General features: G+C 46.9%; 5 protein-coding genes and 1 long non-coding RNA gene across 10 annotated transcripts in view; 2 read left to right on the top strand and 4 right to left on the bottom strand.

Moving 5' to 3' along the window:
* WDR46 (WD repeat domain 46) overlaps positions 1-7528 on the top strand; it is a 14213-nt gene extending 6685 nt beyond the window's left edge. For both annotated transcript variants that reach the window (XM_044305969.1, XM_044305968.1), the window contains 7 exons: positions 4252-4351; positions 4433-4586; positions 5191-5338; positions 5433-5527; positions 5632-5727; positions 6219-6332; positions 7214-7528. In XM_044305969.1, coding sequence (XP_044161904.1) covers positions 4252-4351; positions 4433-4586; positions 5191-5338; positions 5433-5527; positions 5632-5727; positions 6219-6332; positions 7214-7318 — 812 coding nt within the window. In that variant the 3' untranslated portion in view covers positions 7319-7528. The remainder of the gene's footprint in view (positions 1-4251; positions 4352-4432; positions 4587-5190; positions 5339-5432; positions 5528-5631; positions 5728-6218; positions 6333-7213) is intronic.
* A 25484-nt stretch (positions 7529-33012) lies between these two features.
* LOC122946678 (SCAN domain-containing protein 3-like) lies at positions 33013-46021 on the bottom strand. Of its 2 annotated transcripts, none has more exons than XM_044306440.1 (2): positions 44556-46021; positions 33013-33448 (listed from the first exon to the last, which is right to left on the bottom strand). In XM_044306440.1, the coding sequence occupies exon 1, from the start codon at positions 45783-45785 to the stop codon at positions 44568-44570; it is 1218 nt and encodes a 405-aa protein (XP_044162375.1). In that variant the 5' UTR covers positions 45786-46021; the 3' UTR covers positions 33013-33448; positions 44556-44567. The 2 variants fall into 2 exon arrangements, with proteins under 2 accessions (XP_044162375.1, XP_044162376.1); XM_044306441.1 differs by lacking the exon at positions 33013-33448 and adding an exon at positions 43062-43449.
* On the bottom strand, positions 34705-54798 carry LOC122946679. The gene is made up of 6 exons (XR_006391252.1): positions 54689-54798; positions 51354-51487; positions 51042-51181; positions 48470-48526; positions 36535-36688; positions 34705-35502 (listed from the first exon to the last, which is right to left on the bottom strand). It is a non-coding gene; the product is annotated as an uncharacterized LOC122946679 (long non-coding RNA).
* A 22879-nt stretch (positions 54799-77677) lies between these two features.
* On the bottom strand, positions 77678-82146 carry B3GALT4 (beta-1,3-galactosyltransferase 4). The gene is made up of 2 exons (XM_044268884.1): positions 82054-82146; positions 77678-79506 (listed from the first exon to the last, which is right to left on the bottom strand). Exon 2 carries the CDS (start codon positions 79307-79309, stop codon positions 78257-78259), a length of 1053 nt encoding a protein of 350 aa, XP_044124819.1. The 5' UTR covers positions 79310-79506; positions 82054-82146; the 3' UTR covers positions 77678-78256.
* A 43-nt stretch (positions 82147-82189) lies between these two features.
* PFDN6 (prefoldin subunit 6) lies at positions 82190-112970 on the top strand. Its single transcript, XM_044268885.1, has 5 exons — positions 82190-82285; positions 95936-95999; positions 96550-96620; positions 111611-111735; positions 112725-112970. Exons 2-5 carry the CDS (start codon positions 95936-95938, stop codon positions 112843-112845), a joined length of 381 nt encoding a protein of 126 aa, XP_044124820.1. The 5' UTR covers positions 82190-82285; the 3' UTR covers positions 112846-112970.
* Positions 112971-113026: 56 nt separating this feature from the next.
* RGL2 (ral guanine nucleotide dissociation stimulator like 2) lies at positions 113027-135289 on the bottom strand. 3 transcript variants are annotated; one of them, XM_044268881.1, is made up of 18 exons: positions 134893-135289; positions 134640-134741; positions 125763-125840; positions 122228-122391; positions 120805-120864; positions 120048-120315; positions 118850-119068; positions 118476-118579; positions 117788-117872; positions 117654-117719; positions 117003-117077; positions 116819-116851; positions 116478-116599; positions 116261-116356; positions 116083-116179; positions 115037-115300; positions 113931-114039; positions 113027-113590 (listed from the first exon to the last, which is right to left on the bottom strand). In XM_044268881.1, exons 2-18 carry the CDS (start codon positions 134724-134726, stop codon positions 113397-113399), a joined length of 2121 nt encoding a protein of 706 aa, XP_044124816.1. In that variant the 5' UTR covers positions 134727-134741; positions 134893-135289; the 3' UTR covers positions 113027-113396. The 3 variants fall into 3 exon arrangements, with proteins under 3 accessions (XP_044124816.1, XP_044124817.1, XP_044124818.1); XM_044268882.1 differs by lacking the exons at positions 134640-134741; positions 134893-135289 and adding an exon at positions 125982-126135; XM_044268883.1 differs by lacking the exons at positions 134640-134741; positions 134893-135289 and adding an exon at positions 125918-126054.
* Between the last annotated feature and the right edge of the window lie 8890 nt (positions 135290-144179).

Raw genomic sequence — 144179 nt, 5'->3', positions numbered from 1 at the left:
ATTGGGTTGCTGCTGTGTTTCACCCACAGAGAATTCCCCCAGACTGATACAGTGTAACGACACGTCAGAGCTGTGTGCGCAGGACAAGGTCAGGGCAGGATCTGAATGTAAGGTAATGGGAAGGGATTGTAGAACTTTCCATTAGGGCTCTTGTACACGGCTATAAGTGTTTTGCGTTGCGGATCCCGGCCGAGTGTGTGCCACTATTTATTTCTTAACGTCTGTAGAAAAGTCCTATTCTTGTCTGCAAAACGGACAAGAATTGGACATGTTCTATCTTTATGCGGGGCTGCAGAACGTATTATTATTTATTATTAAAGCGCCATTCCTTCCATAGCGCTGTACATATGATAAGCGGTGCACATACATAATACAGACAACTGCACTAAGCATGAACAGGACGAGTTACAGACTGGTACAGAAGGAGAGAGGGCCCTGCCAGTGAGGGCTTACAATCTACATGGTATGGGAGAAGGACACAGTAGGTGAGGGTAAAGCTGGTCATGGCGGTATAGAGGCAGCAGGGTCACTGGTTGTAGGCTTGTCTGAAGAGGTGGGTTTTCAGGTTTCTTTTGAAGGACTCCACTGTAGGTGAGGGTCTGATATGTTGGGGTAGCGGGTTCCAGAGTGTGGGGGATGCACGGGAGAAATCCTGGAGGCGATTGTGGGAAGAGGTGATAAGAGGAGAGAAGGAGGTCTTGTGAGGATCGGAGAGTGCGTGTGGGGATGCATCGGGAAAGTAGCTTAGAGATGTAGGGAGGGGACAGGTTGTGGACGGCCTTGTATGTATTTGTTAGTAGTTTGAAGTGAATTAGTTGGGCAATGGGGAGTCAGTGAAGGGATTGGCAGAGGGGAGAGGCAGAGGAGTAACAGGGTGAGAGGTGGATTAGTCGGGCAGAAGAGTTGAGGATAGATTGGAGGGGTGCTAGATGAAGGCCACAGAGGAGAGTGTTGCAGTAGTCTAGGCGGGAGATGATGAGGGCATGTACAAGCATTTTCGCAGATTCAAAGTTAAGGAAAGCGCGAATGCGGGAGATGTTTTTAAGTTGGAGGCGGCAGGTGGTGGAAAGGGCTTAGATGTGCGGTCGGAAGGAAAGGGCAGAATCCAAAGTCACTCCAAGGCAGCGGACTTGGTTGACCGAGGAGAGTGTGCAGCCATTGATTGTGATAAATAGGTCTGTTGGGGGGGGGGGGGGGGGGGGGGGAGCATGATGATGAATTCTGTTTTATCCATGTTAAGTTTTAGAAAGCGAAAGGCGAAGAAGGATGATATAGAAGATACATTGTGGGATTCTTGATAGTAAGGTGGTGATGTTGGGACCAGAGAGGTAGATTTGTGTGTCGTCAGCGTAGGAGTGATACTGAAAGCCATGGGTCCCAGGACAGAGCCTTGCGGCACACCACCAGAGAGGGAATGAAACTAAGAGGTGGTGCGAGGGTGGGAGATGCTAAATGTCCACTCTGTGATGTATGATATGATCCAGGAGAGAGCCAGGTCAGTGATGCCAGGACAGGTCAAGGAGAAGGAGGACAGAGTAATGTTTTTTGGTTTTGGCTGTCAGTAGGTCATTGGTGACTTTGGTAAGGGCAGTCTCGGTCGAGTGGTGGGGTCGGAAGCCAGATTGTAGGCGGTCAAAGAGGGAGGAGAGGTGAGAGGACAGTCCAGAATGGACATGTTGTTCAAGTAGCTTTGAGGCAAATGGAAAAAGTGATATGGGGCGATAACTGGACAAAGAAGATGGGTCAAGTGAAGGCTTTTTGAGGATGGGTGTAATGGTAGCATAATTAAAAGCAGAGGGGAAGACACCCGAGGTTAGTGATAGGTTGAATAGATGAGTTAGGGCTGGAATAAACACTGTGGTGAGGTTAGGGATGAGGTGGGATGGGATTGGGTCAAGTGCACAGGTGGTGAGATGTGATCTGGAGAGTAGAGTGGAGAGTTTTTCTTCTGTAATGGTGGAGAACCGGGTTTTGGGAGAAGAGGACCGAGCAGTTGTGTAGAGGGTCTGTGGGGACTGTGCACTGAAGTTTTCTCTGATGTTGACTATCTTTTGTTTGAAGTATGTGACAAAGTCCTTAAGCTGAGATGAGAGGAGAAGGTGGGGGCCCTGGGGGACGGAGAAGGGAGCTAAGTGTTAAAAAGTTGTTTAGGGCTGTGTGACAGGGAAGATATGAGAGATGAGAAGTCGCCTGTTTTGCATCAGCGAGTGAGGATTTGAATATGAGAAGGGATTGCTTGTATGCGGTGAATTGATCCTTAGAATGGGATTTCTTCCATCGCCGCTCAGCAGCCCTGGAAGCTTGTCTGAGTTTTTTGGTCAGGTTGGTGTGCCAGGGTTGTCTGTTAATTTTTCAGGTTTTGTTGTGTGTGTGTGAGGGGGTGACAATGTCCAGAGCTGTACTTATTGTTGTGGTGTTATATAGGGTGGTGGCAGCATCTGGGTCTTGGAGGGAACAAATGGCAGAGAGTGGGAGAAGAGAGTCAGAAAGCAAGCTAGAGTCGAGATGTTTAAGGTTCCTGCGGGGATGTGCTGGTGTGTGGACCGGGGGAGCAGCAGAAGAGAAGGTGAGTAGGTTGTGGGCGGATAGGGGGAGAGGTGAAGTAGAAAGGTTAGATAGGGAGCAGAGGCGGGTAAAGATAAGATCCAGAGTGTGACCGTCTCTGTGGGTGGGAGCAGAAGACCACTGCAAGAGGCCAAAGGAGGAAGAGAGTGATAGGAGTTTAGAGGCGGCAAGTGTCAATAGGGATGTTGAAGTCACCCATGATGATAGTGGGGATGTCGGCAGAAAGAAAGAAAGTGTAGGAGCCAGGTGTTAAAGTGGTCAAGAAAGATGGTGGCTGGGCCTGGGGGGCAGTAAATGAGAGCTACTTGAAGGTTGGAGGGAGAGTAGATGCGAACAGAGTGTACTTCAAATGAAGTGAGTGTAATGGAGGGTGGCAGCAGAGTTGGGCTTTAGGAGCAGGTGTCTGATGGGAGAAGACCAACTCCTCCACGATGTTTGCAGCCCGGGTGGGGGGTGTGAGTGAATTGAAATCCACTATGAGAGTGCAGCAGGGGAGGAGGAGTTAGAGGGTGGCAGCCATATTTCTGTGAGACCCAGGAAGGAAAGTTTTCGAGAGATGAAGAAGTCATGAATGTAGGACAGTTTGTTACAGACAGAGCATGCATTCCATAATCCTCCTGCAAGAGGAACCAAAGGAGCAGGGGTCAGAGGAATGGTTATTAGGTTTAAGGGGTTGCAGAAATGTGTAGAAGGAGATTTGTAGTGGGACATGGAGGTGATGGTGGGGATTTGCTGAGGGGGGCCTGGATTTGGAGAGATATCACTAGCAATAAGGAGAAGCAGAGAAAGTGTTAATAGATGAGAAATAGAGAGGGCAGGAGGTGTCTGTGTGTGTTTTGGGAAGGAAGGCTTTTATGTTGTCAAACAGGTTTGTGCAAGCTGTCAGGTGAGAAGGAAAGATGGAGGGGGAGATGAATAGTTCTTTGCTGGGTGAATGGATGTCGGGGTATTTCAGAAGGTTTCTGAAGCACGCTGTCCACATCTTTTACGGCCCCCTTGAAATGAATGGATCCACTTTCGATGGCAAAATTTGTGGATCAGATTCTTACCGAAACTATGGCCATGTGCATGAGCCCTCACACGACAATAAAAGGATTTATTCCAAGATTTTAAATTAAACCATAGGAGATAAGAGGGGGTCCGACCACTGGGATCCCCACCCTTCACGAGAATGGGAGTCCTGTGGCCTCCTGTATGCATGCTACCACTCCATTTGTTCTCTTTGGGACTGCCAGAGATAGCGGAGCGCTGTACTCTATCACCAGCAGTCCCATAGAGAGCTAATGGAGCGGCTCAACCACAGCTGCATCCGTACAGGCAGACACAGGTCCTCGTGGTCACAGAGGATCCCTCCAGTGAGATTCTTTTCTCCCATCCTGAGGATAGGTTTAAACTAAGGCTTGTACAGAATCAGATAAACATTGCTGCGCTCTCCCTCACCTGTCCACGGGTATTGATGCTCAGGCGAACGTAGCTGAGCCGCAGTACCACAGTCATCCTGTAGACAGGGGTGGTACTGTTTTTTGGAAGAAAGCAGCCATGTTTCTCTAATCCTGTGCAATCCTTTTAAATCTTGGAACAGCCCCGCTAGGCTTTATCTCCTGTCTCAGATGGTTGCAGTGGTCTCCATTCATCTGCGTTGATCTGCAAAGTGCCGGATTTCATTCTGCTCTTTGCTTTTTGCAGGCAGCGTCTCTCTGTGGAGCCCTTCCATCAAGGAGCCTCTAGTTAAGATGTTGTGTCATGGGGGAGCCGTCCGGGCCCTGAGCATTGACAAGACAGGAATGTAGGTGCCGCAGCTTGTTCTCCTGGTAGTCCTCTCAGCTGGTGGCGGTTTTTCTGACACATTTTCTTATTCCTTGGACAGGTACATGGCGTCTTCAGGCACAGACAGGAAGCTGACAATCTTCGACCTTCGAACTTACCGTCCTCTGACATCATGTCTTCTGCCCCTTGGTGCAGGGTCTCTGTGCCACAGTCAGAGAGGGCTGCTGGCTGCAGGAGTTGGTAACATAGTACAGGTAGGTGACCACTGCTTAGAGGGGTACTCCTGTCTCAGACATCTACGGCATGTCCCCAGCTTGATGGCGTCTGTACCGCCTCTAGACTTGCATTTGCTCCCGACCACCTTGTCTGGCCTGATATTTGGTGGTACCCCCAGTTGTCAGACGTTTCTGGGCATTTGGACAAACGGCTCCCTTTGTCCATATGAATGTTATTTCTTTCTATTGAGCGTCTTCAGGCTTCTCGATGATGTGTCCAGGATTCTTGCTGCTTTTCTTTCTTCATCTCTGCTCAGCAGAATTAGCTTTTCCAACAAGATCGATCTTCCCATAATTTGCTCAAAATGAGATAAAGCTTCAGTGCAGTCATTAGTCCTTCCAATGACAGAAGGTTCGCCTTGGTCTGGTCAAGGATCCATTTGTTCTTCTCGTCTTCTCCAGAACAATCAACGCATTTCCCATCTTGCAACTATATTGTCCAGATCGGGAGCCTTATTGTCATCTTGGACAATCCCTTTGTTTTCTTTGCATCTGAAAGGTCAATTGTCAGTTTGCTCTCAGCACTGTGTATGGGCTTTGTGTTCCATGGTTCTTAATGGTATCATCTGGGCTCCTTCCTCAGGTTTATAAAGACACGCACCTCACTGCTCCGCGCTCTCCGTACATGTGTCTCTCTGTCAAAGCCCCAATCCACGGGCTGCAGTTCTGCCCCTATGAAGATGTCCTGGGTATTGGTCATGGAGGAGGGTTCACCAGCATGATTGTGCCAGGTCTGTGGTCTTCTGTCTTCATCATGTGCCTTGCTCTTCCCCCTTCTGCATTATGTCCCTTCCATCCTAAGAATTCTCATCTATCTTCCTACAGGTGCGGGTGAAGCAAACTTTGATGGTTTGGAATGTAACCCCTATGAGACCAAGAAGCAGCGACAGGAATGGGAGGTCAAAGCTCTACTGGAAAAGGTAACCTCTGGGGACGTGGAGCAGGACTGTGCCCTGTGGAGATTAGATATACCCAAAGTTCAAGTCTTTACTGTCCGATCATTGCATCCTTCCTTGTCCTTCAGATTCAGCCTGAGCTCATCACTATGGATCCCACTCAGCTTGGAGCAGTAGATGCCATCACCATGGATAAGAAGCGCCAGGAACAAGTGGAGCGGATGGTAAGAAGACTTGGTTTTATCTTCCTCACAGCTCTTCATTAGAGATACGGATCTGTCAGATCCTTGCGGAGATCCAGCTGGTGTAGGCAGTTTTGCTGGACAATGCTTCCTGGGATGCAGGTTGGCTCTCCTCCAGAAGGAAGAAAACTGCCTGTAGGTAGCTACCCTTTAGGTCAATGCCTTACCCATTGAAAAGCCTTGAAATATGACTAGGGATATCGTCCAAACCAGAGACGCCCATCATAATATGGTTAGCTGCTGCAGAGCAATGGATGGTGAAAACCACAGGTGACTGCACAGATCTCCCTGCGCTTTAGCCTGGTCACTTGTACTGGTAGCAGGTATACATGCTGATGTAATGGTGGCACAGCCTTATAAGCAGTGCTCACCCTCAGAACTGTCCAGATGATAGAAGTTGGTCTCTAATCTCCTTCATGTGGCCCCTCTCTATAAAAGACAGACAGCATTAATCTGGCCATTTTTTATTTCAGGGTTTCGACCCCTATGAGAAGACTCGCTTTGTTCCTCGCCATAAAACAAAAGGACGGAGCTCCACTGGGAATTTGCTGAAGCGCAAGAAGAAAGTGGCTCACGAGGAGAAGAGGGTAAGTGTCTGTATAGGACAGAGGTGCTCAGGTACTTTTTGGGTCGGCCGTCGAGTGAAGGTCCAAGCCAGGACCACCCCAGTGGCATCTCTTTACAATAAGTCACATGCCTCTAATCCTGCCCAATTTCCTTTGTGCCCAGCCACTCAGTAAGGATGTGACCTTAGTGCCCCTTCACAGCAGGATGATCTCTTGGTGGATATGCAGGGATCCCCCAGTTGAATACTCGTAATGGGACACTGCATGTATTGAGCACATGCTTCCATCGTTTACGGCACAGAGCTGTCATTAAATGGGTTTTCCAGGACTTTTATCCTCTGGATAGCTCATCAGTATCTGATCGGTGGGGGTCCGACACCCAGGATCCCCGCCGATCGGCTATTTGAGAAGGCATCGGCGCTCACAGTGCCGTCCATTGTATAGTGGTTGCGCTTGGTATTGCAGCTGAGCTGCGGCTAGGCCATGTGACTAATGAACGTGTCGTCACATGGCTGAGGGAAAGCTGCGTGAAGGGCGCGGTGCTGCGGTCAGTACCTTCTCCAACAGCTGATCGTCAGGTGTCGAACCCCCACTGATCAGATATTGGTGACCTATCCATCAGTTAAAAGATCTTGGGAAAACTCCTTTAAAAACCAATTAGTGGTGTGATCAGGACAACCTCTCTCCAGATGTCCTATGAGGGCACAGTTCGGGGATGGGGGTGTTGGGTTCTGCTCTGTTTGCTATAACTAATATAAGGTGTACAAAGGATTCGGCCTGACCACCCATTACATTACACGGTGTGTGTGAGGGAACAGCTGCCCCCGCTGATATCAGATTTATCCCACAAACACTGTCCTATTTCTGTCCTGTATAACTCTGCCGTCCTTCTACCCTGACAGGCGGAGATCCGGAAGAACCTACAAGAACGAGATAAGGCGAAAAAGAGCGATACAAAGAAGGTCCAGCCGGGTCAGAGGTCAGCCCTGGACCGGTTCAAGAAGTGACCACTCCGCGTCTGCAGAAGACGTCATCTTGGGCCCTTGTGGTGTCCGTGCTGTTCAGGAACTTTTGTAGTGGAGACGCGATGGACGCTCCACCTCGCCCCTCTGTACATATAAAAATCACAGAAGAGAAATACTTCTAAAATTTAACTTTTTACTAAATGCGTTTAAGATTTGAACACAAAAACCCCGAAAATAAATTGTAAATAATTATTCTAAAATCATAATCGTAGAAACGTGCCCACGCTAGGATACAAATGGTGCACGTATATATCAACGGATAAGCGGAACAACCAGGCGACAGTATCGGGGTAAAGTATACTTAGACCAAAGCAATTGGCTGAGATCCATAACTCGCGGTTACTTGATACCAAATGCTACGATTAGCAGGTCTCCAGAGGTAACAGCCAAGATGAGGTGGTAGGGAAGATCATCTATCCCTAAGGTAACCCTACCACTCGCCCTGCCTAAATGTGGAACAGCCACCCAAAAGGGGCGATACCACCTATAGGTAGCTGACACCTGTAATACCCTGGTTATCCCTTCTCCATCCCTTCTCTTCCCGACGCGGCGATATCCACCTGGTTTATCAGGAAGCAGCAAAGGCTGATACCCGATACTGCTCACACATATCCATTAGATTCAGATAGGAAACACATGACATTGTGGGCACCTAGATAGAGAGAGAGCACTTGCGTTCAAACTGGTGCCTCTTTTAATGCCAAAGGAATCACTGGCGTCTCACGTGTTTCCGGTCCGAGGATCCGGAACAGAGAAGGATTTCCGGCGTCCTGTGAGACGCAAGACATATGGAACGCATCACAGACCGGAAGTCCCTCACAAAGGCAGAGGAACCCGTTCCTAAGATACATTGTGCGCTAGGCGAAATAAAAGATAGTAAATGACATGCATTCCTAAGGCTATTTTGAAGGGGCAAGTTTACAGAACTATAGATAAATATTCTGGGTGTTTCAATGAGATTATAAAAACCCAGCTAGTCCCTATTGGTAATCATGTATAGTAGCCAATCTTGGCCATGATATGTACGCAGGGTCCCCAGCCTATACATTCACTAGGGTCCTCCGATGGAAACATCATATAGAAAACACAGGGCTAAAGTATAAAGCTACAGGAAGCAGGAGAAGGAAATCTCATTGAGACCAAGCGGACTCGCAGTTTTGAGATGGTGAATCCACTGGGCCTCCTTTTGTCCCAATCTGCGCCTCTTGGAGATTCATGCACCACCTCGATCACCTGGAATTGCAGAGTTCTAAAGTCGCCAAAATGATATTCCGCAACATGTCTTGCTATCGGTTTGTCCCTGTGATTCCTGATATCACCTATATGGTCCCCTACCCTCCGTCTTAGTTCTCGCTTGGTCTTTCCCACATAGTTAATTGGGCATGGACTGGTACACAGACGCCTTCAGTTCTGCAATGTGCAAAATCCCTCATCGTGTAGGTTATATTTGTGGAGGCACTCACAAAACTGGTAGATTTGGCGATCGGGGGGCAACAAATACAATCTTTCCCACATTTATAAGTCCCATAAGTTTTTGTTTTCTTACTTCCAAGCCACATGCCGGTAAGGGGAGGCGCTTGGTAATGACTGTGTACATGTCGGTCCCTCGGGGACCTACCTTTCCTATATGTAATGAGTGCTTGAGGAGGGACACAATCCCTTATAGCTGGGTCTGATCGCAAGAGGGGGGGGGGGGGATGGTGACTGTCCCGACGTAGCAAACTGTTGCTTTCCGATAGGTGGTGGTATATGATTCACCATTAATCTTGGAAATCCGAATGTCTAGAAAAGTAATGCTCTCTGTCTCAATCTCCGAGGTGAAACAGAGGCCAATGATATTAGTATTTAGACATTGGACAAAGGACTTAATTCAACGTCACCATCCCATAAGATCAGGATATCATCAATATAACAGCCTGAGAAGACAATATGAGAAGTGAATTGATCAAGCCCATCCACGAAGACCATGGTATCTTCCCACCAGCCCAGGAGTAAGTTGGCATGTCCTCAAAGAAATAATTATGCGTGAGCACAAACTGTAATATAGTAAGAATAAATGGATTATGTGCCTGAAAATGAAGGCCCCTAGATTTTAAAAAGATGTTCAACGGCTCGAAGGCCACTCATGTGGGATGCTTGTGTACAGTGCCTCCACGTCAGCACAAGTGGGGAGTTCTCCCCTGTGAAACTGGTAGGACAGGTGGAATTTTTATTGATTAAAATTGCTACCAAGACAATTAAACAATTAACCCACTGTGACGCTTTGCGATCCACAGCGATACTAGGAAATCACAAATGCGCCATATTTCTCAATCACAAAGACAAAAGAGCCTTCACTAAGAATCTTCTCTTTCACTAAAGGAGTAACTCACAGATCAGATGTACAATTAGCACCTTCTTGCCAAAGAATCTTCCTGCCCCATGCCAGGTTGAGTACCCATCAATCTGGTATTCTCTTGACAGAACCTCATAAACCTGGTCTTTCTGCAGCCATAGTGTCTCCAATACCAGCAGGGGTCTCACACCTTTAGCCTGGGCAGCGAGCTTCAGAAGAAAAGGACAGATCCTTATCACACAGCTGGTTGGTACAGGAAGGAAGAGGACATGAAAGTCCTCTTCAATCCATAAGCTTCATATTTTTCCCATATTTTCCTAATATTTCATGGGTTATGGAAATGTGAAAGGAACCATCTTTTCAGAGATGGTTTTGGTTCTCCTAACCCACCTTCTAGGAAACCCGCGGACAAATCAGAGATTCCCGCTCTGAGATATAAAGGTTCTCGGGCACCCTGTATTATCTTCTAGTCGTATTTGTTATCAGATGATGCGTAAAATTGTACTGATTATCAATATCAACTATATTTCTTGATTGGACTTACGGGATATGGAGAAATGGGCAAAGCAAAGATGCTGCCAGGTTTTCTCCCTATGGGGCAAAGGACTGCCCCTGTTCCAATTACACAAGGCTGGACCTGAACGTGTCATACCCACTCCCCACTTCAGAGTAGGTAAAAACAGTGACACACTCAGGTCCTGCGTCCTTCACCTACCATCTGACGTCGTCTAACATCTCGACCGCCCGCAGGGACACGGGCACCCCACCATCTTGGATTATTATTTCAAAGACTTTGCCTATTACTGGACCCTACCACGGTAATTCTGAACTTACAGACATTCTATTCCCTTCCACCTCTTACCTATTTCTATCCAAACCAATCTGTTCAACTGGCCGGTATATTTATCTGTCAGCTTTAATGTATATTTCCCTTACGTCCTACCAGCAGCACAGATGGGGTTAACTGCCCCTGTGGACTGGTAGGACCGGCGGAATTTTAATGAGCCCAAGAACCAATAAACGATCTTCAGCTCCCTGAAAGGGAGGAGATCACCCCCCAGCCCACCGTGTTTTTTTCTGTCCTTTGGACAGGTTGGACTGGCGTATCGCTCCCCTTTGGAGCTGAGAGTTAGGGGATCCTTTTTTTCTTTCTAATGTAAAGGATCACCCCGGTTTTTTACATGGCTCTCTCTTTTGCCTTTATTTTCAGGCGGATCGCGGCGATTTGCTATACCTGGGGACCTCGGGGAGCGGGGTGTCCCCCTCCCCTCTTCTTTTCAGTTTTCTCCTGGTCTCCCGTTCCCCCATCGCCACACACGCGTGGCGCTATGGGCGCCGCCATCTTCCGGAAGTGACGCGCACTAGCTGCGCTACGTCACTTCCGGTTTTTTCCGCAGCGCGGCTGAGGTCCTATCCTCACCCTTTTTTTTAAGAATTATTTACCGATAGATATCCTGTGATCCAGGATGACCTGGGGCAGCTATCCAGAGCAGGCTGAGCTGGTTTTGTTAGCCCTCTTATATCTTAGGATATTTACGATTTGGGACCCGCCCAGGGGGCGGGGCTTCTTCCTTTTAAGCGCCCAGAGCCTGTCATTCAGTGCTCTGGTTGCATTGCTTTGACAAGCTAGCTCCAGAGTTCCCTGTGCCTTGTAATATCCTTATATATTACTTGACCGTGGGTTTGTGTGTTCCTTCTGCAGCTCTATATTTCTCTAGTGCTGGTGGGCCCCCTTAAGGTCTCGTTTCTCCACCTCCAATTTTTTTGTTGGTGTTATGACCTGTCTTTTTTGTTTCCAATTACAGACTATGGCTTCCCCCAAGGATCCGGATCAGCGAAAATCCGGGACCAAGAGGAAGCATTTGGCGTGCTTTGATTGTAACACGCCCTTAGACGACGGCTGTCCCTATTCTAGGTGTGAGAGTTGTCGCACGGCGTCCACGGATCCCACGATGCAGGAGATGTTTCAGTGGACGAAGACATATGTGGATGATTCCATTAAGGGAGTGGTGCGCTTATTGAATGAGAGGTTACCAGGACCCTCTCAGACTCCCATGGATGTGGCCGCTTCAGTCGCACCACCCGAAAGACCCACCCCCTGTTCGGTGGGGTCTTCTTCTGAGGAAGAAGAGATCACTTCTTGCTTTTTCCCTCCAGAAAAGACGCAGAAGTTACTTAAGTCCATCAGGTCGGGGGACCATGATGTTGACATTGGGGAGTCCTCCGATCCCGCCGTACGGACACAGCGTGTCTTCAGAGCGGATGAGACCCTTCTTTCTGTGATGCGCACAGAATGGCGAAAGCCTGAGAAAGGCCCAGTTCTCACTAGAAAGTTCAAGCTCATGTACCCGATGGCTAAACCCTTGGTGGAATCGTGGGGTTCCATTCCCAAGGTGGACATGGCGATAGCCAAGTTGTCCCGACGCACTCTAGTCCCTGCAGATGATGGGTCTAGCCTGCAGGACCCTCTAGATCGGAGGGCAGAGTGCACCCTCAGAAGGAGTTATGCGGCGGCCGCTGCCTCCGCATCAACTTCAATTGCGGCCACTGAAGTGGCCACCTATCTACGCTCTAGGCTCAATCAAGTTTCGGCTGCCCGCAGACCACTCTGGCTGAAACCTTGGGTCGCGGACAACGCGTCCAAGTTTAATCTTTGTGGGCTCCCCTTCGAACCAGACAGGCTGTTTGGGTCCGAATTGGATAAAATCATGGAGGGGCTCTCCGACAAAAAGGGGAAGAGCCTCCCCCAGCAGCCCTTTCGGGGACGCCCCAGGCAGGGAAAAAAGCGCGAAGGACGCCCGGGGCAGCAATCTAGGCGCAGAGATTGGGGGGGACCGTCTCGTAAGTATTCGAGGCGCTCCCGTAAACCCGCTAAGGAGGCAAAACCCTCCTGACTATGGGCCTCGTCGAGGCTCTTGGATAAGCCCTGCTGTCCCTGCAGTGTCTCCTCTAGACTTTCCCACACCACTCCCCCAAACGCCCGTGGGGGGCCGTCTCTCCCATTTCAAAGACTCCTGGAGTCAGTTGATCGCAGACCCTTGGGTTCTGAACTTAGTCTCCGTCGGGTACCGGGTAGACTTTCTCTCTCTCCCCCCAGAAAGATTCGTCGCTACACGAAACTTCGGGCCGGCCAAACAAATGGTCCTGGAATCTTACATCCAGGACTATATCTCCAAGGGAGCCCTAGAGGAGGTGCCGGCAGGGGAGAGAGGCCTAGGCATTTATTCACCAGTGTTCCTGGTTCCCAAGAAGACGGGAGACCTCCGGATTATCATCGATTTGAGATTTCTCAATCGATTTATAAGGAAAACAAGGTTTCGCATGGAAACCATAAGGTCAGTCACCCATATCCTCAACCTCGGGGATGTCATGGCTACTCTGGACCTCAAAGATGCTTATCTTCACATTCCGATCCATTCCGCCTTCCAGAAATTTCTCAGGATCGCGGTCCAGATTTCAGGGGTTCGCAGGCACTTTCAGTTCACCGCGCTCCCCTTCGGAATCTCTTCTGCCCCCCTTATCTTCACCAAGGTGGTGGTATCGGTGGTGGCAGCATTGAGACTCCAAGGGCTGACTATCATTCCTTATCTGGACGATTGGCTTTTCATAGCCTCTTCAGTTCCGATCCTTACCCACCATCTTCAGATCGCAATCTCCTTTCTTCTCCGCCTAGGCTGGATCATCAACTGGCAGAAGTCGAATGTGAGCCCATCATCTTCAATCCAATATTTAGGATTCGTGGTCGACTCTGTGGAGATGTCCCTCCGGTTGACTCAAGAAAGGAAAGCGCGGATTCAGGACCTGGCAAAGGTCCTTCATGTCCCTCGTCGAGTCTCTATTCGGACTCTCATGAAGATGGTGGGGCTCATGTCAGCGGCTGCGGACGCAGTCCCTTGGGCGCTATGGCGTCTTACATTTATGGAACGGCAGCCCTGCGGGGCTAGATTCCCTGTGCTCCCTGTCCGGTCAGACCCGGAATTCCCTCAGATGGTGGTTTCGACTGCCAGCAGGGAAGTCTATGACCCAACCAGTTTGGGTCATATTGACTACAGACGCGTCCCTCGTAGGCTGGGGCGCTCACCTGGACGGATCCCAAGTGCAGGGATCTTGGTCCCCCCTGGAGCGGCATCTTTCCTCCAATCTTCGCGAGATTCGAGCTATCCGGCTAGCCCTCCTTCACTTCGCCCCTCAGATTCGGGGCAAAGCGGTGAAAGTCCAGTCAGACAATATGACTGCGGTTCTCTATATAAACAAGCAGGGAGGCACAAGGTCATTACCCCTTCTATCAGAGATCGGGGTGATCCTTCGGTGGGCAGAGCTGAACCTTTCCCATCTATCTGCCGTTCATATCCGAGGTTCCCTCAATATGATAGCAGACCGCTTAAGTCGAGGATTACCGACCATGGAGTGGTCTCTGCATCCGGAGGTCTTCAGGCAGCTAGTTCACAGTTGGGGTATGCCAGAGGTGGACCTCATGGCAACCAGGTTCAACGCCAAGGTGCTGAGGTTCTGTTCCCTGTACCGGGAAGACAACCCCCTGGCGATAGATGCTCTGTCGATACCGTGGAGGTTCAGGCTGGCTTACATCTTCCCTCCTTTTTCCATGATACCGAGGGTATTGATGAAAATCCGTCAGGATCAGGCCTCGGTAATAGCCATCATACCGTTTTGGCCCAAAAGATCCTGGTTTACCCAGCTCATTCAGATGAGTCGGGGACAATACTGGAGACTCCCCCCGGAGCAGACCCTGGTGTCGTGGGACACTCACCTCTGCCCAGATCTGCACAGGTTCAACCTGACAGCCTGGAGGTTGATCAGCCCCTTCCCAACATAGAAGGGCTTTCCGAGTCGGTCCTGAGAACTTTGTCGCATTCCCGAGCAGAGTCTACAAACAAGGCCTACTCCAGGATCATGAGAATCTTCGTGGCATGGTGTGATTCCAAACAGGTGGCGTCTGCAGATCCGCCCCTTCCTGCGATACTACATTTCCTTCAGGACGGATTAGATAGAGGCCTATCTCCAGCTACCTTGAAGGTACAAATGTGTGCCATCTCGGCCTGTCTCAACAGGCCATACTCTCGGGACCCACTCATCAAACGCTTCCTGAAGGGAGCGGAAAGACTAAAGCCTACTATACTGAAACCCATTCCCCAGTGGGATCTTTCAGTAGTGCTCAGGGGTCTAGCATCTCCCCCCTTCGAGCCTTTGGAGGAGGTTGATTTCAAATATTTAACTTTAAAGATGGTTTTTCTTCTGGCTATAGCCTCAGCCAAAAGAGTCTCTGAATTGCAGGCTTTCTCTGCAATTCATCCATACATCATCTTCCTACAGGACAGAGTACTCCTGAAGTTTTTACCATACTTCAGACCTAAGGTGCCTACTTTTCAAAATATCAACCAGGTAATCTCCTTACCAGTTTTGTTTACAGCCTCCTCCTCTGATACTCCAGCTAGAGATCCGCTGGATATTTCTAGATGCCTCCAGATCTATGTGGATAGATCCAGAGAGTTCAGGATAGATGAGAATCTCCTTATCCTGTTTGCCGGTAAGTCTAAAGGCCGTAAAGCGTCTAAAGCCACCATTAGTCGCTGGATCAAGGAGGCCATTAAGGAAGCTTTTGTCTCCCAAACCTTAGATCCTCCCGAGTTTGTGAGAGCCCATTCTACTAGGGCGGTCTCCACCTCGGTTGCGGAAAGAAGCCTTCTCCCCTTAGAGTTGATCTGTAAGGCGGCCTCCTGGAGCTCTGAGTCAACCTTCATCTCCCATTATAGGATAGATGCTAGGATGGCAGAGTTTTCGGCTTTCGGGCAGACAGTTCTTACTTCTGCCAGGCATGAGGACCCTCCCTAGGGGTTTTATCTTGCTATCTCCCCATCTGTGCTGCTGGTAGGACGTAAGGGAATCGTTAATTTCTAACGATAATTTGTTTTCCCTTAGTCCTAACAGCAGCACACAAATATCCCTCCCTAACTTACATCATACTTGTTAAAGACACGGTGGGCTGGGGGGTGATCTCCTCCCTTTCAGGGAGCTGAAGATCGTTTATTGGTTCTTGGGCTCATTAAAATTCCGCCGGTCCTACCAGTCCACAGGGGCAGTTAACCCCATCTGTGCTGCTGTTAGGACTAAGGGAAAACAAATTATCGTTAGAAATTAACGAATTTTTGTGTGTAGTTTTAGAATAAAAACTAACGATTTCATCGTTCCAGTTTTGCCCTTGCTACTTGATGACCTGATCTATGCTAAGAACTCTGTCCTCAGAAGACATACTACCAAATTGTGTTATTTTTATAAATTGTTAATGTACTAGCTAGGTTGCAAATAACCGCTTCGTCCCTTTAGGATTAGCTAGCCGGGGTCTCTTCGCCCCGATTCAATACGAAGAGTGGTGGCAGCAAATTAATTTGATTTCCAGCGTGAAATCAGTAATTTTATTTTTACCGATTGTACATTCAATCGTGATTGCATCCTGTCTGGGCCCACCAACCAATCTTAAACGTCTTCTGTGCTCACAGTGGATTCGCCTCCAGAAGTCTCTAGTAGAGACCTGTATGGCAACTGTGGCATAGTACGACGGGATTGGCGGGTGGTCGTCACACCCACCCCCTATAAAGGGACACCCTGCCCTTAAACCAGTGCTTTTTTTTTTTATCTGTCCTGTCGACTGAGGACAGGTTCGGGCGCTGCCTGTTTCTTTTTTTTTTTTTTTTTTATCAGATAATTTTTATTGTATGGCAAAGATATCACATAATATTTTGACAAATACATGCCATGTGTACCAAATACAGAATAAAGCACGACATGCTTCAAGACATATCAGCATGACTCACGGTACATTACATAAATACAATCTTTGGAAAAGAGGAAATGTACAGAATCCTTGCAACTCACCCAACCCCACCCCAACCCAACCCAAATGCAAGGCTATCGGCTTCCTAGCCACGTACAACAGTCTTCCCACCGCCACTTTCTTACATACGTCTGTTCCTAGCTCAGATACGTAACCTAATATACATATTTTGGGGTCCCTATCTATTCCCACTGACATTTTGTAATGTATTACCTCTAAAATATCTAACTATAACCGGGCATTTCCACAGCATACAAGACAAATACGCTGGTTCAAAAGAACGTCTTGGACACTTTGCGCCCGTTCTGACTCCGATCCTTTTAAAAAATATTGGCGTTTAATACACCCAGTGTATAATAAAAAGCTGAGACAGCTTTCCCTGTTCACTCAGTGAGGACAGCGGAATCGCCTCCAAAATTTCCTCCCACTGATCTTGGGAGATCTCTCCCCCCCCACATCATTTTCCCACTTTTTCATCTGGGTCAACGGATACGAATCCAGGAACTTATCCAATAATCGGGAATACAGCCTAGAAATTAACCCTCTTTTCCCCCCTTTCTAAGAGAGTCAACTTTTGGGCTTCATCTAGTTTAGATATGCTAGTACCTTTTTTAATCATAGTGTCATATGCATGACTGATTTGGAGGGATTGGTAGAAGCGCGTGCGCGGGATCTGATATCTTTCCTGCAAATTCGTAAAGGATCTAAATATACCATTATCTAATAAATCTCTCAATCTAAGGATCCCTTTATTCTCCCAATTCAGAGTAGTTGACAAAGGAATAAATTCAGGGAGCCGAATATTATCCCAAATCGGGGAAACCTCACTAACTCCCCCAATTCCCCTTACCTTTTTAACCTTGTCCCACACTTTGGAAACAAGCCCTATCAAAGGCGAATTAGGCTCCAAATTTTGTAACCCCGCACCCTCCAAAAACCACATTAGGTCCCTCTTACCTATATGGTGCAGTAAAATCTGACTAGACATACCCACCAAACCTATAATCCAACCACCCCTTAAGATGCTGACACTGTGCTGCAAGATAATAAATCCATGGGTTTGGTACCGCCAATCCACCCTTTGTTTTAGGATACTGCAACGTCTCCAATTTGATTCTGGGTTGGCCTCCTCTCCATATCAAGTCGCTAAATATTGCATTTATTTTGTGGAACCCATCCATAGGCAACCAGACCGGGGCATTGTGAAGTACATACAACAACTGCGGCATCATTATCATCTTAATTAGGTTTACTCTGCCCACTACAGAAAGAAATAGTTTACACCACGTCTTGACCTTCAATCTAAGTCTCGACAAGCTCCTCAAATTCTGCACTCCTTGGCGAGATGTGAATTCCTAGATATTTCATTTTCCCGACCTGTGGGATATTATTAGTTTCCTGTTTGTCCTTGGCAGCACACACCAAAGGGTTAAGTCCCCTAGGTACAACCAGAATAGAGACCAATTAGCAAGCAATAGATTGATTAATTACATAGTACCTCCCAGTATAAAGCACCACAGAGCACACAGAGCCATGTATTTTATTTTCTCTAGGCACTTGAAGAGACCACAACTCCCACAGTTATCCCCTGCCAGGAGTGATACTTTTAGTTCCTCACCCTGAAGATGGACGCGAGAGTGTTTTCCCCAGTGCAGTCGGCAGCACCTCGCTCCATTCTCTGCTTGCCTCCCTCTGCATAGTGTGGGTTGAGGTTGAGGCTGAGGCAGCAGAGACGCGCACTATAGGGGAGGCGCACGCGCGAGATGATACTGGGGAATCGCGGCGTCTCGCGCATGCGCACTCCGCTGGCGCGTCCCGGAAGTATTTAACTCCGTGGTACCGTTACTATGGGTGCTCGCCAGGACGCTACTCCCACTGCTTGCCGAGGTAAGTAAGGAGAACGTTTGGGGATAACATGCTTGGCAGGATCTGGCATAGGTTTTATACGGCTGTCCCTTCCTCTGTGCACACTCTTCGGTGGTGTTGGGGTGAAGGAATGATTTTTACTGATACTCCTTATCTATTATCAGATGTCTGCCTCCCCAGAGGAATCTCTTAAGAGAAAAAGAAAATCCAGACACCGCTCCTGCAGGAATTGTGAACAACCTATGCCAGATGATGCTTTTTCTGATCTGTGTCAGGGCTGCACCTCTGTTCATTCTGAGTCTCCTCCCTCCCAGAATAATGACTTTCTGCACTGGTTTAAGGAGCAGCTATCGTCTGTTTTTAATGAAAGCAGAACCTCCAATAAAAAAACCAAAAAATCGCAGGAAACCTCGGAACCTCAGTTTGCCTTATCCTCTGACAGTTCCTTGTCTGAAGGAGAGATAGACTCAGATTCTGAGGATATGGAGGACACTATGCTGTTCCATAAGGAGAACCTAGGGGATCTTATCAAAGCAGTCAAGCTCACTATTGAATCCAGTAGAGATATTTCTAATAAGTCAAAATGTGACAAGCTGCTTTATTTCCCTAAATCAGGATGCAAAGCCTTTCCAGGGCACCCGCTGCTCAATGAGTGGCTAAAGCAGGAATGGGATAAACCGGATAAGAAACCGGATCCCAGTTCCAGATTCAAACATACATATAAATTAGCGGACGACACATGTAAAGATTGGTTGTCAGTCCCTAAAGTAGACCTTCCGGTGGCCAGATTGTCAAGGAGGGCGCTTTTTCCATCTGAGGAGACTTCCTTGATCAAGGATCCAGTAGACAAGAAGGCGGAGTCTTTTTTGAAAAAAGCATATGCGTCCACTTCTTCTTCTTGTGTACCGGCCTTAGCCTCTGTGCCAGTGGCAAGATCTCTGCGGACCTGGCTGTCCCAATTATCTCATGACCTGGAAGATGGAGTCCCAAGGGAAGAGATTTTAAAAAATATCCCGGTTATGAAGCATGCTTCTGAATTCTTGTGTGATTCGCCATTGGATTCATTAAAATTTGCATCACGTTCTTTGGCTCTCACTAATGCCGCCAGAAGGGCCATATGGATTAAGCAGTGGTCAGGTGACCTCTTGTCAAAGTTCCACTTTTGTAATCTTCCATTCCAGCCCACGTCCTTGTTTGGCCCTCAGTTGGAAAAAATTCTGGAGTCATTAAATGACAGCAAAACTGCTAAATTCCCGGAAACAAGAAGGAAGCCTTCCAGATCTTTTCGTTTCCAGAGAAGAAGATCTCCTAGATTTCGGAACAAACAGCAGTTTGACAGACAAAGAAGATTCCGTAACAACAGACAGGAGAGACCTGACTTCAGGAAAAAAGATAAGAAGCCCGCAGAACAATGACGCCAGGCCTCAGCCCCGGGTAGGAGCAAGATTAAAAGAATTCACCGCAGCGTGGAGGAACACGTCGAGCGACGCCTGGGTCATTTCCACTATCCGGAGAGGTTATGTCCTGGAATTTTCAAAAATCCCTCCAGACCGGTTTCTTATAAACCAGACAAATCCAGTGATCCTTCAACTGTTAGAAGAATTCACAGAGAAGGCGGCATTGGAGCCAGTGCCTTATATGGAGGCGGGCAAAGGCGTCTATTCCAAGGTTTTCCCGGTACCCAAACCAGGGAACAAGTGGAGGCTAGTAGTGGATCTAACGTACCTAAACAAGTATATTGCCAAGAAGAGATTCAGAATGGAGTCAATCCGATCGGTGATATCGCTATTAGAGGAGAACAGCTACATGGCATCGGTAGATCTCCAAGATGCATATTTACACATTCCAATCCTTCCCAAGCATCGGAAGTATTTAAGAATAGCGATTCGAACTCAACACAGAACATCGCATCTTCAGTTCACCTGTTTACCCTTCGGGATATCATCAGCACCCAGGGTGTTCTCAAAAGTAGCAGTAATCCTGACGGAAGCATTGCACCTCAAAGGCATATGTTGCATACCGTATCTAGACGACTGGCTTCTGATAGCGAACTCTGCGGCTCAACTATCAACAGATCTGAAAGAGGCTCTACTACTGCTCCAGAATCATGGGTTTCTGGTAAATCACAAAAAATCTCAACTTATTCCTTCTCAGGAGATAAAGTTTCTGGGATTCATTCTGAATTCAAAGAAGATGAATGTCAGGTTATCCGCAGAAAGGATAATAGCTATCCAGAAACAGGCCTCACACCTGATCTCTGCCCCCAGAGTAACATTTCGGCAGGCCATGTCTTTACTGGGTCGGTTAACTTCCTCAGTGGATGCAGTTCCATGGGCAAAAGCTCACTTCAGAGAGCTACAACATGCCATCCTCACAGCATGGGACAAGAGTTATCACTCCCTGGACAGGAAGTTTGTGATACCAGTATCGACGCGTCATCATCTCAGGTGGTGGATGTCACCCAAACGCCTTCAACAAGGCAGAAGTCTGCAATCTCAAAGCCAGATTCACCTCACTACAGATGCCTCCTCCTGGGGTTGGGGTGCCCATGTCGACAGTCTGTGGGTGCAGAGGAAGTGGAACACAGCAGATTCCAAAAGGTCCTCCAACTGGAGGGAGCTAAAGGCGGTACGCCTAGCCTTAATTCATTTCCAGGATCATCTGAAGAGCCGCAGTGTCCTAATCCGGTCAGACAACATCTCCACGGTGTACTACATAAACAAGCAGGGAGGGACGAGAAACAGCAGTCTCTCCAGGGAATGCAGTCTTCTGATGACTTGGGCCGAAGTATGGACCCGAGAGATAACAGCAGTCCACGTAAAGGGTGCATTGAATGTCATGGCCGACCTACTCAGTCGCAAGAAGATGCTCCCGGGAGAATGGAGTCTCAATCCGGCGGTGTTTGCAGAGATCGAGAATCGGTGGGGAGAACCTCGTATGGATGTAATGGCAACGGAACAGAACAGGAAGACCCAAATATTCTGTTCCATTTACCGCTCCACGCAAGCATTTGCGATCGACGGTTTATCAGTCAGTTGGAAAGAAGGTCTGATTTACGTCTTTCCACCAGTTCCAATGATCTCAAAGGTACTCAAGAAGATTCAGCAGGACCAAGCAGAAGCAATTGTGGTCCTACCTTTATTGGCCACGAAGAACGTGGTTTTCCCTGGCTCTCCGTCTATCCAGAGGGAGGATTTGGAAGATTCCACCCAGACGGGATCTCCTCAGTCAGAACGGGTTTCTTCATCCGAACCCCAACAACCTCAAGTTATCGGTTTGGAGACTGAGCGGGATTCTTTAATTCACCTAGGTATTCCCACGGAAGTGATCAATACTCTCCTAGCTGCTCGAAAACCAGCTACAGTTAAGGTTTACAACCGAGTTTGGCGCATCTTTAAGACATGGTGCCCAGGGGCGTCGCTAGGGTAAAACATTCGGGGCCTGGGCCCCGGATGTTTTGTCCAATGCCCCGAATGTCCTGCTAGATACAACTGTATTGCCGTACACAGAACGGCAAATACAATTGAATCTGACACTGGGAAGAGGCGAAGGACCTTTGGTGATATCACAGGTCATGTGATCAGCAAAACAGGCTGTGATAGGATGACCAGGATGATGTCACCATCCAGGTCATCCTATCACAGCCTGTTTTGCTGATCACATGGCCTGTGATGTCACCAAAGGTCTTTCGCCTCTTCCCAGTGCAGGATTGGACCGGAGTCAAGAGGAGAAGGAGCCTAATGGTGATGTCTGTACAGGAGAGGTAAGTGAAGGGAGAGGCAGAGAAATGCTGGGAGTTGTAGTTATTTAACTGTGATGTATTTTAGGGCTGAAGGGAGGGATGTTATTGGCATGGAACTGTGTGCTTGAGGTGGCTGGGGGAGGGAGGGATGTTATTTACATGGGACTGTATGTTGAAAGTGGATGGTGGGGGGGGGGAATGATGTTTATGTACATGGGACTTAATGTTTAGGAAACTTTAGGCTACGTTCACACTTGCGTTTGGTGATCCGCTTGTGAGATCCGTTTCAGGTCTCTCACAAGCAGCCCCAAATGCATCAGTTTAACCCCAATGCATTCTGAATGGATGCGGATCCATTCAGAATGCATTCGTTCGGCTCCGTGCGGTCCCCCGTTCCATTTTGGAGGCGGACCCCAAAATGCTGCAAGCAGCTTTTTATGTGTCCGCATGGCCTTGCAGAGCCAAACGCATCCGTCCTGACTTAGGCTACTTTCACACTAGCGTTCAGAGCGGATCCGTCTGAGACGGATCCGCTCATATAATGCTGACGGTGGATCCGTTCAGAACGGATCCGTCTGCATTATATTGTAAAAAAAATTCTAAGTGTGAAAGTAGCCTGAACAGATCCGTCCAGACTTTTACATTAAAAGTCAATGGGGGACGGATCAGTTTGAAGATTGAGCCATAGTGTGTCATCTTCAAACGGATCCGTCCCCATTGACTTACATTGTAAGTCTGGACGGATCCGCATGGCCAGACGGACACCCGAATGCTGCAAGCAGCATTCGGGTGTTCGCCTGCTGAGCGGAGCGGAGGACAAACGCTGCCAGACTAATGCATTCTGAGCGGATCCGCGTCCATTCAGAATGCATTGGGGCTGTACGGATCCGTTCGGGGCCGCTTGTGAGAGCCTTCAAACGGAGCTCACAAGCGGAGCCCCGAACGCTAGTGTGAAAGTAGCCTAACAATGTAAGTCAATAGGGACGGATCCCTTTGCATTGACACAAAATGGTGCAATTGTAAACGGATCCGTCCCCCATTGACTTTCAATGTAAGTCAGGACGGATCCGTATTGGGACTTAGAAATTAAAATCTAATACAAACGGATCGGTCCTGAACAGATGCATTCGTTTGTATTATATCGGTGCGGATCCGTCCTGTACAAGTACATGACAGATCCGCACGAACGCAAGTGTGAAAGTAGCCTTAGGGGGTGATGTTTACATGGGATTGTGCGTTGGAGGCGGCTGGGGAAGAGGTGATGTTATTTACATGGGACTGTATGGTGGAGGGAGTATTATAACTACAGGGAGCACTGCAAATCCAGGGGACATTATAGGCGGTCTTATTACTACTGGGGGCTCTATAGGAGGGTCTTGTAGATCTGCCTTATTTCTACTAAGTGCACTATGGGGGCCTTATTACTACTGTGGGGTCTGTAGGGAGCTTTATTACCACTGGGGGAACAATAGGGGGCCTTATTTCTACTAGGGACTCTGTGAGGGTATTATATATATGGGAGGGCATTGTTGAGGAGCATTATCACGGTTGGGGCAGTGTTACTAATAAGGGCATTCTAGAAGGGAATTACTATTGGTGGGACTATGAGGAGCACTATTACTATGGGGTGCAGTAATGTTTCTTTAGGATAGTATATGGGGGGGTGGGGTTGAGGTTTTGGCATAGCAAGCAGCAGGATAACACTGTTGGGGACTCCAGTTGGGGGATAATGATAGAAAGTGAGGAAACTAAGATGTCTGTGTGTCACACTCTGCAGAGACGAGGCGGCTGAGAGAAGTTGTCCAGACCGAATGGAGAAGATGATGACAGAGAGGAGACGTCCCCTGAAGGCCCTGGATGTGACAGGTAAGTGCCGCTGTATAGCAAGTACAGCATAGTGCGGGGGGGGGGGGGCATATTTATTGGGGCTTGTGCCCCGGATCTTTTGAGACCCTAGCAACGCCCCTGATGGTGCCAAAGCAACGCAGAAAACCCAGAATCCCTAAATGCGATCATTCACTTTCTTCATGAAGGCTTCAAAAAAGGTCTGAAAACGAATACATTGAAGGTTCACTTTACTGCAATAAATGCACAGCAACAAGGAAAGTTTTCAAATAATCCATTAATCCGCACTTTCTTCAAAGCCTTGAAGAATATTAATCCTTCCTTCCATTCTCCAATTCCATCCTGGGATCTGTCTGTGGTATTGTCCGCTTTGTGTAAACCTCCATTCGAGCCGCTTGAAGAAGCTTCCATAAAACACTTGTCTGGGAAAGCCTTGTTCCTAGTAGCAATCACATCAGCAAGACGTATAAGTGATCTACAAGCCCTATCCTGTAGGGAACCATATTTCAGAGACCTAGGCCACTCCGTGGTTCTACACACAATGCCAGGTTTCTTGCCCAAGGTTGCTTCAACTACCAACATTAACCAGGAAATATCGCTCCCAGTAATCCAGTCTAACGCTCAAGACCAGGATCAAACTCATCTCCTGGATGTCAGAAGAGTTCTTCTGTTCTACCTACAAGTCACTTCATCATTCAGAGAATGTGAAAGCCTCTTTTTGCAGCATCAGGGCCCTAATAAGGGTAAAAGGGCCAGTAAAGCAACTTTAGCGAGGTGGATCAAACAAACTATAGAGTTGGCCTACTCAATGGCTGAGTTACAGTGTCCATTGTTATTAAAGGCCCATTCAACAAGGTCTACAGCTTCGTCCTGGGCTGAACTGGCACAAGTCCCATTGGAACAAATCTGCAGAGCCGCAACATGGTCTACATCATCAACCTTCATTAAACACTACAGGCTAGACATTCAGGCAGCAGAAGAGGCTTCTTTTGGCAAACGAGTGCTACAGTTGGCGGCCAGTGCTCCCTCCCTTTGAGTACTGCTTAAAAATCCCTTTGGTGTGTGCTGCCAAGGACGAACAGGAAAGCGAAAATTTACTTACCGAAATTTTTGTTTCCTGGAGTCCGTAGGCAGCACAATATGCCCACCCTTAATAAATTATTGCTGCATACAATACATGGCTCTGTGTGCTCTGTGGTGCTTTATACTGGGAGGTACTATGTAATTAATCAATCTATTGCTTGCTAATTGGTCTCTATTCTGGTTGTACCTAGGGGACTTAACCCTTTGGTGTGTGCTGCCTACGGACTCCAGGAAACAAAAATTTCGGTAAGTAAATTTTCGCTATGAACTACAGCAGACACCTCCTGACCATCAATGGGCATTAATGCCGACTTCTGCCAGTTTATGGTAAGTCCCGAAAGACCGCCAAATTTGTCTATAAGTGACATAGTGAAAGCTAGAGAGGCCATTGTATCTCCCAAGAACAAAAGAGTATCAGCCGCATACAGCGCAATTCTATTATGTACCCATCCATATTGAAAACCCTTTATATCTGGCGATTTACGTACCTCTGCTGCTAACTGCTCTATGGCTATTGCAAATAACAGCTGCGAAAGTGGGCAGCCCTGCCTAGTTCCTCTAGCCAGTTGAATGTAGTTAGACACCCCCCCCCCCCCCCCATTGGCCCTTATTCTTGCCTTGAGATTGGAGTATAAAACCTGCACCCACTGAATAAACCGAGGCCCAAATCCCATACATTTCAGCGTACCCTATAAATATCCCCACTCTACACTGTCAAAGGCCTTGGCAACATCAAGCGACAGAATAGCTCTATCTCCACAGTTATCCGCCGGAATTTGCAGACTGGTATAAACTCTACGAATGTTAATTGCCGTAGACTTCTGAGGCATAAAAGAATCACTGTAGCGAAACGTTTTGCCAAGACCTTTGCCAGTAGTTTAACATCCGCCGTCAGAAGGGATATAGGTCTATGAATCAGGCATCCTCTTATCCTTTCCTTCCTTAGGTATTACCACTATAAGAGCCTCCTGCATTGACTCCGGTAGGAAACCCACCTCCAATGAGTAGTTGAATACTTTCAATAATTCCAGTAGTAACACTCCTTGGAATTGCTTGTATACTCCATTGGGAGACCATCCGAACCTGGGGCTTTATCATTTGCCATGTCTTTCAGGGCCTCTTCTAATTCCTCTAAAACCAAAGGTTCCTCTAACTTCTCCCTATCTCCGTCTGAGGAAGAAGACAAACCAGCTCCCTCAAGGAATTGAAAAAGCTCTTCCTCCGAACTAAAGGTCCTAGTGGAATATAGAGAAGAATAGAAGGTCTTCAGTATATCTAGTATATCCCTAGTGTCAGTACAAATTCTCCTCTGAGTGATATATTCAGTTATATAGATTGTCCCTTGCTGGGGCCTTGAGACCACCGATAGCATATGACCCACTTTTTCTCCTTCTGCAAACAGTTTTTGTTTATAAAATAAACTCTTCCTGTCTGCCGCCTGCAGCAGATGACATCTCAACTGTTCCTGTGCCACTCTTAATTCTCTACTAGTAATCAGGGAAGGTGCTACACCATAATTCCTCTCCGCCTCCACTACTGCCTTATGAGCCCTGACATCCGCTTCCTTAGACCTGTTTTTATGTCGACTTCTAGCTTTAATCAATGAACCCCTCGGGTATGCTTTCATCTCTTCCCAAACAGCATGTGGAGACGCTGTACCATTATTAAACCTAAAATATTCCTTAATGGATTCAGTTAGACCCGACAGGTCCCCCAAAATTTGCAGCCACATTGCATTACACTTCCACAATTTCGTCCCCGATCTGGTCCCCCCCAAATCCCATCTCCACCTTCATTAAGGAGTGGTCTGATAATGCTCTAGACATGTAGTCAGAGGAGCGGACAAACGGCAACATGACATCATTCACTAACGCCAGATCTATTCAAGACAGGGTTTGTTATGTTAAAGAGCAGCAAGAGTATTTACGTTCTGTAGGGTTACGCATTCGCCATATATCAAACAGTCAAACTTCTTTCATGATATTACGTAACGCCGAGCTTCCCTGAGAGCCCCCCGACCCCTCCACTCTACATCTATCCAGCTAAACATCTGGTGTGAGATTATAGTCTCCATTTAGAAGGCAACTCTGGGTAGTCCACCAAAAAGGTGAATACCGTTCTCAAAACTGTCGATGCAAACGGCGGGGGAATATACACTCACCTAAAAAATTATATTTCTATCTTCTGCTCTGTCTGTCTTCTGCTTGGTATGGGCCTGACTAGCTGAGGAGGAATTTGGCTTCTCCTGGACTCTGGATAAGTACTCACAGGACTGCTCGCAGGGAATGATACTTCCTGGAGATCTGTAGTTCTGGAGGTGTTGCTTGCTTGTCACCAGCTGAGGTAGATGACTCAGGCTGGGAAGAGTGATCCTTGGCCTCAGCCGAGGCTGGATCCTAGGTTGGGATCCCTCATTCTGGGAGCTCCTACTAACACAGCCTACCCCTAGCAGGGGTGGCTGGTACACTAACTTAACTTCCTTTCCTCCCCATGAGGCAGGATGTGGGAACATTCCACACCTCCTCAAAGAGGGGGGAGCCAGACTAGAATGTACTATTCCAGCCTAGATATACTAAACTGGCTAAGTCCATGCTAAACACATTGCTGCCACCTGCTGGTGCACATGGAAATTACAGCATAATATATCAAACAGGCCTGGAAAATACATAAACAGGGAAATGCAATGTTAGATTACACAAGATGACAATAAATATACACCTGACAGGTTGTAGCAGGGAAACAGAGTTTAGTAACATACTCTGGGTGTGAGAAATATGGATTAATATTTACTGTCAGCCATGTCCTCGCACCCCCCATTTGCTGACAGACAGCAGAGGTAGGAAAATCTACAGGATTTCCCTGCTTCAAAGCCCCCAGCCCTGATTGCAATTTGATGCACCTCTTGGCATGATTCAGTGTACATGCAAAATAAGTTTACACCCCCCATGTGCTGACAGATTGCAGAGGTAAGGAACTCCACAGGAGGGCCCTGCTTCAAGGAAAAGTTCACACCTCCATGCACCAGTTTGGAGCCAGCTGAATCTTGCAGGAAAACCCCCCAGCAGGGGGTATCTGCTCTTGCCTGGTTCAATGAGATTTCCTAGACATATTGGCACCTACCTCTCATAAGGAATTATGAATCACCTGGCCATCGCAGGCGCAAACCGGATACATATTTGTGTCCCGGTGGCCACGAGGTACGGTCCCATGGTCTTGGTTTACTCGTACCCAGTCGGGGTAGGGAGATACCCATATCTCCCCATAGAAACCACCTACCGGTACCAGGTTTGGGCTCTACTTGTAGCCAGAACCCAGGCAGATCCATTAGTCCCAGAACCATCTCCCTGTGACCCTCTGGTCTGGAGCTATGAACCCTAAGGGGTTTTGTGGGTCATTCACCGTCAGCCCAGAAGAGGGGGAGTTGACCCCTCCCTGAGGCAGGGAGGGGATGGGCCGGCTACAGGTTAAAAGCCTGGTGCCAGCAAGTAGGCGCGGTCTTTCTCTGAAGAGGGGGGGTCACATCCTACACATGTGTTTAGAGGGACCCAGGAAATAGCAGGAGACCACAGCCCCTCGTGTGGACTCCAGCTCAGGACATCACAAGAAACTTTCATCATACCTGGTAACTTACTTTTACACTGCTTAACCCTGTTGTAACCATATCACCTGTAATCTGTAATCTCAGACCACTGTATATATATTGTCTGTGTATAGTGTGTTATATCTAGTGTGCTCTTACAGCGATTAAATCTATAATTTAATCTTGTGCTATCTTGTATCTCGATCACGAATCCCATCCCATCACACTGGGATGTTACACATTCAAACCTAATATCTTTATGCACTAGTATACTTACACCCCTGGAATGTGAAGAGAATACAGCATGAGCCGCATAGCCCACCCACGGCTTAGGCTACTTTCACACTTGCGTTCGGGGATCCGCTTGTGAGTTCCGTTTGAAGGCTCTCACAAGCGGCCCCGAACGGATCCGTACTGCCCCAATGCATTCTGAGTGGATAAGGATCCGCTCAGAATGCATCAGTCTGGCGGCGTTTGGCCTCCGTTCCGCTCAGCAGGCGGACACCCGAACGCAGCTTGCAGCGTTTTGATGTCCGCCTGGCCGTGCAGAGCCATACAGATCCGTCCAGACTTACAATGGAAGTCAATGGGGACGGATCTGTCTGTCCTGGCTCCGCTTTGACACGGATCCGTTTGAAACCATTCACGTTTCTGCGCATGCCCAGTAACTTCCTGTCCCTCCCCATCATCGTCTGCCATTTTGGATTATCGACTTGGTGAGACTGGTAAGTATGAAGTTTTGTCTGTTTGTCTATCTTTCTTTTTTTACTATCTATCTATCTATCTATCTATCTATCTATCTATCTCTAGGGTGGGGGGGGGGGCTGCTGGCACTTGGGAAGGGGTGTGTGTGTCTGGAACAGTGGGAGCCACTGGCACTGGTGGTGTGGGTTGCCTTTATGGGGGGCTTCTGGCACTGGGGGGGAACGTGTGTGGCTGGAACGGGGGGGGGGGGGGTCTGCTGGCACTGCGATGATGTTTGTGGCTGAAACTGTGGTTGCTGCTGGCACTGCGGGGGTGTTTGTGGCTGGAACTGTGCGGTGCTTCTGGCACTGAGGGGGTTATGTGGCTGGAACTGTGCGGTGTTTCTGGCACTGCAGGGGTTTTTGTGCCTGGAACTGTGGGGTCGGCTGGCACTGCGGGGGTGTTTGTGGCTGGAACTGTGCGGTGCTTTTGGCATTGCAGGGGTTTTTGTGGCTGGAACTGTGCGGTGCTTCTGGAACTGCGGGGGTTTTTGTGGCTGGAACTGTGCGGTGCTTCTGGAACTGCAGGGGTGTTTGTGGCTAGAACTGTGGGGGCTGCTGGCATTGGGGGGGCTGAGGGCACTGTGGGAAGGTTGTTTGGAACTGGGGGCCTGATGTCATTGTGGGGGGCTGCTGGCACTATGCGGGGCTGCTGTCTCTGGCGGTGTTTATGGCACTTGGGCGGATTATGGCTCCTGTCGGATACATTTTTTTAATCATTTTATTATTAGGGTCGTTCCAAAAAAAATAAAAAATAAAACCAGAGACATCTGCGGTGGGCAAGCCCAGATCTATATTTTAAAAAGTAAGTATTTACAAAAAAATAAAATGGTGATATATGAGGAAATAGTGCTCTACAAGTTCCTTTAACGTTATCTGCATTTTGTCTGGTATTCTGTTGCGTACAGATGTCATCAAAAAATAAAGTAGACTGGAGAAACCCACCCAGAAGGCGCCGCCGTATCCAGTGGCCGGTAAGTATAAAATCAACACTTGGAGTTTTTACGGTTTGATTCGTTGCATTAATCAGTATGTGCTCTTATTATAGATTTCTTCATCATCTGCGGAGAGCTCTCCGGAAGTGGCCGGCGCTGCCGGGGCCAGCTCACCTGCCACATCACCATCGTCCAGGGGAGGTGGACCAAGCCCGGACCGGGGCTGTCAAGAAGTAAGTATATATATATATATATATATATATATATATAGATATCGTAATTAATTTTTTTAATTTAAGTACAGTCTTCTAAATTTTTTTATTTGTTTTAGCAATCTGCTTTTATTTTTTGGCGGAAACGGAAACACGGAAGCGGAAGTGCGGATCCGCAAATGTGGATGCGGACAGCACATTCCGGCCCCATTGAAAATTAATGGGTCTGCACCCGTTCCACAAAATTGCGGAACGGATGCGGATCCATTTTGCGGACGTGTGAATGGAGCCTTATAATTGTAGATATTGGGTCCTATGGAAGTTCTGCAGATGCTCGCATCTTCAGGGCTTCCAGAATGGGTCGCTGGCAGGGGCGTAACTAGAAGTGACTGGGCCCCACAGCAAATTTTTGGTAAGGGCCCCCCCCAGCGCGCTTCGCACCTCCCTCCTCCTGTATAACCCCACTCCTTTGGCAAGTCACGATCTAGACCAGACCAGGCTGCCACGCCATCCTTTTCCTGCCGGATGCCACGGAAGTCCATCCTTCTCCTCCTCTAATTTTACTAAGATGTAGAGGCTGAGAAGGAGACACTCGGGTCCACAGCTCTAAAGCCAGCCGTACTCACCCTTGTTGGGATCTTTCTCACCGGACCGCAGTCTTCACTGACGTGCTCTTCTCCTCTTCAAATTCTGGCGACGCACTGCTCCAAGCAATGAAATCTAGAGGGTAGAAAGAAATATATTGTAATATACTATACATATGTGGTATCCGCCAGATTCATACTGACCTGGAGAATCAAGATCACAAGTGAAAAAACAAAAACTATAGAACTGTGGTAAAATTTTATTTTTTCCACTTCCCACTACATTTTATGCACAAATGGTTGCGTTGGAAAGTACAACTTGTCCTGCTAAAAACAAGCCCTCATACAACTATGTTAATGGGAAAAAAAAAAAGTTAAGGCTCTGGGAAGGCAGAGAGCTGAAAACGAAAATGCAAAAGGAAAAAAAGCCTCTGGGGTAGAAGGGGTTAAAATAAAACCTTTCAGAAAAATACTTTTTTCTTTGCATCACCATTTTCTGATATCCATAAGTTTTTCATATTTCTGTCTACAGAGCTTTATGAGGGCATTTATGTGGGTGAACTGTAGTTTTTATTGGTACCATTTTTGGGGTGTGTGCAATTTTTTGATCATTGTTAGGGCCCATGCACACAACAGTATGCCCTCCGAGACATACAGTCCGTGAGCGAGCTGCGAGCCATATGTCCCAGTGCAGCAATGATTGTGTGCACAGGAGCGCACAGCATCATAGGTTAATTGCGCGTTGGGCTGCGCGCGAGACTACTGTCCCATAATCATACGTTTTAGTAACCTCCGAAGCTGTGCGCTCCCGTACACACGATCAATGCATCTCAAGGACCGAATATTTCAGAGGGCGTATGGTCGTGTGCATGGGCCCTTATTCAATTTTTTTTGCTTGATGTGTGAAGACTTTTTTTTGTGTTTATTTATCTTTATATAAAATGTCTATAGCTTGCAGTACATGGCAGCCTCCCCTTTCTGCCCGCAGTTCTGCCATGTACTAGTGGTTATTATGGCACATATAAGCGCACACCCTCTGCATATATAAGAGCAATAAAATAAACAGTAGTAGATGGCAGAACAGCAAGCAGGGGGGCACAGGTCAGGGCGGCACAGACAAGGGCCGGGGGGAGGGGGGCACAGACAAGGGCCGGGGGCACAGCCCACAGGCCAGGGAGGTGCAGATAAGGGCCAGGCAGGTGCACACAGGGGCCAGGGGCGCAGACAAAGGCAGGGGGGCACAGATAAGGGCCCAGGGGTTCAGACAGTGGCCAGGGAGGCGCAGACAGTTGCTAGAAATGTATGGGTCCCAGCCAGAGAAAAATGTATGAATGCCCAGAGCAACTTCCCCACAACCCCTCCCTCAGCAGCGGCTTGTAAGACGCCTACACTCACCACACAACGGCGGACGTCCCACTCACTCAGTAGGTATTCCCTCCCTAAACAGTAGTTATTATGCTCTATTATTTCCCCTTCACAGTAGTTGTGCTCCCAGCCTCCCTTATTGCCCCCACACAGTAAGGCTACATTCACACGTCAGTATTTTCCTATATCCCGATTTTCGGTCCGTTTTTTTGCGGATCCGTTGTTCCTGAAAATGTTTCCGTATGTCTTCCGTTTTTTGCGGATCCATTGACTTTGTATTGTACCAGGATCCGAATTTTGCGGAAAAGAATAGGACATGTTTTATATTTAAACGGACATGCGGAACGGAACAACGGAAACGGACAGCACACATTGTGCTGTCCGATTTTTTTACAGGACCCATTGAAAATGAATGGGTCCAGATCTGGTCCTGATCTGTTCCGCAAAAAACGGAACAGATCAGGAAAGAAAAAACGGACGTGTGAATGGACCCTAAAATGTTGTTATTATTATTCCCCAAGGCCCATTCCATTAGTGTCCACAACTCCACACACTAGTTATGCCAAGCAATGCCCCTTTATTGCCCCAGGCCCAGACCCCACAGTAGCCATATTCCATTACCTCGGCTCAGTCACAAAGTAGTTACAACTTACTAACTAGTAGTAGTAGTACTACTACCACTACCACTCTCACACTCTGGCTCTGGGCTGGGCGCTGGACCGCTGGTGCTGGTCTGCTGGACCTGACGTGGTGCTGCTCTCAGACCCACTCAGTGCTCGTCTTCCTCTGCGCTCTGCCATCTTCTTCTCTACTGCTGCCTGCAGCTCCTGTCCTCCTGCTCCTGGCTGTTTTCTCCCGCCTTCTGTGACCGGACCGCTGACCTGTCAGGCTGTGACTGTCACTTACTGCTGCCGCCGGCTTGTCACTCTGAAGAATCATTCATCAGTGTATGTATGTGGGCCGGGCTACAGCCTGCAGGACAGGAGACAGTAAGATAAGACAAATAAGGGGCATGATCCGATCAACATATTTACGGAGGAGGGGGGGGGGGGGCCGCCGCCGCCGCCGCGCCTGCTGTGAATCCAGGGGCCCTGATGAGAATCGATCATTTTAATTAACTATTTAAGTTGAAAATAAACTGTCACACAAGCTGGGCGCCGGGCCCCTTGGCAGCCCGGGCCCCGAAGCAGCCGCTTCCCCTGCTTCCCTGGTAGTTACGCCACTGGTCGCTGGCTTCAGTCCAACCAACTGGACGTACCACAGCCAGCAAACCTTCCTGGCTCTACTGGGCCACCAGCGCCTTATGTGGTTGTAGGGGACGAGGGATTTGCCCTTTCTAGCCACCTGATGCGTCCTTATCCTCGACGCGGTTTGGATGCCAAGAATCACAATTTTAATTATCGGTTAAGTAGAGCCAGAAGGTTTGTGGAGTGCACATTCAGCATTTTTTCTAATAAATGGCGGGTTTTCCAGTCGGTAATACAGCTGGCACCGCAAAATGTCAATGTGGTCATCAAGGTGTGTGTAGTGCTGCATGACTACATACGCACCTATGAGGCCACACCTAATGAAGACGCCCAAGTGTACAGTACACCATCACCAAGAGACACTTTACTACTTGGACGATCTGGATATGCTGGATTATTTTATGTCCCCTATCGGTTCTTTTCCTTTTCAACAGTAGTCATGGACTTTTGTGTTTGCCACTCTATTTTCATAACCAGGATGGTTTGAGTTTAGTTCAGTTTTGATTTTTTTTAGTTAGGGACTCGCAAGATAATGAGGACCCTTGACGTGGGTTGCGAGCTTACATATTTTGCAAATAAATAGTCTAATCTACATGGTATGTGAAGTATGTACTAATACCTCATTTCTCTATTACCTACAAAATGTGGCAAAATTACTCAAATTTGTAAAAAAGTTTTTTGGTATAATACAGAGTTAAACAAATGTGTTAATATTGATTATATGGTGTTGTAGGAGTATAGATTTGTTGGTCTAACATGTTTTGTATGTATGTGTAATAAAACAAACTCATTTACATTTATTATGACCTACATTTTGATGTAAGAACCCCTAAAAATAAAAACTATTGAACGTCAGTGTTTGTGTGCAAAATTAACATTTCATATGTGTCCTATGTGGTTACTAATGTTTAGTACAAATGTACTATCTATATATTGTGGTATGTGCATGCACAATAAAATAAAATCAGACACATTAGAAGCTTGAAAACAAAAATGTGTTTTATTGCACACAATATGAAAATAAAATCTCTGGTATATGAAAATAAATAAATTTTTCAGGCAAAATTACTGCAAATTAACATATTGCCTTGGCGAAGAAGGTCCCTGATAAGGAGGGGCTGAATATTGTGAGGGTCCAGCCTGATTTTGAGCTTGTCCCTCATAAGGAGCCCTTGAATATTGGCCCTGTGAAGGGGGGGCCGGAATATTGGCCCTGTGAAGGGGGGGCCGGAATATTGGCCCTGTGAAGGGGGGGCCGGAATATTGGCCCTGTGAAGGGGGGGCCGGAATATTGGCCCTGTGAAGGGGGGCCGGAATATTGGCCCTGTGAAGGGGGGCCGGAATATTAGCCCTGGGATGGGGGACCTGAATATTGGCCCTGGGATGGGGGACCTGAATATTGGGCCTGGGAAGGAGCCCTTGAATATTGTGCCTGGGAAGGGGGGCCAAGGCATTGTGGTGGCCCAGCTCGACTGGGCGAGGGTCCCGGAGGACCATAGCTGGGTTCACCCTGAATCTGGGGAACATATGGCGCCATTGGTGGCCCATAATGATCCCTTGGGGGGGGGCATTTGTTGTTGGTCGGGTAATGGCTGGGAAACAGTGGGGTGGTTGGGGACAATTAGTTGTCATAGCCATAGCGGCACAAATCAGCTCCTGATGCTGCAGGAGGCTCGGAAGGTGCTGGTCTGGGTCCAGGAAGAGTCTCCTGCTGCCCAGCTGTCGTCTCCTCCTCACAAGCACTGGACAATTGTGGAGCCGATTCTTCTCCTTCCTCCTCTACAAAATGATTAAAATATATAAACATGACGATTCGAAAAAAATCTATTAACATATTCCTGTCATGAGCTACACAATCTACATTTGTCACATAGTACTAACTGGCCCAACAAACTGGGGCGTCATTATGGCAAAACATTCGGGGCTTGTGCCCCATATGTTTGGTCCAGTGCCCTGAATGTTATGCTGGATTGCTGATAGAATTTTAAGGAAATATTCAAGGGAATTTTTCCATTGATTGGAACTGGGCAACCCCCTGATCACCCCCCTGATCACCCCCCTGATCACCCCCCTGATCACCCCCCTTGTTCTAGTTCCGCTACTTATCTGCTGCGATTGAGCACCGATGGCACAGAAGTGACTGAACTCATGCCGGCGCAGCAGATAAGTAGCGGAACTAGTACAAGGGGGGGGTGGGGGGTGATCTGGGGGTTGCCCAGATGGCTAGTCCCTTCGCAGTAGTTATTAAACCACTTTCAGCACTCCCCCATTCACTGAAGGGGGGACTGCTGAAAGGGGTTACTAACTACTGTGAAGCCCCCCTGCCCCCCGGGGATGGCGACATAGCTTCATGGGTGGAACTTTGATTCACGGGGGCGTTGTACAGTGGCCTTGTGCCCCAGATGTTTTCACACACTAGCAACTCCTCTGCCAACCAAAAATAGACATATGTGGTAATTGTGGTAGTATAGATGTAGCAGGGATAACCCACACACTCAGAAATAGAAGATCTATACTCGTGTATACTATCGTGTTAACTTTAACCAAGACGAGGAAACAAATTTTTTTTTACACATTTATTAGACATCTTATGTCCCATAGAGCATGTGGGTTAATCCTGCTACATTATTTACGTACCATCAATCTTTACTCAACTTATCATTTTAATCTCCTACTTTTGGTTAAGAAAGGAGCAATGTGAAGGTTTGCTATTGCTAAATATGACATTTCACATTGATCCATTCAAAACATTCACAGTACGAAAAAATTCGACATACAGCGCGTATAGCTTATTGTGTAGAATGGACTTACGGACGCAGATCCATGACGGCGCGAAGGAACATTAGCTGCTCCCGGAAGAGGTACGGTCTTTTCTTGTGGAGACCAGCCCCGCTCCGCCCCTGATTTCTCATTTCCTTGCGGAATTGGTCACGGCAGCTCCGCCAACGATTCTTGACCTCTTCAACTGGTAATAGAAAGGCAAGAAAGGAACATGGATCAATTTCTAAAGTGATAGGTAAACTAACGTATAACAAGGCCTATATACTAGGGAGGACAACATGGATCAAACATGTAAACATTGTTAACTTACTTAAATTCCTGCGACTTTGGCCTTTGGTCGTTTGCCATATGGCTGCAAACAGATCCTGGGTAACCTCCTCCCAGGCAGCGTCCTTTTTATATCGGTATTCGGAACAACGTAGATCCCAGAGGCAGGGCCTATCCTGCACCAGGACAATGAGCTTTTCCACATCCATGGCACGTGGATTTTTGGGCATGCTGACAAGAATTCGCTCCGCGAGGGCTTGAAAAAGCTGCAGACAACGTATCCCTCATGTGCTGCCACAAACCACATGCAGACAGACACAGAGAAAAAAAAACGCCTACTTCCTGTATTATATAGCCCAGGAGTGTTGCTAAGTTACTTCCGTCAAAAAAAACTGAACGCAACGCATGGTATCCGGATGCTATGCGATTTTAACGCACCCCATTCACTTCTATGGGGCCTGCGTCGCGTGAAAATCGGACAATATAGAGCATGCTGCGATTTCCACTGAACGCACAAGTGATGCGTGAAAAACAACGCTCATGTGCACAGCCCCATAGAAATGAATGGGTCAGGATTTAGTGTGGGTGCTATACGTTCGCCGCACGGATCGCACCCGCACTGAAAACTCGCCCGTGTGAAAGGGGCCTTATACTCAGCTCTGCGTTCAGCTCACACTCCTGCTTCATAAGAACTGAAAACATAATTAAAGAACAAAAAGTCCAGAACGTGGACCTAATTCTTCTTGTGATGTCCTCCCATATTTTGGGAACTTAAATCCTGGAGAAAAGTTTCTAACAGAAGAAAAATTAAAAAAGGTAATAACTTGCGGCCTCTTCAGGGCTTCCTGCCGAACAACTCAGAAGCTTCTTCTCCAATCCCAACTGCTCAGGTGACTTTGTTCTGTTCTTTCAGCTGACTTTCATGGCAATCCAGCCAGTTTGTCTTCTGGATCCTCAAAGAATCTGGTAGATCCCATGGCCACCACTCTCAACTTGGCCGGAAACAACATAGAATATTGGACCTGCAAATTTCTAAGTCTCCTTTTAACATCCAGGATACTCATTGTCTCTTCTGGACTTCAGCTACACCATTTATGGCCAATTAAGCATGGTCTTGAGATTGCTTTATTATGGTATCTCTATCCTTAAAGTGCAATATTTTAGCAATGATGGGTCTCGGTGGTCTACTAGGAAGTAGAGGTCTCGTGGGCACCCGGTGGGCTTTTTCCACAGCATATAACGGGGACAGTCCTTTGTCTTGAAATTTTTCCTGTACCCACTTTTCTATATATTCCGTGGCATTCGCCCCTTCTGTTTTTTCCGGTACCCCCACAATTATTTTATTGTTGCGATGAGATCCATTTTCTAAGTCATCCGCCTTGGCGAGCTACACTAGGGGGAGGGTCTGTTAGCTATAAAAGCTCAGCAGACACCAGACTCTCCCTCTGCCTGCAGTGAGTCTATTCTAAACTACTTTCCAAGTTGTTTCTTCAGATGGCGTCTCCCAGTGGTGACCAGCATGAGAAATCCTCCAATAAACAGAAGCATCTAACTTGTGCCAACTGTGAGATGCCGATGCCGGACTCCTATAAATTTAATAGGTGTCCTTTATGCTGTTCTCCTCTGACGCAACCCACGATGGGTGACATGTTTGGCTGGATGAAGGAATTCATGGGTAATTCCATTATGGAGATCAAGAGCGCCCTTTCTTCTAAGAGGCCCTGAGCTTAATCGCCAGGTCCTATACCTATGGCTGAAGACATCATTTCGGTTGAAGACCATTCCTCCTCCTCTTCTGATGAAGATGATGCCACTTATCTTTTTCTTGCGGAGAAGACGCAAAGACAAGGTCAAGGGATCATGATGTTGAGCAAGGGGAATCTCCACCGTCCACCTCTAGGGGGCCTTTAAAGTGGATAAAGATTTTAAAAAAAGCTTATGTTAACTGAATGGAAGCATCCTGAAAAAAGTCCAGTTCTCACGAAGAGATTTAAACTGATGTTTCCTCTCCAGGAGTCGGAATCAGAACTGTGGGTACCGCCTCCGAAGGTCAATATGGTGATCTCCAAGTTGTCTAAGAGGACCTTAGTTCCTTCTGATGACGGAAGCAACCTTAGGGATCTATTAGATTGGAGAGCCTGGCAGATAAAAAGGGGAAGTCCCTCCCCCAACAATCCTTTCGGGGCCGGAGTAGGCCCAGAAGTTCTAGAACCCAGGGCCCCTCAAGGTCTCAGAGACGTCAGGAGTCGTCCAGACACGGACGGGGTCGTGGAAAGGACTGTAAAGCGGATCTATAACTCTCCCGCTTACCTTCCCACTTCCCCTCCAAATCGTCTGTGCGATGCTCAGAATTTCAGTTCCCCTCCAGTTGGAGGTCGTCCAAGCTTATTTCAGCAGGCCTGGCTGCAAAATATTCCGGACCAGTGGGTCCTAGAAATAATTATGTGGGGGTCAAAATAGATTTTCTGTCCCCTCCCCAAGAGAAATTTGTTTTAACCAGAACCCTAAACCAGACCAGTCCATCTTAGAGGATTCTGTCCTCCTTTATGTTCAAAAAAGGGCCCTAGAGGAAGTTCCTCCTCGCGAACAAGGGCTGGGAGTATATAACCCCCCCCTCCCCCCCCTCCCCGTTTTTATAGTCCCGAAGCTGTCAGGTGATTGGCCCATGATCATAGACCTGCGTTACCTAAGTCGGTTCATAAGACCAAAGCGCTTCAGAATGGAGACCATTCGATCACTCATCAGCATCCTAAACCCCGGCGATCTAATGATCACCTTAGATCTGAAGGATGCTTACCTTCATATCCCGATTCACCTAGCTCACAGGAGATTTTTAAGAATTGCGGTCTACATAAGAGGGGTGGTAAAACATTACCAGTTTGCTGTGTTGCCTTTTGGCATTTCTTCCACTCCCCATATATTCACAAAAGTTGTGGCTCCGGTTGTCGCCCAACTCAGGCTTCTAGGGCTAGAAATCGTGCCATACCTATACGACTGGCTTCTAAAAGCCGCCACTCTAGATGTTCTTTTATCTCATCTTCAGCTGGCTCTTCAGTCTCTCCAGCGCTTGGGCTGGCTCATAAATTGGGGAAAAAATAAATAAAATCGGAGCTCGTTCCATCTACTTCCAGGATGTTCTTGGGTTTTCTTGAAGACTCCGAACGGAAGACCCTTTCCCTCTCTCGAGAAGAGCCGCGCAGTTCCTCATGGCACCTCGGTGGGTGTCCATCAGAACACTCATGAAGATGTAAGGCCACATGTCAGCATCTGCGGAAGCAGTTCCTTTGGCCCTATGGCACCTACGTCCACTTCAGGAAGAAGTGTTAGCAGTCTGGAATCGCAACCCCAAGGGGTTGGACAAGACGCACTCCCTGTCTCCCGAAGTCCGTTCCTCCCTCAGGTGGTGGAGGAACCTATCAGATGGGAGGTCCTTGATTCAACCTCCTTGGATCACGATGACCACAGATGCCTCCCTTCTAGGTTGGAGAGCCTATCTGGAGGAGAATCCAGTACAAGGTACCTGGAGTCCGCAGGAGAGGCTTCTCTCATCCAATCTGAGAGAATTGAGAGCAGTTCGTCTCGCTCTCTACCACTTTGCTCCTCTTATCCTGAGGAGTCAATATCAGTAGTCGAGCTATTAACAGACTGAGTTGGTTGTGGAGTGATAGCACATTCAAATACTCTCTTCTCCCTAAACTCTGTTAGATCACGTATGAACTACCTATGTTTGCGTTCTTTTAGGATATTCTGATACCACTCTGTAGAATAGACTCCCGTCGGCTAAATTCAGACTCAGTTTTAAACTTAAGAGCTGATTCAATTAGACTATTTAGATGTTCAGAAGTTCTCTCAATGATACATCGTTCCTCCTCCAACGGTATTTGCATAAACCTTAATGAACTAGATAATGATTCTTGCTCCCATTTTTCCAATAGGGAAGGAGAGCGTGATCTTGAGGTTGGTAAAAGGTGTACCCTCAGGCCCTTGGGAACAATTTTGTGTTTTATATAATTCTCAGGGGACAGGGCCTCCCACCAAGACCTTAGGCTCTCCTTATAACCCTCATAAAAAGGTCCTTAAAGATCGTCTTAAGAGTCTGTGTATTATCCAAACCGCTCTCACCCTCCTCTGAAAACACCTCCTGAGCTTCAGTTAGCCAGGAATCTGTGTTGATGGGTCCCTGTAGGAATCCTACCATAACAATTAGAACTGCTCACAGAAAATGAGGATAATAAAGCAGGGGAACAATCCAGAAAAATCACAGAAGAGAAATACCCCTAAAATTTAACTTTTACTAAATGCATTTAAGATTTGAACACAAAAACCCGAAAATAAATTGTAAATAATTATTCTAAAATCATAATCATACCCACGCTAGGATACAAATGGTGCACGTATATATCAACAGATAAACGGAACAACCAGGTGACAGTATCGGGGTAAAGTATACTTAAACCAAGGCAAGGCAACAGCATTAGCTGAGATCCATTACTCACGGTTACTTGATACCAAATGCTACGATCAGCAGGTCTCCAGGGGTAGGTGGTATCGCCCCTTTGGGTGGCTGTTCCACATTTAGGCAGGGCGAGTGGTAGGGTTACCTTAGGGACAGATGATCTTCCCTACCACCTCATCTTGGCTGTTACCTCTGGAGACCTGCTGATCGTAGCATTTGGTATCAAGTAACCGTGAGTTATGGATCTCAGCCAATTGCTTTGGTCTAAGTATACTTTACCCCGATACTGTCGCCTGGTTGTTCCGCTTATACGTTGATATATGTGCACCATTTGTATCCTAGCGTGGGTATGATTTTAGAATAATTATTTACAATTTATTTTCGGGTTTTTGTGTTCAAATCTTAAATGCATTTAGTAAAAGTTAAATTTTAGGGGTATTTCTCTTCTGTGATTTTTCTGGATTGTTCCCCTGCTTTATTTATCCTCATTTTCTGTGAGCAGTTCCCTCTGTACATATAGGTTTTATATTCTCACGCATGAAACCCAGGGAACAAATAAAACGTGGAAAATGTTTATTTAGATGAGCAATAAATACACAGCCGCACTGTACAATGAAACACAACTCATGGAAGACTGCGGAATATATACAGTTGCAAGAAAAAGTATGTGAACCCTTTGGAATGATATGGATTTCTGCACAAATTGGTCATAACATGTGATCTGATCTTCATCTAAGTCACAACAATAGACAATCACAGTCTGCTTAAAGCGCTTCTGTCAGTCCACTAAACCTTTTTTTTTTTTTTTTGGGTTAATAATAATCCCTACACTGCGAGCTCCCTATACATAAGCTAAATATTCATTTTGGTTCTGTAGATTTTGTTAAAAAGCAAGTTTTATAATATGTAAATTACCTTGCTACCAGCAAGTAGGGCGGCTACTTTCTGGTAGCAGCCGCATCCTCCGCTGCTAATGACGCCCCCTCCGCTGTGTGATTGACAGGGCCAGGGAACGGGATAGTTCTCTGCTGGCCCTGTTTGAATTCAAAATATCGCGCCTGCGCCGTACCTGTCTTTAATCGGCGCAGGCGCACTGAGAGGCGGCCGATCTCTCGGCCGCTCCATCCTCAATGCGCCTGCGCCGATGACGTCACATCTACACCCGGCGCAGGCGCATTGAGGATGGAGGGGCCGCCTCTCAGTGCGCCTGCGCCGATTAAAGACAGGTACGGCGCAGGCGCGATATTTTGAATGCAAACAGGGCCAGCAGAGAACGATCCCGTTCCCTGGCCCTGTCAATCACACTGCGGAGGGGGCGTCATTAGGATCGGAGGATGCGGCTGCTACCAGCAAGTAGGCGCCCCACTTGCTGGTAGCAAGGTAATTTACATATTATAAAACTTGCTTTTTAACAAAATCTACTGAACAAAAATGAATATTTAGCTTATGTACAGGGAGCTCGCAGTGTAGGGATTATTATTAACCAACAAAAAAAAAAACGGTTTAGTGGGCTGACAGAAGCGCTTTAAACTAATAACACACAAAGAATTAAATGTAACCATGTTTTTATTGAACGCACCATGTAAACGTTCACAGTGCAGGTGGAAAAAGTATGTGAACCCTTGGATTTTTTTTTTTATCAGATCTTTTTTATTGAGCGTTTACAGATCATAAGCAGAGATGATACACAGACATAACTTTCAAAAGGCTGACAGCAGTCAGGTTACTAAACAGTAAGTAGCAATCAAATTCCCACCCATCCCCCCCCCACCCTTCCCCCCCACCCCACTTTAGCACAAAAGGTGCAAAAATAATACTAAACATTGCTATTCAGACGTCGAATCGACAACCATGGTTCCCATAGTTTCTCAAATTTTGATGGGCATCCACGCTTCTGGTACACCACTCGCTCGTGTCAACTGTACCTAAGAATTCACCCAAGGTGGGCGGCGCTGTCTGTATCCAATGCAAGGCAATTAACTTTCTAGCAACATATAGCACTCTACCTATTGCTATTTTATGTACCTGACTAGTGGTCAGTTCAGAGACATAACCCAACACACACACTCTAGGGTCAGGCGGTATCCGTACCTCGTATACGTCCTGTATAGTCCGAGTTACCGTCTTCCAGTATCTCCCTAGCTTCTCGCACTTCCACATCATGTGCATCAAGTCCGCAGATTCTACAGAGCACCTTGGACATTCAGTCGTAGGTCTAAAACCTATGCGGAACCAAAAAAAACGGTGTCTTGTAGACCCTGTGGACTATAAACAGCTGCGAGAGTTTACATCCTTCGCTCAAGGAAGAGAGAGGTATCGCCTCCAGCATGTCAGACCATTGGTCATCTGTTAGTTCGCCTACATCTTTTTCCCACTTACCCCTAGCAGCCAGCGGATGTAATAGCAAAAACGTATCGAGCAGCAGCTTGTATATACAGGAGATCATACCTCTCTTCGCCCCTTTGGACAGAATCTGGTGCAATGTGATATCCCTCCCAGCCACCACAGTCGGACCCCTAAATGTGGAGTTGTATGCGTGTCTCACCTGAAGGTACTTATAGAAGTGGGTCCTAGGTAACTCATATATTTCTTGCAGCCTGGCGAAGGACATTAAATTTTTATCTTCCAGAAGGTGGCCTAATCTCAGGATACCCTTCCTTTTCCATGCTCCAAAATCAGACAAAGAGAGGAACTCCGGCAGCACGGGATTGTCCCACAGTGGAGTGTATTCCGTATTGCCGACAACACCTCTTAGCTGCTTAACCCTGTTCCATGCGGACTGCATCAAGTATCCCAGATCCCCCATCGGACCACTTTTCCCGGCACCCTTAGTCTCCAGGAGCAACATTAGGTCACTAGACGACAAGCAATGAGCAAACAGCTGACATGTCACCTCACTCGGCTCCGGGTCCATCCACCCTTTAAAGTGTTGGCATTGTGCAGCCAGGAAGTACACCCAGGGGTTCGGCACTGCAAGGCCCCCTTCCGTTTTAGGATATTGCAGCGTTTCAAGTTTAATTCTCGGTTGCCCCTTGCACCATATGAGCTCCCTGAAAGTAGCATTAATCTGATCAAATTTAGACTTCGACAGCCAGACCGGGGAATTGTGTAAAACAGTGGTCCCCAACCTTTTTTGCACCAAGGACCAGTTTCATACAAGTCAATTTTCCCGGGGACCGGGTGGGTTCTGGGGCGTGGCTTATGGTGGGCGTGGCTTAGGGTGGGCGGGGTTGACTGATTCACGTGCATGACAAAACACAAGGTGCATGTTAAAATATATAACACTATGTAACGAATACACTTATTATTTAAATGTGACTCAACTCACCATAATGCTGAATCAGTGGGAGCACTGGGCTTGCTTCCATGCAACAAGACAGTTCCATCTAGGGGTGATGGGCGACAATGACACCCGAAGTGTGTTCCTTATGTCCAGTCTACTCCGTAATCTTGTTTTGGTTGCTGTTACTGCAGAAAACCCTGCTTCACAAAGATAGGATGTTGGAAATGGCAGCAGAGTCTTCAGCGCTTTTGTGGAGATCTCAGGATGTTCTGCCTTGACTTTAATCCAGAACGTTGCAAGATTTGACGTCTCAAACATACTTTTCAGGCCGCCATCATTTGCAATCTCAAGCAGTTGGTCTTCTTCTAGCACGGACAAGGTTGCCTCACCAGGCTTGTTCACAAATGGGTCACGGATCCATTCCTTCCTGGTTCGAGGGTCTTGTGTGCTTGGAAAATAACGCTCAAACTCTTTTAAAAGCTGAGATAGGTGAGCGTACAGCAATTGGGAGAATGAAGGTACAGGCTCGGTCTCTTCCAAAATCCCTGCTAATGTTTGAAACATGTCAAATATCCCTATTTTGACTCGCCGTCCCCACAATTCCAGTTTCGCTTTGAATGCAGCCACTTTATCTGCCAACTTGAAGACAGTTGTCATTCTCCCCTGAAGTGACAGATTGAGGTCATTGAGCAAGTTGAATATGTCACACAAGTAAGCAAGTTTTAAAACCCATTCTTTACTGCTGAAATGTGCAGCAAGTGGTGATTCTTTTTCTAAAAGAAATCTATGAAGCGGCTCTCGTAACTCAAAAACTCTTGCCAGAGATCTACCTCTAGAAAGCCACCTCACTTCTGTATGTAACAAAAGACGTTTGTGCTCAGTGTCCATCTCCTCACAGAGCTGCTCAAACAGACGAGAGTCAAGGGCATGTACTTTGATGTAATTTATTACTTTAATCACATCTTTCAAAACGCTGTCAAGTTCGGGTGACATTTTTCGGCTAGCCAGCATTTCTCTATGGATGACACAGTGCGTAGACTCACATTCAGGCGCAACCTCCTTGACCCGAGTAGTTAAACCAGAAAGCCGTCCAGTCATGGCAGCGGCTCCATCTGTGCAAACACCGACACAAAATGACCAGTTTAGTTTTCCTGTTATGTAATCATCCAAGGACTTGAATAGCTCAGCAGCTGTGGTGTTGGTTGCCAACAATAATGCACATAACATATCCTCATGCACATCCTCCTGAAATATATATCGCACAAAGACAAGCATTATTGCCTTGTTGTCAACGTCAGTAGACTCATCAACTTGAATTGCGTACCACGGTGACTCATTAATCCTCTCTAACAATTGTACCTCAATGTCCTCTGCTATTTCATCAATTCGTCTAGTTATGGTGCTAGCCGAAAGAGGAACCTGTGCTATCTTTTTAACTGCAGCCTCTCCTAAAAGCAAGGACAGGCAGGATCAACTCTTCACCAATAGTAAAGGGCTTCTTAGCCTTGGCAATGCGGTTAGCCACTAAGAATGATGCTTTCAGTGCAGACACATTTAATGATGAGGTGGTCTTCAGTAATTGCTTCTGTCCTTCATATTCATGTTTTTTTCTTTCAAAAAACTCCAAAGGCTTGTCTTTTGATGCAGGGTGCTTGGTCTCTAAGTGGCGAAGCAGTTTTGAAGGCTTCATGGCCTCGTTGGATAGTCGTTCGCCACATATTACACACAGCGGGTTTGGGGCATGTGAATCACCTGTTGCGATGAACCCATAATTTAAGTAGGACTCTTGATATTTTCTTTTAAATGCAGCTTTCTTTTTTTTTGCTGCTGTCTCATCTGCTGTCTCATCATTGGATCTTTCTCCCTTTTTAAAGAAACTCTGCAGCAATGTTTGCTTTTTACTCATTTTACAAGGGTTAATAGCTTGTGGCTTTATTTTATCTGTGCGTGGAGTGCACAAGTGAGAAATGAAATCTATTCTGTCCACTTGTTACTGTTCTTCCCCTGAATATAGCTGTTTCTATTTCGCGCCTAGTATGTATTCACTTGACTTATACACAAGTTCAAGGGCACTATTCTTGTTCTCCTATTTGTCGCATGGCCCTAATAAATCCTGCAATTAAGAATTTATTTTATTGGAGAACCACCACATATGAATAGTCACATACTGCTGTAACATTTTGGGCAACAGTGAATGCGCCCTTTGTCAAGCTGTGATTGGCATGTAGTGTAGCATAGTATAGGTATATTGAAAAATCTGTAATTCTAGGTTCAGGGAGGAAGATACTTCATCCCTTTTCCGTGGATGTTGAATTCGCTCTAGCTGAGACACCGTACAATTGCTGCAGAACTCTTCACAGCCAGGGAGAAGATGAGCTGTTCTTGCGAGACTAGGTCATTCTTGCAAGAACAGCTCCTCTTCTCACTGGCTTTGAAGAGGTCCCCAGCAATTGTACGGCATCTCAGCTAGACTAGAGCGAATACAACGGCCACTGAGCAGGGATGAAGTCTTCTCTAATACCAGAATTTTGAGTTTGATACCAAAAAAAGTATTGCAACACCAATTTAACATGCAAAAAAAATAAAAAATACTCACACGTTAACCACATGTTGCATGGGGTAAACGTGTGAGTATTTTTTTATTTTTACTTTTTGCAAAGACCATTGACCATTATGCGAGGATGTACTTGATGGGGTCACTTACTATTAATGTGAAGCAGATAGAGGTCTAAATGGATAAAGCCTCATATTAATAGTAACACCAGCAAGTACTTCCTGACAGCATGGGGTTAATGTGTGGGTTGGTGTTGGGTACTACAGTATGATAAGGTTACTGGCTATTAATGTGAGACACATGGAGTCTAAAAAATGAATGAAACCATGTGCCACATATTAATAGCAACCTCGTCAAGTAGTACCCCGCTTAACATAATGGACAACATGGGGTTAATGGCATCAGGTACATGCTGGAGTAACTTGCTGTTAATATGAGGCACATTGCTTTATCAAGTTGGAGCTGCATGTGCCTCACATTACTAGTAAGTAACCTCATTATGTGTACCTCACATTAATGGTTAACCCAATGTTGCCCATTATTTGATGAGGTGATTGGAGGCCACTTACTTTTAATCTGAGGTACATGGGGGTACTAATGTAATAACACCATGTACCTCAGATTAATAATAGGTGACCCCATCTGTGGGACAGTGTGTGGGTACCTGCGCTTTTCAGATCACTAATGGCTGGGGACTGGACAGTGGCGGATCCAGAGCCTGGTCTCGGGATGGGCACTTCCATATTGTTTTGTGGCGGCGGACAGAAAATAATGTGGTGCTTATAGAACAGACTATTTTATTTCACCTGTGTGAGCAGAAGAAATGCTCTGTCTATAACTAAGGACTATCAGGGTATATAACAGTAGGGTGTATTATAACTGAGGAGGGGTATCAGGGAACATTATACATATACAGGGGGTAATATAACTGAGGGGTATCAGGGTAAATTATACAAGGGGTAATATAACTGAGAAGGGCTATCAGGGGACATTTTACAGGGGTAATATATAAGTTATATTATGACTGTATAATGTCCCCTGCTAGCCCTTAGTTATATTAGCCCTAGTATAATGTCCCCTGATATCCCTCAGTTATATTACCACTGTATAATGTACCCTGATACCCCTCAGCTATATTAACCCCAGTATAATGTCCCCTGATATCCCTCAGTTATATTACCACTGTATAATGTACCCTGATACTCCTCAGTTATATAACATTATACAGTGGGGTAATATAACTGAGCTGAGAAGGGGTGCAGGTACTTTATATGCGTAGTGCGTACTACTGTATTATAACTTCTACTTATAGGGTCTCAGCTAGGCACATGGAGTCACAGATTTTGAAGGACTATTGCTGGTTTTCTGGCACCGTACTGCCAGCCCAGATGTTGTAGCTGCTCACATGAAGGTCCTGCTGATTCACTCTGGTCAGGGACGTCCTCTCACGTATTCAGGTGCCCTATAATGTGAACATGGGGTGTCTTAACTTAAGGAAGCAAATCAACGCAATATGTTACTGCAAAATGCAATTAAACTGCGCCGTATTAATACAGCATAGTGGTATAGCTAGCAGGGTCACAGATGCAAGCAGGACCACCAGGAAAACTGATATTAGCCCTTTCAATGCTTTTGATCACCCAGGATGCGGTAACCCCTCAATTCTGGGTGGTAGACAAATTGCAAAAATCCACAGCACTCCTTAAAAGTGAAAAAATGTGCTATTTATTCACACATGTCATACAGCAACGTTTTGGTTCTCTCTCAGAACCTTTTTCAAGCCAAGTGTTGAAGGCTTGAGAGAACCGAAACGTTGCTGTATGACATGTGTGAATAAATAGCAAATTTTTTCACTTTTAAGGAGTGCTGTGGATTTTTGCAATATATATATATATATATATACAGGTCCTTCTCAAATAATTAGCATATTGTGATAAAGTTCATTATTTTCTGTAATGTACTGATAAACATTAGACTTTCATATATTTTAGATTCATTACACACCAACTGAAGTAGTTCAAGCCTTTTATTGTTTTAATATTGATGATTTTGGCATACAGCTCATGAAAACCCAAATTTCCTATCTCAAAAAATTAGCATATTTCATCCGACCAATAAAAGAAAATTGTTTTTAATACAAAAAAAGTCAACCTTCAAATAAAATGTTCAGTTCTGCCCTCAATACTTGGTCGGGAATCCTTTTGCAGAAATGACTGCTTCAATGCGGCGTGGCATGGAGGCAATCAGCCTGTGGCACTGCTGAGGTGTTATGGAGGCCCAGGATGCTTCGATAGCGGCCTTAAGCTCATCCAGAGTGTTGGGTCTTGCGTCTCTCAACTTTCTCTTCCCAATATCCCACAGATTCTCTATGGGGTTCAGGTCAGGAGAGTTGGCAGGCCAATAAAGCACAGTGATACCATGGTCAGTAAACCATTTACCAGTGGTGTTGGCGCTGTGAGCAGGTGCCAGGTCGTGCTGAAAAATGAAATCTTCATCTCCATAAAGCTTTTCAGCAGATGGAAGCATGAAGTGCACCAAAATCTCCTGATAGCTAGCTGCATTGACCCTGCCCTTGATAAAACACAGTGGACCAACACCAGCAGCTGACATGGTACCCCAGACCATCACTGTCTGTGGGTACTTGACACTGGACTTCATGCATTTTGGCATTTCCCTCTCCCCAGTCTTCCTCCAGACTCTGGCACCTTGATTTCCGAATGACATGCAAAATTAGCTTTCATCCGAAAAAAGTACTTTGGACCACTGAGCAAGAGTCCAGTGCTGCTTCTCTGTAGCCCAGGTCAGGCGCTTCTGCCGCTGTTTCTGGTTCAAAAGTGGCTTGACCTGGGGAATGCGGCACCTGTAGCCCATTTCCTGCACACGCCTGTGGGTGTTTCTACTCCAGACTCAGTCCACTGCTTCCGCAGGTCCCCCAAGGTCTGGAATCGGTCCTTCTCCACAATCTTCCTCAGGGTCCGGTCACCTCTTCTCGTTGTGCAGCGTTTTCTGCCACACTTTTTCCTTCCCACAGACTTCCCACTGAGGTGCCTTGATACAGCACTCTGGGAACAGCCTATTCATTCAGAAATTTCTTTCTGTGTATTACCCTCTTGCTTGAGGGTGCCAATGATGGCCTTCTGGACAGCAGTCAGGTCGGCAGTCTTACCCATGATTGCGGTTTTGAGTAATGAACCAGGCTGGGAGTTTTTAAAAGCCTCAGGAATCTTGTGCAGGTGTTTAGAGTTAATTAGTTGATTCAGATGATTAGGTTAATAGCTCGTTTAGAGAACCTTTTCATGATATGCTAATTTTTTGAGATAGGAATTTTGGGTTTTCATGAGCTGTATGCCAAAATCATCAATATTAAAACAATAAAAGGCTTGAACTACTTCAGTTGGTGTGTAATGAATCTAAAATATATGAAAGTCTAATGTTTATCAGTACATTACAGAAAATAATGAACTTTATCACAATATGCTAATTTTTTGAGAAGGACCTGTATATATATATACATATATCTATCAAAAAGATGGCAGGGCAGCACTCCTCACTTCAAGTGATGCAAATGATTAAGGTGCCAGCGTTTTCCCCTAGGTCCCGGGGTCCAAACACAATCCAAATAAATGTAACGCAGCACTCCTTAGATAAAAAGTGAAAAAATACCAAATACCAAGCACTTGGCTTGATAATGGCTCTGTGAGAGAGCTGAAACGTTGCCTGTATCAACATGTGTTGAATAAATTTGGTATTTTTTCACTTTTTATCTAAGAAGGAGTGCTGCGTTACATTTATTTGGAATATATATATATATATATATATATAAACCCTGTGACTGCCTTACTCCACCAGGGATGCAGACAATAAGCTTCACTTGCATGCTGTTTAATGCAGTTTGCCTGAATGCTGGATGTTCTGTGGCCCTTTGTATCTGGCTACTTAGAGCTTATTATTGGCCATGATGACACCACCACCCTCACCTAACTTAGCAGGCACGCGAGATGGCACTCAGTATCTTCAGGCAGGCTCTTCTTTCTTCCTCTGCCTCCCAGACGGGACTACTCCCTCTCCTGTCCTGGCTCACGTTGCACGGCTATGCCACCGCTCCAGCTCCGCCACCCTATGTACAGTAAACGGGACATGTTCTAGTTTTATTCTGACAGCCTTTTGCCGTGCCTCGCTGGAACTCTGCCCTCATTATAGTCAATGGGGACAGAGCAGCAGTCTGGGGGCACGCGGTCAACTTCACAATAGGGAGCAGCAGTTGGTCATGATGACACCACCACCCTCACCTAACTTAGCAGGCACGCGAGATGGCACTCAGTATCTTCAGGCAGGCTCTTCTTTCTTCCTCCCAGACGGGACTACTCCCTCTCCTGTCCTGGCTCACCTCGCACGGCTATGCCACTGCTCCAGCTCCGCCACCCTATGTGCAGTAAAAGTAAACGGGACATGTTCTAGTTTTATTCTGACCGCCGGGCCGGTCCTGGGCTGCGGCCCGGCGGTAGGGGACCGCCGCATTAGGGTACTTTCACACTTGCGTTTTTCTTTTCCGGCATAGAGTTCCGTCCTAGGGGCTCAATGCCGGTGTTCTGCCACTTTTCTATACCCGGACAAAAGTCTATACCCGGAAGTGATGTAGCTGCACCGGAATTCACGTGGACGCATTGGAATCAGCTGGAGGAGGCCACAAGCGCATTCGGCTAAAGTAGGTTAATCTGGCAGAACGCCCCTGCATTTTCCCAGCCCTCCATTTCTTTACTATCAATGGTGGCATAGAGTCCGTTTTAGCAAATGCCGAGCGCAGCGAGGCCGAGCCTGATGCATGGCGAGAGAAGCGAGCCCACGAGGGTACAAATTAATGTAGATTACGGGCTCGCGGCGTTCTGCCAGATTACTATACTTTTAGCCAAATGCACTTGCGCAGCCCGCACACCCCCTCCTCCAACGCGTCCACGTGACTTCCGATGCAGCTACATCACTTCCGGGTATAGACATTTGTCCGGGTATAGAAAAGTGGCAGAACACCGGCATTGAGCCCCTAGGACGGAACTCTATGGCGGAAAAGAACAGATCAGGATTATCCCCATGCATTCTGAATGGAGAGTAATCCGTTCAGGATGCATCAGGATGTCTTCAGTTCAGTCTTTTTGACTGATCAGGTAAATTTGATAAGGGCACTTTCACACTAGCGTTTTTCTTTCCGGCATAGAATCCGTCCTAGGGGCTCAAATCCAGAAAAGAACTGATCAGTTTTATCCCCATGCATTCTGAATGGAGAGTAATCCGTTCAGGATGTATCAGGATGTCTTCAGTTCAGTCTTTTTGACTGATCAGGCTTTTCAGAAAACCGTAGCATGTTGTATTTTTACCTCCGGCCAAAAATCCGGAACACTTTGATTGAACGCCGGATCCGGCATTTTCCCCATTGACTTGCATTAGTGCCGTGTGATCCCACTTTTGCATGTTAAACCCGAAAAATGTGAAAAAAAAGTCCATAAATGGCGGATCTGTTTTTTTCCAATGCATTTTTTCATTGTGATCAGAATCCTGATCAAGATTCAAATGTAATCCGTTTTCACACGTTTTTCCAGATCGGCGGGCAGTTCCGGTGATGGAATTTCCCGCTGGATTCAAACAACGCTAGTGTGACAGTACCCTTAGATAGGCATATACAACAGTTTGAAGTGCCCACGACCGTCACCGAGTGGGACACTGCACACTGAAACTGACATGTGAATGAGGCCTAACTGATGCGCAAAATAACTGCAGTACGCACCATGTGCATGTGGCCCTAGCAAAGGATTTGTCTGCGGAGGGGAAATCTGCAGTACACCAAACCTCAGCCCAAATCAGGAATTTGGGATGGGGTTGGGGTCTGCACAGAAATTGACCTGTGGGTGGATTTTAAAACCACGTCAAATCTGCATTTAAATCATGCAGTTTTTGCAGCACGTTTTTCTGTTCACATCTGGCGTTGACTTTAGCAACTGGGTTACCACTTTTATTTTTAACGGACACTGTGAGAATAGCACAAGTGACGCGGTCGGCAGCCACCTGCGCCCTCATGGTTCTCAGAGCGGCTTCACATTGCCAGTCCTACATCCAGGCAAGTCTGTTATTGAAGGAGGGTCCCGCTCTCACTCCCCCCCCCCCCAAATACCGCACCACCAGCAGCCAGTGCACCCCCCAATGTCTCCAGAGTCCAGCACACCTGACACAGCGTGGTCTCCTGTCGCTGTGCTGTCGGATACGCTGTACTGGCCGGCGCTTATTCACACTTCTCAGTATAAGAAAACGGGCGGGAGAAGAGCGCGCGCGCACACTGACAGACCAGAAGAGGCTGCCGTTCGGTAAGCAGCAGTAAGCCCTCCCCCTACTTTATTATTAGACCTATTCATTGGTGGCAGTGATGGGGCGCCTCAGAGCCAGCTCATTGCATTGGGCTCTGCAGCGGCCGCGTCATGAGAGGGAGGGATCCCCAAGCCTCCGTCCCTCCCTCCTTCTCCGCTGACTTACATTTTTTTTTTTTATGCGTCGGGCGCGCATGCGCTTTCAGTTTCACTGCGTTCCTCTGCGGCCCGGCATAGTCTCATCCAGGGCCCGGTCCTGGGCCGCGGCCCGGCGGTTGGGGACCGCTGGTGTAAAACATAGAGTAGCTGGGGCATCAACACCATTTTAATAAGATTCGCTCTTCCCGCCACCGACAGGTACAGTTTACACCATGCCTTAACTTTATTCCTAAACTTAATAACCAGCGGGTCAAAGTTAAGGCGCTCAAAGTCCCGAATTCTAGGGGATATATGAATGCCCAAGTACTTAAAGGTGGCTACGCATGGGATATTTCTTTCTCGCACTGTCTGCGACTGCACCTGCCCGTCAAGCAGCATAATTGCCGATTTACCCAAATTTATAGTCAAACCCGACAAGGCACCGAAGCGGTCAATAATTGTCATAGCCGCTGCCAGGGATGGACCAGTGTCCCCTAGAAAAAGCAAAGTATCGTCCGCATACATCGCCACTTTATTGTTAACGGATCCATATTGGAACCCCCGAATGTCTAACGACCTGCGAATCGCTGCAGCTAGCGGCTCAATCGCAACTGCAAATAACAAAGGCAACAACGGGCACCCCTGTCTAGTGCCCCGGCCCAAACAGAACTTGGGGGACACCCCACCATTCGCCCTAATACATGCTTTGGGACTAGAATACAACACTCGGACCCAGGATATGTACTCATCTCCAAATCCCATATGCGCCAGAACTCTCCACAGGAATCGCCATTCGATGCTATCAAAGGCCTTGGCCGCGTCTAAAGAAAGGATAGCTCTATCTCCAACATTTTTAGCTGTGAGTTGAATACTGGCAAACACTCTTCTTACATTGATTGACGTAGACTTCTGAGGCATAAAGCCAGTCTGATCAGAGTGTATGATAGACAAAATCACTTTAGACAGACGCGTGGCCAATACCTTCGCAAGCAACTTAACATCAGTGGAGAGCAAGGAGATCGGTCTATATGAGTCCGGGAGAGAGTGATCCTTGTCCGGCTTAGGAATGACGACAATGAGCGCCTCCTGCATAGACGGAGGTAACACCCCCCCCCCTCTCTGGAATAATTGAATACCTTCAAAAGTTCCGGGAGCAGCACTTCCGTAAAGGTCCTATATACTTCTGCCGGAAGCCCATCTAAACCTGACGCCTTGTCGTTAGCCATAGCGCCCAGTGCCGCCCTCATTTCTTCTAACTCAGCTCCTCTAACCGCATACTATCTTCCCTTGACAGCTTAGGGAGATTCAATGTATTCAAAAAGGCGTTGATCTCCTTATCTGAACACGACACCTTAGAAGTATACAGAGAGGAATAAAAATTATTCAGTATATTTAAGATGTTTTCAGTATCACGCCTCAAGACGCCATTGGAATCTATCAGGCCAGTAATACATTGCGAACCTTGCTGAGCTTTCGCTATGATCGAGAGCATATGGCCTACACTCTCCCCTTCTGTAAAAAACTGTTGCTTGCAAAACAGCTGTTTCCTCTCTGCAACCTCCAAGAGGTGACATCTCAGCTCCTCCTGCCTAGTCTTTAAAGCGTTACTTGTTAGGTTAGATGGGTTCAGCACAAAGGCTTCCTCCGCAAGCTTCATATTTACATGTTTCTGTAACTCAAGCTCTCTAGATTTAGATTTAATCCGACTGACTGTTTTAATTAGGGATCCCCTGAGGAAGGCCTTCATCGCCTCCCAGACAACTATCGGAGATGCAGTCCCCTCATTTATGCGAAAATATTCCCTAAGGGATTGAAGCGTATCGGACGTATCACCTATCAGTGTTAGCCAGAAAGCGTTCAAACGCCAGTATCTAACCCCCGGTCTGGCTGTCTCAGAAATGTCAAGGGCGACACTAAATATGGAGTGGTCTGATAAGGTCCTGGCAAGATACTCTGAGTTCCGTACAAGTGGAAACATGGGCGCATTCACCAAACCCATATCTATACGCGACAGGGAGCCATAAGTCGAGGGGTGGGTCTCCCTCCAAATGTCCGTCAGACCTACTTCCCTCAGTAGTCTCGCAAACGGAGTTTCACCCGTACTACTATCACTAGATGTGACCTGGCATCTATCAAGCGAGCTGTCGAGCACATTATTAAAATTTCCCACTATTAGCATTGGAAGCTCAGAAAACTCTGCCATAAACCCCATAAACTTTCTTAAAGGCACCGAGGAAAATGGTGGGGGTATATAGATCGTCGCCAACACCATTCTCAACCCTTGGACCACACAATGCACTCCTATAAACCTTCCCTCCTCATCCACACATACCCTAAGGCATTCAAATTTAATATTTTTATGGACCAGGATACTAACCCCCCTGGAATGTGAGGAGAAGACGGAGTGCACCGAATAACCCAACCACGGCTTTTGTAGAACATGTATAGATTGTTTGGTCATATGCGTTTCTTGCAAGCATATTATTGCTGGCTGATATCTAGATAGGTAACGGAACAGACCGTGTCTCTTCGTAGCATCCGCCATTCCCCTCACATTCCAACTAAGTATTCTTGTAACAGATTCCATAAGAGTGCATACAAAAATAAAAGTAGGTTAGGACCCCATACATCTCCACATCCCAGAAGCTGCAAGGAAAAGCAATGTTAATCACCAGAGTACATTCTGCCATCTCTTCCCCATTTCCCCCATCCAGGTGATTGGTGAAGAAGGACTGTACGTTTCAACATCTTAGAATTGCTATCATTGGCACAATTAACAGTATTAACCCTCAAGTATTGGGCGTGGTGGGCGCCCTGGTGGCAGGGGTCTGGTGGGGACCCAATGCGCTCGTTCAATCGCATATAGTGTAGAAAGTCCTCTATCTCGGAATTTGTCCGCAAGCCATTTTTCAATGCATTCAGTAGTATCTGGGCCTTCTGACTTCTCTGGTATTCCCACCAGCCTAATATTATTGCGGCGAGAGCAGTTTTCAAGATAAAGCGCCGCTATGTCCTTTGACGCAGCCCGGCTCTCTCTCTGTAGGGTAGCAGCCCCATCTTCCAGGTCCGAGACCCTCCTCTCTACCTCTGAGGTGCGTTCAGCCACCTTATGCAGGTCATGACGAATAATGGATATATCAGCTTTTAGGCTTCCAATATTTATGTTCATAGATTGGAGGGTGACATTGCAGTTAGCAATTGCTGTCATAACATCTTTTAAAGTAGGCTCAGGAGCAGTGATCACTGGCAGACCTTTTTCAGTGCTGCGTAAGCTCTTGCTGGCCGAGGGGTTGCTGATCATCACCACTGGGGCCTTCTTGCTCCCCTATGCCCTCATCCGATGGTGTCAGGGTGCCATCTCTTTCACCCCAGTCATGGCTGGGGGACTGTTGTGACTTATGGGCAAAGCGCTCCAGCCGCGCTGCAGCTCCCTGACTCACCGCCGACCGCAGCTCAGGCCAGTCTTCCTCATCGGCGCCATCTTGAAAGCGGCTCGGCGTTTTACCTCTTTTCGCCGGCATGATCTCCAAACACTGAACCGGACCGCTTGTGGAGTGTGTCCCCCGCTTCTCCTATCAATTGCAGCGCGAATCGCCACCGCTGTGAGTATAAAAATCAGGGTCCTTGCCGGAGCTGGTGCGACGTGAGTCTTACTCCATGCGCCGCTAGGCTCCGCCCCCTGAACCCTTGTATTTAATAACAGGTTGAACCTCCTTTGGCAGCAATAACTTCAACCAAACGCTTCCTGTAGTTGCAGATCAGACGTGGACAACGGTCAGGAGTAATTCTTGACCTTTCCTCTTTACAGAACTGTTTCAGTTCAGCAATATTCTTGGGATGTCTGGTGTGAATCGCTTTCTTGAGGTCATGCCACAGCATCTCAATCGGGTTGAGGTCAGGACTCTGACTGGGCCACTCCAGAAGGCGTATTTTCTTCTGTTTAAGCCATTCTGTTGTTGATTTACTTCTATGCTTTGAGTCGTTGTCCTGTTGCAACACCCATCTTCTGTTGAGCATCAGCTGGTGGACAGATGGCCTTAAGTTCTCCTGCAAAATGTCTTGATAAACTTGGGAATTCATTTTTCCTTCGATGATAGCAATCCGTCCAGGCCCTGATGCAGCAAAGCTGCCCCAAACTATGATGCCCCCACCACCATACTTCACACTTGGGATGAGGTTTTGATGGTGTGTTGTGCCTCTTTCTCTCCACACATAGTGTTGTGTGTTTCTTCCAAACAACTCAACTTTGGTTTCATCTGTCCACAGAATATTTTTCCAGTGCTGCTGTGGAACATCCAGGTGCTCTTGTGTAAACTGTAAACGTGCAGCAATGGTTTTTTTTGGACAGCAGTGGCTTCCTCTGTGGTATCCTGCCATGAAATCCATTCTTGTTTAGTGTTTTACGTATCGTAGATTCGCTAACAGGGATGTTAGCATATGCCAGAGACTTTTGTAAGTCTTTAGCTGACACTCTAGGATTCTTCTTCACCTCATTGAGCAGTCTGCGCTGTGCTCTTGCAGTCATCTTTACAGGACGGCCACTCCTAGGGAGAGTAGCAGCAGTGCTGAACTTTCTCCATTTATAGACAATTTGTCTTACCGTGGACTGATGAACAGCAAGGCTTTTGGAGATACTTTTATAACCCTTTCCAGCTTTATGCAAGTCAACAATTCTTAATCGTAGGTCTTCTGAGAGCTCTTTTGTGCGAGGCATCATTCACATCAGGCAATGCTTCTTGTGAAAAGCAAACCCAGAACTGGTGTGTGTTTTTTATAGGGCAGGGCAGCTGTAACCAACACCTCCAATCTCATCTCATTGATTGGACTCCAGTTGGCCGACACCTCACTCCAATTAGCTCTTGGAGATGTCATTAGTCGAGGGGTTCACATACTTTTTCCACCTGCACTGTGAATGTTTACATGGTATGTTCAATAAAAACATGGTAACATTTAATTCTTTGCGTGTTAGGCTACTTTCACACTTGCGCTAGAGGTGCGGATCCGTCTGGTATCTGCACAGATGGATCTGCACCTATAAATGCAAACGATGGTATCCGTTCAGTGCGGATCCGTCTGCATAACAGTATATTTTAACACAGAGGCGTTCTTATGGTGATGGGGACATTTCAAGTTAGTATATTCTAAGAACTGTGTACATAACTGCCCCCTGCTGCCTGGCAGCACCCGATCTCTTACAGGGGGCTGTGATCCACACAATCAACCCCTCAGGTGCTGCACCTGAGGGGTTAATTGTGCGGATCTCAGCCCCCTGATCGGGTGCTGCCAGGCAGCAGGGGCCAGACCCCCCTCCCTCCCCAGTATCAAAAGCATTGGTGGCCAGTGCAGACCCCCCTCCCTCCCCAGTATTAAAAGCATTGGTGTCCAGTATGACCCCCCCCCCCTCCCTGCGCGGCACAGACCTGTCACTTACCAGTAGGAGGAGCGCCGGCCGGCCACAGACAGCGCAGGTAAGTATAAGCTAAGTAACCATGGCAGCCAGGACTGCAGTAGCGTCCCGGCTGCCATGGTAACCGATCGGAGCCCCAGCGATTAAACTGGGACTCCGATCGGAAATGCCACTCCGCTGCCACCAATGCTTTTAACTGGGGAAGGAGGGAGGGGCGGGGGCCGCACTGGCCACCAATGCTTTAATACTGGGGAGGGAGGGGGTTTGGCTCCCGATCAGGGGGCCGAGATCCGCACAATTACTTTACAATGAAAGTCAATGGGGGACGGATCCGTTTACAATTGCACCAATATTGTGTCAATGTAATCCGTCTCCATTGACTTCTATTGTTAGTTCAGACGGATCCGTTTGGGTCTGCATCGGCAGGCGGAGACCAAAACGCTGCAAGCAGCGCGTGGGTGTCCGCCTCCTGAGCGGAACGGAGGCGGAGCAGAGCCAGACTGATGCATTCTGAGCGGATCCTTATTTATTCAGAATGCATTGGGGATGAACGGATCCGTTGGGGGCCGCTTGTGAGAGCCCTCAAACGGATCTCACAAGCGGAACCCCAAACGCAAGTGTGAAAGTTTAAGACGACTGATTGTCTATTGCTGTGACTTAGATGACGATCAGATCACATTTTAGGACCAATTTGTGCAGAAATCCATATCATTCCAAAGGGTTCACGGTACATAGTGGGGAGGGGGGCGTCCCCCTCCCTCTCCTCCCATACAGGAAATGCCCGGAGCTACAGCTTTTCCTCTGTAAATGCAGATACGTCGGGGTTTAGGATAATCACGGGCACGTCTGTCTGGTTTGTAGAGATCGTATATGGCAGGGATAGCCATCCTGCGGCTCTCCAGATGTTGTAAAACTACAACTCCCACCATGACCTGCTGTGGGCAGTCTGGGCATGCTGCGAGTTGTAGTTTTGAGACAAACCAAAAGAAATACTGCATACGAGACTGTACCTCTTATAATAAAAATTTAAGTTTATTAGAAACCAGATTAAAATATTTGTATACAATTACAGAGCCATGTGTGGACTAAGGTAGGTCCAACACACATACCTACAACCACCAGTTTCTAAAAATGGAAACAAATGTACACTGACAATACCTAGATATAACATAATAAATATGGCATCAAACATTGTAGATCAGCGGGCATGGTGTGTAGGTGAGAAACGCCCCATGCGTATCGCCAGGTCAAACTGGCTCCCCCAGGGGTCCATGGTTTGGGGCCACAGTGCACAATATATATACATGAACATTTAATTGATAAAACAATTCACCTGTTGAGAATAGAATCACAAAGGGGAGGTGGTGTTGATAGATACTCATGTGTTGATAATGGCGCCGTCTACGATGTCCCGGCATCAGAATGTTTAGACAGGGCATGCGCAAGATGGCGCGCGACCAAAAAATAGAAAGGCGATGCGCTCCAAAAGCAGGAAGCGCATCGCATGAATGGATAGATACACACCGAGCATGCACAAGGTGGCGTGCAGCCGGAAACAAAGAGGAGATGCGCTCCAAAGACCGGAAATGCATCGCAAAGATGGACATGCCGGAAACAGCAGTGCGTGTCAATATGTATTCCACATTTCGAAAACAGCGTGTAGTAAAGGATATCGCTATATATATATATATATATACACATATATATATATATATACACACATATTGTAAGAAGGAACAAGGAGCCGTCATTGACGGAAGATACGTGTCACCGAGGTTCCTGGCCTCGGTGAGGTAAGAACCGGATTTTCTTCCTGAAGTGTCAGGTCTGTAGTGCAATCTGACACTTCAGCTGTCAGAATGGCTGTAAAGCCAATCCGGGCCGGTTCTTATTGGGAGCAGCCAAAGAGCAGGGTGGGTGGCTGTTCCCCACGGTTCCAGGCCGGGTTTTGGCTGGAATATAAAAACCCAGCCAGCATGTTCAGGTGGTGTGGATTATCCTCCAGGACAGAGGAGCTGAGGAGTCTGTGGTCTGAGACACTGAGGGATCTGTTTGTGTGAGCCATAGGCTGGGGAAACAGGCCACTAAAGACTGCTGCGGACTCTGGGTGAAAATCATCTGCTGACCAGGTGACGTCTTTTGCACTGTGAACTTTGTGTGGTGTGAACAGGCACCAAGACTGAACACTTTCTTTTGGCTTGTTTTCTGGCTATGTGTGAATAAACACTGAACTTTGATTTAAACCTTGTTTTTTGCCTCTGTACTGCGTCCGCTTACCCTGCCTACCAAAGCGAATCCCCACATTATATATACATACACACACAGTACAGACTAAAAGTTTGGACACACCTTCTCATTCAAAGAGTTTTCTTTATTTTCATGACTATGAAAATTGTAGATTCACACTGAAGGCATCAAAACTATGAATTAACACATGTGGAATTATATACATAACAACAAAGTGTGAAACAACTGAAAATATGTCATATTCTAGGTTCTTCAAAGTAGCCACCTTTTGCTTTGATTACTGCTTTGCACACTCTTGGCATTCTCTTGATGAGCTTCAAGAGGTAGTCACCTGAAATGGTTTTCACTTCACAGGTGTGCCCTGTCAGGTTTAATAAGTGGGATTTCTTGCCTTATAAATGGGGTTGGGACCATCAGTTGCGTTGTGGAGAAGTCAGGTGGATACGCAGCTGATAGTCCTACTGAATAGACTGTTAGAATTTGTATTATGGCAAGAAAAAAGCAGCTAAGTAAAGAAAAACGAGTGGCCATCATTACTTTAAGAAATGAAGGTCAGTCAGTCCGAAAAATTTGGAAAACTTTAAAAAAAGTGTCCCCAAGTGCAGTCACAAAAGCCATCAAGCGCTACAAAGAAACTGGCTCATATGCGGACCGCCCCAGGAAAGGAAGACCAAGAGTCACCTCTGCTGCGGAGGATAAGTTCATCCGAGTCACCAGCCTCAGAAATCGCAGGTTAACAGCAGCTCAGATTAGAGACCAGGTCAATGCCACACAGAGTTCTAGCAGCAGAAACATCTCTAGAACAACTGTTAAGAGGAGACTGCGTGAATCAGGCCTTCATGGTAGAATATCTGCTAGGAAACCACTGCTAAGGACAGGCAACAAGCAGAAGAGACTTGTTTGGGCTAAAGAACACAAGGAATGGACATTAGACCAGTGGAAATCTGTGCTTTGGTCTGATGAGTCCAAATTTGAGATCTTTGGTTCCAACCACCGTGTTTTTGTGCGACGCAGAAAAGGTGAACGGATGGACTCTACATGCCTGGTTCCCCCCGTGAAGCATGGAGGAGGAGGTGTGATGGTGTGGGGGTGCTTTGCTGGTGACACTGTTAGGAATTTATTCAAAATTGAAGGCATACTGAACCAGCATGGCTACCACAGCATCTAGCAGCGGCATGCTATTCCATCCGGTTTGCGTTTAGTTGGACCATCATTTATTTTTCAACAGGACAATGACCCCAAACACACCTCCAGGCTGTGTAAGGGCTATTTGACCATGAAGGAGAGTGATGGGGTGCTGCGCCAGATGACCTGGCCTCCACAGTCACCGGACCTGAACCCAATCGAGATGGTTTGGGGTGAGCTGGACCGCAGAGTGAAGGCAAAAGGGCCAACAAGTGCTAAGCATCTCTGGGAACTCCTTCAAGACTGTTGGAAGACCATTTCAGGTGACTACCTCTTGAAGCTCATCAAGAGAATGCCAAGAGTGTGCAAAGCAGTAATCAAAGCAAAAGGTGGCTACTTTGAAGAACCTAGAATATGACATATTTTCAGTTGTTTCACACTTTTTTGTTATGTATATAATTCCACATGTGTTAATTCATAGTTTTGATGCCTTCAGTGTGAATCTACAATTTTCATAGTCATGAAAATAAAGAAAACTCTTTGAATGAGAAGATGTGTCCAAACTTTTGGTCTGTACTGTATATATATCCAAAAACATTGGCAAAAAAGTTGAAACTGAATTATGAATATAACCTTAATGAAAACTTACATTGTAAATTATAATCGGAACCAAACGGAATGATCCGGCACCGGATGGATGTCGTTGCCACGTCTTTATTTCTCATATTCACATTGCATGATATCTACAGTGGACATCTCCTCCGGTGAGGTTGACCTGTTTCAAACCCGAAGGTTCTTAGTCATAGCCTCGCGGTGTGCTCAGGTTCGGAGGAACTTATAAGCCTCCAATAGAACAACACAGAAAAGAAAAAGGGGAGGAAGGGAGATAGAAGACAGTTGAGGGAGAGACAAAGAAAGGAGGTGGAGGGAAAAGCAACCTCCGAGACCGGCACCTCACACCCGAAAACCTGTAACACTACTATTATATAAATATATTCTCATACAAGATTTCCTCATAACCCCATAATTAGAGTGCCTGCCCGCTACCATTACTATTATTTCCATCTGGATTAAACCTGAAAAAAGAATTGATACGTTTTTACTAAACGCTGCATAATATAGAATTAATACTAATCTATTTTAAAAGGCCGGTTTGAGTGTCACTTGTTGTTCCCAGGAAGAAACCCCGGGGGGAGATTTGGGAGGTTCCCCTCTCCTGGGGCTCTTTTCCAAGGTTTTTAGCTGCTAATTTTGTATTTCTACTATGGATCACGTACACATTGTGCGTTTTTGGAAATCCGACCCAATCGTTCTGGATGTGGAGGAGAATGTTTGGATTGGTCTGAACCGATTTGCTTTATACACTTACGTTCAGTAGATTAGGTTTATTATAATTGCCTTTATTTATTCAAATTGATATAGCAATAAAATATTCAGGCAATAAACTACTCAGGCAATAAAAGTTCACAGACACAGTGTCAATGTCAATATTACGCAGACACTTCCGAGTGTGGTAGCAGAACTATTAAGATGCAATAGGCTGATAACGACGTTGCAACAACGTTGATGCCGCTAGTGACAGTAACAACAGTGTTGGCGACGATAGCGGTAATGATAGCTGTGAATTGGTATTGAATATGAAGCGCAGTAAAGATTAAGCGTGATCTTGTATGCACAGAAAGTTTCTCAATAGTGACAGTTCCTCCGTTGCTAGTAAGAATATATAAGATGGTTTACTCACGGCTTATCTGTCTCCTTGTGCGGCGTCCCACACGGTTTCAGAGAGCAGACTGACCTTAGTACCTCCGCTCGCAGCTGTCTTCAAGACTCGGCGTCCCTCGCGTTATGGCGTCGTCTCCGCGCTGATTCGGAGTCACCTGCCAAGTAATGGGTTCGCCTCTTTTCTCTGCTGCCGGTGTCCACTTTTGATGTATGGGAATAGGGTCAGATAGCCGTCAATCTTTTTTTCTTCTTTTTCGAGCGCTCCAACAATATTGTTCTTCAGATTAGTATGTTTGTTCACCAGACATGTTTCGAAACGTAAGCTCGCTCCTTCCTCAGTGGTCAAACATACCCAACATACCGCTGTTATTTATCCCGTCTAGGTCACCCATAAAGGCCGGAATGGAACCCTGGATCATCTTTCTGGAATTTTATATCTTGTTTATTTGATATTTACTGCCAGAATTTTTGATTGTTTGACCATTTTATTGCCTGAATATATTATTGCTATATCAATTCAAATAAAATATATTCTCATACAAGATTTCCTCATGACCCCATAATTAGAGTGCCTGCCCGCTACCATTACTATTATCATATATTTATTTGACAAGCTTTGACAAGGGTGAGTCAATTTGGGCAAGAGCCGCCTTATTTGCTTGTATTAATCCAGATGGGAACTTGGTATTCGACCTGAAAATCCAGTAAACTTCACGCAACAATATTTTTTTCTTGATGTTGCCTCCTCTCGGTGGGGCGATCACAAAGGTACATAAACTACTACTGCTACGGTTGTGTTTAGTTATAGAAGGAGTCTCTGCATTGGAAGTGCCTGTTGCCTGCGGATTCTCAATATAATTGAGGTGTTCCTGCAATCTTGTCTTAAACGGTCTGCTTGTACTGCCGACATATAGCAGATCACATGCAGTGCATTTTATGGCATAAATTACACCCGACGTATTACAATTGATGTCATTTTTTATTCGAAAACTGTCTGTATGGGTGGAATTATCGAACTCTGTGGTTTGTATTGCAACTACAGGTTTTGCACAGATGACCCCCACATCTGTGAAAACCTTTCATATTTCAGCCACGTATCTTTAGTTTGCTTAGGGGGTACTAATAAACATAGATGGGGACAAAGAATTAGTTAGGGTCTCCTGGAAACAATACGGCATCCATTCTTTAAAATATTGTACAAGATATTGTCCTCGTACAGTATCGGTAGGCATTTTTTTAATTGCCTGTTGGATTTCAGAAAACTGCCGACTATAAGTGAGAACTAATGTTGGCTTTTGCATCCCTTTAATATTTTTATTTCTGTGATTTGAACTGAAATCTTTAGCACTAAAAAGTAAATCCTTTCTACATCTATTGTTGACCGTGCCAAAAGCCCTATGCAGCGGCCAATCTGGATATCCTCTTTCCCCTATCGTTCTACGGCAGCACATCATGGGTTAAGCTTGTCTTCATGCCACTTCTAGGACCGTCCACCTAGACAAAGTAGATAAATAAATTAATTAGGTGGATACTATATAGGGACATCCCCCAAACTGCATCTCCGTGTGTTTTTTGTGTCCTCATCCATGAGGACGAAGCCCACCTACGATTGTCGGCCATTGTACTTTGTTGAATCGAGGTCTAGTGCCCAGGAGTGGTATAGCCATGTATGGTTTCCTGGCTCCACTCCTATCCGCTCTCAGCGCCTTCAGGCTGGCGTGCGCTCCCTTACTGGCTACTGGAAGTAGAAAAGCCGAACTTCCGGTTTGCCGTGCTTTGGAACGCACTATGGAACACAGACGCCTGACGACACATCCAGGATCGCCTCCTACTTCAGTTCAGCCTACTTAAGTATAAAGAGCGGATAACTGCAGAGCTCGGTGTCCATTGTGCCTGGCAGCCGAGCTCTAGCAGAATTAAGGTATTTTAGCCTGTCTTCTTGTCAGGCTAACCTCTCCTGCAGTTAGGCTTATGGATTCCTTTGTCTGGCTGAGTCTCATCTGTGTTTGTTTCTCCTGCAGATGTTGAGTTTATCCAACAAAGGAGGGAAAAGCAGACATAGGTTTTGTCTCTTCTGTGAACAACCCCTTCCGGATGATTTATTGGAGGAATTGTGTGTACACTGCAAGGAGGATTCCCATAGGTCCTCTCCTACTAGGTCTAAATCTAAGTCTGCCAAAAAACGGAAAACTAAGCAGTCTCCTTGTATCTCATGTATTCAGCCCTTATCAGAAAATTGCTCCTCTAATATATGTGAAAACTGCGCTCATCCTGAGGAAATTTGGGATTCAGAAACAAGAAGATTGATGTCTCTCTTCAAATCCTTTTTGTCCCAGTCCAAAAAGAAGAAGAGCGCAAAAAAGAGGCATTTTTCATCTTCGAACTCCTGGGAACAATCCGAGCGTTCCGAGGGAGAGGCGTCTTCAGATTCAGAATCCAAACTTCCCATTTTAGAAGATAATGTTCTGTTCAATAAAAATGATGCTAATCATTTAATTAAGGAAGTTAAAAATATTATGGAGTCTAAGAAGGAAAAAACATCTGATCGCAATGAAGAGAATCTTTTTTATTTTCCCAAGAAGAAAGCTTCAGTTTTTCCCAGTCATCCGGTGTTAAACACCATCATGCGCAAAGAATGGGAACAGCCAGTAGGGAAAATAAATTTTGGATCCAGATTTAGAGCGACATACAAGACGGACCCGTCTGAATCCACTAGCTGGGAAGCTCCTGCCAGGGTAGATCCCGCCGTCGCCAAACTGGCTAAAAAATCATTTTTCCCCAGTGATGACTCTTCTTTACTCAAGGATCCGATGGAAAAGAAGGCTGACAGTCTCCTGAAAAGGCTACATACATACCTGGCCTCGCTGAATAAGGCCGCCATGGCGACAGTTCCAGTAGCCCGTGCACTAAGGGTTTGGCTAAGTCATTTCAGCAGAGATATAGAAGATGGAGTTTCTAGAGAAGAACTACTCAAATAGCTACCTACCCTAAAACTGGCAGCGGAATTCCTGTACGATTTTCCAGTGGATTCTATTAGATTAACTGCAAAAAATATGGCTCTTACCAATTCCATCAGAAGATCTATCTGGCTGAAGTTATGGTCGGGGGACCCAGCCTCAAAAAGTAACCTGTGCTCACTGCTATTTGAACCCGGAAGATTATATGGAATGCAGTTAGACAAACTGCTCGAGTCTAACACCGAAGAAAAAGTATAAAAATTTCCTCAGTTTAAACGCAAAGAAAAAAACAACATTTTTTCGTCCCTATAGAGGACAAGATTATAAAAGATCTAGCTTTAGAGGACGCCCTAACAGGGGAAGATCTGATCATAGAGTCGCAACAGCATCAGAGAGATCAAGGAAAAAGCCTGACGATACAAAACCAAAGACAGAGTTTTGACGCCAGAAGTCAGAAAGTAGGAGGTCGTCTCATACATTTCTACTCAGAATGGCAGCAGATCACTACAGACAGATGGGCTCTAGAGATCATAAAAGAAGGTTATACACTAGAGTTCGACCATTTTCCAAGAGACAGATTACTCTTAAACAGCAAGAAAGATCCACAAGTAATCCAGCTTCTAGAAGAATTTATAGAAAAAGGTGCCCTGGAGCCTGTACCCAAACATCAAGAAAAATACGGAGTATATTCCAGAATTTTCCATGTTCCCAAAACAGACGGGAAAAGTTTTTATAGATCTGCGATACCTTAATCAATATATAAAGAAAACCCATTTCAAGATGGAAACAATAAGGTCCATCACAGCAGTTCTCAGAAAAGACCAGTTCATGGTATCTTTGGATTTGATGGATGCTTATCTTCACATTCCCATAAAAGAGGCGTCAAGAAGATTTTTAAGGATTGCCATTATCATAGACGGGAAGACCTTACACTATCAGTTCAAGGCACTCCCCTTTGGCCTTTGCTCTGCCCCACAAATATTTACGAAAGTCGCGGTCATAGTAGCAGTGAAACTCCGCCTTCAGAATATCTACGTTTTTCCTTACCTGGACGACTGGCTATTAGCAGCCCAATCCGAAGATCTGCTGAAGTTACACCTCAAGACGACTGTGGAACTTCTTCAGTCATTAGGCTTTCTGATAAACTGGAAAAAAAAAAATCAGACGTTATCCCTACCACCTCAAAGTTTTTTTTAGGTCTCCTAATAGACACGTGCTCTTCGACTCTATTTCTTCCTGCTCTGAAAATCAAGGCCCTGATGATAGAAATAAGAACTCTAATATCATTACGCCTGCCCACAGTCTGCAGAATAGTGAAGACGCTGGGCCACCTGACAGCAGTTTCAGATGCAGTCCCATGGGCAATGATTCACACCAGAGATCTACAACAGAACATGTTACAAGGCTGGCGTCATTACTATCACAATTTAGGAGCCAGAGTGAGACTAAGACCCTCCACAATTCAGAGTCTCAGGTGGTGGTTGCAGATCAAGAATCTTACCAAAAGGGTAGATGTTTCAGTTTCTTTCCCCTGTGATAATTACCACAGATGCGTCTTGCCACGGCTGGGGAGCGCATCTTCAGGACAAGTGGGTACAGGGTCAGTGGTCCGGCCAGGACAAAGGAAAATCCTCAAACTTCAAGGAACTGAAAGCTGTCCTACTAGCACTTTACCAGCTTGCAACACATGTAAGAGGTCGAACGGTATTGATCCGCTCAGACAATCTTTCAACAGTTTTTTATCTGAACAAGCAGGGTGGAACAAAGAGCAGTGCCCTTCGGAAATTATGCAAACAAATCTTCGCGTGGGCAGAATTGCATCTCTTAGACTTGAAAGCGATGCATATCAGAGGCTGCTACAATATTCAAGCGGATCGGCTGAGTCGGAAGAGGATCAAGCCAGCAGATTGGGAACTAAATCCGGTCATCTTCCAGCGGATTATAGACAAATGGGGGATGTCCCACCTGGGACTTAATGGCATGCAGGAAGAACAAGAAACTAACCAACTTCTGTCCCCTGAACAGATTCGACAACCCCACAATTGTGGATGCGTTCTCTATCAGCTGGAAAAACCTGTTTGTATACATTTTCCCTCCTGTACCCCTCATCTTGAGAGTTCTCCGGAAGATACTGGTGGAGAAGCCCCAGGCAATAATAATAGCTCCATTCTGGCCAAGAAGATCCTGGTTCCCTCTCTTACTCCAGCTATCCAAGGGGGAATTTTGGAAGCTTCCCCTAGTTCCAGACCTTTTACTACAGAACGGTCTCTATCAGCAGAGCCTGAACAATTTGCACCTTACAGCCTAGAGACTGAGAGATCTAGATTAGAAGAGAAAGGTCTCTCGGAGTCAGTCGTCAACGCGTTACTCTGTCCCAGCAGACTCGACTACGAAGATGTATACCAAGGTCTGGAAGAAATTCGTAGACTGGATGTCCTTATGAAACTATGTGGACATTAATATTTGCTCTGTTTTTACAATTCCTTCAAGAAGAATTTCAGAAGGGGCTCAAGCCGAATACCTTAAGAACACACATGACTGCAATCAATGCCATGAGTGAGAATAAATTTCTGCATCAGCCGCTTATTTTTAGATTTTTTAAAGTAGTGAAGAGATTAAAACCTACGGTTATCGAACCTATGCCTGTCTAGGATCTATCCCCGATTCTTAGAAGATTGAGTTTACCCTTTCGAGACCCTCCAACGGGCGGAGTTAAAATGGCTTTCTTATAAAGTGTTATTCCTGATTGCTATCACTTCAGTAAAAAGGAAGCCCTATCTTCTAAGCACCCATACTTAAGATTCCTTTCAGATGGAGTATTGCTACAAAACATGCCGTCTTTCCTGTCTGAAGTTCTGTCATCAGCTAATGTAAACAGAGAATCTTTCCTTCTGGTATTTTTTCCGGAACCCAGTGACGAGCAAGAAAATCTCTTACATACACTGGATGTCAAGAGAGCAATCGAGATCTACCTTCAGAGAACCGAAGAGTTCATAATCGCAGAAAGTCTATTTGTACTATTTGCCGGACCAAGGAAAGGGCTACAACCATCCAAGGATACTCTTGTAAGATGGATTAAAGCTACTATTACGGAAGCCTATTACTCAGGAGTGCCTTTTCCTGTCAAGGCCCATTCTACAAGGGCTACTGCAACCTCCTGGGCGGAGCAACACAAGTATTTATAGAAGACATCTGCAATGCAGCTTCCTTGTCCTCATCTCTAACCTTCGTGAAACATTATCGACTGGACTTCAATGTTAAGAGCTCAGCCTTTGGTGCCGGGGTATTGAGCGCAGTGCTTGACGTAGATGTGCTGCCATAGGAGGATAGGGGAAAGGAAAAATTCGTACCTGGGATTTTACTTTCCTTGAGTCCGAAGGCAGCACATGGATACTCTCCCTAAATAAAACTTTTTGTTATTTGCATCGAATTGTCTGAGTCTATCTTTTAAAAAAACACGGAGATGCAGTTTAGGGGATGTCCCTATATAGTATCCACCTAATTAATTAATTATCTATTTTGTCTAGGTGGACGGTCCTAGAAGTGGCATGAAGACAAGCTTAACCCATGATGTGCTGCCTTCGGACTCAAGGAAAGTAAAATCCCAGGTACAAATTTTTCTTTTCCTCGAGGCGATTCCAGATGACCCTGCATTCATGTAAGAGAGCAGTATCAGTGCTGCAATTTCTCCGTGCCCGTGTAAACTCCCCCACCGGGATTGCAGGATGATGGCTATGGTATTCCCTGAAACTTCATTCTGAAAAGTTTCGGTACAAATATTTTGATCCTGCACACCGGTCAGTCTAAGATCTAAAAAACTGACTGTACACGGGTCTACATGGTGTGTGAACCTAAGGTTGTAGGGCAGGGATCAGCAACCTCCGGCACTCCAGCTGTTGTGAAACTACAACTCCCAGCATGCTCCACTCACTTCTAAGGGAGTTCTGAGAACAGCCAAGCAAGTGTGGGAGTTGCAGTGTCACCACATCTGGAGTGCCGGAGGTTGCTGACCTCTTTTGTAGGGGGTTCTTATAGTCATAACCCACAAAGTGCGGTATGGCAGACACATCGGCCCCTCAGATGATGAGCAAATCATCGATGTATCTGCCATACCGGACTACCATATCCACAAAGGGATTATCCGCAGAGAACACATAGCGTTCCTCCCAGTGTGAGGTTGGCAAGGGATGGTGAATATTTCACCCTCATGGATACACCCCTTGTTTGTAAAAAAATTTTTTTTTTAATCAAACATGAAATAGTTATGCGACATCAGAAAAAAGGTAACTTCTGAAATATAATCAATAAATTCGGGTGTGTGTTTACCGAATCGGAGTAGGAGGGAGGAGATGTCCGCCGCATGTATTGTCCCATGTATATGTGAAAAATAAAAAGACGTTGCGACGACAGAATTGTTCCGGTGCTGGATCACTTTCTCTTTAGATTTTTATGTATACCAGAGTTTGCTTTGGCTCGTACCGTGCACGGAAGATATTAGGTGAGCTGGACTTACATATTTAGCACTACGATCATAAATTATACCACAATCTAAATAACCCCAATATATATATATATATATATATATATGTGATCATGTATATACAAAAAAAAACAATACAAAACTGAATATGTACATATATTAAATAATTCATAAACCATAATTGAGAACATGATTATTTGTACATAAATAAGGGAGTAGTAACACAGGATTAAAGATACAATGAGTATAAGTGAATTCATAATACAAAATTATGCATCCTTTAAAATGTGTACTTCATAATGCAAACCCTATTTTTGGAACATAATTGCAAAGTGTTTAAGAAAGAAAATTAATAAAAATAAATAAGTCCATGATTCATAAGATAAATATCAATTTCCTCTTTTTTATTTAAATTTAACTAGGGCCAACTGTAGGTAGAAAGAGAGCCCATGATCCTTTGGAAAACGATCTCAGAGGTGTCTTCAAGCCGTGCGTCCTAAAGATCACAGATATTCAATTGACATGTCGTAGTTTTATTCCGGCCGCCTCTTGGCATGTTTACCGTGCGGCCGCCGGAACTCCGGCCCTCCCCCATTGTAGTCAATGGGGCTGGAGCGGCAGTCCGGGGGCACGCGTACACTAGCGGCAGCACGGATCCGACAGGCTGTTCACCCGCCGGGGTTCCTTGCCGCTAGTGTGAAAGTAGCCCGAGAGCTCCATGATGTTCCAGGCATGCTCAAACTGTGGCCCTCCAGTTGTTGCAAAACTACAACTCCCAGCATGCCCGAACAGCCTACAGGTATCAGCCTACAGCAGGGCATTGTGGGAGTTGTAGTTTTAGAACAGCTGGAGAGCCGCAGTTTGAGGATGCCTGGTTTAGGATAATCAGTCTGGGCATGCTGTGAGTTGTAGTTTTGCAACAGCTGGAGGGCCGCAGGTCAGGCATCCCTGAATTAAGGGTGTCTGCCTACTGCAGGCATCCTCAAACTGCGGCCCTCCAGCTGTTGTAAAACTACAACCCCCACAATGCCCTGCTGTAGGCCGATACCTGTAGGCTGTTCGGGCATGCTGGGAGTTGTAGTTTTGCAACAGCTGGAGGGCCGCAGTTTGAAGATGCCTGGCCTACTGCAATAATTCCTAAAAAACGCATGTTAGTCTGCAAGGAGGTTCTGTAGCGTCCCTGCAGAGTCCGGGATCCCCAGAGCGACTGTAGTCCTACCAGCCGTCCCCATTGTATATACAGTTCAGGGAGCGGCTATGGTGTCTGGGGAACTGCTGGGTATGACCCAAATCAGCTGTGCGGTGACACCCAGGAGGCTACATTCCCTCTCTATAAAGCTACTTTCACACCAGCGTTTTTTTGCGGATCCGTCATGGATCTGTAAAACGCTTCCGTTACAATAATACAATCGCATGCATCCGTCATGAACGGATCCGGTTGTATTATGTCTTCTATAGCCATAGCTATTGTGTCAGAGAAAACGGATCTGTCCCCCATTGACTTACATTGTGTCAGGACGGACCTGTCTTGCTCTGCACCACATTGCGGACAGAAAACCGCCGCTTGTAGCGTTATTCTGTCCGCGATGGGAGCGCAACCAAATGGAACAGAATGCATCCTGTTTTGTTCAGTCTTGTCCCCATTGACAATGAATGGGGACAAAATGGAAGCGTTTTTATCCGCTACTGAGATTCTATGACTGATCTCAATAATGGAAAGGGAAAGCGCACGCGTGAAAGTAGCCTAAGCGTAGGGCCCACGGTCAAGTTTGTTGATGCAGATTTGGAAGCCAAAACCAGGAGTGAATAAAAAAATAGAAATCATTATAGTTAATACGGTTAAAAAAGTCCATCAAGCGAGACCCAAATTTCTACCCGTTTTCATAAGCATTACGGTCCATTCACACGTCCGTAGTGTATTGCGGATCCTCAATACACCCGGCCGGCACCCCCTATATAACTGCCTATTCTTGTCCGCAATTGCAGACAAGAATAGGACATGTTCTATTTTTTTGCGGAGCCGCGCCCCAGAAGTTCAGGGCCGCAATCCTGAAATGCAGATAGCACATAGTGTGCTCTCCGCATCCCGTTCTGCCTCTGAGAATAAATGGGTCCGCACCCGTTCCCGATATTGCGGAACGGATGCGGACCCATGAATGGACCCTTAATGTCATTTACGTTTAAGAATTCGTCTAAACCCTTTTTTGAAACTGTCCACTGTTCCTGCTGTGACCACGTCCTGAGGAAGTCTATTCCACAGATTCACGGTAAAGAAGCTTTGACGCTTCCGGAGACTGAACTTTTCCTTCTTCTGTCGGAGGCAGTGCCCCCTTGTCTTTTGAGCACATTTTACATGGAGCAGCTTTTCGCCGTATTTTTTGTATGGCCCATTTATATATTTGTACAGGTTAATCATGTCCCCCCTTAGACGTCTCTTCTCAAGACTAAATAAATTCAATTCTTTTAACCTTTCCCCATAACTCAGACCCTCCATGCCCCTTATCAGTTTAGTCGCTCTCCTTTGTACTTTTTCCAGCTGCAGTGCGTCCTTTCTATGGACTGGTGCCCAGAACTGGACTGCGTATTCCAGATGAGGCCGCACCAGCGCTTTGTAAAGTGGTAATGTTACATCCCTGCCCCGCGAGTCCATGCCTCGTTTAATACATGACTATATCCTGGTGGCCTTAGAAGCAGCTGATTGACATTGTGCTGTAATTTAATCTACCATCCACAAGGACACCCAAATCCTTCTCTATAAGTGACTCTCCCAGTGCTTCATCACCAGGACATATGAAGCACGGAGATTATTACTACCAAGATGCAGAACTTTACATTTCTCCACATTGAACCTCATTTGCAAAGTTGATGCCCAATCACTCAGAGCGTCCACGTCAGACTGTATTGTATGGACATCTTCCATAGACTGTACAGTACTACACAGCTTAGTGTCATCTGCAAACATAGATATGGCGCTATTAATCCCGTCCTCAATATCATTAATAAATCGTACCTGCCCTTTATAATTCATTAAAAAAATAGTGCAGAGAAGTATTTTTGTCCTTAAAGGGAACCTGTCGCCGGGATTTTGTGTATAGAGCTGAGGACATGGGTTGCTAGATGGCCGCTAACACATCCGCAATACCCAGTCCCCATAGCTCTGTGTGCTTTTATTGTGTAAAAAAAAATGGATTTGATACATATGCAAATTAACCTGTCATCTCAGGGACAGGACTCATCTCAGGTTAATTTGTATATGTATCAAATCGTTTTTTTTACACAATAAAAGCACACAGAGCTATGGGGACTGGGTATTGCGGATGTGCTAGCGGCCATCTAGTAACCCATGTCCTCAGCTCTATACACAAAATCCCGGTGACAGGTTCCCTTTAAAAAAAATTAATAAAAGAAAACCAAGCAGATCCCATGATAGTGAAGGGGATCTGTTCGGCTCCGTTGTCAGGTATGTGCCCAATCAGACACTTGTTATTCTTGTTCTTCTGCTCCTAGAACGGAAATAAATGCCGTTGAGGTGAACACGTCCTTAGCTGCAGTTTGTGCTGTTAAAAATAGAAATAAAATAAAAAGCCTTTTCTTTTACATTATAAATTACATGACGAATGAAGACATAATAATAAATCCATACAAGTCACTTACATTATCTGAATAACAAAAAAACAAAACAAAAAAAAAAGGTATTGGCATCTACTGGGGTGCGGTGCCACATGTACCACAAGTTGAGAACCTAAGTTATAATCCACTTAGCTCAAGAGCTGCGCTCATAGTTCAGCTTTATATCTGGTAATTATCTTTCCTTTGCATTGTGTGCTGTACAATAAACCGATGTACCTCACAGGGTGCCCCACCAACGAGGCCAGGTGAGGCAATTGCCTCAGGCAGCAACAGGTAGGGGCAAGGGGGGGGGGGGGGGGTTAGCAGAAGGGCTGTGGGCAATGAGCGCTTTCATTGGGGCGCCGTTTCAGTTTTCACCTCAGGCAGCAGAAAGGCTAGGTGCACCCCTGGTACCTCAGCCGAGTACTTCTCGTGTTCACTGGCACAATGCTGCCAGCTCCAAGGTAGAAAAAAAGAGACTGGTGAACGCTGCTTTGGATGTGAATAGAGCATAAGGTTAATTAGCACTATAGGTAGAATCAGTAAATGAGCAGGAGTGGAGGCGAGCTTCTGCCCTCGCGTACCTGGCCCCAGCACCTGGCAATAGTCCGGGCAGAGACAGGGGTGTGATGAACTGTGTCTGGATGGAGGACGATGAAACCGAGAGGTATGTTGATTTCTCACCAAGAAGTAGACTGCCCAAAAGTAGCCTCTGAGAGTCTTTTTTATACGGCAAAGGGGACTTTCACACCCTCTTGTGGTAGTACCCATTGTCTGAGCAGACCACACCACGGATCTGCCCGAGACATAAACCACAGGATGAGTTTTTGCAGCGATTCGACATTTCTATCTGGGTGCGGGATTTTACTTTAGTGAGGTATGTGTGTAATTAATGTGGCTCCCAAAAACCCTCTGTAATTATATGTATCCCATGTCCCAGCAGCAGCAGTAAACCAGACTAAGGCCTCTTGCACACAACCGTATGGCTTTAGGTCCGTCCATTCACACATCCGTAGAATGGGTCTGCATCCGTTCCGCAAATTTGCGGAACGGGTGCAGACCCATTCATTCTCTATGGGGCAGGAATGGATGCGGACAGCACACATTTCTGCATTTCCGGAGCGCTCCCCCGGTCCGCAAAAAAAAAAAAAAAATAGAACATGTCCTATTCTTGTCCGCAATTAAAGACAAGAATAGGCAGTTCAATGGGGGGTGCCGGCCGGGTGTATTGCGGATCCACAATACACTACGGACATGTGAATGGACCCTTTTTCAGTATTTTGCGGTCCGCAAAAAAATACGGATGATGTCCTTGTGCTTTCCGTTTTTTGCGGAACAGAACAGCTGGCCCCTGATAGAACAGTACTATCCTTGTCCGTTATGCGGACAATAATAGGACATGTACTATCTTGGAACGGAAAGCATACGGAGTACCTTCCGTTTTTTTTGTGGATCCATTAAAATGAATGGTTCTGTATACGGTACGCAAAAACCAGAACGGAAACGGAAAAAAAAAACCTTCGTGTGCAAGAAGCCTAACATCAATCTTGGTTTTCAAAAAGATTTGACCCGAAAACTGTCTCTTACTACAAGGCACTAATGTATTGCGATTGTCCATATTGCTTCCTTTGCTGGCTGGATTCATCTTTCCATCACATTATACACTGCTCGTTTCCATGGTTACGACCACCCTGCAATCCAGCACTGGCGGCCGTGCTTGCACTCTAAAAAAAAAAATGAAGTGCTGGACTATGTGCATTCCCAAGCTCCCGGCCATCAGAAAGGCCGTTGCCTTTTCCTATAGTGTGCAAGCGCGGCCGCCGCTGCTGGATTGCAGGGTGGTCATTACCCCCGGATATAAACAGTGTATAATGTGATGGAAAAATGAATCCAGCCAGCAAAGGAGGCAAGATGGACAATCACCATACATTAGTAAGTGCCTTGCAGTAACTTCCTCTACATGATAAATGCTATTAGCTGAAGTGACACAACCCCTTTAACAGCGATTGATGAAGTCGTTTTCCGGGTTCAGGGTATTCATGGCCATCAATATCAGATCTGTGGGCGTCCCACACTCCGCCGATCAGATGTTTGAGGGGTCTGCAGCCTCTTCATTCTCCACCTGCCCGTCCACTTAGTACCATCGGCGTGGGATACTGCAGCATCATCCTGTTCTGAAGCTGCAATATCCACAGCGACTGTATCCCGTCATACAGCTGATCAGGATAGGCCATCAGTATCTGCTCGGTGGGGGTCCGACACCCGGGACCCCCGCCTATCAGCTGTTTGAGAAGGCACAGGCGCTCTCAGGAGGTGCCGCAGCCTTCTCTCTGCACAGCGCCGTACATTGTTTAGTGGTTGTGCTTGGTATTGCAGCTCAGCCCCGTTCACTTCTAGGTCATGTCACCGATGAACGTGTCATCAGCGCCCTAGGACAGGCATGTCCAAACTGCGGCCCTCCAGCTGTTGCAAAACTACAACTCCCAGCATGCCCTAATAGCTGTAAGCTATCCAGGCATGCTGGGAGTTGACGTTTTGCAACAGCTGGAGGGCCGCAGTTTGGACATGCCTGCCCTAGGAAAAGCTGCAAGAAGCGTCACAAACAAGCCGATCGGCGGGGGTCCTGGGTGTCGGACCCCACCGCTCAGATACTGATGACCTATCCTGAGGAATCCAGAAGTGTGCCTGCGAAGTATGGGGAAAGCGTGCAGTTGTGAGGCTTCTGCTCCGTAACAGCTGCAGCCTGCAGAGCGTCACTTCTGCCGCATCGGTCATTACACGCGCCCTGGAGTTGGCGCACGTTCACATGCGGCAGATTTGTTGACAGAATTTCAGCGATTCCCATTGATCTGAACTGGGTCGTTACCACCTCACGTGCACAGGTTTTCCGCAAGCCTCGCTCAGACGTCAGAGCTATTTTTCTGCCGCTTGTGAAGAAACCTGATTCCGATTATAAGGTGCGTGTGGGGGTGGGGTGGGGTGGAAAACAGCGTACTGGAATGTGGACCCACCAGGTCTGTTTTTCGTAGCCGCCCTGTATGATCCCAGTCCTGGCAGTAAGCTGCGGCCTGCAGGGACCGTACCAGGCAATGACTGCACCCAGAAGGCACCGTTAGTGCCACACCTGGGGATGCCTCCATTCACTGCCCGTCCTGCCTCAGTGCACCCCCTCGCTTCCTTTTTCCAACATCTGCCCGAATACTTTACAGAAGAGCATGCTCAGCGAGGGGCACCAACGATTCTCGGCCGCCTTCAGCATCTCCCAGGCTTCCTGCATGCCCTCTGGCATCAGTCCATGAGAAGTGAACATGATCCGATAGCAGCAGGGGGTGTGCGGCACAGACATGGATCCGGCGATCTTTACCACGTGTCTCGGAGCGATGCCAGCTGCCTTGGCCAAGATACCGACATAGACGTCCTCCACTGCCGGCCACGGGCCGCTCGGCAGCTGCCCCAAGATGAGCGCAGCAGCTTCACTAGACAGGACATAGCCGGTGCCGCTGCAGTAGGGCGGGAAATAGTTGCCCCCATACATCTCTTGCGATACGTAATGGCGGTTCTCGGGGTCCCTGTAGGGGCTCACGTGCCAGTGCAGCCGCCCCATGTAGTGGAGGCCGCTTTCGCTTTGTAAGAACTGCGACAAATGCACGGTGTTCACGAAAACGTCATCGTCAGTCTTGAGCAGGAACCGGGCCCCTCTGCATTTTTCCAGGGCCCACGTCAGCCCTGTGATGGTTTTCAGCGTCAGGTTCCGGTAAGAGTCAGAGAAGTTGGCCTGAATGATGTCTCTGTGGGTCACCGCCTCATGCATCAAAGCCGCCCGCTCTTCCGGTGACTTTGGCACAGCCAGAACGAAGAGGGTGAGAGACGAGGAGGCCGTGGAAGACGCGAGGTTCCCCCATGTCTGGCGGATTGCGTCCCTCCTGTCTCTGTGGGAAGGAGCGCTGGACACCAGGATGAGGAGAAATGGCGGCAACGAGCAGGCCCTGGCTGGAGACAGCAGGAAAGGGGGGATGGGAACGTTCAGGACTCGAGGTGAAGACACAGGAGAAGGCATGGAGTAAAAGATAGAAAGGATCCCGGAGAGGAACTCTTCAAGATACCCCATGACACTGAGGAAGAACATCAGAGAGGCCAGAAGGAAGATCAGCGGCCAGCGCCGGCGGAGGAGGAGGAGCGGGCGCAGGCGGGTGGCGGTACACGGGAGCATGATGGCGGAGTCTTCTTGTAGATCATGGACAGAACATCAAATAAATATGGCTGCCCCCGACAGCAGTTGAGGTAGAAGACCAAATCCTCATCAGTGGAGCCCCAAGAGACATCCTCCGCCTCGAGTCCTCATCGGTGAAGCCCCAGGAGATGCCTCCGCCTCATAGGGTCAGTCCTGGTGTGAGAAGGGGCCGCACGCTGGAAAACACAGGAGCACAAGGTGAGTCAGGAGCGCACAGTAATACACCTTACAGATGACAAGACCAGAAAGCCGCACTGACCTCCCCTTCATACCCCACGTCTCTTACCACAATTTAGGGGCTCGGCACTGGCCCCCGCCCTGTGTCCCATTGCTCTGATTGGTCAGATTACTTCTGCACTAGGTCTGCAACCCCCTCTCCTGAAATACTCTGTGCTGCTGTGGCTGTCACCCCCCCCCACTGTATGTGTCAGTCTGTAAATTCCCTCTTGTCTCCATCCCCCTCCTCTCACATCATGGCACCGTCCCAGCTCAGCCCCACCAGTGATAATAGATGTGACGTCACTGGGCCTGCGAGAAACCGTGAGAAGGCTGCGGCGCTACCGTGAGCCCCGCTGCCTTCTCAAACAGCTGATCAGTGGGGGTCCGGACCCCTCACCGATCAGATACTGATTGGTGGGAGTCCGACAACAGGATAGATCGGTAATCAAAAAGGTACAGAACCCCTTTTGAAGAGCTTCTGTCAGCATGATCAACCCTATTAAACCTAGTAGCATACTGGCTGGTAGGGCTCGTCATGCCGATTAAAACGAGACCTTTCTGTTGTCTGTATCCTAAACAGCTGCAGAGATTTCCGCATTTGTATTCCTATGCAAATGAGCAAGTTGGAGCACCAGGGGGCGGGGTTGAATCCTTGGAGCACTGCTTTTGTGATTGAGAGGGCTAGCCATCAGCATGCTGGGGCCAGAGCTGCATCCTAGCATGAACACATCATATACACTACTTACTGTAGCCTTACCATGTTTTCTATGCTTAGATAGCTAATACACATTACTGGTTTATTCAAAGGCACAATGTATTTTTATAAAGACACCCGAACTATGTATTAGCTTTCTAAGTAAAGAAAAACACTCTTTGCAATATGATAAGGCTATATCCTGGAGGTAAGTGGTCAGCTGTGCGTGTAGAAGCCTTCCTATATATCGAGGCCAATACATATTACTGGAGTCTTTATAATCCAATATTGTCCCTGTGAATAAACCAGTGATGTGTGTTAGCTTTCTAAGTATAGAAAGCCTCTATTCTCAATACAGTAATGAGCACAACCCCCTGCTGAAATATTTTGTGCTGCTGTGGACATCACTCCTTCCACTGTACGTCTTGCTCTGCGACCTCCCGGTGGCAAGAAGACCTTCCCAACTTGTGAATATAGACCGTAGATGTGTCTGGGCTCCGGGCTGATAGTTTGTTACAATGTATCAGTTGCAGGTGAAACGTTACCAGTCAGGAGTCTGTACAGCTCACAGGTTTGTCTGGACTGAATTACAATAGTAACAAACCCTCAGCTGTGAGGGGTTTTCAACCTGCTGTAATGCAAATTGCAAATGCCTTTATTCACTGACAGCAAGCAGAGGTCTTGATAACCTGTAAGGCAAATCGTAAAAAATCCTCCATTCACTGACAGCAAGGAGAGGTCTTGATAACCTTAGACCGAAATCCAGTGTCTATTAGAATAGGACGTAATGATCTGAACGCTCGTCTTGAGCAGGATGGAAACAAATCCAAGTCATGACTCAGAAGATTACAATCCACGGCGCCTCGAGCGCCTGGAAGGTGAAGGATTACCTCACCTGAGGCAGGTGTGAACTCGTATGTGAAATCGGGAGACTACAACTCCTAGCATACAGGCTGCCAGGGTGGGAGACCTCTGCCGTAAAATATACTGCCCAAGTGGGAGGAAGGGAAGATGTAGTGTTCCCCTTTAAGTAGCATCGAAGTGCCCCCCCACTACTGCTTTCAGGGGGCTCTATGTGGGTGTAAACCTGCCTCCGACCTCACCCCACAGCCTCTTACTTAAAGGGGTATTCCCATCTCAGACAATGGGGGCATAGCGGTAGGATATGCCCCCATTGTCTCATAGGCGCACCTACACCGAGAAAGAAGCGGGGAGCGTTTGTGGCTGGAGGACCCCGGGGTCCGTCCACCACCGCTGCTCCCATAGAAGCGCATGCGCGGCCCATGCTCCCATTGATTTCTATGGGGCAGACGGCCAGCGCTCGGCTATTTTCGGCGGCCCCATAGAAATAAATGGAGGGCGGCTGCGCATGCGCCCTCCGTTCTCATTGTCCCATATGCCTCCATTGTGTAAGATGGGAAAACCTCTTTAAAGGGATTGCCCATTAGAGGGGAGGGAGGGGGCCCTCTGCCCGGGATATTGGTTTTGTCAAGGGCACCCCTTTAAAAAGATATCTTCCATTAGATAGAGAAGTGATTGGGGTCCTGGCCGCCATCTTTCCCTCTATCACAGCTTGGCACATAGAGCCCCTCTAAGTACACGGGTGACCCCGCTGGTGTCGCCCTCAAACATGCGGTATTACTGCGTTCCCGAACTGTCGGAGCAGGGGACGCGCGGTTTTCACTGTTATTGTGAAAAAAAAATTAAAAATATAATCATGAATGAACCCAATAAAGAAATCGTATAACGGATGGATGGGGGGGCGGCGGTGTTCCGTTACATCCCCCCACCTCGTCAGCGCGGGTCTCACCTGTCCTCCCGCAGCCTCTCCGCTCTGCCTCGTCTGTACAATGTAAGCTGCGAGGAAGCAGTAACGTAAGACTGGATGTATGGCGGGGGAGGGGTTGCGGTCCAGGGGATGGAGAGGGGGAGGGATGTCAGCTGGCTGACCGTCTCCATGGTGATAGCCGAGGGCGGAAGTGGGCAGAGTGCTTCCGGGTGAGAGCTGGAGAAGGCACGCTTCTGGACAGAGTACCGTAACGGTAAGATAACGCGTCACTGTCAGCGGTACCTGAGCGGATGTGGGAGGGAGGGCTGAGCGGCAGTGTACAGAGCTGGGGAACTACAAATCCCAGCCAGTCACTCCGTATGTCCTGCAGCCCCAGCTCGTTCATACTGTGCAGTGTCTGAAGGGTCTACCGCACCCCCACCAGGGCAGTGACCACCTCTGAGGCTTCGTGCACATGCGTTCTGCGTCACAGGAGTCCAGGTTGCGGTTTTCCCTTTTTTTTTTTTATTGGCGTTCTGTCTCCCAGTGTACAGCAGTGAGGCCCCTGGAGGCCGGGAGCAGAACTGCATGCAGCGGGCCAGAATGCAGGAGCTCCCCTGTAGCTGTGCCGGCTGCAGTGCCCCCCCGTAACAGTGCCAGCTGCAGTGCCCCCCAATAACAGTGCTAACTGCAGTGCCCCCCCCATAACAGTGCCAACTGCAGTGCCCCCCATAACAGTGCCAGCTGCAGTGCCCCCCAATAACAGTGCTAACTGCAGTGCCCCCCCATAACAGTGCCAACTGCAGTGCCCCCCCCATAACAGTGCCAACTGCAGTGCCCCCCCATAACAGTGCCAACTGCAGTGCCCCCCCATAACAGTGCCAGCCGCAGTGCCCCCCCATAACAGTGCCAGCCGCAGTGCCCCCCCATAACAGTGCCAGCCGCAGTGCCCCCCCCATAACAGTGCCAGCCGCAGTGCCCCCCCCCATAACAGTGCCAGCCGCAGTGCCCCCCCCATAACAGTGCCAGCCGCAGTGCCCCCCCCCATAACAGTGCCAGCCGCAGTGCCCCCCATAACAGTGCCAGCCGCAGTGCCCCCCATAACAGTGCCAGCCGCAGTGCCCCCCATAACAGTGCCAGCTGCAGTGCCCCCCAATAACAGTGCCAGCCGCAGTGCCCCCCCATAACAGTGCCAGCCGCAGTCCCCCCCATAACAGTGCCAGCCGCAGTGCCCCCCCATAACAGTGCCAGCCTCAGTGCCCCCCCCATAACAGTGCCAGCCGCAGTGCCCCCCATAACAGTGCCAGCCGCAGTGCCCCCCTTAACAGTGCCAGCCGCAGTGCCCCCCCCATAACAGTGCCAGCCGCAGTGCCCCCCCATAACAGTGCCAGCTGCAGTGCCCCCCCCCCCACATGTCACGTCATCATCCGCTTCGCATCACATTATTCCCCCCCCCCCCATCATGGCAGCACACAGCCAGCAGTAGCTCTTTTCTGGAATTGGAGAAGATGGGGTACCTGCTCCCCAGGTACACTGCTGAGCCTTGGGGCGTGTCCCTGCCGCAACGTTTGCCCTTCCATGGATCACATTTGGTGGGCACTAACCACTAGACACCGGACCGGCCATTTTAGAGATGTGGTCTACAGGTCGCTCTCCTCCTTGCCCTGAAGTAAAAAGCTGAGAGAAAGCGGCCCCCCGGCTTGGGGCTCATATATGGGTGACCGGGCAGAACCTCAGGAGGGAAAGAGGGTTGAAGAAGACATTACACGTGTGTCCCATACTGGGGGCACAGAATGTACACTGATATGTGTGTGTATACTATATATATACATAAAACAGAAGTGACTGCAGTCAGCATTATACCGTAGTAGTGTGCACTTCACAGGGCAGCGTTATACTGTATACAGCCGGCAGGGCGCTCACCTCTGAGCCCCGTTTCGGCCGCTGTTCCCCGGGACTCGCGTTCTCAGGTGGGGACTTCTCTCTCTGACATTAAACAATCCTGTTGTCATGGCAGCCGGGGGCGGAGCGTTCAGAGAGACTGGGCGGGGCTGTTATGCAGAGCCTGGCTGCCTCACTGTAGCCACCTGCTGGACAGCATGGGTCAGTGCAAGCTATCACTGCCGTCTCTTCCTTCACCGCAGCCTGTATGCGATTGTTCATAGTCCTGCGGTTATAAGGGGGACCGTCCGCAATTACTATAATAGTAGTTGCGTCAGGGCCGGCGCTAGGGCCCTGCCGCAACTAAGGAGGCCCCCATTGCCTCTATGGTAGTGCCGGCCCTGCAAAACAGTGCCAGCTGCAGTGCCCCCCCATAACAGTGCCAGCCGCAGTGCCCCCTCCCCCATAACAGTGCCAGCTGCAGTGCCCCCCCATAACAGTGCCAGCCGCAGTGCCCCCCCGTAACAGTGACAACTGCAGCGCCCCCCCCCTCATAACAGTGCCAGCTGTAGTGCCCCCCCCCCCCTGTACCGGTGACAGCCGCAGTGCCCCCCCCCCCCCCCAATAACAGTGCCAGCCGCAGCGCTCCCCCCATAGCAGTGACAGCTGCAGCGCTCCCCCCCCCCCCCCCGTAGCCGTGACAGCTGGAGCGCTCCCCCCCCCCCCCCCTGGTAGCGGTGACAGCTGCAGCGCTCCTCCCTCCGTAGCGGTGACAGCTGCAGCGCTCCTCCCTCCGTAGCGGTGACAGCTGCAGCGCTCCTCCCTCCGTAGCGGTGACAGCTGCAGCGCTCCCCCCCGTAGCCGTGACAGCTGCAGCACCCCCCCCCCCCCGTAGCCGTGACAGCTGCAGGACTCCCCCCCCTCCCGTAGCCGTGACAGCTGCAGCGCTCCCCCATTGGCGATGACAGCTGCAGCGCTCCCCCCCCCCTTGGTGATGACAACCGGCAACACCACTATACTCACAGATTTTTTTCAAACCAGCAATAAAACAACATCAGAAGGGTCAAAAAAGAAAAAATGCCGTAGAGGATGGAGAGGAGGACTTTCAAATAGAACCAAGACCAGAAGTAAGAATCATGAAGTGAAACGCACAGAACTACCAAGGCCTCAAGCGGAACACAACTACTCCGCCTCAGCGCTGCACAAACACCTGTGCTACATCAGGGCTGTCATTCCGCCCAGCTGAGAAGTGTAACGAGTTCGAACTGTTTGTTGACCTCAACACCTTCATAGTTACGTTACTCTGCAGAGACACTTCGCCATTGAAACTAGACCCTGGAAGGACGACAAAGAAAGGCTTTTTTTGGTCATTCGAAATGCGGACAAAGGAGGAGGGATTGTATTGCAAAATAAAGAGGACGACCTAAAAGAAGCCAATGGGATTCTGGGAGATCCGTTTTACTACGAATCCCTCCTCGTCAACCCGTTAACTGATGATAAAAATTATATTCCAACATCCCGCACGAAGCAGGAATCGATACGACGTGCTTTTATTTGGAGACAGACGGCCTCCTCTCCAAGACGCACAAAACCTTTATCTTGGACGCAATCCATTTTATTTTTAAACCTAACGTAGTCTCTACAAACTGCGGAATGGCACCGCCATGGGGACGCGTTTCGCACCAAATTTTGCTAATTTTATATATGGGCCGCTTCGAGGAGGAATATATCTACAGTGGACACCCCTGGAAAGAAAAAAATCGTCTTTTATAAAAGGTATATCGACGATTTTGATCCTCATTTGGAAGGGCAACAAAGAGGAGGCCCAAAATTGTATTTCATACTTGAATACGAACACCCGGAACCTCAGACTTACAGCAAACAGCTTCTACTGAATACCTTGACTTGAGCCTCTACCCAAGCAACAAAACAATTATGTCCAAAACTTAAAAAAAATAAGTGGACAGTAATAGTTACCTGGACGACAAAAGCGCGCGTCATAAAAAATGGAAAGACAGCATTCCATGTAGCCAGTTTAAAAGATTGAGAAGAAACCGCACTCACAAAGTCAAATTTTCAGTTCAAGATTTATTAGTAAAAAATATCCCAGAGGGATCATCGAAGGCGCATTTATGCGGGCAAACAAGCAGAGTCAGGAGCAATGCCTGACGACGAAAGACAAAACTAAAGAACTGGAGACGAGTTCAAGATAGAAATCTTCCTTCATTACAACGTTTAACCCGAATCACAAGGTCTCGAGGAACATCTTAACAAAACATTGGAACATATGAAGGAATTGTCCTTTTCTGAAAGAAGCTATTCCGCCCAAACCTCAAATTATTTTCAGAAGGGCCAGGACACTGAAAGACATATCCGCTCCTAGCAAACTGAAAAAGGAAGGGCCGACGGCTACAACTGTCCAGACCGTGCGGGCAGTTATAAACGCAATCGTGCACTAGTATCTCCAACTGGACCAAAAAATTCAAGAGCAACGCAACGGGGGAAGAATCCCAAAGAAAGAGCTTCATGAACTGCTCTTCTTCATTCATCGTGTATCTCGCTGAATGTGAATATTTCGGCCGCACTATACAGTCACTTAGGGAACGCTTACATAAGCCCCGGTGGAACATCGTACACGGCGTCTCGAGACATTTATTACGTCACGACAAAGATCCCTCCAAGCTTGACATCGCACCGATTGAGTCCATCAATGAAACTTGTCCTGACAGAGTCCGAACACTGCAAAAGAGGGAGATGTTCTGGATTTTTAAACTTCAAATACTGGAACCCTACGGTTTAAAGGGCTTCTGTCACCCCACTAAACCTTTTTTTTTTATTTGTTTTTTTGTTTACCTATAATCCCTACACTGCGATTTATGCCTACATGGTCTAATTAATAATTTTGGTCCAGTAGATTTTGTTAAAAACGTGCTTTTAAAATATGCAAATTACCTTGCTACCAGCAAGTAAGGCGGTTACTTGCTGGTAGCAGCCGCATCCTCCGATCCTAAAGACGCCCCCTCCGCAGTGTGATTGACAGGGCCAGGGAACGGGATCGTCCTCTGCTGGCCCTGTCTGCTATCAAGATCTCGCGCCTGCGCTGTAACTGTATTCAATCGGCGCAGGCGCACTGAGGCGGCCGCTCGCTCAGCCGCTCCATCCTCAATGCGCCTGCGCCGATGACGTCACATCTACACCCGGCGCAGGCGCATTGAGGATGGAGTGGCCGCCTCTCAGTGCACCTGCGCCGATTGAAGACAGGTACGGCCGCGGCGCAGGCGCCAGATTTTGAATGCCAACAGGCAGGGCCAGCAGAGAACGATCCCGTTCCCTGGCCCTGTCAATCACAATGCGGAGGGGGCGTCTTTAGGATCGGAGGATGCGGCTGCTACCCCCCCCCCCTCCCCCCGTTCTTATATATTTATATGGACATTTTCATTTTACTATCTGAGTTAATAGCCACCCTTTTATCAGTACCAGTCATCCCAAATCCCCCCCGCCCTTTCGTTCAGTCTGCAATTCACTCCTAAAATATCCAAATTTCACCCTTCAGTGATATGCATATATATTTACACACATTTATTTCACACCATCTTTATTCCTTCACTTACTCTCTTAAAGTTCTTATTCACTTCATCATTTATTTCAATTACATTTAGCCTAACCATCCTGATCCTGCCCCATCTCTGTATCTGGGATTTAGCGATTCGTTAGGGTCCTCTGTCTCTTCGCTCCTGACTATTCCATCCCCGCTCCCTGCCTGCTCCGCCCACTCTGCTGCCCCATCAGCGCTCAGACGCCGGTGGATTTAAACTCCTGAAGTATGCGCGCGCCCCGCGTGCTGGTGAGCGAGCGGGCCGCCTCTGTGAATACACCAGGTATTTTCTTTCTCCGGCACCGCCCTTCAGATAATGATACTCCTCTTCAGCATAACCCCTCAGAGATCAATACACACTGGACAAACCCCCTGTGGTTCACCAGTGCATCACCACCCCCAGTGCTAGTACAGTACTTATCACTATTCAGGCACCTATATGAGTTATCTATATTTATGTTTCAAAATATATATATATATGTTTTAGCATAGATTGATATGCATAGACATGAGCAAATAAAAGGATATGTTATACAAAAACTAACCATTCTTGGAGGAATGTATGCCATATTGCGCATTGTTACATCATACTATTGAATACAGTAGTATTTCTGACATGAAGAAAGAGCATCGAAAGTCAGAGGCACGGCACTGGAGTGTATAGTTAGTAGAATCACAGAGAGATAGCATATGGCAAGTCTGGAGCATAGGAGGAAGCTAGCCAGGGTTCCCAGATCTTCTCAAATATTGGGAATGTATCTGCACGTATAGCTGATAATTTTTCAAAGACCATTATTTTATTAACCCTTTCAATAACACTCTGGTAAGAGAGTGAATCAGTTCGCCATTTAAAAGCTATATGAATTCTCGCAGCCAACAGTATATATTGGGAAAGTTTAAATCTGGCAAAGGGTAGCCAATGAGGTTTATCTCCCAGAATGCATAGAGGCAGTGTAAGTGGATAGCTACAATCTAAAACAGAAGATATCAAGTCAGTTATTCGGGTCCAAAACCTTTCGGCCACAGGGCATGACCACCATGTATGAAGCAAGGTTCCTTCCTCTTTACATCCTCTAAAGCATAGGGGAGAAACCTCGGGGTAGATGGTATGAAGCCTCGTTGGTACCATATAGGTTCTATGTAGCACTTTAATGGAAGTTTCCGCCAGGGTAACCTGCCACGAACCCTTCGTAAGAGTTAGTGAGCGTTGAGACCATTTAGAAGTAGAGAATTCCTGTTGCAGGTCTCTCTCCCATGCTTTCGTATAATCTAATTTATGACCTTCGGGAATGGAGTTCAGGGCTGCATACATTCTTGAGAGGAGGCCCTGCCTGTATAGCGAGTAATTAATAGAGCGCTCAAAGGGAGAAAATTCTACACTACGGTTTGGTATCAGGTTAGACCTAAGATAAGAGAAGACCTGGTTCATGAGGAGATAGTCTCCTACAGGGGGCGCATATTTCTCTTTAAAGTCTGAGATGGATATTAATTTACCTCTAACTAGAAGTTTGTGGAGGGTACATAGCTGATTAGATGACCACCAACTAAGGTTATTACCTTCTAGGCCTGGAAGAAAAGCCGGGTTACCTACAATGCTCAGTAAGGGCGAAGGCCTAGATTGCAGGGAAAATTTAAACCTAACTGACCTCCAGAGAATCAGCGAATAATAAGTCAAAAGGGAATTATTACGAACTGCTGGAGGAATGGGTGCGGTATTCCAGACCAGGGCTTTCCATGTGTAGGGGAGAAGGATAGTGCGTTCAAGTGGGATCCATAGGGGGTGATCCTGTGGGTTTAAATGGGTCAGAAACATTTGAGCCAATCTGGCTGCTTGATAATATTTTACTAAGTCCGGTACTGATAGTCCCCCATGTGACCTATGTCTACACATTACTGCCTTGCATATACGAGGACGTTTATTAGCCCATATAAACCTCAATACATCTCTCTGAACTGCCCTCAGATACCTTACTTGAGCTGGGATTGGTAAAGCCCTAAATAAATAAAGGAGTCTCGGGAGGACTACCATTCTGAAGATATTTATCTTACCCACCCAAGACACTTGGAGGGATTGCCAATTCCCCAAGTCCTGACGTATTTTTTTATATATGGGTAAATAATTAATCCTATATGTTGTATCAAGCGTTTTTGGTAGCATAACTCCCAAATATGGGATATATTGAGATTTAAACTGGAAAGGGAAATTTTGAGTGAGCAATGTTTTAGTAGAAGTGGGGGTGTTACATAGAAGTAAGTCAGACTTGGCGTGGTTTATGGAGAGGCCCGAAGCTTTGGAGAATGAGTCCAATAATTTCAGCAGTGAGGGGAAGGAGATAATGGGGTTGGTGATGGTTAACATAAGGTCATCTGCAAAGAGATTGAGTTTATATTCTGTCCCCCCCAATTGTCAAACCTTTAATATCCGGATGGGATCTTATGTGGGCTGCTAGGGGTTCAATGGCAACAGCAAATAGGGCCGGGGATAGGGGGCAGCCCTGCCTAGTTCCCCTTCTAATGGGTATGTGAGAAGTCCTTGTGGAGGGTAATTTAAGTTGAGCTTCTGGTTTGGAGTATAGGGCTTGAATAGCGGCCAAGAAGGGACCTTTGATTCCCATTGTCGAGAGAACACCATAAAGATACGACCATGTAACAGAATCAAAGGCCTTCTCAATATCTAGGGCCAATAAGGCTAGTGGGGTTTTGGATCTATTGGAGTATTGGATGACGTTAAGTATTTTTCTGATGTTGTTATCAGGGGCTTCCCTGCCGGGTATGAAACCCACTTGGTCCTTATGAATAAGACTTGGAAGAAATCTGTTGAGTCTTCCAGCCAAAATAGCAGTGAAGAGTTTGTTGTCAATGTTTAATAAGGAGATCGGCCTATAGTTGGAAGTGAGTAGGGGGTCTTTGTTGGGCTTAGGTATGACTGTGATGGAAGCTTTTAAGAATTCTTCTGGAGGGGTAGATCCTTGCATCAAATAGTTGCAGTAATTGGTTATATGTGGGATAAGTAGCGGGGCAAACTTTTTATAGTATAAGGCTGAGTAGCCATCGGGGCCTGGGGCTTTCCCTAATTTTAAGGAATTGATGGCATATTGTACTTCATCTGCTGAGACTGGTTTATTAAGTTCTGATTGGGACTCCGAGGACAGGACAGGGAGATGGACCGATGATAGAAATTCGTTTATCTTTGTTCTAGAGTTTCCTAGGGGAGCTGAATAAAGATGCGCATAGAATTCCTGGAACGTAGTGTAGATTGTGTCAGGGTTAGAAGTGGTTTGACCTGATCTTGTACTAATTTTAAATACCTGATTGATCTTCTGTTTATTTTTAAGTTGGCTGGCTAGAAGTTTATCTGGCTTATTGGCATACTTATAGTAGGAGTTTGTCCATCTAAGGGCTTTTTCAGTGGAATTTGTGAGTATCATGTTAAGTTGTAATTTGACATCTTTAATAGCCTTAAGTAGGTAGAGAGACGGGGACCTCTGTTGAGCTCAAACAAGTCTGCTCAGCTTTGCTTCCAACCCAACTTGAGCCTGAGTTCGTTCCTTCTTTCTCTGGAGGCCAAACTTATCAGCCTGCCCCTCATGAATGCCTTGTGTGTCAGCCACAATGTCATAGGGTTGATTTCGTGGGAGACGTTCTCAGACAAGAAGTTTGAGAGTTCATCCTTTAATTGAGAAAATTGTGTTGTATGGGTCAGGAGTGACTCATTTAGCCTCCAGTGAAACGGAACAGAACTGACCTGCGGAACCGTAAAATCAGATATAACCATATCATGGTCCGACCATGAGGACACCACGTGTCTGGAATAGGACATGTAGGGGAGAAGGGAGGTGGAGGATAAAATCATATCTATGCGTGAATACACCCTTTGAGCTGCTGAATAAAAGGTATAACTTCTCTGTGCGCCATTGTGTTCTCTCCAGGTGTCAGCTAGGGCCAAAGATTGAAAGACTTGCTGGATCTTTTTTGTCTGCGCTGTAGGTCGCAGGGTAGAAGGAGGGGAGGAACGATCTAGTACCGGATTTATAGTAAAGTTAAGGTCCCCACACCACACTAGTTTATGGAAAGTTAGGGATTCAATCACTTTTCCAACCATTTCAAAAAAGGTAATGGGATCTTCATTAGGGGCATATGAGTTAACCAGGCAAAGAGACTCATCCCTATATGTTCCCAGTAAAATTACGTATCTCCCTTCCGGGTCTATGCAAGTTTGGGACACAGTGAAAGGGAAGGAGTTTTTCAGCAGTGTCGCTACACCCCTACATTTTGAAGTGAATGAGGAGGAATAGAAAGTAGAGTATTGTGGATTAAAGTACTTGGGGTGAGATGTGGGAGTGAAATGAGTCTCCTGGAGGCAGATGACATCCGGCTTGTGCTTAACATAAATGGAGAATGCTGTTTTTCTCTTCCGTGGGGAGTTAATACCCTTTACATTATGGGTTAATATCTTACACATGATATCAGAGTTGGAGCAATGCAATAGTGAAGCCAAGTGTCATCCGCCCCCAGAGACAGTCGCGCCCCAGCACCACTCCCTCCTAGAACCTCATAGTATGAATCTCCAAGAAACATAGAACAATACAATTAAACAACAGAATAACATAAGAAAGCGTAAAACAAAAAGTAGGGCTGGTTAGCCCAAAACAAAAAGCTATCATAAGTGGGAAAAGTGAGTAGAGAGCCAGCCTGTACTTGGCTCGCCTTACTCTCTCACAAAGACCCATAAACAGGGACAACATGAAAAACCACGTTATCGAACCCCTGAGTCAGGAGGGTTGGCCTCATACGATCTAAAGCAATATAAAACCTTGCCAAAATCCTGATGGGGGAAGTTCATGTGATTCTTGATCTGTTCGATCCACTCGGGGTCGCAGGAACTTTGGTCCAAACTCTTGCTGGCCTTTGAGGCTTCGGCGATGAGGGTGACTGGGCTTGAGGTTCGCAGGGAATCCCTGCTCGCTGTAGGACTTCTAATCCCTCCGTCGATGAATGAACTGTATGAAGGCGAGAGTTCAGTTGAAACGACAGGTTAAAGGGGAATCCCCACCTGTAACGAATGTGAGCTTTCTGCAGGGACTGTGTAACAGGTCTCATCTCCCGGCGTCTACGCAGTGTGGACGGTGCCAAATCCGCATACAGATGTACTGAGGCTGGAAGTCCAGGGGGTTCAGGTAGGTCCCTTGCTGCATGTAGGATTTTGTCTCTCATTTCCGGATGGTGGAACTTGAGGATAACATCTCTGGGTAGGTCCAGGTTACGAGGTTTCCCCAAAGCCCTGTGAACTCTATCCATCTTGAGGAGACTGAGTTCAGTCTGTGGTAACAGGGCAACAAACAGGGTGGTGAGGGTGGCTTGCAGATCGTTAAAGGACTCCGGGAGGCCTCTGACCCTCAGGTTGCCCCTCCTGGATCTATTCTCAAGATCTTCGAGTTTGAGTTCTAATTCTATCAGGTGGGCATCATGGGAAACAATGTCCTCTTTGTCGCGCTCCAAGGCATCTTGCATGTCGTCCATTCTAGTCTCTATGTCGGAGACTCTATTCCCCAGATCTTGAATTTGGCGGGAAAATTCTGTAACGGCCTGGGATAACTCAGTTTTGAACAGGACTGCTATATTCTTGTATAAGTCGTTCTGACCTGTAACCGGAGCTGCCGTGTCTGATGTGGGACCGCTACCGTCCGATGATATAGGACTGGTGGGTTCTGAAGGCGCGTCCGCCATGACAGTCTGCCTGGTCTGTCGGAAAAGCTCCGTCAAAGTTTGCGACGGGATCGGGGTGCCCGGAATTTTCGACCTCCCTTTGGTGCGGGTCATCTTTGGGGATCCCTGCATCGATTATGAGGATGATTGGAGCCTAATTAAAGGCGCTTAGAGCAGGTTGGTTCGATAAGCGGAGCGAAGCTCACGGAAGCATGTCCTCCTCTTGAGTCTCGCACATGCGCCCCTCGAGTTATCTATATTTAATGGCCACATAGATAAGCCATTCCATATATCTATGGTGGGAAGTGACATAGCCCTGTACCCCACATTGGTGGGATTCTTATTTATTATTCCATTTAATTATTTATTTAATCGGCGGATTGCCATAAGTATTTTATTTATTCGAATATATTGTTCCATTTTGAGATTATCTATTTATTGTTATATTACTTTTATATTCAATCCTAATGATTCTAATGTGAGGCTATTGACGGGCATGAATTGATTATACATACAGTACAGACCAAAAGTTTGGACACACCTTCTCATTCAAAGAGTTTTCTTTATTTTCATGACTATGAAAATTGTAGATTCACACTGAAGGCATCAAAACTATGAATTAACACATGTGGAATTATATACATAACAAAAATGTGTGAAAGAACTGAAAATATGTCATATTCTAGGTTCTTCAAAGTAGCCACCTTTTGCTTTGATTACTGCTTCAAGAGGTAGTCGCCTGAAATGGTCTTCACTTCACAGGTGTGCCCTGTCAGGTTTAATAAGTGGGATTTCTTGCCTTATAAATGGGGTTGGGACCATCAGTTGCGTTGTGGAGAAGTCGGGTGGATACACAGCTGATAGTCCTACTGAATAGACTGTTAGCTGCTTTTTTCTTGCCATAATACAAATTCTAACAGTCTATTCAGTAGGACTATCAGCTGTGTATCCACCTGACTTCTCCGCAACGCAACTGATGGTCCCAACCCCATTTATAAGGCAAGAAATCCCACTTATTAAACCTGACAGGGCACACCTGTGAAGTGAAGACCATTTCAGGTGACTACCTCTTGAAGCTCATCAAGAGAATGCCAAGAGTGTGCAAAGCAGTAATCAAAGCAAAAGGTGGCTACTTTGAAGAACCTAGAATATGACATATTTTCAGTTGTTTCACACTTTTTTGTTATCTATATAATTCCACATGTGTTAATTCATAGTTTTGATGCCTTCAGTGTGAAACTACAATTGTCATAGTCATGAAAATAAAGAAAACTCTTCGAATGAGAAAGTGTGTCCAAACTTTTGGTCTGTACTGTGTGTGTGTGTGTGTGTATATATATATATATGTATATAACATTTATTTTTTATTTTTTTACGGCATATGAATATTGCCTAGCATTTATTGTATTTTATGAACAGTTTCTTCATTATTTATTTTATTCATTCATTTTTTCCTAAAATATATACTTTTATGTAATTAGGTTCCACTTTGAAAATTTCAATTTTTATAGACTTTTCACTGTGATTTTGATAGTATCCTTTTTTTTTTGACTTGAGAAAGGGGTCATGTACCCTGAAACGCGTTGTCTTGGCATAAACTGAAGTATCTTTGACCATTGGTTGTGGTTTTGCGCCCTTCATTATGTCCACTCATTTATTGGCCTTCCCTGGTTCAGTAATTCTACAGTTCCCCCGTAGCAGTGACAGCTGCATTGTCCCCCCCCCCCCGTAGCGGTGACAGCTGCATCGCCCCCCATCCCCCTGTAGCGGTGACTGCCGCAGCCCTCCCCCCCCCCCCCCCCCCCTTCCCCCCGGTAGGGTCTGATCACGGCGGTCCTGAACGATCGCGAGATGCAGAGTTTGGATGGAGCGGTGGTGGGCGCATCCTGTACTCGGCTTGTGTCAGTCCAATGTTCTTTAAATGGAGGGCAGTGCACATATCAGCCTCTCCTCACTGCGGGGGTGTACAAAGGAGGAATGGGGGGCATGGATCCCCCATTGTAGTGATTGGAGGGGCCCCAGCACTCAGCCTTTTGTGGTCACTGAAGAAGCTGTAACTGACCGCCCCGGCTCTTAGAGCTGCCTCCCGCTCCACAGCCAGGATCAGAGGTGGCTCCAAGCCCAGCTGTTAACCCTTTGCCTGCTGCAGTCTGTGAAATTGTAAAAAGAAAATGTAATTAAAGATTCGTAAATAAAAAGCTAGCAAAAAATAGATAAAATGAAGGATTATTTTTCATAAAAATACATTTTCTTTTGCATACTTTACATAAAAGCAAACAATAAAAAAAAAAAAAAATGCTTATCAGGTCTCCAGATGACTGAAATACCCCGAATAAGTCATTAACACGGACTATTCAGTGTGAAATATGTGCGAAAAAGCAAAAATAGCTCTTTCTATACTTGCAACACAAAAAAGTACCATATATAAATGATGAAATAATATATAGGAACCGTATGAAAAGCGATTTTCTCCCGCATAAAACTAGGCCTCGCACATCCACGTTAATAAAAAAAAAAAAGTTATGGTGGCCTAAACATGATGAGGCAGGCCAGATGTGGGGAGATGTTCCTGCAGAGTCCGCAGCCTGCCCTGAATCCCACAGACTGTTTGCCGATGTGCACGTTTTCCCTGTTGCGAATTGTCACGCACGCCGCTTCGCCCCGATGGTCCGGCAGGATTCTGCTCCTGGACCATTGGAGTTGTGCAGTGTATTCATCTTCTTCTTTGTATCTTGTACACAGATGGCAGCGCAGTTACAGGAGAAGCTCCAGGGCGAGGTCACCAAATACCAGCAGGTGCAGAAAGGTAAAAATAAGGGGGTGGGGGGGTCCAGGGATCATCGAATGACATTCACTGTGTGAGGAGAGATGAAGGGGCACAGGAATGGTAATGGGCTGTGAATCGGGAGCTTCGCTGTCAGCATGGTGCGAGTACGGGGCAGTAGGCGAGACCCGCCGTCAGTCACTACAATGCTGTGAGTCTGGGTCTGGAACGCCTTCCATATTTCCTGGACCACACACCAGCTTTATATAAGGCACAGCTTCTCCTACCTCCCAATCAGACTGGTGTGTCTCCATGGTAACAGACTACATACAAACCGTGTGTAGTCTGGTCCTGTAGTCATGCAATGCATTACTCTGCTCCCCAGCGAATGGTACTACAAGAACTAACTGACTGACAGAAGCGGTAAGACATCAGGGTCAGACTACAGAGGGTTCCCAGCGGGGACACATAGGTCTGCGCTGGAGCTGTATACACAAAATGCTAGGATAGTCATACAAGCTGTAAAAACAAGGTGAACATGTCGTTTAACGTCAGAGAACGCCTTTAACTCTGCAATGTCCTCTTTCCCCAGATATCAGCAGCAGTATGTCTGCCCGACAGAAGCTCGAAGCTCAGCTCACTGAGAACAACATAGTGAAAGAGGTGAGGGAAGCCATCTCATGGCCGTGTGCTCCTGGGGGTCTCTGGAACCAGACCCAGTAAAAGAGGATTTCTTGTTTCATGTAAATAATTCTTAAAGGGGTTGTCCACCTTTATATAAAAGCCAGGCTACCCCTGTAAACGCCCTAAATTAACAAAAGAATGGATACTCGCCCGTTTTCTCCTACTTCTTCCTGCGCTCCAGTCCTCGCTGCTGCGGTGACATTCCATGCACAGGTCACAGCTGCGACCAATCACTGGCCTCAGCAGAGACAATCCTGTGCATGGCTGATGCCAGCAGTTGGCTGCAGCAGTGGCCTGTACATGGAACGTCACCGCTGTGAGAAGATCATGTACCCGAGTATAGCGCTTGAAGAAACCGGTACGAAAACAGCTGAGTACCCATTCATTTGTTATTTTAGGCCGTTTACAGGAGTTTCCTGAGTTTGTATATAAAATGGTCAACCCTTTTAATCCCCTCCAACACCTCCCAGGTGAAATACTGGACTAATGGCCTGGTCCCTGTCCGCTGCACGCTTCTGCACACAGTGCTGGCGTCATTCATTTTTCCGTCACATTATACACTGCTCGTATCCAGGGCTTACGACCACCCTGCAATCCAGCAGCAGTGGTCATGCTTGGACACTTTAGGAAAAAGCGCTGGCCCATCTGTTGGCTGGGAGCGCACATAGGCACGCATGCACAGCAGCTCCCGTCCCGACCACCTCGTATCTGCGCAGTATCGGTGGCCATAACCCCTGGATACAAGCAGTGTATAATGTGATGGAAAAATGAATGAAAACAGCAAAGGAGGCAATATGGAGAATCACAATACATTAGGAAGTGCCTGGTATTAACTTTCTGCACATGATAAATGCCATTTACTGAAAGGAGAAAACCCTTTTTAAAGGGGAGGGGTGCTGTGGAGGTCACTGTTAAGGGGGAGGGGTGCTGTGGAGGTCACTCTTAAGGGCGAGTGGTGCTGTGGAGGTCACTCTTAAGGGCGAGTGGTGCTGTGGAGGTCACTCTTAAGGGCGAGTGGTGCTGTGGAGGTCACTCTTAAGGGCGAGTGGTGCTGTGGAGGTCACTCTTAAGGGCGAGTGGTGCTGTGGAGGTCACTGTTAAGGGGGAGGGGTGCTGTGGAGGTCACTGTTAAGGGGGAGGGGTGCTGTGGAGGTCACTCTTAAGGGCGAGTGGTGCTGTGGAGGTCACTCTTAAGGGCGAGTGGTGCTGTGGAGGTCACTCTTAAGGGCGAGTGGTGCTGTGGAGGTCACTGTTAAGGGGGAGGGGTGCTGTGGAGGTCACTGTTAAGGGGGAGGGGTGCTGTGGAGGTCACTGTTAAGGGGGAGGGGTGCTGTGGAGGTCACTGTTAAGGGGGAGGGGTGCTGTGGAGGTCACTCTTTAGAGCAAGGGGTGCTGTGGAGGTCACTCTTTAGGGCGAGGGGTGCTGTGGAGGTCACTGTTATTGCACGATGCGTTCGTAGGGATCCCCTCCACATCACTGATGACATCACAGGGACTCCCTTTGCAGTAGTGACCTAAGATGTGACACTTTTCACTAACAGTTTGGCACCACAGGGAAATGAGGCCTTATGTATTGTACACCGACATCCGTGGTCTTGTCCATGTCCTCACAGATATGTTAGGTCCTCCAGAGCAAGGTGTCGTCAGAAGCCGTGATGAAGAAAGCTGTGTCCAGATACCTTCCTGGTTCTTGCGCTGTAGATTTGGCACTCCCTCAGCACCCCTCCTGCCTGTCCATTCCTTCCTGCCCGTAGGGTTTATCCTCGGCTGTAATGAGCTCATTTTCTATTGTGTGACACGCCGGCAGTTGGCAGACGCCGGCTGATCCCGTATTTAGTGCTTTCCATTGCTGCTTTCCTCTTCCTGTTTGGTTTTCTTGTACCTCAGTGATTTCCTCCACGGACTGTGAGCGGCACCACAAGGCGTCATAGAAATAGGAGAGGTTTGATTTATTTGGTGTCCACGTTCTCCTTGTTATATGAGATTAGACGGAAGGCTCTGCCTTTTTTTTTATATTATCGGGCATGTGTCTGTGAACCGTGTGGTATTGCAGCCCAACCCCAGTCACTGGAATGATTGGCGCACGCGGCTTTCCAGGGCCCTTGTCATCTCGTACAGCCCCCTCCGGGCATTGAATGATTGGGATGATTAGGAGCATCATGCAATTTTTGGGAATACTAGTTGATGGGACCCCATGATGTGTAGATTGAGGAGAGATGGCAGGCTTGATACTGCGCAGGGATAAGAATGTCCTTCGTCTTAAGCAGTCCGCTATTTCACAAAGACCCCTCAAAGGTGAGGCCATAAGAGGTGGCACTGACACGGCCTCAGTGCGGGGGAAAACGGCCACCGCCTACAGATACTGCAATTTTAAATTGATTTTTTAAGGGGTTATCTAGTTTCAGGAAGAAACCAGACAACACGTCCCCTCTACGGTTCTCCGGCCAGGTTCTGTTTACTCGGCTTCAGCGGTGACATCATGTCGACAATACGTGACCGCTGCAGCCGGGAAAACCAGAGCAGCAGCGCAGGATCTGCCGGGTAAGGCCTCGTTCCCACTTCAGTGTTTAGTCAGTGATTTCCATCAGTGATTTGTGAGCCAAAACCAGGTGCAACTCTAAACACAGAACAGGAGCAGATCTTTCCCTTCTACCTCATGTCTGTGGAGGCTCCACTTCTGGTTTTGGCTCACAAATCACTGATGGAAATCACTGACCAAACACTGAAGTGTGAAAGAGGCCTTAGTGATCATCTGTTCTTTGTAGCAGACGCACCCCAAGTGTTGTCTGGTTTCTTCCTGAATGTGGATAACACCTGTAAATGATTGCTTGATGTGCATAGGGCTAAATGGCAGGCTGTTCTGCACGTGAAATGGCTGTTTTCCAATTAATAAAAAAATGCAGCATCCACAGGCTGCCGCGGTTTGTGCCGTCAAAGCGTCAGTCTCACTGCTGCCCCATGTGGTCTCGCCATTACAAAGCACGTGCTGTCAAACTGGATTCTCACATTAAGTTTTTGGTGCAGTTTTTGATGCAGTATTTTGTGCTGAATCCAGGGGTCAGATCTAATGGAATCAGAAATAGTAAGGACAGACTTTTAAGTATAGTAAATGTTACACTAACAGCCTGCTATGCTTTGCACTTAGTGCAGGGGTCTACGATTAGAGCAGCACCCTGTGTTGACAGCTGCACCTGTATACTTCCCCTTCCTGTCTCATCCACATTTGGCTTTCATTCAAACACTGCATCAAAAACTGAATGTGTGGGCCGCTGGCAGTGATGGACCTGGATCCTGCGGCTCCCTCACAAGTGCACCTCAGGGTCGCCTGTTTAGTGGGTTAAAAGCCTCACAAAATGGTTAAAACCTCCAAGGAGCTACCGGTAACTCCGAAGCGGAATGCCAGCCAAATGGACTTGCAAAATGCACAGCTCGTCTGAGACTCGTCCAAGATGGCGGCGGCTGACTCGGACAGAGACAGTGTGGCAGAGAGCGATTAGGGTGAGTCTGCCTCTGCCCCTATTACTAAGGCTTTCTTAAGGAAAACTATCCTTCAAGCTATGAGACCTGTGATGGAGGAATTGGCTGACATAAAACAAATAGGTCACAGAGTGGAAGGTCTGGAAATGGCGCAATCAAGTATAGTGGCCTTCTCTGATGCGGTAGAGACGCAATCTTCTCAACATGCTGAATTTATCAATAAGCCACTGTTACTTGTAGAAGGCCAAGAGAACCGGAGCCGAAGGAAAATTATTAGAATCAAGGGCTTACCGGAGCAGTTTGCGCCAGAGTCCCTTGGGAAGGTGGCGCATGAGATCTTCAGCAATCTTCTGGGCCCAGAGAGGGCAGCGGGAAAAGTGGTTGAACGAATTCATAGAGCATTACGCCCCAAACCAAAACAAGGGGAAATACCAAGAGATATAATTTATGGTCTGTTATCGTATGTGGATACGTCCCAGATTTAACAGCTGCTAGAGAGAAACAGCCCACTATATACGCTGACGCTACCCTACACTTCTATCTGGATCTAGCACCAGCTACCCTAGCTGAGTGGAGAATTCTACGCCCATCACTTGAACTTCTACGGTCAAAGAACATTCAATATTTGTGGCTTTTTCCGTTTGGCCTAGCTGTCTGGCTCATTGGTCAGAGGCTTACAGTACATACCCTGCTTGACCTGGATAGAATATGGGTAGTGCTGGAGATTCCCCCGCTGCAAATCCAATCCTGGATGCCAATGCTGGATGATCAGAACCTCCCACAACTGCCCAAAGTGGAACCATGGAAGACAGCGTGTAGGAATCAAGAGCCGAAGGAGAGGAGAATTATCATATCTCACATCCCTTGTCTCGCTAAGACCCCCCCCCCCCCTTAGAATAACTAATTTGGTGACTTAGCAGGCAAGACACACAGAATTTGTTTAAGATCTGCGAAGTACAAGTTTGTACAGTTATTAATATACGTTTGTCGGAGGCTTCTTCTTAGTAGTCGCCTCTTGTCTGGTGTCTTCCCCCAGCTCTGTTAGTCCTCCTCTCCTTCCCTTTCACATTTTTTTTACACTTTACTTACTGCTAGGGGTTACCATACACCTGGCCTCACTCTTCTATCTTTTTTGAATAGCCAAAGAGGGACATAAGCCTAACACGGGGTAATTATGGCAGAGATTACCATCAGCACTCTAGGCTTAAACTCGTCTGATAAGAGACATCCCACCATCTTTCTACTACGTGAACTCAAAACCAGTATTGACTTTCTACAAGAAACCCACTTTAGAAAAGACTAAATCCCCAAACTCCCTACTCATTACTTCAGCCAATGGCTCCACAGTTGTCAGCGTAACAATTGCAATCCACAAATCTATTCCATTTCAGGTCTCGGGGCAGAGTTCTCTTTCTTGAAGGGTCTGTCGCCTCCACGACATGCACCTTAGCAAATATCTACGTACCTAACGCAAAACAAGTTCCCCGGTTGTTACAAGTTTTGGATGATTTAAAAATGTTTGCGGAGGGTCAAATTATTCTAGGAGGTGATTTAAATTTTGTGTTGGATTCGTCGTCACAACGTTCTCCTATAACGCAAAGAGCAATTGGAAGACTCCATACTAAATTGCAGGAGTTGGGATTAGTAGATTTGTGGAGACAACTTCATCCTCAAACAAGGGATTGTACCTTTAGGTCAGCCACACACAACGCTCTTCAAAGATTAGACCACCTCCTGGCCACCGAATCAGTGTGGTTACAGATGCGTTCAGCCTCCATTGGTAATATTACCGTTCCTATCACACTATACATGAAGCGGTTACCTAAAGGGGAATGGTCATGGAGGTTAAACGAGTCCCTCCTTAGTGATGAAAAAGGTCCGTCAGGAAGTCAATAGACACCTTAGAGAATACTTCGCTGTAAATTCAGTGGAGGAAGTGAAAGCGCCAATGGTCTGGGAGGCTCATAAAGCCTCCCAGAGGCCGATAAAGCCGACAATTGGTGAACTTTCAGGCCGATAGCTGATAATTTATACCGATATTTTATATATTATAATATATATTAGTTGGTAAAATTTGCATTTGGCACGAGTGTATTATAAATATATATGGTAAATTATAAATTAATAAAGCCCTTAGTTAGTAGTCAATTTATAATTGGCATTTATGAGTGCCAGTTTCCACACCATTCCCCCCCCCCCTTCTCACTGACTTTATTAACCCCTATCAGACCTCAGATGAGACTTTAACCCCCATCAGACCTCAGATGAGACTTTAACCCCTATCAGACCTCAGATGAGACTTTAACCCCTATCAGACCTCAGATCAATAAAATAAAATAAAATCCTCACCTCTCATGCGCCGCGGATCCTCTTCATCTTCGGGTCCGGTGTTGCGCTCCCCTGTGTTCTCCGGCCCGCGCTGCACCGTCACCTGACGCTGTACAGGGTTAGGATAGTGCAGTGCGGGCCCCATCAAAGAAGACCAGGGAGGGTGAGTATCGGAAGCGCTTGCTGCGCTTCTTCCCTGCTCCTGGCACCCGATGCATACTAGTGAGCGCTTCCATAAGCGCTCACTAGTATTCGCTTTATACGCATTATCGGCATATCGGCAAGGTTAGATGCTGAATATCGGCCGATAATATCGGTACTTCTGATAATCTGTCGATCCCTAATATTCATTGCCCTTGGCTCAAAACTAAAAAGAGACAAACAAAAGGAGGTGGATAGTATATTGCAGTAGAGAGAATCCAGAAAAGTTCTAAGTCTCTTACCCTGCAGGAAGATTTAGTGATCCTGAGAGCAAGGCTCAAAGCTTTTCTCTCGACACGATCAGCTAAGAAATACTTATACTTTAAACACCTTATTTATGTACATGGAGACAAGGGAGGACGACTTATGTCCTCTCTCCTTATGAAAGCCAGAACTAAATCCTTCAAAACGGATTCTGGCAAACTGGTTACTACTACAGAGGAGATTGCAAAGGCTTTCCATCTTTTTTACACCAAACTATACAATCTCAAAGATCCTGGGGACAAAGACACCGACTTGAGTACCAGGGCTGCAACCCAGAAGTTTTTGGAATCCCCTCTCTAGCCCCCCCAGTTGCATTAGACCTGGTCTGTCGTTTCTCGGAGGAGGAACTCAGATGTTATTTGCAGATTCTCTCCCAAAAAGAGTCCAGGTCCAGATGGATTCCCCCTCCATTACTTTAAAACCTTTCAAGAGATTTTAGTACCTCATTTGACAAAAGTATGTAACGCTCTTCTCTCTGGGAGCTCCCTCCCTAGACAATCCCAAGAGGCTTGTATCACCTTAATCCCCATAGAATGTGGCGGCTATAGGCCAATTTCTTTGTTAAACCAAGATCTGAAAATTTGGGCTAAAGTGCTCGCTAAAAGAATCAGAGCTATCATCCTCTCCTTAGTAGGCCCAGAACAGGGGAGAGGGGGTAAGACAAATGCCTGGAGACTGTTTTTTTTTTTTTTTAAACTCGTTTTATTGAAACAAGAGTAACAAGGCACATCAGTGGTACAATTGCATAGAGGATACCAAAACATAGTACAGGTCTGGTCACATGTAAAGACAGTGATTATACATCCACAATTAATCAAACGCAGAGAGGGTACATCATTTCAGGGCTTACACAGCAGAGATACCATAGATCGAATAGGGCAAAACAGAAAAAGAAAGAAAATAAAAAATTTTCATAACCGATCCTGTCCAGGACCAACTGAGACCGCAGACCCCATTGAGGTTGTTAAGTGCGAGTCACACCACAGTCCCCACACTTTCTGGAACTTATCTGGACACTTTCTATTGACAAATATCACTTTCTCAAAGGGGATCACCTGATTAACCAACCTTTTCCATATCCCCAAAGTCGGGAAATCATCCGCCATCCATTTGAGGGCAATAACCTTACGGGCCAAGAACAGGGATTCACTCAGGAATATCTTGTTATAATGAGTCCAGCCATCATTGTCTAGGATACCCAACAGACACACCTTAGGGCATAGCGGGACAGGACCTAGGCCCAAAGATGAAAGCACACCCAGTACTGCCTGCCAATATGACTTAATGTGAATGCATTCCCACATCATATGCCAAAAATCCGCGTTATTGTGAGAGCACCTCAAACAGTTGGAGTGGGGAAGTCTCCCCATCCTATGCAATCTAGTGGGGGTCAAATAGCTGCGGTGTAGCATAAATAACTGGATCAACCTATTATTGATTGAGGGAGATACCCTAGTTACCGCCTCTAACGCCTCCGACCAATCCTCCGCCGAAAGAAGCTGGATATTCCCTTTCCACCGTGCCTCAGCAAGTATAGGTTGCGCGGACATGTGATTCTCTAGGAGATGGGTGTAGAGCACAGATACTATGCCCCGGGGTCCCTGAGATTTAATAACTCCTATGAGGGGGTAAGAAGATATGGCCCTGTTTCCATCTCTAAATTGTTCCTGCAGAGCATGCCTAATCTGCAGATATTTAAAGAATTGGGTGCGTGCCAAACCATATTGCTCCTGGATTTGAGAGAATGAGCGTAGGATGCCTCCACTGTACAAATCCCGCAAAGCTACAACACCGGCCTCTGCCCAAGCATGCGTACCTACAATCCCTTGCAAATGGGGGAATAAGGAGTTATCCCACAGAGGTATGGTGTCGGCCCAGTCTTGATACTGCCTCAATTTAGCATCCCTCCAGACTTGTTGTGCCAACCTGTGTACCGGTAGTAACCGTCTCGACAAGGAACTAGCCTTCTCCAGCACTGGCCACAAGTTAGATATGTCCAAGTGCTGCTGCAGGTAATAATCCATATTTTGCAAGGGCTTCCCATTGACCCACCCAGCCAAAAACTTTAGCTGTCCTGCCAAAAAGTACAAATGGAAGTTCGGCAGCGACGCCCCCCCCCTGTGTCCTGGGCCGCTGTAATGTGTTCAAGGCAAGTTTATGCCTGGCTCTGCCCCATAGGAACTGAGTCATTGAGGAGTGGAGCCGGTCCAATAGATTCCGTGGTATAGGGGTGCACGCGTGTCCCAGAATGTACAGCCCTTTAGGCAACAAGACCATTTTGATCAGATTGATCCTGCCCATAACAGACAGCGGGAGGGTTTTCCACACCTTGAACTTCTCAGTGAATATGGCCTCCAGGGGGGCAACATTCCTGGAGTAAGAGTCACCTGGTACTCTGGTAATGATAATCCCCAGATATTTAAAGTGGTCCACCACCCTCAGGTTATGGTGAACTGCAGGCCAATCGGAACGCCATAAAGGCATCAGGGCAGACTTAGCCCAATTAATGTGCAACCCAGAGAAATGGCTGAATTGCTCTATAATCGTGATAACTCGAGGTAAGGAGGTATCCATGTCACTCATGTATAGTATGAGGTCGTCTGCATACAGACCCACTCTGTCCTCTCTCCCCCCCCAAACCAACCCCCCTGAATGTTGAGTCAAGGCGGATACGTAAGGCCAGGTGTTCAATGGCAATTGCAAATAAGAGGGGAGAAAGAGGACAACCCTGCCTCGTACCCCTCTGCAATGGGAAGCAAGGGGAGGCCGTGCCATTGACCAAAATACTAGCTCTCGGATTATTGTATAGTATCCGAATCCATTGTAAGAACTTAGGACCGAAGCCAAATCTCCCCAACACCCTCAGCAGGTACGGCCACTCCAGCGAATCGAAGGCCTTGGCTGTATCTAGTGAGGCCATCGCCCATTGTCTCCCCTGGCAGGCTCCAAGTTGGGCTATGATTTGCGCTCTGCGGATGTTGCTAGAAGTGGACCTCCCGGGTATGAACCCAGTCTGATCGCAGTGTATTATGCTAGATACCACTTTGTTCAGCCTATTGGCCAAGATCTTTGTCAGAATTTTGTAATCCAGATTCAGCAAAGATATCGGCCGATAGGAAGCACAGTCCGTCGGCTCCTTATCTGGTTTGAGAATCACTACTATGGATGCTTCATATAGGGAGTCCGGAAGTGTACCAAGACGCCACGCTTCCTTTAACATCTCTCTCAGTTGAGGACCCAGGATGTCAACATACCTGGAGTATACCTCCAGAGGCAGCCCGTCAGGACCAGGAGACTTCCCATTTGCCAAACCAGCAATTGCGGCTTGAATCTCCTCCAGAGTTATGTCCTCCTCCAGTAGGTTGCTGTCTTCCATTGAGAGTGACGGACAAGAAATCTCATCCAGGTAATGCTCAAGTTCAGTCTCAGAGTAGGACACTCGTGATTGATATAACTCACGATAGAAGTCAGCAAAACACGCCACTATGTCTGACACAGAGTCTTTAATCACTCCATCCAGAGCCTGAATACGCAAAACCGGTGGTGCAGAGGTGTTTCTATGCACTATTTGAGCCAGAAGTCTTCCCGCCTTATTTCCTACCTCAAAGGCCTGCTGCTTATAAAAAAATAGCCTGCGACTACTCTTTTCATGCAGATGGACTAAGTACATCCTGCCTTTCAACAGCCAATCCTGCCTATGTGTCTCCGAAGGGTCTGACAGGAACCTAGCTTCAGCTTCCCTAACGCAAGCATTGAGGGAGTCCTCTTGTTTCCTAGTATCCCTCTTGATAAATGAAATCGATGATTTAAGACATCCCCTCAAATATGCCTTCATTGTTTCCCAAAGAAGGAGGGCATTCGTCTCAGCATCATGCACTCCCAGGAAAACCTGCAATTGGTCCGGTATCCTATCCTGTTCCTTCAATAGGGCCTGGAGACTGTTTAATGCTATTCACACGGCTCACACCTCCAAAATACCATTGGCCCTCCTCAGCATCGACGCCGAGAAGGCTATTTGATGGGGTCCAATGGGCATTTATGGAAGCGACGCTACGTAGATTTGCATTTCCACAGCCACTGATTAATGCCATTTTCATACCGTATCGGTCTCCTCATGCGCGCCTTCTCATAAATGGCACACTCTCTCCCGCATTTGAAATTACAAACTGAACGAGACGGGGGTGCCCATTATTCCCCACCCTGTTTGCCCTTGTAATGGAAACCCTACTTAAAGGGGTTCTGCACTTTCATTTAACTGATGATAGATCATCAGCATCTGATCGGCGGGGGTCCAACACCCGGGACCCCCACCGATCAGCTGTTTGAGAAGGCAGTGGCGCTCCAGCAGCGCCGCGGCCTTCTCACTGTTAACCACTGGCCCAGTGACATCACGACTAGTATCAACTAGCGTGGGCGGGGCTAAGCTCTGTTCACTTAAAATGGAGCTTAGCCCCGCCCACACTAGTTTATACTAGTCGTGACGTCACTGGGCCGGCGGTAAACAGTGAGAAGGCCGCGGCGCTGCTGGAACGCCGCTGCCTTCTCAAACAGCTGATCGGTGGGGGTCTCGGGTGTCTGACCCCTGCCGATCAGATGCTGATAATCTTTCCAGAGGATAGATCATCAGTTAAATGAAAGTGCAGAACCCCTTTAAAGCTGTCAGAGAACAAGAACACGTACAAGGCTTGCCGATGATCTATTGTTTTTTCTTTACCGGTGATCGCACAGTTGTTGCAAGAGTATGGGGTTTTATCTAATTATAAAGTCAACACAACCAAGTCAGAGGTTCTGAATGTGTCGGTCCCCCAGTCACAAGTGCCCGGCCTAAAATTTGAACACTGGCTTCCCGTGGGCTCTTACATCCGTTACCTATCTAGGAGCACGTCTCTCTAGAGACCTTTCAGATCTCTATTATCTAAATTACTCCCCACTGTTGGCGGAAATTACAAAGTTACTGAAATCTTATGAGGCATTGTGGATTTCCTGCCTTGGTAGAAGAAATCTATTGAAAACATACATTATGCCGAAAGTTCTGTACAAGATGGTTCCCATTTACCTCTCCCCCGCCTTTTTTACTTCTGTTAGAAGCCTTTTCTCTAGGTTCTTATGGAAAAATAAGAGATCGAGATTGGCTCACTCAATGATGGTCAGGAATCGAGAAAAGTGAGGTTTGAGTCTACCCAATGTGCATTCATATTATAAAGCGTTACAGGTATTGTTCCCAGCTGGTGAGGAGGACCCCTTTGCAGTTTCATCCTCGTGGAACAATGGCACAGACCTAGAAAACATGTGGCTTCCTTGTCCTAAGCCCAGATCATCTAGGGGTAGCAATCCCACGTTACTAGGCCCAATAGAGGTTTGGTGGCAATTGGGACAGATCCTAGCTCTACGACCCTCTCCTCTCTTACCAATGTCCCTCTTGCCCGTTATGCTTGACTCTCCAGGAGCAGCCAGGGAAAGCTTGTGGCGCTCCTTGATAATTTGGAAACTAGGAGATGCTCTTACCGGAAGGGTCATTCCCACAAAAGAACTTCAGCACTTTATTTTGCACAACACCTTATCCAAACCAAGTTTCCTGAGCACTTGGGAGAGGGAGCTGGGAGTTGCTCTTTCTGACGCAGAGACACGGTTTATATCGACGCATTCTCAAGGCTTCTCAAAGTGTGTGTGCGCCTTCAGGAAAGCCATTAGTAACTACTGTGTAGGTGGTATAAAACACCGGAATTTCACACAGACAGATGTTGGAGATGTCAGAAGTCCAGTGGACGTGTGACGGCATTCAAACATTTTGGAAACAAATTGAATCCATGTGAGTCTGTGTATGTTTTATTTTTCTTTTCATGCACATAGAGGCTTCAAGGGGTGAAGGAATTGCAAAATTTACATGAGCCTTCACACTCTTGAGAGGGTCTAAAACCAGACGGCTCTTGAATAGATTCTATTGGCTTGCTCGCACACTTCCATACTTCACCCTGACTTATGTTCTTCAATTTAGAGAACTTATGTTGTAATCTCCTTCATATGCAACAACAAAACTTCTCTGAGCTGCTTGAATGACTTATAAAATTGTAATATTTTTATTCGTTCTATACTTGTAATAGAACCAATAAAAGTGAATTTAAAGAAAAAAAACTAAATGTGTGTTTCCTACCAAACAAACTATAGGTAGCCAGGCCCTTCATCTAACACCCATGTCTTCACATCTCACTGTATACTTTATACAATGCACTGGATTACAGTAATGTGCGCTGTAGCATATTCTGTGTTCTAGTGGTGATAGATAATCAGTTCTCAACTGTCCTTGTACTATAAGCAGTGATAAGCAGGGTGCTTTAGTGATGATAATCAGTTTTCCACTCTCTTGTGTTCTCCAATGCCCCTTTATAGTATAGACAGTGATACACAGGGTGTTCTAGTTTTGCTAGATAATCAGTTCTTACCCCTCCTGTCTTCTCTCCTGTCATTAAACTATAAGTAGTGATAAGCAGTGTGTTCTAGTGATGATAATCAGTTCTTATACCTCCTGTCTTCTCTCCTGTCATTATACTATAATCAGTGATAAGCAGGGTGATCTAGTGATGATAGATAATTAGTTCTCACCTCTCCTGTGTTCTCACTGTCATTATAGTATAATCAGTGTGTTCTAGCGGTGATAGATAATTAGTTCTCACCTCTCCTGTGTTCTCCCTGTCCTTATACTATAATCAGTAATAAGCAAGGTGTTATAGTGGTGATAATCAGTTCTTACCTCTATTGTGTTCTCTCCTGTCATTATACTATAATCAGTAATAAGCAGGGTGTTGTAGTGATGATAACCAGTTCTTACCTCTCCTGTGTTCTCTCCTGTCATTATACTATAATCAGTGATAAGCAGGGTGTTCTAGTGGTGATAGATAATCAGTTCTTACCTCTATTGTATCCTCTCCTGTCATTATACTATAATCAGTGATAAGCAGGGTGATCTAGTGATGATAGATAATCAGTTCTCACCTCTCCTGTGTTCTCTCCTGTCCCTTATACTATAATCAGTGATAAGCAGGGTGTTCTAGCGGTGATAGATAATCAGTTCTTACCTCTATTGTATCCTCTCCTGTCATTATACTATAATCAGTAATAAGCAGGGTGTTCTAGTGATGATAACCAGTTCTTACCTCTCCTGTGTTCTCTCCTGAGCCTTATACTCGTTACCTTTTTATGTTTTTCCAAGGCGTTTAGTTACAGTGCCTGAACCTGTGCTGCACATGCTCAGTAGTGAAGACCAGATGAGGAAGTTCACCACTGGGAATGCCTGCAGTCCTCTCAGAATTAGACAGAACAGGAACACCGCATTAGGGTCCATTCACACGTCCGTAATTTGGGGCCGCATTCGTTCTGCAATTTGCGGACCCATTCACTTTCAATGGGGCTGGAAAGGATGCGGATCCGCATTCGTTTTTTCAGGTTCCGCAATTCCGTTCCTGAAAAAAATAGAACATGTCCTATTCTTGTGCCCGCAATTGCGGACCAGAAAAGGCATTTTCTATTATAGTGTCTGTGATGTGCGGTCCGCAAATTGCTTTTCACAGGAGCCTGCAGCCTTCCTCCTCTATGGACCGAATCATACTTAGGGCTCATGCACACAAACGTATTTTCTTTCCATGTCTGTTCCGTTTTTTTTTTGCGGACCCATTTATTTCAAAAGGTCCGCAAAAAAAAAAAACTGAAGTTACTCCGTGTGCATTTCGTTTTCATATGTCCATTCCGCAAAAAAATAGAATATGTCCTTATCCATGTCTGCATTACAGACAAAGATAGGACTGTTCTGTTAGGGCCAGCTGTTCTGTTCTGCAAAATACGGAATGCACACGGACGTCGTCCGTATATTATATGCGGATCCGTTTTTGCGGACCGCAAAATACATACGGTCGTGTGCATGATCCCTTATCTGCTCTCCACCACTCCAGTCCTACGTGCTGGCTCCTGTGTGTCCATCTTCCGGTCTACGGCTTGTTTACTTCGTCCCCTGTATGGAGATGGTCACCTGTTCCACTGCAGCCAACAACTGGCTTCATGGATGATATGTCACTTGCAGACACCAGTCATTGGCTGCAGCAGAGCAGATGATAATGCCGGAGAAGAAGTAAACAAGCCGTGGACACACGGGAGCTGTGGATAGCAGGTAAGTAGGAACCTTTCCATATCAGAGGCTGCTGTAATATATTATTTCTTCCTGGGTAACCCTTTAACGGCAGCACTGGATATAGCAGCTTCTTACATATTTCTTTTATGCCCATTTAGACTTGCACAGGATTCTCTGCATTTCCAGGATACATATAGAGCTTTTTCTAACTGTTTCTGAGGACAAATGCATCGATTTCTTACAATTATTCACTGTACGAGTGTTTTCCAGTGTATTCATTATATATTTACTTACAGGACTATAGAAAATGTCAGTAATTTCAGAAATAATATTCCAATAAATATGGCTAGATAATTCTGAAGTAGTTGTAATAAAGTGCAGGAGTCTTTGGCTTCCTGACTCCACGTCCCTGGCGGGAGGGCCGGGGATGCGATATCTAGTTCTGTATCCCATGAAGCTGTGGCAGTGACGGTGGTCCTGTCTCGTATCGTCGCCCGGATCACTCCTCTTCCAGGCACTTTTAGCATTGCATGTACTGGCGGGGAACGCTGATGCATTTTATTATATTGCACTTTTGCAGGAGCTGGCTCTGCTGGATGACAGTAACGCCGTGTACAAACTGATCGGGCCGGTCCTGGTAAAGCAAGATTTAGAAGAAGCAAAGTCCACGGTGGACAAGAGATTGCTGTATATAAACGGAGAGATGTGAGTACAGCTACACGGGGGAAGGAGCGGTGTACAACAGAGCGCAGTCTGCTGAGCTCACGCGCCGTCGGGGGCTCCGGTCACAGACCGCCTTTCAGTTAATTATTCTTTGTAGAGACCTAGACCCTGATTGTGCAAAGCGGGTAAATCTGCATGTATTGGGCTGTGTTCACACTATTTAAAGACACACCGGAAAAACCCTGCCATGGAATCCGCAGCACACATCCAAGGTGGGACCTCTGGTTGCTGCTGCGGATTAGCCGGCGTGGCTCCCTGGGCACTGTTTATGTGGATTCTATATCAAGAATTGGCATGCCCTACGGCATGGATGCCCATTTCAATCAGTGGCATGCTGAATACAAGTGGATTCACACAGATTTTTGCATAGAAACGTGTCCGGGTCGGTGTGAACCTACCTGTAATGTGAGATTTACCTGCATATTTTGCTACAGATTCCACCCTTCACAGTATTGTGGGGGGGACCTGCACTTGTTTGTGATTAATGATTGGTTTGGCACATACTGTATATGCACATTTGTCTGCAGCCCTTAAAGGGGTTGTCCAGGTTTTGTTTATATCCCAGCCCACCCCCCATCTTCAGCTAGTGGTACCTGTGAAGGAATCTCTACTTACCTGTCTCCATAGCTCTATTCCAGCTCTCCTCACTGGACTTCCAGTCCCCGTTTCTCAGCTTGTGCATGGATGGGGGTCACCTGCGCTGCTGCAGTCAATGACTGACCTCTGCAGCACATCCCTGCTGGCTCACGTGCCACTTGAGGACACGTCACTCTACAGAAGTTGACAGAGAGGGATTGGAAGTCAAGTGAATGGAGACGATAAGTTTGGATTTCTTCACCAATACTACTGGGTATGGGAAAAGGTTTAAAAAACAAAACAAAAACAAAAATGGACAACCCCTTTAAACACATCCTTTTTTTTTTTGTCCTGCACATTGATCCATCATTTCTACCATTCCTTCCCTGTCACAGAAAGAGATATGAAACTGTGCTGAAAGACCTGGAACAGCGATCAGAACAACAACGCACGTCCCTGGCGAAGCTGCAGCAAGAATACCAGCGGGCGCAGGGCAAGGGGGCAGTGAAGGCTTGAGAGAGCGACACCCCCCCATCACTCTGTTTATACACTGGAAGGACATGGCTCGTAATGTTCTCCTGGTCACACGCCATCACGCCAGGCTGTATCCTGCACATCTGTTATTAAACGTGTTCACAGAATGCCACGTTGTGTCTGTATCTGTAGCCCTGCTTGAACAGTAGAGCTTCCTGGGACATTTAGTTCTACACAGTTTATTTTTTTTAAATATAATATAGATATAACATAGAAATACAGACAGTTCCAGCCTGGGAATACAGTACATAGTGTTTCGTGATAGTGTATAGAGGTTGAGCAGCACTGTACGTGCAGCGTGGCGCCATATCCTGCGCGGTCGCCACAAAGCTGCCGGATGACATCCCGTCTTTTCACGTCAGCCATAGAATGTTCTTGATGCTGTAACAGTGGGATAAAAGAAGGTGCAGTCTCCTCACCGTGTCAGTGCAGAGCAAGGAAAGTGTCGTGTCCAGGGGCCTGTGGACTACGAAGAACAAGCCCCCAGCATGACAGGAAGCGTCCTGATGTAGCGTCAGTCCTACATGTAGATTCTAGAAGAGGGACTTTGCAAAGTCTCCCGCTTTGCTCTTCATTTTGGGGTAGGTGGCATGGATTTGTGCCTTCAGATGGGGCCGTGCCTCATGCTGATGGGCCACGGTGGGGAGATGCTGCGGACGGACCAGGAAATCCAGGCTAGCTGAGCTCATGGCATAGAAGACGTTGGCAGTGCCCGGGATGACCAGCTCTGTGGGGAGCAGAGATTAATGTGGTTATTGTCCAAGAAACGGCTTTTATTCATCATTTTTCTTCAAAAAGGTTTTCTTGGCTTTGACCTCAGGAATGTTCTGCATATGGGCAGGTTAATGGTGCTAGCACTTACCGGTAAAGGGTTTTTACATTCTCTGAGATGTATGGCACAGGATATACACAAATGTTTGGGAGATGTGGGCCCCAACCCTACATAAAGAAATGAGGGTTTCCCACCACCCATTTTGCTAGGTTGAGTCAAGTGTAACTGCATCAGGGTCAGGAGCTCCAGGACACAGCTCAGTATCTGCAAAGCATCAAACCTTGCAGGATCTCACCTTTATTCCCAGGTAACAACTGAACAAGTTCCTGCGGCCCCTGGAGTATCGTGTGATGTTTCCGGACGATCCTGTCGATCACTGTGGGAGCCTTCTCCTGACTGTTGATCTGGGAGATAAAATCACATAATTTATAGATCATCTTCTAGAAGACCCTGCACTCCGAGATGACTGTGTTCTAAAAGAACTTGCACCCCATGATGATTTATAGAAGACCCCGCACCCCGAGATGACCCTGTTATAGAAGACTCTACAGCCATGCCCATGTTAACATAGTAACATAGTACATAAGGCCGAAAAAAGACATTTGTCCATCCAGTTCGGCCTGTCATCCTAGAAGACCTTGCTCCCCATGATGATATAGAAGACCCTGAACCCCGAGATGACCCTGTTATAGAAGACTCTACAGGCATGACCATGTTATAGAAGACCTTGCTCCCCATGATGATATAGAAGACCCTGCACCCCGAGATGACCCTGTTATAGAAGACTCTACAGGCATGACCATGTTATAGAAGACCTTGCTCCCCATGATGATATAGAAGACCCTGAACCCCGAGATGACCCTGTTATAGAAGACTCTACAGGCATGACCATGTTATAGAAGACCTTGCTCCCCATGATGATATAGAAGACCCTGAACCCCGAGATGACTGTGTTCTAAAAGACCTTGCACCCCGTGATGATATAGAACAGGGATGCCCAACCTGTGGCCCTCCAGCTGTTGCAAAACTACAACTCCCAGCATGCTTGGACATCCTATAGCTATTAGCCAACAACAGGGCATGGTGGGAGTTGTAGTTTTACAACAGCTGGACAGCATCACTGATGTAGAAAACCCTGAGACGACCCAGGGATGACATGTTATAGAAGACACTGCTCCCAGTGATGATGCTGGTATAGAAGACCCTGCACCCCCAGATGACCATGTTCTAGAAGGCCATGCAACCCTAGAAGACCCTGCACTCAAGGATGACATGTTATAGAAGACACTGCTCCCCGTGATGATGCTGATATAGAAGACCCTGCCCCTCAAGATGACGCTGTTATAGAGGACCCTGCACCCCCAGATGACCCTGTACCCTGCGATGATAGTGTCTCCTCACCCGCACGCTCTTGTAGACGCTGTTCTTCTCTGCTGGCTCCACCCGTGCTCGAATGATGCGGAAGTCTGCTGCAGGGTCAGGAAATTTTCCCTGCTCGGTGATGCTCTCGGAAGAGGCGCTGTGCTGCACATTCAGCGTCACATTCAGCGGACTGCCACAAGATGCAGAACGTCTGTGTGTCCTTACCGGGCTCAGCAAGCCTTTGTGCGCTGGTTTGGGGGAGCTCTGTGTATCCAGGGTCGGAACTGAAGGGCTTTTCTGTTGCTATTAGAGAGCCGTGAAGGAGAAAGAAATCCTCAATATACAACACAAGTGTGACCTCCTGTCCCACAAAATGTCAGACTTGGGCAATCTGAATTCCTTTTCACCAGTTTTGGTAAATCTCCCCCATCGTTTCTCCTCTGCCACTTTCTGCGCGGTTTGTGTCCGACGCATTAGGTTACATTCACCTGTATACAAACACATGGCGACTGGAAATCTGTTTCCACGCCCATGGATTTCTGCAATCCTCTGTCACAGAAATCTCTGCAGTAAATTCGCCGGGATTACACATTGTAGATTTGGTGCAGAAATGTATGCAACTGCCCCATTCATCTGAATGAGGCTTGAAGAACTCCACATGCTTGTCGCCAAAACAGCCCCATTCAAATTAACGAATGAAATGGGTTTTCTATCGCAGAAATGTCTGCAATATATTTTCTGTGTGTGACTATACCCTAAAGAGAGAGTGTAGGAATGTCTGCAGCTTGGCAGTGCGGACTCTGCACAAATCCACAGAGACTTACAGAATAGGAGCATGCACGTTATTATTACTGCAAATTTCACGCTTTTCAATGGGTCAAATCTGCAAAGCGGCAGAAATTATCTGCTGTGTGGACCTGGCCTTACCCTGTAGTGCTTAGTTATCACCTCCATTTAAAAAAAGATGTCAAGTCATATACTGGGGGAGATATCTCCGCAGCTACAGAGGGTGGATTGTAATTTCTGGTATCTAATTCTGCAGGAAAAGGAAAAAAATCTCGTTATCCCACCAAAATGGTCCGTACCGGGCTCAGGCCTGGAGTCAGCAGCCGCTCGCAGGGCGTGTCCCAGGACACCAGGTGCATGCTGGGTCCAAAAGGCGCCGCAATGGAGGCCAGAAGACTGTGAGAAAACCAGAACATGGTCAGCAGAGCAAGAACAGTTTGATAACATACCACCATAGATATCTGGCCTACTACTCACTCCGTGCAGTGTGTGATGATCACTGTAGGCTTCACTGGTGCCGGTGAGGTTACCGTTGCATCTTGGTTTGATTCAATGTCACATGACAATCGGTAACTGCGAAAGTAATAATCGGAAAATCACCCAACTTCTAGCGCCAAAACCCTCCTGACCGCCCCTTTAAGACAGTGTTATAGACAGACTGTATTTTGGACGAGAGGTTCCTGTTCACACTTACCTCTCGTCCTCGCTGAGAAGACGCAGTCTCTGGAACCAGCCGACGAAGTGCGGATCTAAAGTGAGGCGATATCCCAGGCAGACGGTCTGCAGGAGCCGGATCTGAGAAAGCGACTCAAACTCCTGATGAGAAGAAAGAAAGTCATTATAGGAGGACTAAACATGGAGGGTTCAGGGTTGGGAGAGCAATGGTTCAACCATGAGGGGGCGGAGCATGACACAAGGATTCGGCAAAGAACCCATCCCTGTGTCAGGCACCGTCCCCGACAATGTATCCATATGACCGGAGTGTTCCGTTAATAACACTACACATAAGCCTCCAGTATAAGTCCAAGCTCTCACCTTCCTGCGCTTCTCAAAGTTCAGGAATCCGTTCTGAAAACAACAGGATTGGTATTAGAAAAACATGAAGAAGGACGCCCCGCGAGCAAACAATGACCGCCACAGTGACGACCAGTCAGGGACTATATGAAATATTACCCTTCACTTCTTGACCTAAAGTTAAGAAAGGGAAGAGAAGACTCACCTCCAGATGATCCCGGATGGCGGAGTCCAGCATAACGAGGTCAGTGAGGAAGACTCCGAGGTACGGGATGACCCCCTGTCACCGAGGAAGACAACAAGATCATGATGTTTTACTCCATGAGTAGTGACCAAAAGAACATGGAGGACTAGATTTATAGGTAAAAAAGGATGGTCACCATAACCCTGCCCTTATCATGGTCCAAACTTACATCATGTTGGCTGCAGTATTATAGTTTATACCATTACTGTATGGCACTATTACAGTTGTGTTCAAAATAATAGGAGTCAGACATCACTAACCTGATCAATCACTGTTTTTGGTAGAAATTATATTTCTACATGGCAAATAATTTACTAGGAGGTGTAGTAGCGAAATATAAATCCAACAGTCATGACATGAATGCTGCAGATTCTGTGTAATTGAATCACTAATTTAAAGGGGCATGTTCAAAATAATAGCAGTGTGGCGTTCAATGAGTGAGGTCATTCATGCTGTGAAAAACAGCGGTCAGTGCCCCCCTTGAACCCCAGGTCGGATTATTTTGAGAAAATGGGAAGGATCATTGAATCACAATGAAATATCTTGTGTATGGCTCTATGGAGGAGGGACAGTCTCCCATCCCTACAATACGGGAGTCATGGCGTCTCTTACCGTGGCTCGGGGGTCTCTGGCACGGGGAGAGTGTTTTTTGGAGGTTACATCAGAAGCGTCCTGAGACTAAACAAGAAGTTACAGTTATATGATGAATTATTACCTCAGCAGAGGACAGGAGGTCGGCCACCCACCTGGAAAAGAAGCTCCCTCATCCGGGTGTAATTGTCCTTCTCAGAAAACACCTCGCTCATGTCCTGGTAACTGCGCTGGATTTCCCTGTGGACATAAACCCTGATAAATACCGCACTGCATGTATAGAAACGTCCATCATCTAAACTGTGGAAATGTGGCCACCAGGAACCAGTGTGTGCCCTGATAAATACCGCACTACATGTATAGAAATGTGTCCATCATCTAAACTCTGGAAATATAGCCATGCGGAACCATTCTGTGCCCTGAAGAACACCTCGCTCCATGTATAGAAACATGTCCATCATCTAAACTCTGGAAATATGGCCATGTGGAACCATTCTGTGCCCTGAAGAACACCCCGCTCCATGTATAGAAACATGTCCATCATCTAAACTCTGGAAATATGGCCATGTGGAACCATTCTGTGCCCTGAAGAACACCCCGCTCCATGTATAGAAACATGTCCATCATCTAAACTCTGGAAATATGGCCATGTGGAACCATTCTGTGCCCTGAAGAACACCCCGCTCCATGTATAGAAACATGTCCATCATCTAAACTCTGGAAATATAGCCATGTGGAACCATTCTGTGCCCTGAAGAATACCTCGCTCCATGTATAGAAACACGTCCATCATCTAAACTCTGGAAAAATGGCCACCAGGAACCATTCTGGTTTCCCCGTTACCTGGACGTCTCTGCCCACACTCTCTTCAAGCGGTGCACAGACGTACTCTGTAAGGCCGTGAGGATGGCATAGACGGAGGAGAAGTTCCTGAGGTTCCAGCATTCCTGAAGAAAGGAAATTGGTCATTTAGAGGAGATCTCCAGACAAGTCATAGAAATATGTGTCAGAATACCGTAAATCTAGGACCAACAATGACTACGGGGCCGGGACCCGACACAGCTCAGAGATTCTCATTATGGGACTTTTGGGCTTTCTTCCCAAAGGATCTCTAAGCTCAAAAGTGAGTTTTATCATTTTATCTACGAACAACTGATAATCCAGAATGTCTGATACTCCAGAATGTACCACAGCTGCTAGAGTTTACTCCCTCTCACCTCGGCCACTCGCACCCACTTCTCAATGACCCGAGCCCTTTGTTGTGGCTTCAGTTGCGCGTCCTGAACGCACGACGATGTGACAGCCCTTGACAGGCGGTTAAAGTGGCGGACAGTCTCTCGGACAGAGTGGCATCGGTCACAGTGCTCTCCTCCCCTGTCTCTGCGAGACCACACGGACCCCAGGCACTCGTACGGGACGACTTTTAAGAAGAGAGACTGCAAGAGAAAGAAAAAGAGAGTCATGAGAATATCCGTGAGAAATAAGACTGGAAAAGACCTGAAGTTTATAATAACTCCACCAAACGATGAACTCTCCTATAACAGTGACATTCCTCTAATCTGGCAAGCCTGATAATCTGGCACAGAACTGGAATATAAAGTAGAATTTCTCCAGATCACAGAGGTCTTCCCCCCCCCCCCCCCCATAAAAAGCTAGGTGGGCCCCCCCCCATTACTGTAGGAATGGTAATGTAAATGCTGTCTACACCTTATATAGCTGTTGACGGCTATGCCCACCCAGTACACATGCACGCTTATTTGGCTCTCTTTCCTGACCACCCCCCAAACACATGCATGCTCAGCCAAGCGTGCATGTATACATGATGTCCCCCATAGTGGCCCCCAGCAGTTATAGTGACCCCCTAAAGCTAAACAAATATAAAAAATTACTCCTTCACGCGCAGAGGCAGCCGCTCCTTTCTGGATGCTGAAGGACCTGCTCTCAAGGGCGTTCACAGCAGGAAACGTCATCATGCTTGAGAGAAGGTCCTTCAACATCAAGAGAAGTGACTGCCTCTGTGGGTGCAAGTGGATGAGGTAAGTTTTTTTTTTTTAACCCCTAAAAGGTCATTTTGCACCACTGTACCCATTTTTAACAGCGGTTAGCGGTACACGCCTGTCTAACGGACGTTTAAATGGATCCCATTGATTTCAATAGGGTCCATCCGGCCAAAATTTGAACATGTTCTATTTTTGATGGCTGCTATTCACTAATGCCAATGTGAATAGCCACATAGACAATTCGTCGCGTGAACATAGCCTGATTTGCTACACTCAGGATCCCTGCGCCTCCTGCACCATCAGAAATCCATACACTCAAAGTTCGAGCGACTTAACGTCGATTCCCCAAAAATGGCAACTTTTTAAAGTGCGTCTATCCCTTTCAGTAAGTCGGAGTAGAGAGCGGCGTCCTCACCGCCTCCAGGCAGGTCAGTTGCTCCGCCACGTATACGGCTTGGAACGTCAGGACATCTAAGGGGTCGTAGTAGTCGGTCTCCCCTCCTGCCGAGGGGACATCCTCGGTCACGGTCTTCTGCCCGCCATCGACCTCCTGTAGTTTTGTCACCAATTTGGTTTTCTTCAGTCGTAAGAAGCAGCGAGACAGTTCTTCCCTCACACCAGGGTCCAGTGATATAAAGTCCTCTGGATACTGAGACATCCAGCCGCAAAAGAGACTGCTGACGCTGAGGAGAGAGACATAGCGAGGTCACAGGCGGGAGGGTGTGGAGAGAGCCATCATGGTGACTGTACAGAGGACATTACAAGAGACCCCTTTGTCCGGTGCACGATCAGCGTCCACACTGATATCTACAGTGAATGATATGGTCCATGCCCTGTACCTGACAGAAAGGGGCCTCATACTTGTCACCATGATGTCTCAGTAGTGCAGCCTCAGGCTTTGTACCTTCAAGTGATCAGATCTCAAGATAGAAATGAGATATGAAATAATGTTTTAGAGCAGCTCCAGAAGCCGGGTCCGGAATTACCCCTCTGTCCATTGTGTGTATATAGCTGATCAGTGGGGACGCAGGGCGTCGGACCCCAATGAAACCCTGGACGACCCCTTTAGGTGATGCAATCTGACCAGATGACCTTTACACTAAATAAAAGTTTGTGCGTCCTACAGTAAAACACAGGCCTGATTGAGTAGCGAAGATAGATGTACTACTCACTCATCATCTTTTCCTCCATAGGAGTTATCAGTTGCCTGAGTGTAGTCATTGCCCTCCAACCTGCAAGCACAGGACACAACGGCTCACAACATAGAACAGGATGACATCGGCGAGGAGAGTGATAGGTGGAGGAACAGAGGAACATGTCAGGTATTACAATGTAAACCGTGCCCATAGTATATCAGTCATAACCTGTGATATATAATGTAATATAGCCATGACCTGTAATATAATCTACAATATACTATGGCCATGACCTGTAATATAGAATACTTGAAAATATAATATGGCTGTGAACTGTAAGGCTGGGTTCACATGGGCGAGTTTTCCGTGCGGATGCGATGCGTGAGGTGAACGCATTGCACCCGCACTGATTCCGGACCCATTCATTTCTATGGGGCTGTGCACATGAGCTGTGTTTTTCACACATCACTTGTGCGTTACGTGAAAATCGCAGCATGCTCTATATTGTGCGTTTTCCATGCAACGCAGGCCCCTCAGAAGTGAATGGGGCTGCGTGAAAATCGCAAGCATCCGCAAGCAAGTGCAGATGCGCGCACGGTTGCTAGGAGACGATCGGGATGGAGACCCGATCTTTATTATTTTTCCATATAACATGGTTATAAGGGAAAATAATAGTATTCTTAATACAGAATGCTTAGTATAATAGCGCTGGAGGGGTTAAAAAATAAATTAAAAATGATTTAACTCACCTCATCCACTTGTTCGCGCAGCCCGGCTTCTCTTCTTTCTTCTTCTTTGAGGAAAAGAACCTGTGGTGACATCGCTGCGCTCATCACATGGTCTGTCACACGATACATCACCATGGTAATGGACCATGTGATGAGCGCAGTGACGTCAACACAGGTCCTTTCCCTCACAGATCATCAAAGAAGAAGGCACGAACAAGTGGATGAGGTGAGTTAAATTATTTTTATTTATTTTTTAACCCCTCCAGCCCTATTGTACTATGTATTCTGTATTCAGAATGCTATTATTTTCCCTTATATCCATGTTATAAGGGAAAATAATAAAATCTACACAACACCTAACCCAAACCCGAACTTCTGTGAAGGGGTTCAGGTCTGGGTACCAAACATGCCGATTTTTCTCACGCGCGTGCAAAATGCATTAAAACGCATTGCACTCGCAGGGAAAAATCGCGCATTTTCCCACAACGTACCCACATCTGTTCACACACATCACCTGCAACGCCCGTGTGAACACAGCCTAACACGGCCCTCATATCCAATAATAAGAAAATCCAAATCAATGGTGAAATACACATGAATGACCGCCCCGATCTAGAGGACGGATATGAGCGGAGCCACTGGTCCTCTGCCATCTATTTTGCGGATGGTGACCCCTGGAGCGATGGCAGGAGCCGCATACAGGGACCATGTCTACCACAATATCATCACACCTGTGCAGCAGCGTCCTCAGCACTTCATGGGGACTGGTGAAGGTGCGGTACGTGGCCAGGAAGGCTGGGATGTAGGTGGTGTCCCCCAGAATCCGAGCTTCCAGGAGATGGAGGATAAGCTTGGGAAGAGTGCCGGCACGCAGAGCTAACACTCTAACAGGAGGCTGCGGAGAGAAGAGGAGGCGGATGAGACCATGTAATGTCATACCGTATATCACCATGCAGCCATGCACAGGGGCGGACCGGGAACGTAAAGGGGCCCTGGGTTGGCAGAAGATAGGAACATAAATACGAGGGGCCAACAATACCACAGTGCAGCACATTATACCGCCCAAGCAGAACCAAATACGACAGTGCAGCACAATATACCGCCCCAGCAGGACCAGATACCACAGTGCAGCACATTATACTGCCCCAGCAGGACCAGATACCACAGTGCAGCACATTATACCGCCCCAGCAGGACCAGATACCACAGTGCAGCACATTATACTGCCCCAGCAGAACCAGATACCACAGTGCAGCACAATATACTGCCCCAGCAGGACCAGATACCACAGTGCAGCACAATATACTGCCCCAGCAGGACCAGATACCACAGTGCAGCACAATATACCGCCCAAGCAGAACCAGATACCACAGTGCAGCACAAAATACCGCCCAAGCAGAACCAAACACCACAGTGCAGCACAATATACTTCCCCAGCAGAACCAGATACCACAGTGCAGCACAATTTACTGCCACAGCAGAACCAGATACCACAGTGCAGCACAATATACTGCCCCAGCAGAACCATATACCACAGTGCAGCACATTATACTGCCCCAGCAGAACCAGATACCACAGTGCAGCACATTATACTGCCCCAGCAGAACCAGATACCACAGTGCAGCACAAAATACCGCCCAAGCAGAACCAAACACCACAGTGCAGCACAATATATTGCCCCAGCAGAACCAGATACCACAGTGCAGCACAATTTACTGCCACAGCAGAACCAGATACCACAGTGCAGCACAATATACTGCCCCAGCAGAACCCAATACCACAGTGCAGCACAATATACCGCCCCAGCAGAACCAGATACCACAGTGCAGCACAATATACCACCCCAGCAGAACCAGATACCACAGTGCAGCACAATAGACCTCCCCAACAGAACCAAATACCAAAGTGCAGCACAATATACTGCCCCAGCAGATCCAAATACCACAGTGCAGCACAATATACTGCCCCAGCAGAACCAGATACCACAGTGCAGCACAAAATACTGCCCCAGCAGAACCAGATACCACAGTGCAGCACAATATACTGCCCCAGCAGGACCAGATACCACAGTGCAGCACATTATACTGCCCCAGCAGGGCCAGATACCACAGTGCAGCACATTATACTGCCCCAGCAGAACCAGATACCACAGTGCAGCACAATATACTGCCACAGCAGAACCAGATACCACAGTGCAGCACAATATACCGCCCCAGCAGAACCAGATACCACAGTGCAGCACAATATACCGCCCCAGCAGAACCAGATACCACAGTGCAGCACAATATACTGCCCCAGCAGAACCAAATACCACAGTGCAGCACAATATACCGCCCCAGCAGAAACAGATACCACAGTGCAGCACAATATACTGCCCCAGCAGGACCAGATACCACAGTGCAGCACAATATACCGCCCAAGCAGAACCAAACACCACAGTGCAGCACAATATACTGCCCCAGCAGAACCAGATACCACAGTGCAGCACAATTTACTGCCACAGCAGAACCAGATACCACAGTGCAGCACAATATACTGCCCCAGCAGAACCATATACCACAGTGCAGCACATTATACTGCCCCAGCAGAACCAGATACCACAGTGCAGCACATTATACTGCCCCAGCAGAACCAGATACCACAGTGCAGCACAATATACCGCCCCAGCAGAACCAGATACCACAGTGCAGCACAATATACCGCCCCAGCAGAACCAGATACCACAGTGCAGCACATTATACTGCCCCAGCAGAACCAGATACCACAGTGCAGCACATTATACTGCCCCAGCAGAACCAGATACCACAGTGCAGCACAATAGACCTCCCCAACAGAACCAAATACCACAGTGCAGCACAATATACTGCCCCAGCAGAACCAGATACCACAGTGCAGCACAATATACCGCCCCAGCAGAACCAGATACCACAGTGCAGCACATTATACTGCCCCAGCAGAACCAGATACCACAGTGCAGCACATTATACTGCCCCAGCAGAACCAGATACCACAGTGCAGCACAATAGACCTCCCCAACAGAACCAAATACCACAGTGCAGCACAATATACTGCCCCAGCAGAACCAGATACCACAGTGCAGCACAATATACCACCCCAGCAGAACCAGATACCACAGTGCAGCACAATATACCGCCCCAGCAGAACCAGATACCACAGTGCAGTACAAAATACCGGGACCCCCGCCGATCAGCTGTGAGATGAGGAGGCGGCGCTCCATGCGAGCATCGCTTCCTCGTCATTACACTACGTCTTATGTCCAATGGAGCGGTGGCGGAGTGTAATTACAGGCTCCCGCTCTATCCACTTGAATGGAGACAAAGTGCGGTGTAATGAAGAGAAAGCGCCTCCTCCTCAAACAGCTGATCGGCTGGGATGGCGCGTCTCGGGCCCCCGCTTGATAACCTATCCGGAGGTCAGGTCATCAGCATTATGGGCTGGACAACCCCTTTAAGGACGGAAATACAGTTGAGTTCAGGAGGACACCTGCAACCCCTGGCCAGCTACATAAATAACTGATGTTAATGATGAGAGCAGCCATGAGGAGGGCTTGGGCGGCCCCCTGGGCATTGGCCCCCAGGATATTTCTCTGTAGGGTCTATACCCAGTTTGCCCTTGGCCATGAATCAGCTGCCTTGCCCCTGAGCACTATGTTTCCAGGCGGCGCGGTGCATACTTAGCCGGTGTACCTGACGAGCGCTACAACAACAGCACAAATATTTCCATATAAGCAAAGAGGTCTTCTTCTCATGATGATGACGATGGTTTCTGCCCTGTCCACACATCACTGCCACGTTTACCATAGAGACAGAAACCTCCTATGGGTCTCAGGACCAAACTCCACAAATTCCAGCTTCTCCATCTGCCATGTGAGGAGTCAAGACAGATCTAGAAAATGATCCACGTGTCCTCCATCTCATTGTCTTCTCAGCTGCCTCTCACCAGCGGTCACCCTAATATTCATTACCTATTAGCCGCCATGTCAGCTCCTTGTGGACCCCGGAGTCGGCGTGGCACACTGGCACCGGACAGCTGGCAAGCTGTAGGTCAGGCACACATCATATACAAGTGGACAAGGGGTCAGAACCTCTGGGACACTCCAGCTGTTGTGAAACTACAACTCTCAGCATGCTCCATTGGCTTGTACGGGAGTTCCGGGAAAAGCTCTGTGCAAGTGTGCATGCTGGGAGTTGTAGTTTCACAGCAGTCCCACAGGTCGCTGATTCCCTGCCAGCGGACACGGCATTACCTGCTGGGAGCTTGCGTTTCGTAGATATACACCGTACACGACGCCGTCCCGCTCCTCGTCTCCCTCGTACTGTAAGACCTGCAGGAAACACACAACGTTATGACACGGAGCCGCTCCGATTGTGGCGAGCTCGGCAGGAAAGCAAATGCACAAACCTGCAGCCATCTCATCATTCATCCCAAAAGCCTTGCACCACCGCGCGGATGGGGCACGCCTCACCTTGCCGGGCAGAATGTACCACGTCGTTCTGGAGGTGACACAGGGACCTCCCCGTGACAGGCACTTCAGGGCCACATTCATAGAAAGTGAACCAGCTGTTGAGGGAGGGGGGGGGGGGGGAGCGGACGGGAGGGACGCACACAGGTAAAAAGACAGAAATAAAGAGCAAAGGAGTGCAAGGGGTTAATCCTGGGTGAGGGCGGCTGCGGGAGTCTGTCCGTACACCTGGTGTCTGAGGTTTACACTTCCGTAAAAAACAACACGTGCTTCGACAGGTAAATACAAAGCGCGGCCTGCGACATCCTGCCAAACCGGTTCCGGCAATGAATATTAATAGGCACATAAACTGTGCATGTACCTACAAGGCCGGGCCCACCGCTCGGGGCAGGGGCCTGCGTTTTTTTTTTTTTTTTAAATAAAAGCCAAAAAGTCACAAAAATATAATAATACTGAACAGACAGGAAGATTTCACAATGCCATCATTAGTCAGTACCTTGCCCGCTCGGATCATCTGGTCCCGACCTCTAGTAAAACCTGTTATAGCAATGACTGCGTCTTTACGGACGTCTCCCCCCCCCCCTTAGCGGCGGACCTTAAAAGAATTCTCCACCTTCGAAGAAACACTTCACGGTTAAAATCCGTAGAGAGAGATGAGTATTTCCCGAATGACTTTCCTTCGAGGGTTAAGTCCTGATTTTCAGCTGGAGGTTGTATTATTGGCTATTATAAGACTTCTCCGTCCATTATCTCCCCCCCCCCCCAGCAGTCATGTGACCCGCCAGCTGGGGTTTTTATGAAAGGGGTTGTCCAGGACTAGAAGAAGCAGCTCCACCCCTGTCCACAGCTGGTGTGCGGTATTACATTCACTTTACTGGGGCTGAGCTGCAATACCAGATACGACCCCTGGACAAGGGTGGCGTATTGTACAGTTCGGTTTTCGTTTAGGACTCATGCCCACAAAATTTTTTTATTTCCGTGTCCCTTCCGTTTTTTTGCGGACCGTATACGGAACTATTCATTTCAATGGGTCCGCAAAAAAAAAAACGGAAGTCACTCCATGTATGTCCGTTCCGCAAAAAAATAGAACATATCTAATTCTTGTCCGCATTACGGACAAGGATAGGACTGTTCTATTAGGGGCCGGCTGTTCCATTCCGGCAAAGTACGGAATGCACACGGATGTCATCCGTTTTTTTTGCGGACCGCAAAATACATACGATCGTGTGCATGAGCCCTAAGATGGACAGAACTTTGTAAACTCTCTACGTGTGGATTCACACACAGGTAGGCCTCATGCACACGACCGTGGTGTGTTTTGCGGATTCGCAAAACACGGATGGCGTCCGTGTGCGTTCCGCAATTTTCAGAATGGCACTGACAGCCATTAATATAACTGCCTACTCTTGTCCGCAAAATGCGGACAAGAATAGGACAGGTTATATTCTTTTTTTGCGGACCACGGATAATTGCTGACATGTTTAGTGGCCAGACTAAATTCCTGTGAGTAGGGGCCCTAACTGTCACCTGGGCCCCCGCCATGCACTGCTCCAGGGGTGTAACCTTAAAGGGGTATTACCATCTGGGGCATTGACGGCATCACCTCTGGGACCCGCTCCATTCTCCAGAATGGGGCCCCCGAAGCGATAGAGCACCGCGCAGGCGCTGATTGATCTCCGTTCACTGCTACCGGACTTCCAATAAATAGCTGAGCCTGGAGAGCAAGACACTGAAGCCCACCACTGCTCCATGCACCGCTATGGGGCTGCTGGACATAGCTGACCCAGCGCTTCTTTATTTTCGGGACTCCTATAGCGATGAATGGAGAGCACGCTGCGCATGAACTGTGGGTTCTCCTTCACTGTGGGGGCCCCCGTTCACTAGGCAGGACAAAGGGGACCGCACCTATCTGACAGTGATGGCACATCCTAGAAATGTGCCTTCAGTGTCCCAATCTGTACCAGCTCCCTTCCCCCGATCCCAGACAATCATACATTAAAGGGGTCCTCCGGGACTGTTCGTAGGATCACATGGGTGGGGGGTCCGAAACCAATGTCAGTGCTGAAAGCCTTTGTAGTGGATGGAAGGCTCCATCCATTGTCGTTTCCAGCCCCGACATGGCCTTCTGCTTCCTGTTTCGTTGCCCGAAACAGCCGATCAGCGAGGGTGCAGGGTATCGGATCCCCACTGATCTGATACTAATGACCCATCCTGAGGACAGACCATCAACATGTAAGCACCGGAGAACCCCTTTAAACAGGCGGCCGTCACCTCTCCTGACATGTCTAGTTTAATAAATATTTGCACCCTTTTCCATAACTCTGCATTGTGACATTCCTCTGTTATTCCTCCTAGAATACACAGCTTGCTAGTGTCAGAGTCAACCCCCACTGGTAACACCCAGCTGTCAATTTAGGCTGGGGCTACACGACTTCTTGTCGCAGAAAAGTCGAGCAACATTTGTTAAATTGGTAATCAATGGCGTCGCACTGTGACTTGTGACGACATGCTGTGACACCACCGTCTCAAAAAATCCATCCAAGTTACAGTTTTGTGCCGCTGTCGCCGTGCGACCTCATTGACTATCATTGTAAAAAAACGTTGCGCGCGCGACACATGTCACAGTATAGTCGTACCCTTTTTGTCATGTGACTTATTGTTGCATGACACATATAGCTGTGTAGCCCTAGCCTTATTCATACATTTCTGGAAGGAATAACAGAGGGACAGAACAGCATAGAGTTTTCATGGGTGGTACAAGTATTTAGTACAACAGGAGAGGCGACCGGCCCTCTTTACGGCTGGGGCGGCTACGCAGCGACATGACCAAAGGAGTAGCACAGTCTGAACTGCACGAGATGTCCCGTCCATAGTCCAGGCAGGAAACGTGGACTCAAACTGGATTTTCAGAATCGGATAATCACATGACCAGGATCCACGCAAGTCCAGGGCGGCAAGTATATTGCAAACATTCTTCTGCAGGCGAGCTATGTGTAACCAGTGAATGCACGGACAGAAGCACTCCGCAGGGTTTCCGTGGGCTTCTAATCCGCGCCTCTGTTCTGTACCGCACCGTATCTCCCGGATTGTGGACCCATTCAAGTGAATGGGTCTGCATCCGTGATACAGTGCGCACATGGCCGCCTACAGTCGTGTGCATGGGGCCAAAACCAGATGCAGGTCAAAAACACAGAACAGGTGCAGATCTTTCCATTACACCTGATCTCTGTGGAGGCTTCATTGCGGATTTTGTCTCACAATAAGGCCTCTTGCACGCGACCGTATGCCCTCCGAGATATACGGTCCGTGAGCGGCCATATGTCCCGAAGCGGCATTGATCGTGCGCACGGGAGCTCGCAGCATCATAGGTTACAATGATGCTGTGGACGTCGGGCTATTGTCCCGCACTCATATGATCTTATGAGTGCCCGCAGGCAGCACGACGTGCACAGCATCATTGTAATCTAGGATGCTGTGCGCTCTTGTGCGCACGATCAACGCCGTCCAAGACATATGGCCGCTCACGGACCGTATATCTGGGAGTGTGCAAGAGGCCTTACTGATGGAAATAACTGATCCAATAGCTGAAGTGTGAACTTAGCCTAAGGGTCCATTCACATGTCCATAGTGTATTGCAAATTGCGGATCCGCAATACACCCGGCCGGCACCCCCATAGAATTGCGGACAAGAATAGAACATATTTTATTTTTTTATCGGGAGCCACGGAACGGAAGATCGGGACCGCTCTCCGGAAATGCAGGTGCAGACAGCACACTGTGTGCTGTTCGCATCTCTTCCGGCCCCATAGAGAATGAATGGGTCCGGATTTATTCCGCAACGTTGCGGAACGGATCCGGACCCATTCTACGGATGTGTGAATGGACCCTAAAATGTATCAGCCTGGAGTCCATGGTGTCTAGACTGGATACAGCTCTGAACAGTTTCCAGAACTTTGGATGTAAACAAAAAAAGTTACCCTTTAGGCTCCATTCACACGTCCGTATGTGTTTTGCGGATCCATGGGTCCGCGGATCCGCAAAACACGGACACCGACAATGTGCTTTCCGCATTTTGCGGATCCGCACATTGCCAGAACTATATAGAAAATGCCTTTTCTTGTCCGCAATTGCGGACAAGAATAGGACATGTTCTATATTTTTGCGGAACGGAAGTGCAGATCCGCAATTCCGGATCCGAGCAGAACAAAGTCTCTCCCCATAGAAATTAATGGGTCCGCAATTCCGTTCTGCAAAATGCGGAACAGAATTGCGGACGTGTGAATGGGGCCTTACTGACAGCAAGCAGAGATCTTAGAAATGTTGATGAAAAGTCTGCTTCATAACTTCTATATAATAATAAGAATCTTCATTTACATAAAAGCTAAATATGAAGATGTACATTTTGTGCTGCAGAACATGAAGCAGTCCTTCCGAGACGTCTTCGCTTTTTTTCTGTTTTCCTAGAACTGACTGAGCCCCACAGCAATTTTTTGAACGGCCCCCAGTAACCTCCTCTTCCATGCAACCCTCACTCCTGCGTCTAGTCGAGATCGCTCTCTCAGACCAGTGCCGGCTCTGCGGCAGGTGGAGAATGAAAACCTTGAAAATAATTTTCAAGAAAATATTTTTGGAGACCAGTTTGTCACAAAGTAATGAAGTTTGTTTTATCCAAGGTTGGACCTTCCTGTTGTTTTGACCGGTCCAATTATCAAATGTGCCGTTTCAAGGGAATGTCCTTGGTCCCCCGCCAATGGCCCTGACTGGTTCCTTGATGTACATTTCTCTAAATATCCAGTAAATAATCTTGAAATACGAAAGTAGATGTGAATATTGCTGATGGTTTCCAGAAAGAAACACAGTCATTTCTCAATTTTACGGTGAGTAGCGTGTGACGCTGTGCCGCCATAGCCCCTACCAGTTAGGCAGTGTCTAATATGCTGCACTCGAAGGATGATCAAAGAAGAACTAAAATAATTCTGCAAGGAAAAGTGAGAATGAAGACTGAAGTGTGGGGCATAGACCGCTTGGTGGTTGTGATATCTGCCAAAGGTCTATTGGCAGACCCCAGGGGCCATCCCGACCCTTACAGCTATGGTGCCGATTATAAATCTAGGTATTCCTCTCTTTCTCTCCGGATTCCACCTAGAAAGAGGTCCACCCACATCTTCTGGGTCAGCGAATCGGGCCGGTGCTGCCAAACTTCTCTCAGTTCATGATGAATTTTCCTGAAATTCCATAACCTTTACCCTCCATATCATCACTTAGGGCTCATGCGCAAGAACGTATTTTTTCAATCCGTTCCGTCTTTTTTGCAGCCAGTATTCAGAACCATTCATTTCAACGAGGCCGCAAAAAAACGGAAATTACACTATGTGTATTCTGTATCCGTATGTCCGCTCCGCAAAAGAATAGAACATGTCCTATTCTTGTCCGTTTTGCAAAGACAGGCATTGTTATGGATCCGCAAAAAAAAAACAACGTAACACGGATGTCACATGGATGTCATCCTTTTTTGCGGACCTGTGTGCATGAGCCCTTAGCAAGAGCCACAAATTATACCAAGGGATTGTGAACCAAAGATTCCCCAAATTTAGGTGGACAAAAAAAAAAAAAGTCAGAGCAAATGTCTCAGTAACTTTGTACCCTCCGGCCTCGCTGTTCACACACGCACTGTCTCCGCTGCTTCCTGACACTATTGGTCAATCCCTGAGTCACCGCCATGATGAGGAGCACGTACTCTCTGAAGACGATGCACAACCCCAGGGCACAATCCAGCCCCTTCCTGCCCTGGTCCAGATATTACATCTACTGTTTAGTTAGAAAACACAATCAATGGTAAAAGTAAAATAACTTATTCAAGCGCCTGTACAGCAATGAAAAAACACAGACATTTTGGGCCGGTGTCTTGGAGCATGAAGAAATACATCTGTTAGAACATTCACACCTCACTTCTCTTTTCAAGCTGCGTCTGAGGCTTCTGCCGACAAGGGGAGGAGAAGCAAGATACGTCACACATCAAACTGCAATTCCTCCTTCTTAAAGAGAGTGGCAGCTGACAGTAATTGGGGAGGGTTGAGTTCAGGCATTCATAGTTTTCTATGATTTCAGTATTTACTTGTAAAAAATCTTGTAATCCTGCCAGGACTCATAGAGAAAGCCTATAAGTCCTGCATCCCCTGCCTTCTTATAAAGAAAAACTATGAGTCCTGCTTCTCACTCCCACTAATAGAGAAAGCCTGTGAGTCCTTTGCCCTCTCATAAAGAAAGCCTGTGAGTCCTGCTTCCCCTGCCCTCTCATAGAGAAACCCTGTGAGTCCTGCTCCCCCCTCTCATAGAGAAAGCCTGTGAGTCCTGCTTCCTCTGCCCTCTCATAAAGAAAGCCTGTGAGTCCTGCTTCCCCTGCCCTCTCATAGAGAAAGCCTGTGAGTCCTGCTCCCCCTCTCATAGAGAAAGCCTGTGAGTCCTGCTTCCTCTGCCCTCTCATAAAGAAAGCCTGTGAGTCCTGCTTCCCCTGCCCTCTCATAGAGAAAGCCTGTGAGTCCTGCTCCCCCTCTCATAGAGAAAGCCTGTGAGTCCTGCTTCCTCTGCCCTCTTATAAAGAAAGCCTGTGAGTCCTGCTTCCCCTGCCCTCTCATAGAGAAAGCCTGTGAGTCCTGCTCCCCCCTCTCATAGAGAAAGCCTGTGAGTCCTGCTTCCTCTGCCCTCTCATAAAGAAAGCCTGTGAGTCCTGCTCCCCCCTCTCATAGAGAAAGCCTGTGAGTCCTGCTTCCTCTGCCCTCTCATAAAGAAAGCCTGTGAGTCCTGCTTCCCCTGCCCTCTCATAGAGAAAGCCTGTGAGTCCTGCTCCCCTTCTCATAGAGAAAGCCTGTGAGTCCTGCTTCCTCTGCCCTCTCATAAAGAAAGTGTGTGAGTCCTGCTTCCCCTGCCCTCTCATAGAGAAAGCCTGTGAGTCCTGCTCCCCCCTCTCATAGAGAAAGCCTGTGAGTCCTGCTCCCCCCTCTCATAGAGAAAGCCTGTGAGTCCTGCTCCCCCCTCTCATAGAGAAAGCCTGTGAGTCCTGCTTCCTCTGCCCTCTCATAAAAAAAGCCTGTGAGTCCTGCTTCCCCTGCCCTCTCATAGAGAAAGCCTGTGAGTCCTGCTCCCCCTCTCATAGAGAAAGCCTGTGAGTCCTGCTTCCTCTGCCCTCTCATAAAGAAAGCCTGTGAGTCCTGCTTCCCCTGCCCTCTCATAGAGAAAGCCTGTGAGTCCTGCTCCCCCCTCTCATAGAGAAAGCCTGTGAGTCCTGCTTCCTCTGCCCTCTCATAAAGAAAGCCTGTGAGTCCTGCTTCCCCTGCCCTCTCATAGAGAAAGCCTGTGAGTCCTGCTTCCCCTGCCCTCTCATAGAGAAAGCCCACAGGTGAGTCCTGCTCCCCCCTCTCATAGAGAAAGCCTGTGAGTCCTGCTTCCCCATCTCACTAAGAGAGAAAGCCTGTGAGTCCTGCTCCCCCTTCCCACTAATAGAGAAAGCCTGAGAGTCCTGCTTCCTCTGCCCTCTCATAAAGAAAACCTGTGAGTCCTGCTTCCCCATCCCACTAATAGAGAAAGCCTGTGAGTCCTGCTTCCCCATCCCACTAATAGAGAAAGCCTGAAAGTCCTGCCCACCCTCATAGAGAAAGCCTGTGAGTCCTGCTTCCCCTGCCCTCTCATAGAGAAAGCCTGTGAGTCCTGCTCCCCCCTCTCATAGAGAAAGCCTGTGAGTCCTGCTCCCCCCTCTCATAGAGAAAGCCTGTGAGTCCTGCTTCCCCATCCCACTAAAAGAGAAAGCCTGTGAGTCCTGCTCCCTCTTCCCACTAATAGAGAAAGCCTGTGAGTCCTGCTTCCCCATCCCACTAATAGAGAAAGCCTGAGAGTCCTGCCCACCCTCATAGAGAGAGCCTGAGAGTCCTGCTTCCCCTGCCCTCTCATAGAGAAAGCCTGTGAGTCCTGCTCCCCCCTCTCATAGAGAAAGCCTGTGAGTCCTGCTTCCCCATCCCACTAATAGAGAAAGCCTAAGAGTCCTGCTCCCCCTTTCCACTAATAGAGAAAGCCTGAGAGTCCTGCTTCCTCTGCCCTCTCATAAAGAAAGCCTGTGAGTCCTGCTCCCTCTTCCCACTAATAGAGAAAGTCTGAGAGTCCTGCCCACCCTCATAGATAAAGCCTGTGAGTCCTGTTTTCCTGACCATTCTTTGAGTGACCAGGTGACAGAGGAGTTAGCCCACGAGAGCTAATATGGCTGACAGACATGTTCATATCCCAAAAACTAAAGCCACAAAGAGAGTTAAAGCAAAACAGCTGATAGTGGAGAAAGAGGTTGCACTCAGATATGGGGTAATTTATCAAACTGGTATAAAGTAGAACTGGCTTAGTTGCCCATGGCAACCATCAGATTCCACCTTTCATTTTTCACAGCTCCTTTGGAAAATAAAAGATGGAATCTGATTGGTTGCTATGGGCAACTAAGCCAGTTCTACTATATACCAGTTTGATAAATCTCCAGCATAGACTTTACGTCTTGTCTACCCTTGTTGTAAGGCAAAGGGCTACATTTGCAGCACCGGAGGGCCACATTGAGGCTTGGGGGCCACAGTTTTGGCACCCTAATTATAATAGAGAAGATGCATTCATATTATTATTTTTCCTTACCTCGCTCTGGTCATCTTTGAACTCTTGCCTTGGTCGGTGTCCTCGTCTCTCCTCCTCCAGCGCCGTCTTCAACGTGCGCAGGATCATGTGTGTAACCACAGACTAAAGGTTAAGAAAGTGACAACATGGTGACCTCACGAGGCAGCAGGCCAAATCTAACATGCCCACCCCCCCATATGGTAACACTAACAAACTGGGAAAATGGGGAGGAGGCCATGCAGGTGTGAAGTGTTTATGCGGGGAGTGTACTTACCACCGCTCAGGAAGCCAACGCCACCATTTCAGACAGAGGCCACATATCACCCTCACGGGGTTAGCAGGGGTCATGCACACAACAGGCAAGCAGATCCTGTCCTGGTCCCAAGATGGTCACCTGAAGATGCGAAAAGTGGACGGACTCTCTTGTAGAGATAAGAACTTGCTGGTATCTGTCCTGTCTTACAGCACTGGATGATGAATGCGACGTCTCCGAGGCGATGTAGGTATCTTCTAAGCACTGCTCTGCCTCACCTTGTCCTTTGACTTGCGTCACATCCTGAGGTGCAGGAAGAGGATCAGGAAATCTCTAAGAGAGCGCTTCCTGCATCAAGAGAGTGCCCAGTACCCCGGTGTATGCAAGGCATTGTCTGTGTGTAGCATTAGAGCCGTGATCCTGGTCACCATTGTGTTACCAGACTGGATGTGGCGTTTTATTACCAGTTCCACTTCTGCTTTCCGAATACAGAATTGTGTAAATGTGAATGTATATACAGTGAGGAACGTAAGTATTTGAACATCCTGCGATTTTGCAAGTTCTCCCACTTAGAAATCATTGAGGGGTCTGGAATTCACATTGTAGGTGCGTTCCCGCTCTGAGAGACAGAATAAAATGAAAAAAAAATCAGGAAATCACATTGTATGATTTTTTAAGAATTTATTTGTCTTGCACGGCTGAACATAAGTATTTGAACACCTGAGAAACAGCAAGAAGTCTGGCTCTCAAAGACCTGTTACTGTACCTTTAAAAAGTCCACCTCTACTCCACTCATTAATCTAACTTAGTAGCACCTCTCTGAGCTCTTTAAAGACACCTGTCCACCCCACAGTCAGTCAGACGCCAACTACTACCATGGGCAAGACCAAAGAGCTGTCAAAAGACGCCAGAGACAAAATTGTGGACCTCCACAAGGCTGGAAAGGGCTACGGGGCAATTGCCAAGCAGCTTGGTGAAAATAGACCAACTGTTGGAGCAATTGTTAGAAAATGGAAGAAGCTAAAGACGACTGTGAGTCTCCCTCGGACTGGGGCTCCATGCAAGATCTCACCTCGTGGGGTATCACGGATGATAAGAAAGGTGAGGAATCAGCCCAGAACTACAAGGGAGGAACTGGTCAATGACATGAAGAGAGCTGGGACCACAGTTTCAAAGGTCGGTAGAACACTATGCCGTCATGGTTTCAAATCATGCATTGCACGGAAGGTTTCCCTGCTCAAGTCATCCCATGTCCAGGCCCGTCTGAAGTTTGCCAATGACCATCTGGAATGATCCAGAGGAGGCATGGGAGAAAGGCATGTGGTCAGATGAGACCAAAGTAGAACTTTTTGGTCTAAACTTCACTCGTCGTGTTTGGAGGAAAAAGAAGGATGAGTTGCATCCCAAGAACACCATCCCTACTGTGAAGCATGTGGTGGCAACATCATGCTTTGGGGGTGCTTTTCTGCGAAGGGGACAGGATGACAGCACTGTATTAAAGAGAGGATGAATGGGGCCATTTATTGTGAGATTTTGAGCAACAACCTCCTTCCCTCAGTCAGAGCATTGAAGATGGGTCGTGGCTGGGTCTTCCAACATGACAACGACCCGAAGCACACAGCCAGGATAACCAAGGAGCGGCTCCGTAAGAAGCATATCAAGGTTCTGGAGTCTCCAGACCTAAATCCAATAGAACATCTTTGGAGGGAGCTGAAACTCTGTGTTGCTCAGTGACAGCCCCGAAACCTGACAGATCTGGAGGAGATCTGTGTGGAGGAGTGGGCCACAATCCCTGCTGCAGTGTGTGCAAACCTGGTCAAGAATTACAGGGAACGTCTGACCTCTGTAATTGCAAACAAAGGCTTCTGGACCAAATATTAACACTGATTTTCTTAGGTGTTCAAATACTTCTGTTCAGCCGTGCAAGACAAATACATTCTCTAAAAATCATACAATGTTATTTCCTGAATTGTTCTTTTTATTCTGTCTCTCAGATGGGAATGCACCTACAATGTGGATGTCAGACCCCTCCATGATTTCTAAGTGGGAGAACTTGCAAAATCGCAGGGTGTTCAAACACTTCTGTTCCTCACTGTATCCTTGTGACTTCCTCATTTGGAGGTGATCTAATGCTTTGTAAATTTCCACAATTAATACATAAAAATCCTTTGACGTCGTCATTGCCGCGTTGAATAGTAATACATTCTGCGTACCTAATATAAAGGAAAGGGACAGAAAAACGCCAGATTTGAAAAACAAAATGCAAGTGACCCAAATAACGCCCCTCAAGAATGAAAAACGTGAAGACCAAAAAAACTGTTTGTCCTGCATTTAATATTTCCTAATATTTCCACGACCGCTGTTTGCCGGTCACGCCGTTTGTGCACTGCGCACCCATTCATGGGTCTGCAATCTGGAAGGTGCGGAACAGAGGCACGGAATCCCACGGAAGCACTACGGTGCGCTTCCGTGAATTTTCTGTCTGTGCCTCTGCACCACAAAAAAAGTTGTGCTTGCACTAGTGCGGACCGTCGGATGCGGATCGCGGACCCCATGCAACGTCAACAGCTAAAAGACACTAAAAACAGTAAAATCCCTCAAAAACACCCAAAGAAACCTACTGCATGTGTATCACCAACCTAAGGCTTTATGCACACAGCTGTGCCTGTATATCAGTCCACAAATCACAGATCCACGAAATACAGATACCGTCCGTACGCACTCCACAAATATCTATTGTCCTCTGCAATGTGGAGCGGAATTAGGACATGTTCTATAATTTGTGGAATGACCTCATGAATCCGCAAGAAATGCAGATGTGTGCGCGACCCCATAGAAATGCGTAGGTCGGGTGCATGAGGCCTAAGGGCGCGCTTCCCCCCTGCCCTTAATGTGACCGCAAACAGCGGGTCTGCAATATACAGGCCCCGATCGTGTGCACTCCATATGACGGATGCGGACCCAAGGATTTGAATGGGTCCGCAATCGGCGAGATACAGAGTGGTGTGGAGCGGAGGCACGGATCGGAAGCCCAGGGAAGCACTAGTGGATTTCGGTCCGTGCCTCCGCACCACAGAAAATAGAAAACAGCGCGCACACGGACAGTGCCCATGCATTGCGGACCACTACTTGCTGTCCGCAGCACGGGCACAGGGTGCACACGGTCATGTGAGCCAGTCCTAAGTCAGTGATACAGTCACCAATCCTAAGGCTACATGTGTGTTTTGCGGTCTGCAATTTGCGGAACGGCACGGACAGCTATTGATAAAACTGCCTATTCTTGTCGGTCCCATTGAAGTGAATGGGTCCGCATCCAAGCCCCAAAAACTGCGGCTCGGATGCGGACCAAAACACTGGCCGTGTGCATGAGGCCTAAGCTGAATGGCAGATACATCCTTCCATTCTCGACGCCCCCTCATCTTACCACAGGATTCAGCGCAGGCCCCCCAGGTGCGGCTCTAAACACAGAACAGGAGCAGATCTTTCCCTTATACCTGATGTCTGTGGAGGCTTCAATCCTGGCCACAATCACTGATGGAAATCACTGGCCAGACACTGACGTGTGAACTAGGCCCGAGGCTTCGGCTACACCTAGATTTTCTGTAGCACTTTCAGAAGACTGCATACAACTCCATTTACTGCACCAACTGTAGATCAGTGCTTAAAATCAATTACAATTGCTAAAAAAAGATTCAGCGTAGCCCCAGCCAAAGGCCTTATTCACACATCAGTGTTTGGTCAGTGATTCTGAGGCAAAACCAGGTGCAGGTCCAAAACAGAGAACAGATGCAAACCTTTCCATTATACCTTATCTCCTTGCCGGCTCCTCTTCTGATTTTGGCTCACAATCACCCTTAGGGCTCATGCACACGAACCTATGTATTTTGCAGTCCACAAAAAACAGATTCGCAAAAATGACGCATGATGTCCGTGTGCATTCCGTATTTTGTGGAACGGAACAGCTGGGCCCTAATAGAACAGTCCTATCCTTGTCCGTAATGCGGACAATAATAGGACATGTTCTATTTTTTTGCAGAAAGGACATAAGGACACAGAATGCACACGGAGTATCTTCCGTTTTTTTGGAGGACCCATTGAAATGAATGGTTCCGCATACGTTGCGCAAAAAAAACGGAAAGGACACGAAAATAAATGACGTTCGTGTACATGAGCCCTTAAGGTACGGCAACACAGATTGGCACATTTACTAAAGTGTCACCACCTGTTTTCATGAGTAAAAAGTCTGTTTACGTCTCTCCTTTTTACCAACTGTTTTTGCGCCTGTTTTGGAGGCATTTGCGCCTGTTCTGTCTATTTTGAGTTTTAATACAAATTCATAAGTTTCTTAACTTTTGCACCTAATTTCTGTCCTATTTATGTAGGGTGTGCCTTATTTTGCGACAGTCTAATTTCTACTCCACTCCAGGACAGGCGTACTTTTCTATCTCTGTATTGAGTGGTGAGTTGCGCCACAATTTGCTTACTTTCATGGAGACATACGCCAAAATTCAGCTCACTTGTGCCACATTTTCATGCGCATACTATGTAGATCAGTTTAGTGAATATGGACCAGTCTTATGAGAAAATGACTACTAGAGGTCAGACTTAAACCAAAAAAGACAAACTAGATCTATAAAAGGATAATAATGAGGCACAAATTGACTGGGTTTCTATGTTCAGGTTTTTTTTATGCAGTTTTCTAATCCAAAACCCAGAGTTAACTGTAAAGGGAAAGTAAGCATAAATAACAGGTACTACCTTAGAATATAACTAGTATAATACTGCCTCCTATGTACAAGAATATAACTACTATAATACTGTAGCTATTTACAAGAATATAACTACTATAATACTGCCTCCTATGTACAATAATATAACTACTATAATACTGCTCCTATGTACAAGAATATATCTACTATAATACTGCCTCCTATGTACAAGAATATAACTACAATAATACTGCTCCTATGTACAAGAATATAACTACTATAATACTGCTCCTATGTACAAGAATATAACTACTATAATACTGCTCCTATGTACAAGAATATAACTACAATAATACTGCTCCTATGTACAAGAATATAACTACTATAATACTGCTCCTATGTACAAGAATATAACTACTATAATACTGCCTCCTATGTACAAGAATATAACTACTATAATACTGCCCCTATATACAGGAATATAACTACTATAATACTGCCTCCTCTGTACAATAATATAACTACTATAATACTGCTCCTATGTACAAGAATATAACTACTATAATACTGCTCCTATGTACAAGAATATAACTACTATAATACTGCTCCTATGTACAAGAATATAACTACTATAATACTGCTCCTATGTACAAGAATATAACTACTATAATACTGCCTCCTATGTACAGGAATATAACTACTATAATGGCTAAAATCAAAATCAGGGCGAGCACTCAACACTTGGTCCCAATTGGTTATGAATAAAATATTTATTAAATCACAATAACGCGTGTATTAGAAGTATAGACTAAAAACTACACATAAAATACATGGCAATTCACATATAAAAATGAATGGATAGAAACTGTTACTAAAGTCCGAAATCACTGGTGCAAATGTGACCAATCTAGGCAGTTAATAACAAAATTGCATTTCAATTTCCCATGTGCACCTTGAAATAGTTCATAAATATCGCTCCAGTATTAGTAATGAGTGAATAAATCAAGCCGTGCAAATGTAGCCAATCTGGGTAGTTGGTAACAAAAGTGCGCTTCAATTTCCCATGTGCAACTCGAAATAGTTCATGGATATCGCTCCAATGTTAGTAATAAGCAGACGGATCCAGCCGTTCCTGTATAAACACGTGCTTTGGTATCTTAGGTAGCGGTGGTATAATCAAGTACCATGTAGATTTTGCAAGATACAGATATAATGTTCCTACCTTCCACTCCGATCTCAAGAACGCCTCTATGAGCGTGTATAGTAGTTCAGCGGCAAAAAGCAGCTCCGGCGTCTAGCTTGTAGCTGTTGTGATGCGCTGTTCCCGGATCTCGCGGGATTTCGCGGAGTTTCAGAGGAGGTATACGTCCTGAATGATACACAGATTCTGTACTCGGCGTCTTAGTAATTCAAAGTCTTCTGCTTATGTTGATATCTGCATGGCCATGCATAGGTTGCGGAGATTTCTTTCACAGGTGTGCGGCCAGACGCGTTTCGGGAACTCTATCCCCACTGACGAAGGAACGGCTGGATCCGTCTGCTTATTACTAACATTGGAGCGATATCCATGAACTATTTCGAGTTGCACATGGGAAATTGAAGCGCACTTTTGTTACCAACTACCCAGATTGGCTACATTTGCACGGCTTGATTTATTCGCTCATTACTAATACTGGAGCGATATTTATGAACTATTTCAAGGTGCACATGGGAAATTGAAATGCAATTTTGTTATTAACTGCCCAGATTGGTCACATTGCACCAGTGATTTCGGACTTTAGTAACAGTTTCTATCCATTCATTTTTATATGTGAATTGCCATGTATTTTATGTGTAGTTTTTAGTCTATACTTCTAATATACGCGTTATTGTGATTTAATAAATATTTTATTCATAACCAATTGGGACCAAGTGTTGAGTGCTCGCCCTGATTTTGATTTTAGCCATTTTTCACTACCAGAGGAGGGGTGTTCCTCTTTACTGGGCTAGTAGCACCAAATCCAGAACCCCGCCTGAGGTGTGCCACCATTTTGAGTTTATAGATTCATAACTACTATAATACTGCTCCTATGTACAAGAATATAACTACTATAATACTGCTCCTATGTACAAGAATATAACTACTATAATACTGCCTCCTATGTACAAGAATATAACTACTATAATACTGCTCCTATGTACAGGAATATTACTACTATAATACTGCTCCTATGTACAAGAATATAACTACTATAATACTGCTCCTATGTACAAGAATATAACTACTATAATACTGCCTTCTATGTACAAGAATATAACTACTATAATACTGCTCCTATGTACAAGAATATGACTACTATAATACTGCCTCCTATGTACAAGAATATGACTACTATAATACTGCTCCTATGTACAAGTATATAACTACTATAATACTGCTCCTATGTACAAGAATATAACTACTATAATACTGCTCCTATGTACAAGAATATAACTACTATAATACTGCTCCTATGTACAAGAATATAACTACTATAATACTGCTCCTATGTACAGGAATATAACTACTATAATACTGCTCCTATGTACAAGAATATAACTACTATAATACTGCTCCTATGTACAAGAATATAACTACTATAATACTGCTCCTATGTACAAGAATATATCTACTATAATACTGCTCCTATGTACAAGAATATAACTACTATAATACTGCTCCTATGTACAAGAATATAACTACTATAATACTGCTCCTATGTACAAGAATATAACTACTATAATACTGCCTCCTATGTACAAGAATATTACTACTATAATACTGCTCATATGTACAAGAATATAACTACTATAATACTGCTCCTATGTACAAGAATATAACTACTATAATACTGCCTCCTATGTACAAGAATATTACTACTATAATACTGCTCATATGTACAAGAATATAACTACTATAATACTGCCTCCTATGTACAAGAATATAACCGTGTCTTGTTGCCCTTCCCTCACCATTTATTTGTATGCACATGTTAATGTGTTCTCTAAGTTGTGTAGCAACTTTCTTTGATATGTTGTGTTTGCTGAATAAGCATTTTTCCAGCTGCGTCTGGTACACAAGTTGTTTGACTCTTCACATGACTATGTGCTTTTCTTATAATAAAAAAAAATTTGATTAAGAATATAACTACTATAATACTGCTCCTATGTACAGGAATATAACTACAAACCGGATTCCAAAAAAAGTTGGGACACTAAACAAATTGTGAATAAAAACTGAATGCAATGATGCGGAGATGGCAAATGTCAATATTTTATGTGTAATAGAACGTAGATGACAGATCAAACGTTTAATTCAAGTAAATGTATCATTTTAAAGGAAAAATACGTTGATTCAAATCCCAAAAAAGTTGGGACAAGTAGCAATAAGAGGCTGGAAAAAGTAAATTTGAGCATAATGAAGAGCTGGAAGACCAATTAACACTAATTAGGTCAATTGGCAACATGATTGGGTATAAAAAGAGCTTCTCAGAGTGGCCGTGTCTCTCAGAAGCCAAGATGGGTAGAGGATCACCAATTCCCACAATGTTGCGCAGAAAGATAGTGGAGCAATATCAGAAAGGTGTTACCCAGCGAAAGATTGCAAAGACTTTGCATCTATCATCATCAACTGTGCATAACATCATCCGAAGATTCAGAGAATCTGGAACAATCTCTGTGCGTAAGGGTCAAGGCCGTAAAACCATACTGGATGCCCGTGATCTCCGGGCCCTTAAACGACACTGCACCACAAACAGGAATGCTACTGTAAAGGAAATCACAGAATGGGCTCAGGAATACTTCCAGAAACCATTGTCAGTGACCACAATCCACCGTGCCATCCGCCGCTGCCAGCTGAAACTCTACAGGCAAAGAAGAAGCCATTTCTAAGCAAGATCCACAAGCTCAGGCGTTTTCACTGGGCCAGGGATCATTTAAAATGGAGTGTGGCAAAATGGAAGACTGTTCTGTGGTCAGACGAGTCACGATTCGAAGTTCTTTTGGGAAATCTGGGACGCCATGTCATCCGGACCAAAGAGGACAAAGACAACCCAAGTTGTTATCAATGCTTAGATCAGAAGCCTGCATCTCTGGTGGTATGGGGTTGCATGAGTGCGTGTGGCATGGGCAGCTTGCATGTCTGGAAAGGCACCATCAATGCAGAAAAATATATTCAGGTTCTAGAACAACATCTGCTCCCATCCAGACGTCATCTCTTTCAGGGAAGACCCTGCATTTTTCAACAAGATAATGCCAAACCACATTCTGCATCAATCACAACATCATGGCTGCGTAGGAGAAGGACCCGGGTACTGAAATGGCCGGTCTGCAGTCCAGATCTTTCACCTATAGAGAACATTTGGCGCATCATAAAGAGGAAGGTGCAACAAAGAAGGCCCAAGACGATTGAACAGTTAGAGGCCTGTATTAGACAAGAATGGGAGAGCATTCCTATTTCTAAACTTGAGAAACTGGTCTCCTCGGTCCCCAGACGTCTGTTGAGTGTTGTAAGAAGAAGGGGAGATGCCACACAGTGGTGAAAATGGCCTTGTCCCAACTTTTTGGGGATTTGTTGACACC

The sequence above is a fragment of the Bufo gargarizans genome, chromosome 9, assembly GCF_014858855.1.
Source record: "Bufo gargarizans isolate SCDJY-AF-19 chromosome 9, ASM1485885v1, whole genome shotgun sequence".
Taxonomy (NCBI): Eukaryota; Metazoa; Chordata; class Amphibia; order Anura; family Bufonidae; genus Bufo; species Bufo gargarizans.
This window is presented reverse-complemented; position numbering and strand designations above follow the sequence as displayed.

Coding starts and splice junctions, on each gene's coding strand:
- LOC122946678 (XM_044306440.1), bottom strand. CDS start 45,785: ATGCTTGTCTTTGTGCGATATATATTTCAGGAGGATGTGCATGAGGAT.
- B3GALT4 (XM_044268884.1), bottom strand. CDS start 79,309: ATGCTCCCGTGTACCGCCACCCGCCTGCGCCCGCTCCTCCTCCTCCGC.
- PFDN6 (XM_044268885.1), top strand. CDS start 95,936: ATGGCAGCGCAGTTACAGGAGAAGCTCCAGGGCGAGGTCACCAAATAC. Junction 96,000..96,549: donor ATACCAGCAGGTGCAGAAAG/GTAAAAATAAGG, acceptor CTCTTTCCCCAG/ATATCAGCAGCAGTATGTCT. Junction 111,736..112,724: donor CTGTATATAAACGGAGAGAT/GTGAGTACAGCT, acceptor TCCCTGTCACAG/AAAGAGATATGAAACTGTGC.
- RGL2 (XM_044268881.1), bottom strand. CDS start 134,726: ATGATCCTGCGCACGTTGAAGACGGCGCTGGAGGAGGAGAGACGAGGA. Junction 116,600..116,818: donor ACTTTGAGAAGCGCAGGAAG/GTGAGAGCTTGG, acceptor TCTTCTCATCAG/GAGTTTGAGTCGCTTTCTCA. Junction 116,180..116,260: donor ATCATCACACACTGCACGGA/GTGAGTAGTAGG, acceptor GTTTTCTCACAG/TCTTCTGGCCTCCATTGCGG.